Genomic DNA, 144,179 nt, shown 5'->3' on the forward strand with positions numbered 1-144,179 from the left:
TGAAGAAGCCTTGTAAAAATCCTTGGAGACATGATGATGTACTGAATTTACCATGAAGTAAACTCAGAGGACTTGATTAGGTACCATGAAGAATAGTGGCGATACCTTCTAATTGACAAGGTTGTCATTGATGATGTAGCGTGAAGACTACAGTGAAACTGAAGATTGACAGGGCTCGGTGAAGAAGACTTGGGGAGCCGTGAAGTACAACCAAACTTATATTGACAAAGCAAAGCTACAGGATTGGTGTCCTTGGAGTTGGTGCTCCTAAACTCAAGGTTGGTGCCTTGGATAAGATAGGGTCAAAGCCCTAGAGGTTGGAGCCTCACTAAATTCCAAGTAGGTGCTTGGAATATCCCAGATTGGAGCTTGGGTGTCTTCATCAAGGGTTGGATCCCTACCTATATTGTACTTGATTCATTGTAAATATTATATTAATAAAACAAGTTATTTTTATTGTTCATTTTGTGTTCTAAATATAAGTGATCTAACTAGTACAAGTAACAATTGAAAAGAAATACTGATTCACCCCCCCCTCTTAGTATTCCAACAATTGGTATCAGAGTCAGTACCTTCATTCAATGCCTAACAACTTGAAGGTTGATCATTAGAACACAAATGGTGAAGCCAAGGAAGAAAGTCTCCAATCCTCCTAAAGATGTGTCTCACTCAACCACCGAAATTGAAGTCAATCAATTTGTGAAGGCTTCATTGTTCAATGGAAATTTTGATATATGGGAGGCAAGAATGAGAAATTTCTTAAAGACTCAAGGCATTGAAGTCTGGAAATCGGTGATTACTGATAGCATGATGGATGGAGAATCCACGGAACATAATACAAGATCAATGAAAGCAATCTTGAATGGGCTACCAGATTCTATGAAGGGCAATTTTGAAAAATGTTCGTCAGCAAAAGGCATATGGGATAAACTTTATGATCTTCACTCAAAATGAGCGTTGACAATGATCTCTAGTCAAGAAAATGATGGAAAACAAGAAGGAAATCCAAAGCCCATCAAGGAAGCTGGAGATAAGAGTGATGACATCAAGGATAAAGAAGACTTAGAATATGAAGAGAACGAAAAAGATTTTGAAGAAGATCTCCTCACTAAACTTATGGTTTCCATAGAAGAGATTAACAATTTGAAAAATGAAAATGAGGAACTTAAGAAGAAAGCGCAAGTTGGTGACCAGAAAAAGACAAGGAAGGAAGTTGACCTTGTCAAGCTTCAAGTACAAGAAAGAGATGAGGAGATCACCAAGATTAAGGAAGAATTTCATCAAAACAAGAGAAAGCATCATGAAGAAGTCATATCCATGAAAAATCAATTGGATAAGGCAAAGAAACTAGAAGATACCTTGTCAAACCACCTTGAACAAAGGCACAAGAGCTTGAACAAACTTGAAGCAGATATTGGTCAATACAAGGAAGAGGTATCCTCCCTTAGATCTTAACTAGAAGAAGCAAGGAAACAAGCACAATGAGATGAGAAGGTGATGGAAGCTTTGACATTCATAGAAGGACAAGTTGATGAAGCAAACGAGGAGAGAAACACCATGATATGCCAACTAGAAGAAAAGGGTGATGACATCACCAAGTTAAAATTAGAAATCACTTCTCTTAAGGCCCAATCATGTGAAGCAACCAAGATGAAGGAAGAAATGGAGATCATTCTATGAAAGAAGGATGAAGAATGCAAGAAAATGAAGGAAGAAATTGTCTTTCTTAAAAAGGAAGTTGACTTGCTGAATAAGAACTTAAAAAGTTCTCAAACCCTAGATGACATCCTAAGTCATCAAAGGACTCCCCTTGATAAATCAGGTTTTGGCTATGTAGGTGAATCCTCAAGCAAGAATGATGCAAACCCTAATGCTTCAAACAACAAGGATGTGAGGATGCCTGGAAGAAATATTGATGTTCCTAGCAAAGGCAAGAGTCAAGTTGACATTGGAAGAAATTCTACTCCAAGAAGAAATGCAGATGGTGTCAAGGATGCAAGAAGCAATGGTTATCATCAAAGGATCCCAAGGCAAAAAGACTTCAGAAGTACATCAAGGAAACCTTCTTCTCCCAAGTACCAAAGTATATTTCTTGTTTTTTGCTATTCTTGTACAAACTTTGGGCACAAGGCAAAAGATTGTAGGGCATCACGAAGATAAATATAATGGTCCCCGTCAATCTGCGAGAAGCAATTTTGCAAGAAGAAGTTATGAATTCTTATTCATGAACAACATAGATTGCTTCAAGTGTCATAACATTTGACATATTTCACGTGATTTTAACTTGACAATGAAGAACCATGCCAGAGAAGAAAGTTATACAAGTATGGAGAAGGAAGCAAATTGAATCTGGAAGTCCCTTGAACACTCTAGCCAAGAACACATGTTGTTGAATTGATGAAGTCATCCTTGATATTCCAAGTATTTGATGGGGATACTTTGCCAAAAGGAAGACCATGCATACAATTAGGGGGAGCTTATGATGATTAAGCATTCTTGCAGAAGCTTTTTGTGAATGGGCCCTATCAAATCCTTAATGAGCCACATGGACAATCCTCCTTTGATAGACCGTCTCTTGGGAGCATTTCCATTAAAGAACGTGATCCCTTATTCATTCATGAACTACTATTGAAGATATATTCCACTAGATCACTAAGCAGGTAATCTTTCATGAGTTAGAGGAGGTCATGCAGATAGGGTGAGTTGGTTCATCACATGAAGAAATTTAAGCACATCTATCATAGACCACATTTCCAGAAAGAAGAGAACCATGATAGGGAGAGTAACATACCCTTGAATATCTACTATTTGTGACTAAAAGAAGAAAATTTATAGGGGGAGCCCTTGTGCACTCCTTTTCCATTATGTCAATGGGGGAGGAAAGAAAAATATTGCCATCCAATGACAAAGGGGGAGGAAAGAAAAATATTGCCATCCAATGACAAAGGGGGAGATTGTTAATCTAGTTGTCATTGATGTCAATATATTGAAGAAGGCAAGGACACAAAGATGGTGATGAATAAAGATAGGACATGGTAATGAAGAAGGCAAGGACATCAAGGACATGACGATGGTGACCCTATATTGAAGAAACCAAACGATGAAGGAGCCCAACACTCTGCCCTGCCTTTGTTTCTACACTAATAAATTATCAGTCAATTTAAATAATATTTTTCTCCATATTAGAATAATAATATCATCATGAGACCTAGAACATCTTAAAGAGCATACTTTTTCCTTTCCAACAAGCCATTACTCAGCCCGAAACTCCAAGCGGTTTGGGAGATATGAATTTTTTAATTTAAGGAAATTGTTTTTTCCTTGAGCCGACCAATGCAAGGCTACTTATGTCGGCCTACTCCAGAGACGTGTCCCTTTGTTCAAACAACAAAATGTGTATATATAGAAAATGCAGACCCTCATTTCAGTCAAGCAATTCGGTGAAGAAATCAGAGACAAGAAGAAGAAGAATAGAGGCCGAGGAGAAGACGAATATCAGAGAAGGAAGAAAGAGGTCGAGAAGAATTCTGGTTGGGAAATTTTAGTGATAAATTATCCTCGGACTTTAGACCTATTTGTACACCTGTTGTGAAGCTCGGATTGCAGATTACAACTCGGTGCTTGAATCCCAGTCACATTTGGAGTTCAGACAATTGCCAGACCTTACCTCATAAACTCGGATATGTGGGAATATTAAGGCTTGGACCTATAAAGCACATATGTGATTGAAGTCTCGGACTTGGTGCAAAATTCAAGACAAAGGGGTAGAGACCTTGGAGAGAGCTTGGTACAGTGACTAGTTATTTAAGAATAGACCTGTAGCTTAACCTGTGAACAGTCTAAGCCTTGGACTTAGTGACAATCTCAAGGCTCGAATTTTAATTATTAATTCAAGCTCGGACCTGTTTTATAAAGGAATCAGACCAATGAGAGACTACACCTCAGACCTATGATAGGTACAGTCACCTAATATCAGACCTGTCGCTCATTACAGAGGCTTGGAACTCAGATTACAATACCTCGACCTAAGAATATTTTATTGAACTTCAGACCTGTGACAGTCTTACTGCAACAGTTGATTTGGTGTGTGGAGTAGGGAAAAGTTTTCGTGCAACATGGTGCAAGAATATTGTTGTTGAATAGATGGTGCAAAATTGGTGAGTTGTGGTGAAGAAGTGTTGGTGAAGTACTGGTGACATGCGATACAAAAACATTGATGCAAAATTGATGAAGAAGTATGGTGCAAAATAGGTGGTGCAGAGTTGATGGTGCAGATTGGGTGATGAAGAATAGGACAATGGTGTAGTGTGGTCCAAGGATTGTCATTGCTGAAGTCTTGGTGTAGCATGGTGCATTGGGCAGTGTGGTATTTTGAACAATGGTATGATGCAGTGAAGGATTATTGCTCATAGGAAGATTGAAGTTTGGGTCTGAAGTTTATTGACCTGTGAAAAGAACACTCACATGGGACCTATGATGTGTGGATGAGTAAGACTTGAAGAAGCCTTGTAAGCATCCTTGGAGACATGATGTTGTACTAAAGTCATCATGAAGTAAACTTGGAGGATTTTATTGTGTACCATGAAGAACAATGACGATACCTTCTAATTAACAAGGTTGTCATTGATGATGTAGCGTAGAGTCTACAGTGAAGTTGAATATTGACAGGGCTCGGTGAAGAAGACTTGGGGAGCCGTGAAGTACAACCAAAAATATATTGACAAAGCAAAGTTATAGGATTGGTGTCCTTGGAGTTGTTGCTCCTAAACTCAAGGTTGGTGCCTTGGATAAGATAGGGTCGAAGCCTCACTAAAGTCCAAGTAGATGCTTGGCATATATCAGGTTGGAGCCTGGGTGTCTTCATCAAGGGTTGGAGCCCTACCTATATTATACTTGATTCATTTTAAATACTATATTAACAAAAGCAAGTATTTCTATTGTTCATTTTGTGTTCTAAATATAAGTGATCTAACTGTTAAAAGTACAATTGAAAAGAAATATTGATTCACCCCCCTCTCAGTATTTCCAACACATTTATATATTATGTAGCTCAAAGACAATCAACAATACTAATCAGTCACATGTCAAAAACCATGTGAAACAATGGAAATTTACATATTGTAGCAATTAACTGAGTACATTAAGCAACCATGCATACTCCTACAAATAACTCTACCATACAGGAACACATCAGTAAACACAAGGATTTTCTAGCCTTCAAAACCATGAGAGCATTCATTTCATCATGTCCTTATAAACAATAAGAATATCGCATTCCCTCATTAATAATGTTTAAAAGTTTAGATGAAACATAATAAACAACCATGCACATTCATGGAAACAACTCATAATCATACATATATCTCAACAACCTTTGAGGATAGAACCATTCCATATACATGACACTCAATTTGAACTACTAAAGAGATCACCCATAAACCTGGTCATAGTAGTGAGTTGCCCAAATTACAAGTTATAAAGATAATCAATGCTCAATATATTATAGTCAATCCTTAATGATTGTAGGTTAGCAATTAGGGATATACTAAACAACCTAAAATTAACTAAGAATACTTATATGGTTGTGTTGATTCATTTGGAAATTGAAGGTCGGAATTCCACACTCCAGCCAACCATAGGCTAGCTGCACTACAATCTTTCTTGTAGCTAACCATCCCCAAGCTAGATTCAAAGCTTGAGTAGTGAAGTGTTCAATGGTATTCACACCAATAACCATTCAAATTGGTTCCCAAGAGGAGGAGTCTATTGTTCAGGTGGTCCAGTAACTGCTCTCAGGTAGCAAACACCATAGTGACACACTTGCTCTCTCATAAATAAATCACATGAGCTTAACTAGAGTTCACGAAAGGTTATATCAGTCCAGGAACCAGACCTCACTCTAATGAGTGTTTTCTCATCCCCAAGGCAAACAATGAGTGAATCTGTAATTCCATGAGCTCTCTTGGTCAAATTACACCAATACACAAATAGGGGATCACCAAAATGCAAGGAATGATACCCCATTCTCACCACAAGGTTTTCTGCAGTTGTTTCCTTCTCGCACCCCCACTCATGCGCTTATACTCTACCTTGCACCACACTGCTTTCTGATGCGACGACCTAGCTTCTTCTCTGTTCACATCACGGGGACACTAAGAAAATCACGGGCACTCTTGTTGTTGAATCCTCCCTTGCCAATGATTTCATTCTCATAGACTTTTCATTATGATAACAACTCCCTTCTCCACCACTTTGCCCTATTTTTTTCCTTTTTCCCCATTTCTCGCATGTTGACTACACAACATGTCAGTATGGGTCTGTTCTGTTCTTAGGAAACCCATACACCCTTCAATGCATGCACCAATAGGGCCATCCATTCATTAGGGAGGCAGGCGATAAAATAAATGTAATGGCTTGGGTTTACACTCAACACAAAGTGACTCCTCCTCCTGAGTCTCTAAATCTATGTCCACTCCTCTATTATTACATAAATTACAATTCATAACGACGTTTGCAAGAGGGGTAGAAAAAGGGACTATCACAAGATCAAGATTATCCCATTGTGTTTTCCCCCCTAGAAACCAAATGTGAAATAAAAACAATTTCTACTCTATCTAGGAAGTGTTGGAATTATATAAAGCAACAACAATCCCAACTGATGGATTCCCTAGGGGTTTAACAATACTTTGGAACCTTGAACTCATCATGCTAACCAATTTTGTGGAATCACCCAACTTTCTCTTAGTATATTTTAAGTTTACCAACTCTAGAATTAATGGCTCCCTAACTAATGTTTCTGGCCCCTCCAATGCATCTCTTAAGCATACCTTCCTAAAGGATCTTAGAGCTCTTAGGGAATTGGAAGACAATCATTCCTAGTTAACTAGAACTAACTTCAACATGTATACCTCCATATAGGAAAATAAAGGTTGCCTAGGAAGGTGAGATGTAGATAACTCAAGATTCAATAACTTCATAGTAAATCTCATGCTAATAGACATTCAAATAGGTAATAAATGTCATACTTGGAACAAGAGGAGTCTCCATCCAAATTGTTGGCAGATTAGATTACTTTATTTTTTTCTTTTTTTTTTCAAAAATGATGTTTCAACGATTAATGTCACTTGAAGCCATAATCCTACATTATGTAGGATCAAAACATTGGCCCTTCCAACTTTCCTAGGTTTTCTCCTTATCTCCAAGCCACAACCATTTTTGTTTGAAAAATTATGGTTGGATTAACAAATTTTATTACAAACATAAAAAATTATGGTTAAAGGCAGGCCCCAATCATGGTCCTCTCATGATCTAGTTCCAAGAGAAACTAAATCAGGTTAAGTAACAAATCAAAATATGGAATAAAGAGTTATTTGGAAACATATTGTTTAAAAATAAAAACACGGGAAATATATGGAAGCTTTACAAGCCAACATGATCCTAAATGGACATAATGGAAAATAAAAAACCTAGGAGGATATCATGTGACAAGAAATAATGACTGGGGAGAAGCAAGAAGAAACAGTATGAAGATAAAAATCCAAAATATGTTAGTTAAAAGGAGACCAAAACTTGATATTTTTCATAAATCTATGCTCAATAGGAGAAATTAGACCCAAATCTCATGTTTAGAATCATCTAACATACAAAAAATTGAGAAATATAAGGATATTTCCTAGGAGCTAAAGAAACCCTTCAACCAAATCTTAATGGAAGCAAATGAGGATAAGTAGACAATAATATACATTATTCTTATAACTATTCCTATTTTAGTTTCTCCAAAACAAAATCAAAGTATCTTAATCCAATCTCCTTTTAGGAGGTCACAACTACTATCAAATCCAAGGATTTTGGTAAGTCTCTAGGGTTGAATGTTTTCAAAGTCGACTTCTTCCAAGATTATTAGTCGATCATGGGAGAGGACATCCGTGTTGGAAAATCAAAGATATTATATTAGGGTTTGATTCTTCTTTCTTGATAATTACTTGTGAGTGTATTGGCTTCTTTTATTTCTTTATTACCTTATCTTTCATCAAGCAATTATACATACATGGAGATCACAAAACAAGAGACACAAGATATAGGCACATGCCAGGGAAAAACCTTTTTACATGATCTGAAAGCCCAAGAAGGGTCTCTTTGAATGTACAATGACTCTATAAACTCAATATTAATCCTAGGAGTCCACAATGAGGACTTTGACTAATATAATGATGACCCATGCATGAAACCCATGCTTTAATAAGTCATTGTTACAATAATACAAATTCTTTTCTTTATTATTTTGACAAGTACATTATATAATGACTCAAGAACATTATTAAAGAACGAACATGGTTATGTTTTCCAACACTCCCTCTTAACTAAGGAGGTATTCATAATGTACAAATACAATGGAAGATATCAAACTATATGAAAACATGAAGAACCTTTAGGCATCATAATGTCATGGACTAGATTCTTGACCAGGGCAATCTATCCAACCAGTCACTTAACAATTTAGGCACTGCAATGCCATGGACTAGATTCCTGACCAGGGCAATCTATCCAACCAGTCACTCAACAATTTAGGCACCACAATGCCATGGACTAGATTCCTGACCAGAGCAATCTATCTAAGTGGGACTAAGGTGGACTCAAGCTTTCAGCTCGTCTAGGTACCATCAATCTTACTTGATAAACACCAACCCACACATACATGTGTGTATCCAAAACTGAGCTTAATAAATAACACCACCTTTTCAATTATGGGATTCCTGACATCAACGTGTAGTGTCGACCTAATGTCTTCCCAAGAAATGCTTCACTTGCAAAGCCTCAACAAATCTCTTACATTCCTTTATCATCAATACAATCACCAATATCTACCAAACCCAACATGTTCCTTAGATATTCGAACTTCTAATTAGGAAGAGACTTTGTCAGAATGTCTGCTACTTGTTCGTCTATTGGAACATATTCTAGCTTCAAGATCCCATCCTACACCAAGTTCCTAATAAAGTGGAACTTATTATTGATATGTTTCATCCTCAAATGAAACATGGGATCTCTAGACATATTAATACAACTTTGATTATCACAGTTAATCACAGTAGGACCCAAAGACCTTTTGAACAAGTCGGTTAAAACCTTCCTTAAAAACAACCTCTTTTCCTACTTCACATGCAGCCACATATTCTGCCTTGGTACTACTCAATGCAATGGGATCTTGCTTCCTACTCATCGATGAGATCATATCAGCTCCCAGACTAAAGCATCCTCCGATAGTGCTCCTTCCGTCAATCTCATTGCCACCCCAATCAGAGTTTGTGAAGCCAATTAGCTTGAATTCATTACTATCATACTTTAGGCAGTGATGTATAGTGCCATGAAGATACCTTAATATATGTTTGGCATCTATCCAGTGATCATGATGAGGCTCCAACTGAAACTAACTAAGAATGTTCACTACAAAACACATACCTGGCCTAGTATTTACTAGATACATTAGGGAACCCACCAGTTGATGATGTGAGGTAGGATCCATGAGACTCGAGTTGGAGCTTCTCAACCTCTTGAGGTTGGTGATCATAGGAGTAACCATTGGATTGGATTCCATCATCCCAAATTTTTGTAGTAATTTGATGATATACTTAAATATATCTCCCCAGGTCTCTGCCATACTTCTAGACCTAGGTAGTAATGCATCAGTCCTAGATCCTTCATCTCAAATTCAGCTGCCAACATTTTCTTGAATTCTTGAATCCTTCGTTCTACACCGGTGATGAATAGATCATCCACATATAGTAGAATAATGACTGGGTCATTATTCATGACCTTGATATATAGATTTAGATCAACAATACTCTTCACAAACCCAATCTTGAGAAGATATGAATCCATCTTGCATACCATGCCCTTGGTGCTTGCTTCAAGCCATATAGGTCTTCTTGAGTTTGAAAACATGAGAGTCCCTTCTATTCACTTCAAATCCTTTAGGTTGTTCAATGTACATTTCCTCATCAATGGTCCCATTTAGAAAGGCGGTCTTAACATCCATTTTATGGATATTCCACCCCATTGTAGTAGCCAGTGAAACCAACGATCTAATGGTAGTGTACCTAGCAGTAGGTGCAAATGTTTCTTCATAGTCAATGCCTTTATTTTGAGAGAAACCCCTTGCAACGAACCTTGCTTTGTACTTTTCCATACTTCGATCAACAACATGTTTGATCTTATAGATCCACTTCGATGTGACAACCGATTTGTCACTAGGTCTAGGAATGATTTCCCAAACCCCATTCTTCTTGATGGATTGATATTCTTCCTACATAGATTTCTTCCAAACCTCTTCATGCTTAGCTTCCTGGAATGTAGATGGCGCATTGTAACCATAATACCATTTTGGTTTCTTACTTTCCCTAGAGGACCCTTTCGCATCTTCGTGTCCTTCATCATCTTCTAATGTATCTCTCAACCAATATGGCATCTTCCTTGTGGTTGGGATAACCACCGATTGAATTGGATCACTTGGTCCTTATTCTTCATCATTTACAGTAGAGTTCTCATGAACTTCATCTTCTTCATCATTTGTAGTAGAGTTCTCATGAACTTCATCTTCTTCAAATATGAGAACTTCTTCATCATCAGAATCAATAGGAATATCTTTCGATTTCTTTTAAACTTGATTCTCATCAAATATGACATCCATGCTTACTTCAATGTATCTTCCCTCCTTTTATGTAGATTCTATAAACTTTTGAGGAAAGAATATAACCAACGAATATTCCCTTGATGCTTGTCGAGTCCAATTTCTTTCGCTTGTCATTCGAAGAATGGACATATGTTGGACTTCCAAATATATGGAAATGATCCACACTTGGCTTCTTTCCTGTGAATACTTCTTCGGGTGTAGTATTATCAAGACTCTTATGAGGACTTCTATTTTGAACGTGCATGATAGTCATTGCTGTTTCACCCCATAAGAACTTTGGTATATCTTGATCAAGGAACATAGTTCTAATGCCTTCTTCAATTGACTTATTCTTTCTTTCGGCCAATCCATTTTGTTGGGAATAGTAGGGAACAATGAGTCCCCTTTTAATACTTGCATCCTTACAATATGCAATTAACTCTTTAGAGGTGTATTCCCCAACATTGTTAGACCTTAAGAGTCTTTTTCTTCTTTTTAGTTAGGGTTTCCACCTCAGACTTAAACTCCTTGAACTTATCGAATACTTCATCTTTAGTTTTGAGTAGGTAGAGCCATGTCTTCCTTGAGTGGTCGTCAATGAATGTTACATAGTAGAGATGACCTCCAAGTGTCTTGTCAGACATGGACCCACATACATCAAAATTGATGAGATCTAATATTTATTTAGATCTAGATTCACTATGATGAAATGGATTTCTAGTATGCTTCCCCAAAGAACATCCCTTGCACACACCTCCATGGTCTAGCTTCATATTAGGAAATACCATTAAAAAATTGACTAAGAGTAGGGAGAAATCTATAATGAAGATGGCCATATCTTCGATGCCATGGTTCAATGGGACTTATTTCCATCTGAATAGGAGCTTGAGGAGATGGAGTGATAACCCGATAAGTATTTTCTTCACGAAATCCAATAACCCTAGCTTTTTCAATATTAGAGTTCTTTCCCCAAACCAATACTTTTCCATCAACAAAATCAATCCTTTCCCCTTTATCTTCTAAATAATAAATAGAAAGTAAATTCTTTTTCAAATCTGGAACATAGAGAATGTTGTTGAGATGCAACTTCGATCCATTGTCTAGCTTTAATGATGTAGATCCAGGCCTATAACAGCGTAGCTTTTTTGTCACCCAATTCCACTACATGATAGGATGACTCCTTTTATAGTGTGTGTAGTTGTCTACACTCACCTGTCACATGTCTTGATGCTACACTATCAATGATCCATGAATTATCATTAGTAAGAGATCCTGTAAGGGCAACCAAGAATCCATGACTCTTCACTTTGTTGAATAGGTAGAATATGATCTTCTTAATCCATATTCCAACAGAGTTGAAACCCAATCGTATGTAGTTCACCATAGAGGGATAATCCATGCCAAAAAAGTGATCTTCGACTTCTCTTGACCTTAGCTCTAATCCCATGTTGGAAAATCAAAGATATTATATTAGGGTTTGATTCTCCTTTCTTAATAATTACTTGTGAGTGTATTGGATTCTTTTACTTCTTTATTATCTTATCTTTCATCAAGAAATTATACATACATGAAGATCACAAAATAAGAGACACAAGATATAGGCACATACTAGGGCAAAACCTTTTTACATGATCTGAAAGTCCAAGAAGGGTCTCTTTGAATGTACAATGACTCTATAAACTCAATATTAGTCCTAGGATTCCAAAATGGGGACTTTGAATAATATAATGATGACCCAAGCATGAAACCCATGCTTTAATAAGTCATTGTTACAATAATAAAAATTATTTTCTTTATTCTTTTGACAAGTACATTACATAATGGCTCAAGTACATTATTGAAGACCGAACATGGTTACTTTTTCCAACAATTTAGAGGGTTGTAGAATACTAACATTTTCAATGCTTTTAACTCCTTTTGATATCTTTAATTATGAAAGAGCACAATCCTCAACCCACAAACATATTATGACCTATTACACTGTGCAATGTCATATATGAGATTATCTCCAAGATCATTGGTAACATGCTCAATTCCATTCTTCACAAAATAATCTTTTCAAAACAAGAGGGTTTTGTTGAAGATCATCAAATCCTAGATGGAATTGTTGTTATTCATGAAACCATTCATTCCTTAAAGATCAATAAAATCCTTTGCATGCTTATGAAATTAAACATGTCCAAGGTCTATGATAGGCTAAACTAGAGTTTCCATGAGCAACTTCTAAGGGCTTTTGGTTTCTTTCTAGCTTGGGTCTGATGAGTCAAGAACTTCATCCTTTTTCTTTCTTCTCTATATTAATCAATGAAAATTCCTCCAGTACATTCAATCCTTCTAGGGGAATCCAATAAGGGGGTCCTCTCTTTCCCTTCCTTTTTCATTTTACAAGTCAAAGGCTTACGAAGATCTCTCAAATTGGTGATCCACTTAGGTCCTCTGAAATGAATTCGGCTCCACTGTAGATTGGGCCCTATCTCCCACCTTTTTGGATGTCACTTTATTCTCAAGTCCCTTACCATTAAAGAATCTCATGCCCTTGAAAAGACCCTCAAGCAATTTATGCTCACCTTGGGAGCTTGTATCAAAAGAAAAAAAATTAGTGTTTTCCTCTTTAGCGCCCTCTTGACCATCCATCACAATATTGTCAAACTTCTAGGCTTCTTAAGGGGTTCCCTTAAATCTAAATATCTCAATACACCCATGTTGCACAACGTTATCTAAAAATGTAGAAATTCCTTGAAACCTTACAACTGCTAATGAGAGCAAATTGATATGTAAAAGACACAATATTTCTCTAGCAAAAAATTGCAGAAAGAAAACAATGAATATAAACAAAATCATAGATAGAACACAAAATATATTCGGGGAAACCAACTGCGAAAAACCCCCCTTGCTTATATTATCAACTGAGCAACCTGATCTATTACATAGAAACTACTTCAAGCTTGAAGCTCCCTACATTATTAATCAACTCTCTCTCAAGGCTTGCCTAACATTAAGGCAAGTAAGGCCTACTAGGAGCTCATTTTTCTTAGTGCAAATCTGACCCTAAAAAATAGGAGAATTCCCTATTTCCTAGTGCAATTCTCAAGAGAATTGCTCTTCTTGCTTCTCAAGCTCTGCACACAAAAACCTATGTGCAAATAAATAAATAAATTTGTGCCTTCATTCAATCTAAATAGGAAATTCGAATTGCATGACCTACTAGGGCTAATTTTAGCAACTACAACTAGTTAACTCAGAGTAAGTTGAGTTAACAAAAAGTCAACTACTCAACTAAAATCAATTCTATCTCTATTCTAGAACTAGAGATCAGTTAATTTACAGACACTACATTTAACTCCACTAGATAGCTAATTTTAGCCATCAATTAGTCAACTCATTGTATGCCATCTAACTCGAATTAACTGACAATAATTCAGTGATAGGCCACATCACATGTGTTAATTGAAAGCTAACTTAAAAAACTATGAGATTGAATTCGAATTGTCATCTTTGACTACGACACAAGTCAAAAGAAGTGATTCCTTGTTACATTTTCAACAAAAAACGCCTCTTGAGAAGATCTTTTATCTAAACTAAAGGATAAACTCTCAATTTGGATCTTCCAATCTGTCACCCTCCCTTGGGAAATGACTCTTGTTAAATCCATTATCCAATCGATGTCCATTTACCTCTTCTCCGTTCTTGCAATTCCTCCAATATTTTAAAATTTATTTCCTCCCTTTAATGAGCTTTTTGGGTGGGGGGGCCTAGTAAAGAGTGTAAACAAATGCTAGTGGTTCATGAATCTCTTTGTAGGCCCAAAGGAGTGAGTGAATTGGGAATTAAATACCCCTTGATCATGAGTAAAGCCTTGGTAGCTACAACTTGGTGGTAATGAAATGAAAATTGGGATGAGCTATGGAGAAATATTTGTAGATTCAAATGTGTCTATCACACCCCAAGAGAGGAATTAAACAAAACTAAATGATGTCACAACAAGGTCATTAATATGGATCAATGCTTGGGAAAATACGATGTTGGTTTAAAAGTAATTATTATGGGAAATAAAGCCAGGGAACAACATCTATTTGGGAAAATTCCTAGCAAAAGAAGAATATACTTGACAATAATCCCCTCCTATATCAATCCAAACATAATTTTCTTAAGTTGTTATTACACAAGGTCAACCATTATAGGATTGAAACACAAGAAGACAATATTGGAGCCTGTAAAGCATGGATTGAAGGTTCTATCTAGCTGCTACAACTCTCTACTGAGAAATCGCTCTTGAACTTTGTGTCAAAGGACATGAAAATTCATAAACAAGAAGGAGAGGATATCCTTGATGGGGCTCTCACAGTCATGTTAAATTCAATGTCAAAAGGGCTTATGAGTTGGAAGTTAAGCACGACATTCCAGAATCGTAAATAATATGGAAACAAGTTTGGAACATTGAATTGTGGCAAAAATATTCTCTTTCTTTTAGATCATAGTCAGGGGGAAAACACTTACATGGGATTGTATTACAATTCAAGGGTTTGAAGGCCCTTCCGTTTGTTACATGTGTGGCTCCCCAGGACCAAGTAATAGAAATCAAATGTGGGATTGAGGAGCTCGTTTATTTAGACAACTGGATTGCGAAAAAAGTAGCATTAGACACACTCTGAAGTAAAGGAGACCATATCCCCATAACAACTCCATTGTTAATTGAGCATCTTCACAAGTCAACTTCTACATATTATCTAGAAATTCCATAAACATAGAATCTTCAAGCAGCTCTACCAAACTATGGAAGACTTTTGGATCACCCTTCAGATTATTGTTAAAGAAACCACTATAGTTAGTACATGGCTAGCTAATGCTTCCACCCTTCAAGGGCGAGCCATTCCCATTTTCCATCAATGAAATCGCAAACCCAACTTTCAATTCCTATGGTGGAAGCAAAGGCCATCTCCAACCTCACAAATTCATTGGACTAGACCACTAATTAGATATGTGAAATTGAACTTTGATGGGACTGCTAGATGTAATCATGGACCCAGGGGGCGAGCAATATTTTCTAATATTTTAATGGTACAATCCTCTATGTGTTTTCTATAAATGTGGTGTGGAACAATAACAATGCTATTGAGTTGTATGATCTAATTATGGGCCTTTTATTGGCCATTAATTTAGACTTTTAGAGTTTAGTGGTGAAAGGATATTCCACCACCATCATTTAGCCCATCTCTCACTTGATATGTGGATCAAACCCGAATATGATTTCTATGAACTAGAAGTTTCCTTATATGTTTTCTTAGGTGGATTCTCTTCTTCACTTTCTCAAGAGAATTATCCACTCTCTTTTTCACTAGAAGGCCAACACTCTTGTAAGTCAATTGACAAAGAGTGGAATAGACTCTACAAACCAAGATCTTGTTGTATGTTTGAATTCCCTAATCCATGACCAACTTATGGATTCTTGCATAAGTCTCATTTGGGTGGACACAATGCCTTGGATCAAGTGTCATCAAATGTTTTAATATTTTGTCCAACCACATAGTGGCTGGAGGTAGTGGTTTGATACATGGTGGTTTTGATTTTCTTATGAGTACTCAATGAAAGGATGACTATTTCCATCAATTCACATGGGATAAGGGATGATGAAAAGTTGAATTGAGCAAGGGTTATCAAATATTTTGGTACTAGAGGACCAAGACCTCTCCACAATGATGAAATTGGTACATGTTGGTTAAAAACCATAACTTTTAATGCTTTGTTATGTCCTACTGTGACTATGGAGGTGAATGTTAGGTTGGTTTTATATAGGACCACTAAAGGCAGTCGTAGTCGCAGAGTATTTCCTTTAGCATTAGTCCCCTTGTCTACTATTGTTGGCTACTATCTATAGTCCTTTGGGCATTTTGGCACTTCCTCTGTTAATTGGTCGATAACTCGAGTCTATGTTTGCTTGATATTATTTGGAATTGTTGGATACAAATTTTGTTGGGTCCACGTTGCTCAACATTTTTTCTAGTTGTTTTTTTGGTTATGGTTTCCATTCCATCGAGTTACCTACACTAAGTTCTTAGGTTTGAGTGATCAGAGATTATTTGGCCCAAGTTATGTTCCACAAGGGATTTTATTAGAAATTTGTGTTGTTATACTTGGTCTTAGTAGGATGGAAATGGTGATAAAGTCCAAAGTGCCTAAATATGAGGACCCAACCCGGGTCTTAGTAACAAATCTAGATTTAACCATTGATTTGTAAAGAATTTGATTTGTTGCAATTTACATAAATAAAACAACAAATAGAAGAATACTTCATTCAGTGGTTCGGTTCGGGTGCTCCTGTTGGGGATGCCTGACTGAATTTTCCATCTTGCCAACAAGGAATGTTTATCCAACTTCCTAGCCCATGAAACCTCCATAATTCTGAAATAACTTTGAGGAGACAACTTGCCAAACATTAAGAAATGAAGTAATGATAAAATTATAAATAATAATAAAATATTAATATTAAGTCATATCAATAAAATTGCATATTGACAAAAATCTAATAATTTGATATTATTAAGTGTAGCTAATTTAACTTAATAATTATAAGTCAATATTTTAAGGTTAATTGAACACTAATCAATATTATCCATTAATTAAGCTTAACCATTTATTTAATAATCTACATTTCACGTTTTAGAATACTAGTGTATTCGTGTGAGGTTTGGGTATGTATCTAGCAAATGCATACCTTGTATGTATACTAATAATACTTATTGGAATCAAGCACAAAAAGTCAATCACTCAGTAGATAGACTAATAAGATTGTAAGATAATAGGTTTAGGGAGGACATTACATACACCCCTCCTTCAAAAAACTTCGTCCCGAAGTTAGAATCAAAATGATATAAGCAGTCTAGAAGTACTATGACACTAAGGCATAACAAAACAAAGAGAGAGATATAGTAATCAAATTAAGTCAAGTAAGGATGACACTTCCCATATAGAGTCTCCAACTAACCTATAGCTTCCTATCCTCCCTAACCTACTTCTGCCCCCATCCTATCCATCCTATGCTGCAATATACTATGGCATCAACTATACTGATTAACCATTGATAGATTGAAGATGGTGGAAGCATTGACTATATCGACAGTTATGTATCCAAATCAAAGTAACATACAAACATAAGAAAATATATATTAATGACTTGAAAATAAGCCACTTCGAGGGGAAACCTCCTTTTACATCACATAAATGAACAATTCTTGGACGATTCAGATGAAAATACCCCCTTGTTATATATAGGATTCTAAAGGGTCAAAATATAATTAGGGCCTACATAAAAAAATAATATAAGGGAACAACAATAATAATAGTGGGCTTCCACGGGCACAACAATAACAATATAAGGGCTACACTAGTATTATAGGGACCTAACATGCCCCTGTCCTTCAAAAAAGTGTTGTCCTCAATACTTGAGTAGCTCTAGATTATTCTATATAAAATAATGATCCTCCGTGGAATCTTTAGCAGGTAAGTTTTTCCACTTAATGACATACTCTAAAATTGATCGATTCCGTAGCTGCCAGATTCTTGTTTCCATGATTTCTTCAAGCTCTAATATGATTTTTCCTTCCTCGTCAAGTTCTAGCAATATAGTTTGAACTTGGATCTTGTCACCTATAACCTTCTTTAGGCATGAAACATGGAAAAATGGTGTACTCGTGAAGATGTAGGCAACACCAATTTGTATTCCATAGTACCAAACTTTTTCAACACCTTGTAAGAGTCATAGTACTTGGGTGATAATTTATTATCCTTCTTAGATTGTTTGAGGGATATTTTTTGTAGGGTTGTAGCTGTAAAAATACCCAATCACCCACGTTAAACTTCTTTCACTGCGATGTTGATCTGCATGTTGTTTCATTCAATTTTCTGCCACAATTAGGTTATCCTTTAAGAGTTGGAGAACTTGTTGTTGATGCTCAATGTGATCTTCCACTGCTTGAACCTTAGAATTGTCTCTTAGATACAATGTCATGGATGGTGGATGATATCCATAAAGCGCCATAAATGGGGTCATCTTTGTTGCGTTATGAAAGGAAGTGTTGTACCACCTTTTTGCTAGAGGTATCCACTTGACCAATTGTGTTTGTTTATCATATACAAAGTGATGAAGATATCCTTCCAAGAATTTGTTGAATATATCAGTTTTCCCATCACATTGAGGGTGATAAGAAGAGATATGTGCTATTTGAGTACAAAGACAAGAAAATAATTTTATCCAAAAGTCTCCAGTGAAAATGCTATCTTTGTCACTTACAATAATCTTTGGGTTTCCATGTAGCATTTGAATTGTTTCCACAAATGCAGTAGCAATTGTACTGGCTTTGAAAGGATGAGATAGTGCACAAAAGTGTGCATACTTGGTAAGCCTATTAACTACCACCATGATGACACTCTTTCCTTCAGACTTGGATAGATTTGTGATAAAATCTATTGATACCTCATCCAAAAGCTGACTTGGAATGACTAATGGTTGTCAAAGAAATGGGGTCTTAATTGTCTCAACTTTATTTTGTTGGAAAAACAAACATTCTACCACAAACTTTTGAATATTAGATTTAAGGTCATCCCAATAAAATTCCTTCTTGACCCTATGGTAAGTTTTTAAAAATCTTGAGTGCCCTCCTATAGGAGAGGCGTGTAATTCAAAAATAACCTTTTGTTTGAGTTGGGAGTTCTTACATAGATATAAGCGCTCTTTGTACAACAATGAATCATTTTTCTAGATAAATGTACCAAATGTACGGGGATCTTGCTGCAACGTTTGAATGAGTGTCCACATTTCTTCATCATTTTTCCATTCATCCCTTGCTTCAGTTATCCAATAAGGTTGCATAATAGAAATGACATAGAGCAATGCCTCCACATCCTCATTCTTTCTTGAGAGTGCATCTACAACAACATTTTGTTCCCTTTTTCGTAGATGATTTCAAAGTCATAACCCAACATCTTTGTGACCCATTTTTGCTACTCTTTTAAAGATAATATTTGTTCCAAGAAGTATTTAACGCTATCATGATATGTTTATAGCTTGAAGTTTCTTCCCATTATGTAAGGGCGTCATTTCTTCAGGGCATGTAGTATTGCTAACATTTCCTTCTCATAAATAGGTTTGTGTAAATTATTTCCCTTGATTGGATGAATTTAAAAAGAAATGGTTCTTTCTTCTTGCATTAAAACAACACCAATTCCATTCACTAAGGCATCACATTCTACAATAAAAGTTTTTGTGAAGTTTGGTGTAGCTATTACCAGAGCTCGACACATTGCCTCTTTAAGATGTTCAAAGGCCTTAGTTCCTTCCAGAGTCCAAAAAAAGCATATTTCTTTAGTAATGTTGTTATAGGTGCTACTATTTTCCCATAATTCTTAATGAAGTTGTGATAATACCCTGTCAACTCGAGAAATCTTCGAAGATGCCTTAAGGTTGTGGCAATTCTTCATTCATTTATGGCTTGAATTTTGTTAGGGTCTACCTTAACACCTTCATGAGATACAATATGACCCAAATATTCCACCTCTTTTACCCCAAAGAAACATTTGGAGGGATTCACATACAATTGTTTCTCCTCCAACAGTTTGAACACTCTATCAACATGTTGAACACGATCTTTCCAGGGCTTGTTAGATTAGCATAACATCAAAAATTACCAACACAAATTTTCTAAGGAAGGATTTGAAAGTGGAATTTATCAAACCTTGAAATGTGGAAGGTGCATTAGTAAGGCCAAAAGGCATGACAAAGAATTCATAATGACCTTCATGAGTTCTAAATGTTGGTTTTGGAATGTCTTGTCTTCATTCTAATTTGATGATATCTTGAACTAAAATTTAGCATGGTGAAGCAAATTGTTCCATGCAATTCATCCAACAATTCATCAATGATAGAAATGGGAAATTTATCTTTAATAGTGAGCTTGTTGTGTCCTCTATAATCCATACACATATGCTGTGATCCATCCTTCTTGTGCACCAATACTAATGGAGAAGAGAAAGAACTTTGGATAGGTTGAATTATACTTGCCCCTAGCATTTCTACAGCCATGCGTTCAATTTCAGTATTTTGGGCATAGGGATATTTGTAAGGTTTGATGTTTGGAGAAACATTTCCTAGGAATGATTGTCAAAGAATCTTTCGAGATATGGAGAAATGGATGACTTAAACGTTTGAACATATAGTGAGCATAAATGTGAAATTACCCCTCATTGTTCCTTCTTCAAAATATTTGTCATGTCGTTAGAGATGATTATCTTCCCAGGTTTCCTTGCGATATCCCTTAATTCAATTTCATTTCCTCTGCAGAAAAAATCCAGGAAAAGTTATAAAAAATTAAACGATATCACCCTCAAAGATTGTAACCATTGGGCTCCTAATACAACATCATCACCACCCATTGGAATGGAAAGCATTGGACTATTCAGTACATATTCCCCCATGGTTAAATTGATATTATGACATTTCCCTATGCAATTTTAATTTCCTCCGTCTGCAACCATCACTTGACAATTTGGTACTAGATAGAGAAAGCATTTCAAATCCTTGGCTATCTTACAATGAATAAAATTATGGGTATTTCCCGAATCAATTAGCACTATTACAATTTTTCTTCTTAATATATCATTGTATCTTGAGAGTTTAAGGAATGGTAATACCCACCAATGCATTACAAGATATGGTTAGATTTGTTTATTCTTTTCCAACCCTTGGGATTGGTTCCTGGTGTATATATTGTTATTTTAATGTTTATTGTTCCTTTGTTTCCTTATCTTCACAATCTATGTAAAATAATTTCTTCTCATCACACTTATGACCTTTAATGCATTTGTTATCACAACTGTAGCAAAGCACTTTTTTCTCTTTTTTCCTCCAATTGTTGTGGCGTCAACCTTGTAGGTTATGGGAGGCTAGGAGCGACAACACTTCCATCTTTATAGTTTTAAGTGGTAGACCTCCTTGTTGCCATAATTTTTCTTTCAACATTTCTTGCCACCTTGAATGCATTATCTAATGACTTAGGTGTTAAAAAATGCAAAGTGGAAACTATTTAAAATCTTATTTTCCTTAATCTTAATATTTCATTGTGAACTTTATTAATTTTATTTATGTTCTTTAGTTAGATCTTTTTATCAAAAAAATATCAAGAATGAAACAACAACAACAGAGGACACAAAAAATAGGCGCTCAACTAGGGAAAAACCCCTCCAAGGGGAAAACTTGGTAAACTCTTATCCTCTCTTAGAATCTGCATCAAAATGAGACACAAAGATCCAAACCCTAGACTAAGTCCTTCTCCAAGTACCAAGTCAACCCTCCAACAAGTCTTTCCCTGATTATGCACTAACCAACTTCAACTTGCAACTTCAACCTACCAGCTTCAATATTGCAACTTCGACCTTGAAATTTCAGCCTTGCATCTTCTATGGAAACCCTAATTCTGCCTCCTCCTGATACCTTCCTAGAGCAAGACATCTCTGCCCAAGGTCAACAAGGTCAAGGTAGGGTATCCTTCCTTCCAGCTGCAAGTTACTGCAATTTGTCCTCCTGCGATTTAGATCTGTAACTCTGGCCTCCTTCTATAGCACAAGAAACCATAGAACTTGCATGTGTGAGAGATATAGAGCCCAAAAACAAGATATTTTGTCCTTCTTTTTTCTCTTAGACCTTCACTCTTCTTTCTACTTCTCCCAATTTCAGATCGAACTCTTTCTTGATAGATCAAACTTGTGAAGTGAGTGAATACTAAATGAGGTCGAACTACTTCTTTATATAGCCTTCCCAAGGAGTCAAATTCCCTCCTTTAGGCCAACTTGTACCTTTTGAGTTTCCAAGGCTTTCTAGTCTGAAAAATAATTCTCTAAGCTGGAACTAGAGAATCTCTTCTTCATGCAAAAGCATTATGCTGGGAGGATTTGCATGTGATACCACACTACCTCTATAAGCTACATACCCCATCTAGATGTCCACAAGGTATGTCCTCTTAGGAATATTCTTATCTTGGATCTTGATACTTTAGTCCTCAAAGAATATTGGTCCTCTTTGACCACTCTTCTCTTAAATGTATGTCCCATTCTCAAAGAGTGTCAACGCCTTTCCTTTCTTGGATGTTATATCCTCAAGAAAACCAAAGATGCTTATCCAATCCTCCGCCATTCTCTCTTCATCACCTGAAGAGGAGAATGCACATGTGATGTCCAACATCACTCCCTCCCAACCAGAGAGGATATACATATTCTCTTTATAATCAGAGAATATATCCTTGCTACTATCCAAGGAGACTTCCTTACTCCCTCTTAAATCTAGAAGAGATTCATGGTTTCCTTTCTATTTGGGAAGTCAACACCACAAATTATATCGCTTGTCTTCATAAGAGCATCAACTACTTGATCTTCATAGCTACATGGCTCCCTCTTTCCTTCACATCTCTTGAATCGAATTCGAGCTTAATTCCTTTTGAGGTATCATGGAGTCATCTACACACTTCATTCTTATGAAAGGATCCAATTCATTTCTCTTGCTCATCACTTCCATCTTCGTCATCGTAGATGAAGGCATTGTATTGAGCCTTTCCAAACTTCAAGTTGATCATAAGTTCCTCTTGAAAGTGATCTTCCTTAGAAATTCAGGTTATATTCTCACACTGCTACCTTTTAATCCCAAGATGTCCACATCTTGACTTCACAATTTCCTGGTAACATATATTGAGCTTCCCTTAATATTATTCATCCATACAGTTGAACTTGCCTCAATTGCCATCACATATTCCTGCAATATTCTACGAGGTAGAAAAATAACATGTTAACCAGATAACCAAACTATAAACATATTATAATTACCCTATCACGATGACCTTCTTGTACCATCAACATCCTCATTGACCATCTCCACTTGAAACTTCCTTCATGCATTAGAGTTCTCAAGGATAAAACTTGATTACCAAGTTACAAATTTTTCTTCCAAAGATTATACTGGATGTTTATTATTTACATATTCTAGAGAAAGTCCTAATTCTATGTACATCCTAGAGTAAGTCAAATTATACTTTTTCAAGCATCATTCTATAAGCACATTTCATGACCGACTTTATTTTCACAAGATTCTATACATTTGAATCTTATCCAAAGTTTACTTTCAACATGCATTCCTATGTTTTCACCCAATCATCTAGCTATTCATCATAAAGTGAGCCTGCAACCTGACCCATTACATTCATTAGATTACATGGAATGTCTACTAACCTTTTCATGATGCTTTTCCCAAGGAATTTTCAAAATGATGGCCCTTCCTAAATCATGATGATTAAACTAAGAAATATGAAAACTTCTAACATAATGTTAGCTATCTATCCATCTATCTAGATGATCTCTACAAAGCAACTTAATCATGTAAATTTTAGACATGTTACTATCATATGCTTCTCTCTATGATGTTATGCATAATCATATTATCTAAAGGAAAGAACATTCTATATAAAGAACCTGCCAAACAAAGTGCCTTCTTTAATAGTAAATATCCTTCTCTTCTTCCTTCTTCAGATTCTTCTTAGGTTCTTCCATTGCCTCGAATATATGAGATTCTCTCCTTTCCTTTCTCTTATTGTTTTGTTTCCTTGGAAAATGCCTTTTAAAGTGTCAAAACTCATTGCAATTAAAGCATTGAACCTTGGACATGTATTTCTTCTTGGACTTTCCAAACCTTCCCTTCTTCAGCTTCTTTACTCAGGCTAAAAATACTTGAGACTGCTGATCTGATCCAATGTCATCTTTCACTTTCATACTTGATTATTCCAGAATGCATTGAGCCTACAATTCATCAGAAGTAGTTGAATCTTTCTTTGAGTAGATGCTTGTTGCAAAGCTGCTCCATTCTGGTGGCAATGCAGTTAATACAGAGATGGTCACTTTTGAATCAAATATTGTTTCCCCAAGTCCTTACAAATGGTCTCTTAGATGAGACTCTTTCACGAGAAAGGATGCCATATCCTCATCCTTTGATTTCTTCATTATATATAACTTATTCCACGAAGAAATATTTTGTTTTGATGTACTTACAAAGTACAAATTCACTGGCTTATCATAGATAACCTTGGAAGTCTTGAAATTTCCAATGAATGAAACAAGGGAATATTTAATGGATTCAATATGATTCTTTGAGCCCTTACTTCCACTTTCTTATACTTTGCTAGTTCTTGTGTCTTTTCTTTGCTAAGTTCAGTAATTTCCCCAGTAAAATAATCCATTACTTCTTGTTTTGTGAGTATTATTTCAACCCTTTTCTTTCATGCTAGATAGTTTGATGCTTCAATGAGATTATTGCTCTCCTTCTAGAAATAACCCATATGACCTGTCGATTCAGGCATGATTTAATAATATTATACTTAATTGATAACCAAGATTCTCCTTGATGATGTCTCCAACCTTCTTAATACCTCCAAAATCTTTGGAGAGTCTTCCTTGAAAGATGTTCACTAGGATTCCTCCAACAACAACCTCCAAGAGTGACGAATGATAAGATCCTTTGATGCTTCCTTTAACGAGGTCTACCAATAAGTCTTTCAAATAGATCCTTCAGAGCCAATCATTTTTGAAGTCTTCTCCTTCAGGATTTCCTTGAGAGTTTCATTCCCCCCTCCTTAATAAGAAATTCCTTCTAGTGTCATTCTAATTGCCTTCCTTATTCACCTTAGCTTTGATACCATGTAGGAAAATGCAAAGTGACAACTATTTAAATCTTATTTTCCTTGACCTTAATATTTTATTGTGAAATTTATTAATCTTCTTGTTTTTCTTTAGTTAGATATTTTCATCAAACAAATATCAATAACAAAACAACAACAATAGAGGACACATAAATTAGTCTCTCAGCCAGGGCAAAACCCCTCCAAGGGGAAAACTAGGTAAACTCTTCTCTTCTTGTAGAATCTTCTTCAAAATGAGATACAAAGACCCAAACCCTAGACCAAGTCATTCTCTAAGTACCAAGTCAGACAAAGACCCAAACCCTAGACCAATTCCTTCTCCAAATACCAAGTTATCCCTCCAACAAGTCTTTCCCTAATTCTACACTGACCAGTTTGAACCTGCAACTTCAACCTGCTAACTTCAATACTGCAACTTTGACCCTACAATTTCGACCTTGCAACTTTTATGAAAACCCTTTTTTGCTTGCTCCCGAGACCTTCGTAGAGAAATACAACTCTACCCAAGGTCAACGAGGTCAAGGTAAGGTATCCTTCCTTCCAGCTTACTGCAGTTCGTCTTCTTGCAACTTAGACCTGCAACTTCAACCTCCTTCTACATCACCAGAAACCCTAGAACTTTGCACGTGTGAGAGAGATAGAGCCCAAAAACAAGATATTTCATCCTTATTTCTTCTCATAGGCGTTCGCTCTTCTTTCTGCTTCTCCTAATTTCAGATCACACTCTTTCTTGATAGATCAAACTTGTGGAGCGAATGAGCGCTAAATGAGGTTAAACTGCTTCTTTATATAGCCTTCCCAAGGGGTCGAATTCCCTCCTTTAGGCTGACTTGTATCCTAATACCTAACAAACCTTATAAGCATGAAGAACATGCTTTTACCTAGAAGATCATAAATAAATAACATGAAACCCATGCTTTGATAATAATAATAATAATAACTTTTTCTTTTATTCTCTTGTTTGTTACATAGGATACATATTGAAATGAGTACAACAACAATTATGAAGATTGAAACTAGATACATTTTCAACATTAGGTTCCTAAAAGCAAACCTCATGTTGGATGTTATCCTTTAAAGTCCCTATGAAGACATAAATCAAATGCACCTATGGAATATCAATTACCTTGATATTCAATCTTTGGAAGTCTTCAATGTGCTCCACAATTGAACCCTTTTGTTTGAGATTTATCAATTGGCTAAAGAAGGTATTTCTCTTTGTATCCTCATAGTATTCTATTGATTCCTTTGTAAAAATTGTCCAAGTGACAAGTGGTTTACAAGAATAAATCCATCAATACCACACAAATTGATTGAGTTTTAGATATAAATATGAATGCGTACCTTTTGTGTGTATTGCACATCGTGTAGATCAAAGACCTTCTCCATCTGTAGTATCCATGTTACCAGATCCTTGCCATCAAACTTCCTCATTTAATATTTGGAATATGGTTGGTATTCAACCTAAAGTTAGAGTTTCTAACATCACGATTCACATTCATTTTGTTCTCAAATATCTTGTCACTATTAGGAAGCCTTTCATGTAGCAACTTTGTCAAACCTTCCTTCCAACCTTCCATGTATGTTTTTAAACATTCCACGTCCACTTTTATGTCTAGTTTTAAGCCTCCCATGTCCCCTTTTATGTTTGTTTATAAGCCCTTCATCATCACTTCCAGTTCATATTTGGTTGCTCTTTGTGAGAGCGAAATTTGTTACACTTGGTCTTGTAATTTTAATATATCATGTTGCATTTCTTCCTCTTCTTCATGCGTCATAGTATATATTTTTAAGGGCTTAATGGGTGTAGCATTTCTTCATTTGGGAGGAATTTGGAACCAATCAATGATATCACTATGCCCTTTTAATAACTTCAAACTAATTTTTCAAACAAAATTTATGCAAATTTAAAAATACTCGACTTTTAAGAGTTTGATTTTGAGCTTGTTGATTTAGCTGACTTTGAAACTGTTGTATATATGTGATTTCGGCCTCCCAAACTAAAAAATTGTGTCCTAAGGTAGCTCTCTGTGTCTTATTTTCGACCCCACAAGTGAGACCAAGATTAGATTGTTCAAGGTAAAGTAATGCCAAATATCTCACGATGACATGATTATGGATTGGTTCAATAGAGAGAACTTGTACGGGATACCACGTGTCACTGTTTAAACCTTTGGGTCAGGAAATTGTACTCGAAAAGATACAGTCTATGAATTTTCAGTCACATCTTATAGAATTCAAATCTGATGCTCGAAGGGAGAGTTATGACGATTTTCCCTGGGACATCTGTTTGAGACTAAATTCTAGAGCATACAAAAACCCTAAATTTCTTAGACCATATCTCCAAAAATATAGCAAAACAAGGTCTCAAATTTTAAACAATTTTTTATCAAGATTTTTCCTCCACGTGGTAACAATTTCACGGTTTGAAGCTTCATAGAAAAAAGTTACAGTGAAAATTCCATGATGGCTCGTTTGAAGCAGCAAAACTATAGGATCAAGAGATTTGACACCAAATGTTATGTATCCAAATCAAAATAACACAAAAATATAAGAAAATTTAGATCAAAGACTTGATAAGAAGCCACTTCAAAGGGGAAACCTCCTTTTACATCACATAAATGAATAATTCTTGGATGATTCAAATGACAAGGCCTCCTTGGTGTATGTAGGAGTCTAAAGGCTCAAAATATAATTAGGGTCTACATAACAAAAATAATGTAAGGGTACAACAACAATAGTGGGCTTCCATTGGGCACAACAATAAAAATATAGGGGTTACAATAGTATTATAGGGACCTAACATTGACCTAACTTCCCCAGCAAGAAACTTGCAATCGTCATCACACATCTAGTGGAGTGTGTCCATCACTTCCCTCCCATGATTCCAGGCTTGGAGGTTACATGGTGAAAAATGCCTCCACCCCTCCTCAAAGACTAGGTTCAACACCCTAATATGGACCACACTATGGCATTGGTTGAATACTTGTAATTGAATAACCAAATCAGGTAGTCATGTCACCTTCCATTTGCACTTTACCCATGTCATAATATTGCATATGAAGTAGATATGAAATGTAATAGAACAATGTACATCATACCATTCCTCATTTGATGTCTCGACATCCCCCAATCACTAGCATGAATTTTGGCTATCATATAATTATTTCCAATTTGTAGGTTAGTTCTAATCCATACATATACATAACAACAATATATATATATATATATATATATATATATATATATATATATATATATATATATATATATACTATATCTATATATATATATCTATATCTATATATATATATATATATATATATATATATATATATATATATATATATATATATATATATATATATATATATATATATATATATATATATATATATATATATATATATATATATATATATATATATATACAAGTGATCATAATCATCATGTTATTAAGTTTGGTATCCACATACCCAAAATTTCCAATTAATATCAACATGTTGGAAGTAAATTTTCCATAAGATAAATCACAAATTTGATAAGTCATTCACTAGATAAATGATATCCAAATAAGCCATACTCCAAATAAATGATAACTTTGATAAGTCATACACCGGATAAATCATAACCAAGTAAGCTATACATCAGGTAAATCATATATCAGATAAGTCACATTAAATACTTTCTTTTTCAACTGGAAAAATCGTAATCTTTCATTGATTTAGAAAAATTACATATTGTAGATGCATTTTGCATATGCTGTAAGTTCTTCCACCACACATGTGGGTAGTTGTATGTTCTATTCTGTCTATTCAAAAAGCAAAAATCATCTCGCAGGATGTTCTTTGTTGTCATATATACATATTGCCACGCAGGGCTATCAGTTATAATATTTATCATCTATGTACAAAATTGTTCAAAAAAATATCTGTTCATATCTGTTTCTCATGGGCTGGCTGCCCTATGATACTGTGCATCTATGTATGGGCGATGGTAGTACTGATATGCATTCGTTCCTCGCTGCTCCTGTATCATCCACTCTCCTCTGGGAAGTGCCGTGGCCTCCTTGGATAGTTGGTCGGCACTGTTGTTGTGTTCCCTGTAGATATGATGACAGGTGATGTCATTAAATTGTTCCTTCAGTAATTTAATATCATCCAATATGTTGCTAAGTGTGTGTGTGTGGCAAGCAGTATTATTATTGAACCAATCAATGACAATCTTTGAATCCCCATATATGTTTATGTGCGTGCAATTGTGACCCAATGCAAAATGTAGTAGATGACGGAGGGTGATAATCTCAACAAAGTTGTTAGTGCCAGCTCCCAAACCCAGTTTTTCTTTATAGAAATGCTGTTCATTTATGAAGAGAAGAAATCCCCCTCCACATCCTTGCTGTTGGGCTGCGCCATCGAAAAAAGCCCATGGGCTGTTATGATCGATTTGTGGAGGGTCGCGAGGTCTTCGAACCTTTGGCTGTGGTGGCTCAGGAGTTTCATTAAAGGCTGAAATGATTTTGGCAATTAGATGCGGCTAGTGCACCGATTTATCCTCGAAAATCAATCGGTTCCGGGCAAGCCAGAGGTACCAACAGGTAATGATGGGCAAGCTTTGCAGCTTGGAGTTTTTGTGTTGATAGAACCAAGACTCCCAGGTTAGATTAATGTCTTCACCCTCCCATTTTCCGGTATGATGTACAGAAGAGGATATTGAGTGCCATATATGCGCCATAGCAGAGCATTGAAGGAATAAATGTGTGCTCGATTCGGATGACTGTTTGCACAGGATGCACCAAGTCGGTCCATAGACCGCTCGTCGCATGAGATATTCCCCAGTGGGAACAACACCCTTTAAGATACACCAAAAGAATAGCTTCTGCCTGGGGGGGGGGCGGTGAGTTTCCAAATGGAGTTCCACCAAAATGATATTGAATCCGGAACCTTGTGTGATATCAGAGATAGATAGCTGGATTTTGGGGTGTATATACCGTGCTCCGAATGATGCCATATAAGTTTGTCATGTCCCTGCTTGATCCTAATGTGCAATTCAGATAAAGCACTGATATATGTCAGCCATTCTTGATGCCAGAGTGGTGGAATATTGATCTGAGATACAGTTTTCCAGCGCTGTTCGAAAATGGTGGTGTGTTGTGGATCAACAATATCCGCTATAAACTTGATCCCTTGTGAATGTAGGTGCCGGATGAGAGCTTCAGGCAGTATATGCCTTCCTCCGCTTCCATTCCAAGGATCCAGTCCGATCCTGGCCTGTGTGCCATCATTGATTTTCCATACCAAGTTATCTCTGATAAGTGGCATAGAATGAAGAAGCGCTTTCCATACTGATGATATGCCAGCTTTAGGCCAGGTCGGAAGGCGAATCCAATCCATTATTTGGAGGGGCCATAAATATTTGTGATATGCAATGTGGGTCCATAGGTTGTCTCCAGTGAGTAAAGTCCATCCCATCTTTGCTGCCAGGGCTTGTGCGAAAGAAGGGAGATCTTTGAGCCCCCATCCACCCCATTTCTTTGGGATGGCAATCTTCTTCCATCCAACCCATGCAAATATGCGATTCTCCTTATTCCCATTCCATAAGTACCTATTGCAAGTTTGCTGTAGTCTGGCAAGGATGCTGCGCGGGATCCAGGCTAATGCCATCCAAAAGACCGGGGTAGCCTCCAGGACAACTTTTATCAGAACAAGTCTACCAGCTCTTGAGAGGTATCGGTGGCTCTAGATATTGAGCCTCTTCTCCAGTTTAGCGACTAGCCAGATCCAGTCCGCTATTTTTGGGTTGATAGGCTTGATCCAGTACCCCAAATATTTAAGGCCCTGATCCAGGGGGTGGATGTTGTAAGGAAATAGCTGAAGGGCCAGATGAGATTCATGGATAGTGGTTCTGGATAGGATAATGGATGATTTCGAATGGTTGGCCAGCATCCCAGTGGCGGCTGAGAAGAGAGTGATGATATTCGAGAAAGAATGGGAGTCTCGGGTGCTACCATCAAGGAAGATCATAACGTCATCCACAAAAAGAAGGTGGGTGAGGAAACAGTCCTCCGATATCTTGAGGCCACATATATCTCCATTTCTCTTGGCTGAGGCATTAAGGCGACTAAGGCCATCCATGAAAATGAGGAAAAGTAGGGGAGACAGAGGACACCCCTGTCTAAGACCACGTTCAGAGTGAAAAAACTGGGATGCAGATCCATTAATCAGAACACTGAAGGTGGGAGTGGTAATGCAAGCCATAATCCAAGTGATAAATCCATGAGAGAACCCCAGGTGAATAAGGAGCATTTTAAGATAGAGCCAACTGACCCGGTCAAAAGCTTTAGCTAAGTCAATTTTTAAGGTGATGGCTTTGTGATGTTTGGTCCAGATAGTGTGAAAAGCCTCTTGAGCAGCCCCAATGGCTTCATGAATCTGACGATGTTCCAGGAAGGCAAATTGTTGGGGGGCGATATGACGAGACAGAATAGGACGAATACGGTTTGCAATGATTTTAGAGATGATCTTGTAGAGTACATTGCAGAGGGAGATGGGGCGATATTCATCAAAGGAGGAAGGAGAATCGGATTTAGGGATCAGAGCTATGAAAGTGGAGTTGATAGCATTATACAGGGATCCAGTCATTCTACATTCCTCTACTACCCGAAGTAGATCATGGCTGATTGTCTCATAAAATGCAATGTAAAATTCGATGGTCCATCCATCCGGCCCCGGGCTGCGCTCCTTCTTAAACCATTTAATGGTGGATTCTAGTTCCTCAGGAGTCACAGGATCAAATAGGTTCTCCGCTTCTTCTTCATTTACAAACTTGGGAAAATGGCCAGCTATGTTGATGATATCTGCAATGGTGGAGCCCGGGGGTTGCTTGTAGAGATTCCGGAAATGGGATGATCCCAACTGTGAGAGCTTGTTGAAAGTATCTGCCACTCCACCATCTGGCATAGGGAGATTCCATATAGTATTACTGACCTTCCTGCCTTTGGCATAATTGTGAAAGAAACGAGTATTGTCATCTCCAGCCTTTAGCCAGATTGCTCTACTGCGTAATCGAATTGATTCTTCCCTCTCCCTAAGGATTTTTTGCTTCTGATTTTCCAGATCCACTAAGTGTGCTTTATCTTCCGCCGTTGTATAGCCCAAACCTCTTTCATCTGTGAGAGAGGTTAGCTCAGCTTCTATGAGCATAAGAGCTGAGTTCTCCTTCCGGTATTTTTCTCTGGCCCATTCGATAGAGAGATGCTTGAGCTGCGATGGATTCATGCAGAAGCCTTTAGCCAGAGAGTCAGCTCTATCAATCGGATTGAGGGGCCAGAAGTCCTTAACGAGTTTGATGTAGGAGGGATCTTGTAGCCAGCCATGATTGAACTTGAAAGGTGCTTTTGGTTTTTTATTAGGGCCATTGATTTCCAGATAGATAGGATGGTGGTCTGATATGCCTCCAGATCCTACCCATTTCTTGTAGTGATGAAGTTGTTGAAGCAGAGTTCCTTTCATCATAAATCTATCAAGTCTGCGAGCCAGAGTAGCTTCACCAATTCTTCTGTTCCGCCAGGTTGGGAGAGGTTTATTCATGGGTACATCACTCAGGTCATGACGATCCAAAAGGTCAGTCATGAAAGCAGAGATAGGGTCAATTTGGGCCGAGGCTCCCCATGATTCACCATAACCCAATGAAAAATTTAGATCCCCCCCTATGATTGAATTCTCTGCTGAGAGAATGGATAGGCCCAGAAGGTGATTCCAAAATGATTCACGCTGGTGGAAAGGTCCGTAAATGTTGATAACCCTGAGATTGATGCCCAGATCCACAGAGAAGAGGTCAAGCCCCAAAAAGCCAGGTCCCCCCCAAGTACCTTGGGCCCTAATAGATGCAGGATTATATCCGATCGCTAAGCCTCTCGATCTACCCAAGGAGTCCATAGCCGAGAATTGCCAACCAGGGATGATGGATGATAGAGAGGCCGATATGGAGTCCGTTGGGCCTAGGGTTTCCTGGAGAAGTATAATGTCGACAGGAGATGATTCAATCAATCTTTTGAGGGCTAGTTTCTTGGAGGCACTAGCCAAGCCTCTGCAATTGAAGGAGAGGCATTTCATGGAGGAAGATGGCCAGGGGTGTTCTTTGCTCTAAGTACCCCAACAATAGTAGATTGTCGCCCAGTGGCCACCTCTGCCCTCGCTCTCCTGATGGCCTTTGTGAGATCTGATTTTCTCCCTCGAGCAGGCAGAGGGGTCAACCCAGGTGATGAGATGCCCAGGCCAGCGATTTTAAGATGAGATCCCTGAGAGTGAGTACGAGGGCGCAGATAATATGAGTGTTTAGAGCCCCGGGATGATGAGGGAGAAGATGCTGGCGACTGGAGCATTTGAGGGGATGGAACGGAAGGGGCAATAACCGGGGAGGAGGGCATCGTGCATAATGCAGCAGACAATGAGGGAGTGAAAGATGAGGAGGTCGAAGAGAAAATAGACAAAGGAGGGTAGAGAGATGTACCCGGGTGGGCTGTAGATGCAGAGGCTGCCCGAGATCTGGTGACCGGAGCTGATGCACGGCATTGAGAAGCACCCGGAGCCTGTATAGGAGAGCATGTGGGAATGCTCGTGACCGGAGTGTGTTGAGCAGCCGGAGAAATGGACCTTGGAGTAATGGTGGTGGTCTCAGGTGCATCAACAGTTCTCTTGTTGAGAGGACAATCCTTGAAAATATGCCCTACCCTATGGCAGCGGCGGCATCTGAACGGTACACCTTCATAATCAAGAATCTGAACTCGAGTGAATCTGCCCCATTGTAGAGTGATCTTTTCCTCCAGACCGTCACGAGTGTCTAGGTGTACCAGGATCTGAGCAAGCGTTCTATTCCTTGATTCCACGAAAGTGCGGTCGTGGTCGAGATATGTTCCCAGGGCATTTCCGATGCGGATGAAAACTTCTTCGTTCCAGTATTGGAGGGGGAGCCCAGGTAGACGAACCCACAATGGCCCTGCCCCAATCTGTTCTCGCTCGGGGTCGAATAGAGGGCTCCACCGCTTGAGCAGCACCGACGTCATCTCTATGTGCCAGTATCTGGCCAAGACAAGATCCGTGTAGTTTTCCTTGGCAAAATGAAGAGAAACCAGCCACGGGGGAGTACTTGAACTTCAGGGAGTTCTTTCAGAACCCCACCCCAGATCTCTTTCACCCACAGAGTGAGCCGGGTCGCAGAGTATGCTCGCCCTCGGACATGTCCCACAAGGATAATATTCGCCATATTAGCTGCCTCTCCTATGGCTGTGGTCTCTCCGAACCAAATAGTGATGTCCTTGGATGTGGCTTTGACACACTTTGTTCTTTTCTTACCCGAACGCAGCGCAGAAGGATGATTTACCAAGGGGTCCGGGGAGCAGTCTAAAGGATTTGACCTGGTAGTGCTGACTCTGACAGCGGGGGTTTCAAAGCAACCTGAGGGGGAATGGAGCGCAGAGGGTCCGGCCGCCAACGATAGAGGTAGTCCCGTAGAGGAAGGAGCCGGGAGAGAGGTGGACAGGGGACGCGAATCAAAGGGAGGCGACGGGGGGATAACAGATGATAGGAAGCGGAGGGTCCCCGGTGATAGAGGGGGTAGATCCAGACCAGTGGGCTCAAGGGGAGCGGCTCCTTCAGGTAAACAAGAGGGGGGAGGGGACCGGGATAGTAACCACCGGGGATGGATGTGGCTCAGATTGCAGAGAGAGGCCAGGGCCAGCAGACGACGAAGCGAAAGAAGGGCGATCGAATATTACCTGTGAGGAAAGCGGGTCTTCGGTAAAGCCAATCTCCTCCTCCGTTTCCATTACATCACCGACAGTAACCGGATCCATGTTGATAACGACAGATGGAGCCTGAAAAGTCGGGCCAGGTAAACAGGTCGAAACAGTTGCTCGATGCGGTCTTCAGGCGATAGAGATAGGGTTCAGAGAGCCCTAACCGAAACCCTCGCGGTTAGCTGCAGTGCGCGCCGATTCCATCGCTCCGTCACATTAAATACTTTCATCAACAAAACCTAATCCATCAAGTGTTTTGCATAGTAAGTTCATATGTCGAACTAAATGCATCAATATTACATAGTGTTCATAAATAAAACAACATGAAAATACAAATAGATCCTCAACATAAGTAGCTATCTAGGTCAAAATGGGCATCACAGTCAAAAAGTGAGGGGTAGTAGCAGCATATAGTCTTAGCATCCTCCCACGTAGAAAATCTTGGGATATACTTGTCCTAATGGATCTTAACCTGGTCCACTAAACTATGCCTGATGTTATGTAAAAATTAGTTAGTTATATAATATTAGGCAAAAGGGCATGATCAAAGATCATGCCCATTCACCAAGAGGCACCTAAGGTGGTATATATCCAGGGCCTCTCACAAAATGTAATCATCATATATTCAATTATTAATAAAATATTTTATCATGGTTGTCAATAGCTAATTTTTGTGCTTCATCTGGTATCAGAGCGAGATTGGTCTACGGAGTGCGTCCTTGTTGCACAACCCTGTTACGCTGTTCCCTTGCATCGTTCCGTTGTTTCTTCTCCTCATCCACCCATTCACCATGCCTTCTGCCCATCGACCCGTCTGTTTATTCCGCCCTTCGTCAGCTACCCCTATCACCATTTCGTTGTTGCGTCATTCTGCTATTCCTACAGTTGTTTCATTCCTCTGCTGTCCATTGTTCCTGGCCGACAATTGTGCAATCCTCTGCGTGGTGACACCTCTTGCTCGCTACTCTTTTTCTGACGCATCCAATCTGCTGCTTTGTCTGATGTCCATACACCGCTGCGTTGTCTCACTGCCTGCCGCAATCCCCAACGCATTTGTCTTTTACTTAGTCAAAACAGAGTCAACCACAATCGGTTCATTGGTTTGTAATTAGTCGTAATTATCCACAGAGATTAAAGCTATATATATATCTATATATATATATATATATATATATATATATATATATATATATATATATATATATATATATATATATATATATATATATATATATAGATATATCATAACATATAGTATATACAATATAATTTATTTATATATAAATATTAAAAAAAAACTATACGTTATATAATTAAATTAAATTAATTAATTTATTTAAAAAAAGCTTATTTAAGTTGGCGGACAAATATACACCCCCACAAACTCGTTCAATGTCGTCAATGTCAATGGCCGATTTAGTAAAAAATTGATTGACTTGGAGAATAGGATTACTAGCCACTCTGATGATTTCAACAAAAAATTAGTTGATCTCGAAAGTAAATTTATCGGGCATTCCGACGATATCAAGAAGCTTCAGGATACGACAAATTAGATAGAATTACAGCTTGGGCAGAACCTGATCCAATCTGAAATGAATCATAATCAGACATTATAATTGCTAAAGACCTTGTGTAGAAAGATGAAGGTTACACTTGAACAACTATTCCAAGATGATGGAGGTAATCAAGAGCACAATTCATCAGATTCAACAAAGTCAACAGATTCTCACGAAAAAGCAGAATCTCCAAAAAAATCAGCCACGCCCCATCAAGGAAATAGTAACACAGCTTTTTCAAATAAGCAACTTTGGGATGCATTCAACAATCAACACCCTCTTTTCGTTCCACCATTAGCAACATATCAGCGAAAGGAAAAAGTCGAGATGCCTAAATTTGATGGGAACGAAAAATGCAATGTTGCGTGGTTGAATAAAGTAGAAGAATACTTCGAGATTTACGACATCAACAATGATAACGAAAAAATTAGGCACGCTTCCATGAAAATGGAAGGAGAAGCATATAATTGGTATATGTGGTGGAAGAAGATGACAATTGCCATCAATTGGAGAAAATTTAAAGATGCATTCTTTAAAAGATCCCAAGGTGTAAGGGAAGAAGAGTTCGTTTCAACACTCATCAAATTACGACAAGAAGGAAGTGTGGATGAGTATACTCGAGAATGGGAGACCTTAGTAACAAGAGTACATGGGTTATCAGAATCTCATCTAATTCAATCATACATATCCAGACTTAAAACTCATCTACGAGTAGAACTTGACCTTCATAACATTACGTCAATAGAAGTAGCAAGACGAAAAGAAAAAACTGCTGAAAAGAAATTTGAACAAATAATGTGGTCAAAACTGGTAAAAGTATATTCGAGACGAAGCATGCCCCACTCTATGGATTCAAATAAATATGTTCCACCACATCGTTGTGAAGGTGAAAAATATATTGTGGAAATACAAAGGATAAAAGAAGGCAAATGCAAACGTTGTAGCGAGAAGTGGGACCCTAAACATAGTGCTAAAAGAAAAGAATCAAAGAACCTATATAATTGTGAAGCAAATAACGACTCAAACAGTGAGGATTCTGACATAGAAGAAACAGAAGATGCCCCAAAATTCTCTCCAGAATTAGATGACGAAAGTATTCCGCAAGTGTCATTATCAGATATGACAGGTATATCACAACCTCAGACTCTAAAATTGAAAGGAAATATAAAGAAGAACAACATGGTGGTTCTCATCGACTCTGGTAGCACCCACAATTTTTTAGATGCAACTGTGGCAAAGAGACTCAACATTTTCTCATTTCCCTTATCAATCAGGAAGGTAATGGTAGCTGACGGTAAGAAGATTGAAAAGGTAGGGAAATGCCATAAGGTAAAATTTTAGATTCAAGACTTTAATTTAGAATCTCCGTTCTTCACTGTACCATTAGGTGGAGTATATGTGGTCTTAGGGATCCAATGGCTACGAACTCTAGGCACTTACACTGCCAACCATCAAGTACAGTTCATAAGATTTAACTGGGGAGGCCAGAGGTATAATTACATGGATTCCAAGCACCAAAGAATCAAATTGTATCATCATCTCAGATGATGAAGATGATTCAAAGAGGAGCACCCGCTTACATAGTATAATGTCACCAATTAGAAATGTTATATGCAAATATAATTAGTGAAGAGTCACCAGAGGTACAAGATCTAATTCAGAAGCATGAAAAGGTATTTCAAGACCTACCTGTGAAAATGCCTCCTAACATAGAAATTGAGCTTACAATAGAAGTCAAAGCAGGGTCAGACCCCGTCAACATCAAGCTGTATCAATATCCACATCACCAAAAGATGGAAATTGAGAGATTAATCCAAGACCTTTTAAAGTGTGGGATCATTTCGAAAAGTAAAAGTCCATATGCTGCTCCAGTGGTATTGGCAAGGAAGAAAGATGGTTCATTCAGGCTATGCATGACTATAGAGGATTAAACAAAATAACGATTAAAAACAAATTCCCGATCCCCTTTATCGACGAAATTTTGGATGAGCTACATGGCGCAAAATACTTTTCAAAATTGGACTTAAGGTCAGGGTATTACCAAATCTGAATCAGGTTGGAAGACATACCAAAAACCACATTCTGAACACCCGAAGGTAACTATGAATTTAAAGTGATGCCGTTTGGGTTAACTAATTCACCAACAACTTTTCAAGCCACTATGAACGAATTATTTTGTCCATATCTTAGGAAGTTTGTAATAGTATTCTTTGACGATATTTTAATTTACAGTAAAACTTGGAAGGAGAACTCACAACATCTGGATAAAGTTCTTACACTACTAAAAGAGCATCAGTTCTACGCAAAAAAATCCAAATGCACCTTTGGAAAGAAAGAAGTAGAATACCTAGGACACATTATATCCCAGGAAGGTGTAAAAGTGGACCCTAATAAAATCAAAGCTATAAGGGAATGGACCAAACCGGTTAATGTATCCAAGCTAAGAGGGTTCTTAGGATTGACTGGATATTACCGAAGATTTATTAAAAACTATGCACATATAACGGCACCTCTGACAAACCTTTTAAAGAAGAATTCATTTCAATGGGATGGGGAAGCAGGAAGGTGTTTTGAAGAATTAAAGGAAGTTATGTCTAGTGCCCTAGTATTGGCAACTCCAGATTTCTCTAAACCATTTATCATCGAGTGTGATGCTTTCAGATTCGGTATAGGTGTAGTGTTAATGCAAGAAGGGCATCCAATAGATTTTGAAAGCAGGAAGCTCAATAAAAGAGAACGTCTCAAGTCCACATACAATAAGGAAATGCTTGCTATTATGCACGCACCGACTAAGTGGAGACAATATCTTTTGGGAAGTAAGTTCTCCATCCGAATAGACCATAACAATTTCCAACACCTCCTTCAACAAAAAACACTTTCCGAAGAACACCAAAAATGGATTGAAAAAATTGTCGCCTTTGACATGGAAATACTACATAAAAGGGGAAAAGACAATGTAGTAGTAGATGCCCTGTCTAGGAAAGATGAAGAACCAACACTACTTACAGTCTCGGTTGTTGTGCCTGAATGGCTTAATGAGATTCGAAGTGAGTATGCCAAGGATCCAGAAATAACTGCGATAATCACTAACCTTCCAAACAACTCAAAATTTGAATGGAAGAATGATATTTTATGGTATAAATGAAGACTCTATCTAAATGCAAATTCCAAGTTTAAATCCAAGATACTCAAAGATTCACATGATTCATCGTTCGCCGGACATGTAGGATTCTTTAAGACTTACTGCAATGCACGTAAATCATTCTTGTCGAAAGGGATGAGTCACGATATTCAGAAGTATGTAGCAAAGTGTGACACATGTCAAAGAAATAAAAGTGAAAATATTATGACACCTGGATTACTTACCCCTTAAACATTCTGAATTAGAAATGGGAAGAAATATCGATGGAAGTTATTGAGGGATTACCCGTATCTGAAGGCAAGGACAAGATTTTCATAGTGGTCGATAGACTCACCAAATATGCTCACTTTATGGCAATAAAGAAATTAGACTCAGCTAAGCAAATCGCTGAAATATTTTGCAAATATATATATAAATTACACGGTTTTCCGAAAGTCATTGTGAGTGATAGAGATGCCAAATTCAAGGGTAATTTCTGGAAGGAATTGTTCAACCACATAGGAACCTACCTAAATATGAGTTCCGCTTATCACCCTCAAACAAATGGACAAACAAAGGTTGTCAATAAATGTTTGGAGGCCTACCTACGTTGCTACGCTACAGAAAAAACAAAATAAGTGGGCTCAATTGTTGCATCTCGCTGAGTGGTGGTATAATTCTACTTATCACACGTAAGCAAAAATGACGCCATTCCAAGCTTTGTATGGATATGAACCCCAAAATGGAAGGATCTAGCTACCATCCAGACAAATCTACCTTCTGTTAAAAACCAACTAGAAGAGACCCAAAAAATCATCCAAACCGTAAAAGAAAACTTAAATAATGCAAGGAACTGTATGAAGAAACAAGCAGACCGAAATAGAACCGAAAGAGAATTTGAAATCGGAGAATGGGTATTTTTCAAGCTCCAACCATACAAACAATTGTCCTTGAAACAAAAAGGAAAAAATAAATTGGCACCGAAGTTCTATGGACCAAATCAGATCAATAAAAAGATCAGCCAAGTTGCATATAGTTTAAGCCTTCCAGTGAAAAGTCGTATTCACAACATCTTCCATATCTCTTGCCTTAAAAGGGCACTGGGCAACCACCAATCAGTGCAAACAACGCTTCCATCTCTAGATGATGAGGGAAGGGTCATTCTAGAACTAGAAGGTATCTTATCTACTAGAGAAAGGAAGCTTCAATCTTGTACAATCAAGGAATACTTGATCAAGTGGAAAGACTTACCAGAAGAAGAAGCTTCATGGGAGACTGAAGCCTTTCTTCAGCAACATTCGTCGTTATGTATGCTTTGAGGACAAAGAATTATTTTGAGATGAAGGCAATGTTATGTAAAAATTAGTTAGTTATAGATAATTAGGCAATACTGGGGGGGGGTGAATCAATATTCCTTTTCAATTGTTATTTTTACCAGTTAAATAATTTATATTTAGAACACAAAATGAACAATATTGATAAATGATTTTATTAATATAATCTTTACAATAAATCAAATACAATATATATAAGGCTCCAACATGTTGCCAAGCACCAACTTGGACTTTTTGTGAGGCTCCAACCTCCAGGGCACCAACCTTGTCTTGTCAAGGGACCAACCTTGGATTTAGGAGCACCAACTCCAAGGACACCAATCCTTCCAATTCTGAGGCACCAACCCCAAGGGCTCCAACCCTTTGCTATATATTGTCTCGATATGTTTGGTAGTAATTCTCTGCTCCCAAAATCTTTTTCATTGAATTCTGTCAATCTACAGCTTCACTGTAGTCTCCATGCTACATCATCAATGAAAACTTGTCTTCATATTTAGGAGTCTTCACAACTCTTCATATTTCCCACACAGTGTCTACAAAGTTACCTCATGATGATTTCAAATAGCCATCATGATCTCTAATAATGTCTCAAAGATCTGTTGATACTTATTAACAAGATATCTGCGCTAGGCCTCAATGTCTTTTCAAAACAACTCTGTTTCAACCCTTTGTTCTTATTGTCACAGTAACTGCTTCGGGAGTGAGGCTTCAGGAGTAATTTCTTCAAGAATGACTTCTTCAGAGGAGTGACTGTTGCAGTTTCATATTGTGCATTCAATTAAAGAAAACAACCCTGCCCTGTTCATACTCATATAATCTTCTTAGATCCGCAGAGTGTCCTTTTGAACTGTTATTTGAAATCACTATTCCACACAGGTCCAAGCATTTCAATAAATAACCCAGTCAACCGACTGTTTGACCTTTGGCTTCCTTCTTCTTCCACTGGACCTTTCGGCTTCCTCCTTTGCTCGCTGGACCTTCAGCTTCCACTTTTTTCGCTCGACCTTTGGCTTCCTTTTTCTTTCACTGGACCTTTCAGCTTCCTTCTTCACTCACTCGACCTTTGGCTTCCTGATCTTCGGCTTCCTCTGTCTCTTCAAGTTCACCAATACTCAAAAGACACGTTCATTTGGAAGAGAGGCCGAATTACAATAGATGTTGCATATTAAAACTATATCAGAGAGGCCCTTTTTTTAATATTCATACTATAGAATCATTATTTATAGAGGATTTCATAGGAGAGACTGTACCTAATGAGGACCCACATCCACGTCATCAATCGCAATCATAACTTTCAGAGGTCCCACAATCGCAACTCTTAACATCACCGATGTAACATGGCTGATATTCATACTGCCGATGAAATGGACGCGATATAATATTAAACAGTCATCAATAGATTCGTCGGGTCCATAGCTCCATCGTAATCGGTGGTATGTCGGGTCCACAAGTCTTATCGCAATCACAATTTACCATCTTTACATTTCTTTAAGACTTGCGATATGCGATGGATGCGATATTTCTTTAGGACATATTATAATGGTGCAGCAGGTCTGCATACATATCACAATCGGCAGATTTCAATGTGGAAAGGCTTTAAAGAGGCTTGTGATGTGGTGGATGCGATATTACCTTAGGGCTATTACCATACACTGATCGAGTCCGCAAATTATTTTGCAATCGGGGATTTTAGTGTAACAAGGCTTCAATACTTGCGACGCAATGAATGCGATATTGTATAGGACTATTACCATAACATGTTTCGGGTCCGTAGTACATATCGCATCGGGGGTTTTGGGTAGTGGCACATAATAGATCCATCAATGAATATTGCCGATATTGATTTCTTCGATGCGTTGTGAACTTTTAAAGGGTTTACATGGTTTGTTCCTTCCTTCGATATTTCTCCTTAATTCCTTCGATATGGCTCTTACTCTTGGGTTCTCGCTCCTGTGACTTCTCTTCACTCTTCTGCTCTTCCGATAGCTCTTCTTTCGATGATGTGTTCCTCTTTTTGGCTCTTTCCTCGCTGCGTGTTCCCCTTTTCTCCTTCCGATGAATTCTTCCTATCGGTTCTTCTTGGGCACATATTACATGCGATACTCCAATATGGCTCCTCCAATGTTTTCTTCTTTACTCCTCTGATATAGCTGTTGCTCTTTGTTCTTTCGATAACACTTTCACTTGGGCATATGCGATAACCTGCTTCTATTTCTCTGCAACCTACTTCTTTGATGGCTTCCGATGAACTCTTCCTCTCAATTTTTGGCTTCACGATGGCTTCTCCTCTTTACTATTTCTCTTTCTCTTCTGATGGCTTCTGATATCTTTTCTCCTCGGTTCCACTGTTTCTATTATGTCTGTATTCAATCCTTGGATCCTCCATGAGCAGTATCATGATCAATGAGCATCAATGGGAAACCTCACATGTCACAAGAATTTTCCATCACAAACGCTGCTATATTGACATCAATGACAACCTAGATGAACAGAGGCACCTAAGGTGGTATATAGCCAGGGCCTCTCACAAAATGTAATCATCATATATTCAATTATTAATAAAATATTTTATCATGGCTGTTAATAGCTAATTTTTGTGCTTCACCTGAGTTTTCGAACCCTACGGTCCAATGTGCTTAACGGTTCGACCATTATGGTTCCCACGTCGAGGACCTGTAATTCCCTCCAATCAAGTTTGTGATATTCATAAAGAACATAATGTCATAGAATAGATACATGAAAAACATCATGAATTTTATGCAAATGGAGTGGCAGTACAATACCATAGGCATCTGGTCCATTTTTGTCTTTGATTCTAAAAGGTCCTATAAATCGAGGTGGAAACTTCCTTTCCCAAACCAAATAGTTCTTTTTTTGGGTCAGACACAAATAAAAAATTGGCCACTTCGATCAATCCTATGTGCATCAACATAACTCTTCTGCTTATCTTGTGGTTCTTTTAACCTTTGTTGAATCTATCTTACCTATTCCTCCATTTCTTGACCCAATTATGGCCCAACTATTACTCTATCCTCCAACCTTTCCCAAATTAATAGTGTCTTGCATGGCCTCCCATATAGAGCTTGATAAGGAGGCATCATGATTGAACCGTGATGACTATTATTACAGGAAAACTCTACTAGTGGTAAGTACCCTTCCCACTGAGTTTGATTATCCATGACGAACATTCTATGCATGTCTTAGGTTCAAATGAGTCCCTAACATTGACTACAAACTTGTCCAAAATCTATATATAGCGTGAGAGTCCCTATCATAAATGATGTTTGTGGGTAACCCATGTAGCCAAATTACTTTGCCTATAAATACTCATGCCACATTGGTAACGTTGCGTTTCTCACTGGGATGAAATGTGCATTTTTTGTCAATTTATCAACTACAACCAATATGGAATTGTGCCTCTATGAAGGGAGTGGAAAACCCTTAATGAAATCCATATACATAACATCCCATTTAGACATAGGGATGCCATGCAGTTGTAGGAGTCCTACTGAGTGGCGATGATCAACCTTCATTCATTGACATTTAAGACACTTTGCAACAAACTGGACTATGTCGTACTTAATGCCTATCCAAAAAGAAAAGTTTCTTCATGTCTGCATACATATTTTTTCATGCTAGGATGTGCACAATACAATTCTCTATGTGACACTTTGAGGATGGTTCTTCATATACCCCCTTCCTTAGGGATGTACATTCTCCCTTGAAATCTCAATAGTTCATCTGGTTCAAGGTCATAGCCCTCAAATTTTGGTTCTACTTGCTTCCCACTCTCGAGTGCGAATGTAACTTTTAGATACCAACTATCTTCAAAAAGTTTCTCGAACACACGATCCCTCAAATTAACCCTTAAGGGTACTAGGGAGAAGGTTCCTCACCTCCTGCTTAGTGCATTAGCCACCACATTCTCCTTTCCCTTAATGTATGAAATCCCAAAATCATACTCTAATCTGAATTTAAACAAGAATACAACAAATTACAGATATAACCATAAATACAAAGATGCATCAGAAATAACACTTCATTTCATAATATCAAATACTAAAATATGCTTACAAACAGAATGGAAATAAGATTAGCTTGGGTGATGATAGCTTATCTCTGAGAAGAGATGTGGCGGCTACATGCCTCTGAACTGTGTTATAATGAGGCTCAAGGGCCTATTTATTATTGAAAACATGAGAAAACCCTAAACAACCAAAACCTTAACCCCATGAGATGTAATACCAAGAAATGCTAAATATAGAAGTGCTAAATTTAGTATTGCTATAGAAGTGAGATTCTTAGAAATTTTTCTATAGATCAGCTAGCTTTGATACCATGTACAAATTTCACCTTAGATTAAACTGATTATGCAATGTACTAAAGAAAAATACTTAATCTACTTCTACTATCAAACTTGCAGAAGCTTAAACGATTTGATCAAGATCAATTAGAACACATATAACAGAGAAGAAGATTCAATCACACATGAAACACAGAAGAATACTCTGGGGAAAGCCTTAGCTAAAAACCCCGCTATCTGTATTATCATACATGTGGAAATATCTCAGGATTACACAAAGCTTTAGCTCTCAAGCTATCCAGCTCTTAGTACAATCCCTCATTGCTGCTCATAGATAGAATAGACAACACATGTGCCTTCCTTTAGTCCTCCAAGCCTCCTATTTCCTTGTGCAGTTTCTCCTAGGTCCTCAAGCTACCACCTGTGTGTAATAATCCCTCACACACTGCTCTGACCTCTTAAATAACTGCACAATCCTGAAGGAGTTAATTCCTTCTGCATGGATGAGTTTCCTTTATAGGAAAATTCCTCCAACTTATAGTACACTGTCCCTTCCTTTAATCTCAATTGGGTCTTTCTCTGAACTGACATGCATGAGTTATTTATGAGAGAATATTCAGTTATTTGGAGAACACTAGTTGCATGCATGCATGCATTAACTGACTGAACTCACAATTAGTTCCTCCAACTGTTTGGAACTAATTTAACTGGACTTAACTCAGTTAACTAAGCTAACTAATTACAACTCAAATACAACTCATCCTTATCTCCTTAATTAAGGGATAAATTCCTCAATCAAAGGGATAGCTGTTGCATGTCTTCACAAAGACTTCATGTTTGAATCTCTCCAACTAATTAACTCAAGATGAATTAATTAATTATTTTTCAAACAGCTGGTGAGACTAAATTCGAATTTTAATTCTCAATTTTAATTCAGGGACTAATTAAAATTGGAATCTATCCCGAAATGATATTTATAGCAATGCTATTTTTATCATTTCTATTTTTTTAATTTCCAACAGAGTTGGAGTATATCCTGAAATAATATTTATAGCAATGCTATTTTTAGCATTTATTTTTGCCATTTTCAACACTCCCTCTCAACAAGAAAGGCATTCAACTCGAACCTGATCCTGAAGCTTTGGAATGTTCTGCATGCAACACTTATCTCAAGTGTTGTTTCTCTAGAAACTATAGAAACACAAAAAATATCCAACCTGAATCAGAATGATGCCTCTGTCATCAAAGTCTCTGACTGCTATTGCCTCTATCGATTGAAAACTCTGCACCTCTGTGCTCTTCAGTATCTAAATACTCTAGCCTCTGTCACTTTGATCTCTGACTGCATCAATCACACTGATTCCTCCTACTGCATCTATGCTGCTACTGATCCTGTCTCCCAACACTGCATCTACACTGCACCTCCTCTCATCATGTTGCATTGTGCTGCCCACTGCTGCACTGCAACTCAGTTACTGAGAAGTAAGTAATTGATCTCCCAACTGATCTCCCTGTTAGGCTAGAAACACCCTCTGATGCTGAAGCTCTCTCTGCCGCTGACAAGTGTTGATCCAAATGGATCCTATAAAACCCTCTAAGTCTTCTAAAGATCAAAACTATCGCAAAAGAGTAACTCTTAGAAATAGCGGATAACACTATCGGAAGGTAAAAACATAGAGAAAACCTTGAAAAACAGGCTTATCGGCGGTCAAAGCAACTTTGAATTGGAGCCATCGGATCTGGCCGATCAACGGTCTAGATCCGATCGGCGAATCGCAATCGGTGGTGGCAGAGGGAGGCTATCGGTGGAGACCACAAGGAATACATGACAACGATCAACGAGATCAACGAGGATTGTCGATCAAGCGCATGGATCGACGGCCCAAGTTGCATTGCAATATCATTTCGGCACATTACAATGGAGCGGGGCCGATATACATATGGCTTGCGACAGCCGGACTCGATAACATTATAAACGAGATTTGATATAATTTCAAGTCCGGTAAAAGGACTTTTTCAATGTAAATCTCGATTTTCGTTAAATAAATGAAATACAAATGATAAAGCATCGATGTGATGAACTGGACTCGAAAGGGTTTCTTAATGCTATTGTATGTTATTTCAAGTCCGATATGAATGAGATTTTCATATTTTAATGTATATAAAGGGAAATCACAAAACAAGCAGGATTTCGGGAGGACCAAAGGCGGTAAATGGTTTGGGCCGGGCTCCACTCGATCCCATACAATGGCTGCCACGTGTCTAGGTTGATGAGAGAGAAAACCACCCTTATCGGGCGGTTAACCTCCGTATGAAAGGGCCGCCCGAAATGAACCACAACCGTTGGAACTGGATCTCCCAGATCAATGTTGGAGATGCGATGTCGGTATACAAGCGGACCTGATAGGAGTATAAGGCAGATTTATGGATATTTGAAGTCCGATAAACAATGTTTGGCGGAATTTTCCTGTGTTTGAACATATTTCTCTGTGTAAACAGAGAATGACGATTTCGAAGGATTTCAAAGGGCCGATGACCCATTTTGTTACAAAACAGGTGGCCACCATCCCTTAAAGCATTTAGCAATGATTGCAAATGCTCAGAGGGGGATCTGAGCGAACAGAGGTCGAGAAGCCAGAGAGCTCGAGAAGGTGAAATGAACAGACAGTGCCAATTGGCTTTAAAGCCATAGACAAAGAGCAAACAGGGACAGGCAGTGCTGAGACAGAGCAAAGACAGAGACAAAGAGTGATAGAGAGAGTCTGTGTACTCAGAGAGGCTTGAGGGGTTCAAGAAAAACTCTTGCTGTTGTATCTGTTGTGTGTTGAGACTCAAATTGAGCTCACACTGTTGTAAAACTCTATTTTGAAGACATAATAGAGAGGTCACCACTGAAGGCTGGACCAGGAGACGTAGCCCAGGAGTGTTGGGTGAACTCCTTATTAAACCTGCTGTGTTGATGTGTGTTGTCTATTATGTTTCTTTTACTGCTTCATTGTCTATGTATTTCACAATCTTATTGATCCATTGCACAAAGTAACATAGGAAAATCCATGCACATGAGTCTGTAATACCTTAATAATTGTCTAAGATCTCATTAGCAGATCAAGTGGTATCAGAGCTTTAGCTTTGCTACAGTTAAACAAGCTTGTGTTGGGTTTTTGAATGCTAACTAGGTCAAATCTCAAATTAGGAGAAGGAGAACTATTTGAGACTAACCCAAAAATAGGAAGAGTTTATCCTAGGAGGAAAATGGTGGAAGAAATTCCCTTGGAATCAGACTCTCAGTTCATGGACAGTTTCATGACCATGAGAGCCATGGTAGAAGAGATGTATCGAGAATTTAAGAAATATCGAGGTGAATATACTTACCCCTCCAAACAAGACAAAGGAATAGAGTAACCTCTTATAGAGGGCCATTCAGAAGGCAAAGGGAAAGGGAAAGAGCCTCCTCTATCAACACCTCCTTTTAGCCCTTTGATTAAATTAGATGTAAAATTTGATTTGCCAATATATGACGGAGAATTAAATGTAGAAAAGCTAGATAACTAGATTAGATAGATTGATGTATATTGCAGGGTGCAGAACATTGATTCGGAAAGGAGAAAGATTCCGCTGGCGAGCCTTCGCCTTGGAGGAACTGCCTTAGTGTGGTGGGAAGGCAGGACACAAGCTAATTTGAAGAAGCATGGTAAAATTCTTTCTACCTAGGGTGAATTTGTTTTTGCCATTAAAAAAAAATTATATCCACTAGCCTATATGCAACAAGCAATGATGAGTTGGCAAACTCTTCGCCAATTAAAGGGGCAAAGTTTATAAAGCTATACCCAGGAATTTAGAAAAAGAGATTTAATTCTAGGCATTTCTCTAGACTCACTTGAAACTTTGTTGAAGTATATAGGTGGTCTACATAGCTATTTGAGGCACACCATTCTCATGTTTAACCCCACTAGCATAGATGAGGTATCCGTTTAGTCTACACACCTAGAGGCTAGAGGCAAGAATGTGAACCTAGAGATTTGGGGATCATCAAAACCCACTGCAAGAAAGAACAAGGAAAAGAGGAAGCAAAAATGGAAGGAGAGGAAGGCAAACGCTGTATAGAAAGACAAACCTTCATGCCCTCACTGCAAGAAGGATGGACATGATGATGAACATTGTTGGTCTTTGCATCCGGAGCTAAAACCCAAGAAGTTCGATGGCAAGAAGAAGAAGACTGCTGCTACTATTTAGAAAGATTTGGGGTCAGACTCAGGTGATGAAATAACAGTCACAGCCACAGGTATAAAAGGTAAAAATTCTGAAGCATCTACTAGTAATTTTGCACAATTTTTTGATAATGAAGAAAATGAGAGGAAAAGACATGGGCTTTTTCATATTAGAGTTATTTCCAAGCATCAAAAGATTGATACTTTATTTGATAGTGGTTCACAAGTAAACTTGATTTCTGAAGCAATTGTAAAGAAGTTGGGACTACTAACCACACTTCACAAGAAGCCATACCCATTAGGTTGGGTATGTGATAAAGCAAAGCTACAAGTGACTAGACAATGTAAACTTAGGTTTTCTTTTGGGTCAGCTTTTGTAGATGAGGTTGAGTTAGATATAGTTCCCCTGGATATATGTGGTATTGTTTTAGGAAGTCCTTACTTGTATGATAGAAAATCCATTTTCTATAGAACTGAAAATAAGTATCAACTCACAAAAGATGGAATAGAATATATTGTAAGAGCTCATCACCTCAAAAATAACTGGTGGGTTCACTTATGTATCTGGTGAACACACGACCCACTTATGCTTTGCGGTGAACTAGCTGAGTCAAGCTATGGTTCAGCCTACCAAGCTGTTTTGGAAGGCAGCGAAGCATGTGTTAAGATACCTTAGAGGCACATCTCAGTTGGGATTGTGGTACAGACAGACAAAGGGAGTGAAGCTTCAGGGCTTCACAGATGTGGATTGGGCAGGGAGTCCATCAGACCGGAAGAGAACTTCTAGAGGAATCTTCAACCTTGGTTCTGCTGCAGTTTCCTGGTACAGTAGGAAACAGAGGTCAATTGCACTTAGCTCAGCAGAGGATGAATACATGGCTACTAGTTAGGTTGCATGTGAGGCCATTTGGATGCAGAAGGTTCTAGTGGGATTGTTTGGTCAGAGGATGGATCCAACTGTGATTTACTGCAATAATCAGAGTTGTATCAAACTCTTTGAGAATCCAATTTTTCATGACAAGTCCAAGCACATTGATATCCGGTATCACCATCTTCGAGACTGTGTGGTCAAGAGGATCATGCTGTTGTTGCATGTTTCGACCGAGGAACATGATGTAGATACTTTGACTAAGGCATTGTCAAAATGTGAGTTCGAGTTCCACAGAGACAGGATTGGGGTTATTGATAATCCCTTTCTTGTTGAGAGGGAGTGTTGAAAATAGCAACAAGAAATGCTAAATATAGAAGTGCTAAATTTCGTATTGCTATAATTAGCATTTCGGGATACCTTCCTATTTTAGTTAGTCCCTGAACTAAAATAGAGAATTAAAAATTCGAATTTGATCTTAGCAGTTGTTTGTAAAATAATTAATTAATTCACCATGAGTTAATTAATTGTAGAAAATCAAACATGAAGTCTATGTGGGGACATGCAATAGTTTCTCCATTAATTGAGGAATTTATCCCTCAGTTAAAGAGATAAGGATGAGTTGTAATTAGTTGGCTCAGTTAACTGAGTAAATTCCAGTTAGATTAATTCAAACAATTTTTTGAATTAATTGTGAGTTTAGTTAGTTAATGCATGCATGCATGTAACTGCTGCACTTCAGATAACTGAATATTCTCTCATAAATAACTCATGCATGTCAGTTCAGACAGAGACCCAATTGAGATTAGATGGAGGGATAGTGTACTATCAGTTGCTAGAATATTCCATTGTGAATATCTCTTGCATGTAGAAGGAATTCTTTCCTTGAGGATTGCGCAGTTACTTCTTCAAGTTTTGTGAGTGTGATGAGGTCAATTCACACATGTGGCATCACTAGACCCCAAGAAAATCTGCGCAAGGAAATAGGAGGCTTGGAGGGCTTGAGGAGGACATATATAATGTCTATTCAGTATGTGAGATGTATTGTTTGATTGCAGAGAGAGCAGGATAGCTTGTGAGCTGATTCTTTTTGTAACTCGAACATATTTCCACTTGTATGATAATACAAAGATTTGGTTTTAGGCTGAGGCTTTCCCCGGGTTATTTCTTCTGTGTTATGTGTGATTGATTTCTCATTCTCAATTATATGTGTTCTCATTGATCTTGCTCAATTCGATTAAGCTTCCGCAAAGTGTGTTGTGGAAGTAGATCTTGTATTTTGTTTTAGTCTATTGCATAATCTGTTGATCTACAGTGAGAATTTCTACAAGTTTGTGGGCCTCGTTGGGGTTAGTTGGGAAACCAATTTCCCGGGGTCATAACTTGGTCATATTATCTCTATTTGGCACGTGTGATACCTTGTTGGAAAGGTCTCTCTGAGTACTACAGGTTTTGCCATAGGCCCTTGCCTATGAGTATGGGCTTGCAATGGACCAAAAAAATGCCATTTAGGGGGTCAAAACTGCTTCAGAAGTTCGTGACCCGAAAAATTCTAAAAATAGTAAATTTTGAAATAAACAAGGAAACAAATGAAATCGACTAGAGGTCTAGGTGGAATAGGTTGGTGGTCACCAATACACACCTAGATCATTCCTCCCCGCTTAGGAAGCAATGGTCCCCATTGGGTGCAGAGCCTCCATGAGGTGAGGAAATTTCTGCTGAAGTTGGTCCCTGGTGAGCCATTTGCCTTGGTGCAGGAGTTGGCCAGCTTTGACAACTCGATATAGTTGGATCTTCTATTGGCGAGTGTTCTTGACCTGTGTGTCCATAATCCGATAAGTTGTGTCCTGTTCCATGCAGTCTGTGTTTAACTCTGTTGGTGTGAGTTGTGCTACAATGTCTGATGTGTCCAGTAATGGTGGGAAGTGTGGTTGAAGGCGGTCCACATTGAACACTGGGTGCAGGCCAAGGAATGGAGGAATGTTGAGCTCAAAAGCATTATCTCCCACAACCTTGGTAATGGTGTACAGACCATATCAGAGTGGCCCGAGCTTCTGATGGGCTCTGTTTAGGCTTTCTTTCTGCAAATGCAACCAAACTTTGTCGCCCACCTGAAACTTGTGTGGCACCCGATGTTGATCATGTCGTTGCTTGTAATTTTCATTTGACTTCTCCAGGATGTCGTGAACCTACTGGCGGATGTGTTGGATGCGTTTAATAAATCAGGCTGCCTTATCAACCTCAGATAATACATGTGTGGATTATGTATGTGTAGTCATGTGAGGCATGGCAACATCAATCAGACACAATGGTTGAAATCCTAGACCCACTTGAAAGGGACTGCGACCAATCGAGCTATGGAGAGCTCTATTATAATTGTTTTGCACATATGGAAGACTCTCATCCCAGGTTTGAGGATGCTTGGAGTTGTACATGCGGAGTATGTGCACTATCATCGTATTGATAACCTCTATCTAGTCATCAGTCTGGGGATGGAAGGCAGTCGACTTGGTGAGTTTGGTGTCCAATAGTGTCCAGAGTCTTGACAAAAATGTGTGCAGGAACTTACTATCCCAATATGATATAATGGTATGCGGGATCCAAAAATGTACCCATACGTGTTCAAAGAAGAGTTTAACAGTGTACTCTGTTGTGATACTCTTCTTGCAGGCTGCCAATATAACCATCTTAGAAAATTTGTCCACGACCACAAATACACAGTCATTACCATGTTTTGTAGAAAGGAGGCAAAACATATAGTCCATGGAGATGGATTTCCACGACTGGCTGGGAGTAGGCAGAGGAGTGTACATGCCTTTCTTCTTGATGGATGGCTTGGCGATGGCACAAGCAGTGCATGATCTGATATATTTCCCAACATCCAGTTGGAGTTTGGGCCAATAGAAGTACTTTTGTAGTATAGCCACAATTTTCTCCACCCCAAAAGTGTCATGCTATTTGACTGTAGTTGTTATGAAACCAGCTCAAGAAAAGATAGATCAACGCCTTAGAATTCAGCCTCTTCGAGGGGGAAACCTCCTTTACATTACATAAATGAACAATTCTTGGATTATACAAATGAAAAGACCTCCTTTCTATATATAGGAGTCTAAGGTGTCATAACATAATCAGAGCCGACATAACAATAATAATGTAAGGGCACAATAATAACAATAGTGGGCTTCTATGGGGCACAATAGTAACAATATGGGCACTACATGGGTACATCAATATAATAAGTGGGTTATACTAATAACAATAAGGGGTTACACTAGTATTATAGGGGCCTAACATGCCCCTCTCCTTCAAAAAGCGTTGTCCTCAACGCTTGAGTAGTTCTTGATGTTTCTGTATAAAATTCTTGTCCTCCCATGTGGAATATTCAGCGGGTAAGTTCTTCCACTTGATGAGATACTCTGAAATTGATCTATTTCCTAGCTGTCGGGTTCTTGTTTCTGTGACTGCTCCACATTCCAATATGATTTTTCCTTCCTCTTTAATTTCTGGCAATATTGTTTGAATTGGGATCTTTTGCAACTTTTGAATAAGTGGCCATACTTCTTCGTCCTTCTTCCATTCATCCCTTGCTTCGTTTATCCAATTTGGTTGGATAATATAAATATCACAAAACAATTCTTCCACATCCTCATCTTTGAAGAGTCTTCCCATTCGGTAAGGTCACCATTTTTTAAGTGCCTGTTGTTTCGTTTGATTTTGCACCAAAGTGGCGTTATCCTTTAGAAGTTGGAGAACTTGTTGTTGATGCTCGATGTGATCTTTCACTGCTTGAACCTTTTTCTTCTTGATATGTCCTTCTATCTCTAGAGTTTTAGGAGTGGTAATTTCTTCCAATCCTTTACAAGATATGGTCGGATTTATTTCTTGATGCTCGATGTGATCTTTCACTTCTTGAACATTTTTCTTCTTTATATGTCCTTCTATCTTGATAGTTTGAGGAGTGGTAATTTCGAACAATGAATTACAAGATATGGTTGGATTCATTTCTTCTTTCTCGATGTGATCTTTCACTTCTTGCACCTTTTTCTTCTTGATATGTCCTTCTATCTTGAGAGTTTCAGGAGTGGTAATTCTTGCCAATGCTTTACAAGATATGGGGTGGGGTCCTGGCGTATATCTTCTTCTTTCGTTTTTTCTTGATCCTTTTCTTCCTCCTCTTCATATTCTATGTAAAATAATTTCTTCTTAGCACACTTATGACCTTTAGTGCATTTGCTATCACAATTGTAACAAAGCCCTTTTTCTCTTTTTTCTTCCAATTGTTGTGGTGTAACCCTTGTAGGTTGTGGAAGGCTAGGAGAAACAAAACTTCCATCTTTATAGTTGTGAGGGGTACACTTCCTGGTTTCCATAATTTTGCTTTCCACTATGTCAAAAAGCCCTTTTACTCTTTCCAATTGTTGTGGTGTTGCTCTAAAGAAGGTGTTGCTCTTTGTATCCTCATAATGTGCTATCATTTCCTCCGTGAAAATTGACCACGTAACAAGTTGTTTACGAGAACAAAGCCCTTTGTACCATAAAAATTGACCTGGTTCTAAATATGAAGATGCAATACATACCTTTTGTAACAGTTGTACACCATGTATATCAAAATATTGCTCCATCTGAAGTATCCAATTTACCGGATCCTTGCCATCAAACTTCCTCATCTTGCTTTTTCTTGATTTTAGGAGCTCTACCTTGAAACGACTGTAACTATGTACTTTCGGATCTTTAAGTTCTAAAATTGTGACCTGTAGTAGCCCTATGTTCCCTCTTTCCAATGCCACCAGTCTTATCCAAATTGGATTCTCCAAGAAAGAGTTATGCACAATCTCCCAAGATGACCTGATTATAGACTAGTTCAGTAGAGTGAACTTGTACGACGTGCCACGAGTCACTGTTTCAACTTTTGGATCTGAAAAATGCATACAAGAAACTACAGTCCGTCCTCTTTCTATACCTTCTTACGAAATTTCAATCCGATCCCCAGAGAGAAAGTTATGACGATTTTCCCCAGGTCACCTGTTTTGAATGTAATTCAGGAGTCTAGAAAAAGACCAACTTCCTCAGATCATATCTCCGCAAATATAGCGCAAAAATCTCTGAAATTCGGACCCAAGGTTCAGCGCGATTTCTTCTCAAATGGATTTTTTTTTGACTTCTGAAACGTCACAGAAAAAAAGTTATAGCGAAAATGCCACGATGACCTGTTTGGAGCAGCGAAACCCTAGAATCCAAAACTTTGATACCAAATGTTATGAAACCAGCTCAAGAAAAGATATAAAAGATAGATCAACACCTTAGAATTCAGCTTCTTCGAGGGGGCAACCTCCTTTACATTACATAAATGAACAATTCTTAGATGATATAAATGAAAAGACCTCCTTTCTATATATAGGAGTCTAAGGGGTCATAACATAATTAGAGCCGACATAACAATAATAATGTAAGGGCACAATAATAACAATAGTGGGCTTCTATGGGGCACAATAGTAACAATATGGGCACTACATGGGTACATCAATATAATAAGTGGGTTATACTAATAACAATAAGGAGTTACACTAGTAGTATAGGGGCCTAACATGCCCCTCTCCTTCAAAAAGCGTTGTCCTCAACGCTTGAGTAGTTCTGGATATTTCTGCATAAAATTCTCATCCTCCCATGTGGAATCTTCAGCGGATAAGTTCTTCCATTTGATAAGATACTCTGAAATTGAATGATTTCGTAGTTGTCGAGTTCTTGTTTCTGTGATTGCTTCTGGTTCCAATATAATTTTTCCTTCCTCGTCAAGTTCTGGCAATATTGTTTGAACTGGGAGCTTGTTGCCTATAACCTTCTTTAAACATGAAACATGGAAAACTGGGTGCAATCGAGAAGCTGCAGGGAGCTCCAATTTGTATGCCATAGTACCAATCTTTTGCAACACCTTGTACGGACCATAATACTTTGGTGATAATTTATTATCCTTCTTAGCTTGCTTGAGGGACATTTGCTTATATGGTTGTAGCCGTAGGAATACCCAATCACCTACATCAAAAATTCTTTCAGTGCGATGTTGATCTACCTGTTGTTTCATTCTATTCTGTGCCAACACGAGGTTATCCTTTAAGAGGGGCATGTTAGGCCCCTATACTACTAGTGTAACCCCTTATTGTTATTAGTATAACCCACTTATTATATTGATGTACCCATGTAGTGCCCATATTGTTATTATTGTGCCCCATAGAAGCCCACTATTGTTATTATTGTGCCATTACATTATTATTGTTATGTCAGCTCTGATACCAAATGTTATGAAACCAGCTCAAGAAAAGATAGAAAAAATAGATCAACGTCTTAGAATTCAACCTCTTCGAGGGGGCAACCTCCTTTACATTACACAAATGAACAATTCTTGGATGATACAAATGAAAATACCTCCTTTCTATATATAGGAGTCTAAGGGGTCATAACATAATCAGAGCCGACATAACAATAATAATGTAAGGGCACAATAATAACAATAGTGGGCTTCTAGGGGCACAATAGTAACAATATGGGCACTACATGGGTACATCAATATAATAAGTGGGTTATACTAATAACAATAAGGGGTTACACTAGTAGTATAGGGACCTAACAGTAGTGTACCTCCCAAATTAGTTTCGCCTGCTCGCTTGAAGGAACACAAATGTGGCCCAGGTAGCATAATAATGTGTCTTGGAGGTGGAAATCAGGAACTTGCTTCCCATATACTAGCATCTAGTATATGGAGGTGAACTCTAGATCATTTTTATATAGTTGTGACCATCCAAAGGTCTCGTGACCACAAGAGTTGAGAACAGTAGTCAGTGTTGCAATTGGGGGTCGGCTGAGGCAATCTGCAACATGATTGGTGCTGCCCTTTTTGTATATATTTTTCAAGTGGAATTGTTGCATATATGTAGACCAATTCTAATGGCGATCATTTTGCAACTTCCCATGTGTCTGTATAAACTGAAGAGGTCAGTGATCGATGTGGCTGACCATCTCCTTCCCCAGAATGTAATGCTTCCATTGTCGGCATGCCTGCACGATAGAATACATTTCTTTATGATAGGTGGGGTACTTCCGAATTGTATCGGAAAGTTTCTCGCTATGATAGGCCATTGGATGCCCATGCTGGGTGAGGACTGCATCAATAACATAGTTTGAGGCATCTGTCTCGGTTTCAAATGGCTACTGCAGGTCTGGCAGTGTGAGTATCGGTGCAGAGAAGAGGCGACACTTAACCTCAACAAACGCCTTCTGTTGGGACTTAGACTAGGAAAACTTTGCTTTCTCCCTGCCCTTAGTAATCTAACTCAAAGGCCAAGTGATATGGGAGAATCCCAACATGAACCTTTGATAAAAATTTGCAAGGCCCAAAAAGTTGTGAAGCTCCGTTAGAGTGGTCGGGGCTGGCCAATCCCGAATGACTTGGATCTTGGTTGGGTCCACATGCACGCCACGCTCATCTATGACATACCCCAAGTATTGGACTTGACTCATGCCAAAGGTGCATTTCTCCAAGTTGGCACACAGTTTGTGCTGCCGAAGGGTTTGAAGGACCTGCCGAATGTGTTGTAAGTGTTCTTCCCAACTCTTGCTGAAGATGAGGATGTTGTCCAGATAAACCACCATGAATGAGTTGGTGAAGGGCCACAAGATGTCATCCATTAGCCTCATAAAAGTAGTGGGGGCATTTGTCAACCCGAAGGGCATAACCAACCATTCAAAAAGGCATTCCTTAGATTTAAAGGTAGTCTTCCATACATCTGTGGGCTCTATTGGAACCTGGTGATAGCCAGACTTCAGATCGATCTTGCTGAAATAATTGGCCCCCTTGAGTTGGTCCAACAGGTCATCAATCTGTGGGATTGGATACCTGTTCCTAACAGTGATTTTTTTTAATGCCTGATAATCAATGTAGAGCCTCCACATTTTGTCCTTCTTATGTACCGGTACAATCGGGCTCCCACAAGGCGAGGAACTTAGTCGGATGTGCCCTTTTTGCAGCAACTCCTGGATTTGCGACTTAATCTCTTCATTTTCCAGAATGGAGCGGTGATATATTGCCCTGTTGGGCAGAGGTGCTCTAGGAGTCAAATTGATTGAATGCTTGACCTGAAAATGTAAGGGTACCCCTATGGGCGAGGAGAAAATGTCCCTATATTCTTCGACAACTGCATCCACCTGCTTCTCCTGCTTGGAGGAACCCTTCCCGGGGGCCGTGGATGCGGCTATGACCTTCCCCTTACTTTGAGAGCGAATAAAAAAGAAAATAAATTTCCCAGTCTGGTAGATGAGCTTACTGCATCGCTCAACAGAGATCAAGGAGATGGCGGTAGGTGGGGCTACCTCTAGTATCCTGTATAACTTAGTACCCAAATAAATAATAACAGAGTGAGGTCTAGACTCATATACAATATGCCATTTCCATAAGTATGGTTGTCCTAATAATACCTCACAAAATTCAAGAGGATCAACATCACACAGTACCTCATTTGTGAAGGGCTTGATGCTGTAGGGAAGGTGACACTGCTGGCTGACGCAGAGATCTCATCCTTGGTGAAGCCATTAGATGGTGTACGACTGTGGATGTGTTGTAGTCGGTAGGCCCAATCGCTTTACAACCTCTGCTGAAATGAGGTTCTTTTGGCTCCTGATTTCGATAATAAACTACAACAAAGAAATCTTCACCCATATTTGTTAGTGGAATAGGTGGTCCCCCTCTTCTGGATCTTTAGGTTCAATCTTCTGGATCTTGGTGGTGGCCACAGTGGCACTGGGCTCTGCGTCAATTATTTGGTTCCCTTTATCATTCCCCTTATCGGGTTTTGACTCAGAGTTGGAACATGCGTCAAACTCAGAAGCCTTCAGCTTGGCCACTAGTGACTGATTGGCCCAACACTCACTTGTCTTGTGAATGGAACTCTTATGGAACTCACACCACTTTCCCGTGTCCTTCTTTGTCTTCATGGTGTTGTTCTTTTCTTGTGGCTTCGGTGTGTTATCCTAGGTCACTCCACCTTGGATTTTCCCTTTGCTCTGCGGTTTGGGGGTGCCTTTCCTTTGCTTCAGATTCGTAGATCCAAAGTCTCACTTTTTCTATTTAAGCTTTTGCTTAATATTGACAGCATATCAGTATATTATGTCGAGTGAGATGTCTAGGAACTCCATCTCATCCTAGATGTACCTATGTAGGAAGTCGCGATACTAGCATACCAAATGTTTCTTAGAATCCTTGATACCCACCTTCATGTGAAGTGTATGAAAAACATTGGTAAACTCCAACACGTCTTGGTCCCTTCGTTGTTGTAGTGTGGTCCACTTTATGTATTTATCCTCATAGCTCCCGATAGGGTAGTACTGCTCCTTGGTGGCATCCCTAAACGAATCCAAGTGGGTGCGACAAAAAATTGTGAGGATGTACTTTCATCCTTCTGCTTGCAGTAGGTTTCCCACCAGTCCTTGACGTGGGGGGCGAATTTGAGAAGAGCAAAAGTAATATTTTTTTTCGGTTGGAAAAATCTTGAACAAAAAAATATCCTTCTAATAGATTTAACCATTTGTCTACGACGTCCGCATCTATCTGACCCTCAAATATGGGAATGTCAAAGTTACCTTGTACCTTAAAGGGTGTGGCGCTTCCAGAGTAGCTATTGGAAGTAGATGCATCGCCCTGGGTAGCTGCTAAAGGATCTGGGAAAAGTTTTCCATCATCACGTTCCTTTGTCACTCAAGGGCTTCTTTGAGCAAGATTTTAATAGGATCTCTTGCTCCCTTGCCTTTCTTTTCTTCTGCCATGGGAGGCTGTTGGGATTTGCGAGGCTGGTCTTGCAAAGGTTCGACCAGTTCAAGCCCTAACTCCTTATATCCCAAACTCGTTTGGGACATGCAAAGAAACATAGAGAAAGAGCAGACCGCTCTGATACCACTGATCCGAATTTAAACAGGAACGCAAAAAATTACAGAGATAACCATAAATACAAAGATGCAGTATAAATAACACTTCATTTCATTAATATCAAATGCTAAAATATGCTTACAAACATAATGGAAATAAGACTAGCTCGGGCAATGGTAGCTTATCTTTGAGAAGAGATGTGGTGTCTACATGCCTCTGAATTGTGTTACAATGAGGTTCAAGGGCCTATTTATTATTGAAAAACATGAAAAAACCCTAAACAACCAAAACCCTAACCCTAGGAGATGTAACACCAAGAGTTTGTGGGCCCCGTTGGGGTTAGTGGGCAGCCAACTTCCCAGGGTCATAACATGGTCATATTATCTCTGTTTGGCGTGTGTGATACCTTGTTGGAAAGGTCTCTCCAAGTATTACAAGTTTTGATGTAGGCCCTTTCCTATGACTATGGGCTTGCAACGAACCTCAGAAAAACTTCATTTAGGGGTCAAAACTGCTTCGGAAGTTCGGGACCTGAAAAACTGCTAAAAATAGTTAATGTTGAAATAAACAAGGAAACAAATGAAACCGACTGGAGGTCTAGGTGGAATAGGTGGGCGGCCACCAATATCCACTTGGATCATACTCACTCATGAATCAATGTAAACTTTGAAACGAGAACTGTAACTAAAAACGAGAACTTTGGCCAAAAAACCCCTCAAAAACATCAAAAACAGTTCTAAAAACGAAAAGTGTTGATGTTGGAATAACACCCTTTTTTTTGGCTAGGGTAAATTTTGAACATGTTTTAAAAATGGCGGTGAAAACCAATTTGTTTGTGCAAAAATTGTCTCAAAAACACCCTCAAAACAAAAAGTGTTGACGTTGGGATAACATCTTTTTTTTTTTTTTTTTTTTTTCAACGGTAATATTTCAACATTTCGAAATAATAGCGTAAAATATTTTGTCATAACCCTGAAACAAATTAAAATTTCAAACAAATAATGAAAACATAAAATAAAATAAAAAAATTAAAACAATGAAAAAACACAAAACAAAAAAAGTTTAAAAATTAACAAACATAAATTAAAGTATATACTTAAAAAAATAAATTAAAAGACTTAAAAAAAACTTAAAAATTATAAACAAATAAATAGTAAAAAAACACATATTTAAAAAAAAATGGAAAATAATAATAATAATAATATTAAAATTTGTAAACCATAAAAAAATTGGCAAAATAAAAGAAAAATATATATATATGGAAAAGAAAAGAAAAAAAAAATTAAACAAACTATAAAATTAAGTAGGTAAAAATAGAAAAATTTAAAAAACAATATAAAAAAAAATGAAAATTAATAACAAACTAAATTTAATAAAAAAAATAGAAAATTAACCAAAAAAATAAAAATAAAAACTACCAATATTAAGATTAAAATGTTAATTACTTTAAAAAAAAATGTTTTTTTTTTTTTTTTTTTCAATCTCATAAACCATACAAGAATTAGGGAAAAAAAAAAAATGAAAAAATTTATATATAAAATTAAGTAAAAAAAAAAAAAAAAAAACATTAACAAAAACTAGGAAAAAAAAATAAAATTAAAAACAAATTAGATTAACAAAAAAAAGGGTAGAAAATTAACAAAAATAAAAATAAAAACTAGTAAAATTAACTTTAAAAACATTTAAAAAAAACTGAAATTAAAACCATATATATATATATATATATATATATATATATATAAAAAAATAAAAATAAAAAAATAAATAAAATAAAATTTAAAAACATTTAAATTTTTTAAAGAAACATGTATTTTTCTATTTAAAAAATAAAAAACAAAATCTATTAAACTTTCATTTTTAATTTAAAACACACAAAAGAAATTATATATATATATATATATATATATATATATATATATATATATACAAATTGTTTGTTTGTTTTTGTTTTTTTATTTAAAAAAAATAAAAATAAATAATAATTAAAAAAAAATTCCCCCTCCAGGCCGTCCGTGGTAGCGCGGCCCCGGGCGGCCGGGAGGGCATAATTATTTATTTTTATAATTAAATTAAAAAAACTTTAAATAAATGTTTTAAATAAAAAAACCCTTGTCAAAAAAATAAAATAATTTTTTTTAATAATTATTTAAGAAGAAGAAGTAGTTTAAAATTTGTTTTAAATTTTTAAATATATATTTTTAAATTAAAAAAAAAACAATTTGTTTAAAAAAAATAATTAAATTATTATATATCTATATATATATATATTTTAATGTAAGTTTAATAGTTTTTATTTTTATTTATTATTATTATTATTATTTTTTTTTTAATTTGAAAAGAAATATTTTTAATATATATATATATATATATATTTTAATTTCAGTTTATTTTTGTTTTTAATGTTAATTTTACTAGTTTTTTTTTTTGTTTTTTTTTTGTTGTTTTTTGTTTTTTTTAATCTAGTTTGTTATATATATATATATATATATATATATATATCTAGTTTTTATTAATGTGTGTGTTTTTTTTTTAATTTTTTCTATTTTATTTACTTAATTATATATATTTTAATTTTGTTTGTTTGTTTGTTTGTTTTGTTTTTTTTCCCTTTTTATAATTTTTTTTTGTCTTTTATATATATATTTTTAAAAGTAGTTAACATTTTAATCTTAATTTTAGTAGTTTTTAATTTTTTTTTGGTTAATTTTCTATTTTTTTTTTTAATTAAATTAATTTGTTTTTAATTCTATTTTTTTTTTTAATAATTTTTTTTAAATTTTTCTATTTTTACCCACTTAATTTTATAGTTTGTTTTATTTATTTATTTTCTTTTCCATATTTTATTTTCTTTTCTTTTGCCAATTTTTTGTTTATGGTTTACAATTTATTTTATTTTATTTTATTTTATTTTTTTTCACTATTTATTTGTTTATAATTTTTTAGTTTTTTTTAGTTTTTTAATTAGTGTTTTTTTGACATTTTTATGATTGATTTTTTTAGTATATACTTTAATTTATGTTTTGTTAATTTTTAAACTTTTTTTGATTTTTGTTTTTTATTTTTTTTATTATTATTATTTTATTTTATGTTTTCATTATTTGTTTGAAATTTTAATTTTTTTCACGGTCATGATAAAATATTTTATGTTATTATTTCGAAATGTTGAAATATTACCCTTGAAAAAAAAGGGACAAAAAAAAGTGTTATCCCAACGTCAACACTTTTTGTTTTGAGCGTGTTTTTTGGACAATTTTTGCACCAAAAATTGGTTTCTACCGCCATTTTTAAAACATGTTCAAAAATATGCTCCAAAAAATAAGTATTGTATTCTGCGTCACCACTTTTCAAAATCGGGTCACGTTTTTACTACTTCTACGAAACAGGTAATCATATCGATTATTTAAAGTGCCAAAAACTATGTTCTAAAAAAAATATGTGTTTTGCATCGCCCCTTTTCAAAATCGGGTCAATTTTTTGCTATCTCTACGAAATGGGTAACAGTATCAGTTCCCGTTTCAAAGTTTACATTGATATGAATTCATTCCACTACCTCTACCTAACATTTGGATCCCTTTAATTGAAGAGGTGCTTTAGGCTCTCATGATTTGTTCTTAATTTAAAGCTTCTCTCGACAAAGTAGAATCTCTTTAGTTTCAAATATAGCATCACTACTGCTAATTCTAAGTCATGGGAAACATACAACTCTTCATGTTTCTTCAAATTTCTATATGCATAAGATATTACTCCAACTTATTGCATCAACATTGCTCCCAATCCTTGCTTCAAAGCATTTGTACAAATAGTGAAGTCCTTCTCCATGTCAAGCACTTGAAAGATTGGTGCACTGGTTAGTAATCTCTTTAGTTCGGTGAATGCAGTGTCACATATATGTCCATTCATACCTAACCCCTTTCGCTGTAGTGAGGTGATGGGTTTCACAATCTTGAAAAACCCTTCCATGAATCTTCGATAATAACCTGGTAGCTCCATGAAGCTAGTGTTTTTCGTTATTGGCCAATCCATTATGGCCTTTTCATATTTTGGGTCAACTAAAATAACTTTTCTTGAAATGATGTGCTAGAGATAATGATTTTTCTTCTGAAAGAAAGAACATTTAGACAATTTTCCATACAACTGATTTTCCCTTAAGCATGTCAACACAACCCTTAGGTGCCCTTAATGGATCTTTGAGCTCTTATACTAAAAGGGCCAATTCCCCATTCTTAGTTTTCCCTTTTATCAAGTGTTATATGTATTAGGCCAAAATCTTTTACATCGACAATTCCCACATTGTGTTTTGTTGAAAAGCCACCTTCTTAGGTGATAAACTTATTTTTCTATTTCATATAAATTATCATATCTAACTTATCATTCCAGTCACTAGTAAAGTGCAAAAGATTGAGCTTTATTGAACTTGACTTTGTCATTTGCTTGATTATTAGGGGCGATCTCAAGTAAACCTAAGCCCTTGACTTATCCAATGAACTTATCTCACAAATAATGCCACATTAACATAGACATGAGGTAAGGCATACAATTTATGGACATCATCACTGACAACACAATTGGTCATGGTTCAATTGTCATATATCTACACTTCTCAATGATAAATTCTTGCATTTAGCCCTTTGCCATAAGACAAATAAATCACCACAAAATGTCACCTAAGAATTTAATCCACATAATAATGGGTTCTCAAAATATCAAATGGGGAACTTATTACTAACATGGTGCTCAAGGGAGCAAAGCCATTTTTATGCTTGTTAATCCATTACTTTTTAAAAATTTGCAAGGTAAAAATTTGACCTCCATGTTAGCTCGCTCTTATTGGAACTTATGATTATTAAGTATTAGTGTTAGTTATTAAGTACTCACATCAATTTTCTTGTTCCCACTAAATTTTGATATAAACATGCACTTAGAGTCTCTACACCAATCCAATTTGGTCAATCAAGAACTCCTCTTAGGCTACCATTTGAAAGACAATTCTATTGACCAACAATTTCAAAATACAATGTTGTGCATTATTAAATCAATCAATCCCTTCTCAAAAGTTTTGATTGTATTACCATCTTCTAACGTCATCTAGCACCTGAAAGGCATCGCCATAGAGTGTGTCAATGGTTCACTTCCAAGTAAACGTAACAAGATTGCATTCTTATGGTGGTTTGTGAAATGTTTTAAATTGTCAATCTTTAATCTCTTTTTTTTTAAGGCTATTGGTACACCTAAAATAATAAATTTGTTTTTCAACATTTTTTTTTGTATTTTGAGTTGCTTCCTCAACTATAATTTAATTATTATTCTTGCTCTTGCACTTTTTGTAAACCTTGTGAAAATATTGAATTTGCTTTAAAAAAATAAACTTTTTTATGTGTAAACAAATTTTCACATAAAAGTTGTCAATAATACTCATCTTACATTTTATTCATCATGAATCCAAAAACTTATGGGACACATATCTTCATCCAGTCCAACAAAGTCATAGGGCACCATATGCATCTAGTAGTCACATACTCTTTGAAGTTTGTTACCATTTGTAATTGAATGCACCTTATGAGTACCCAATGGCTCATTTGTTAGTCATTTGACGCTGTTACTCTGTGTTTGTTGACATTTGACCATAACATTTCAAAATCAAAGACATTATTTTGCAACCAAAATCTCAACACAACAATTCTGGATTAGCATAAGATTTCAAATCTTTTTGGGTTAGTGATGAAGTTAATGGATTTCTCAAGGTAGGAGAAAATTAACTTGGAATAAAATCTCATCATAGAAAATGCCATTATATTAAAGAAAAAATATAATTATAGATATCTCATAGATAATAACCACAAGTTTGATAGAGCTTCTTGGCAAAATTATATGTATTATAATTCCAAAATTTAATTATCAATCCAGGGTCATAAGACTTAGAGATGCAAGCATAGGAAATGCGGGATTAGAGCATAAGTTAATCTAGTTGAGAATACAAAACAAACTTTAAGAGATTGAAAGGGAATTGTATTCTAAGTCTATTAAATAATAAATTAACCAAGAAATAGTCACATTCTTAGATCTAAAATTAGTGTAAAATAGGTTCAAAGGTAAATTCTTCAATCTCAATAGAAACTAAAATCTCTTTGTTCTATTCTTCACACACCCTTCAAAACTAAATAACACTACTCAAGGAAAGAAATCCAATGAATAACATGCAATCTAGAAACTACTATGTTTATGCAAATTAACTAAATCATTTCAAGAATTTCCATTTACTAATTCATGAAATACAAAAGATGGAACCTTGAATTGTTATTGTAGCAACACACTTGAAACATAAATTTCAAAGCAATTTTGCAAGGGATTGGAAAGGAAACAATTCTAGAAATTCAATAAACAAATCTTAATAAATCTATAAAACTACCCTAAAGCAAGCTACTTGTAATGGCCTAAGAAAGCTGGTGCACCACACACCTATTAAATTCACACAAGATCAATCATATAAGAGAACCACTTCATCACATATATACAAATATAATTAACCATAAGCATTCGACACTCTGCTTTCACTGTATGAACTTGACTGTAACATAAGTACCAAATCAAAAAACTATATTAGCATACATAATAGAACAAGTACAAAAACAAGAAATCTAAACTAATCATGTACAATAACTTACCAAGATGGATCAATGGACCCTTTATGACACCAACAATGTAGTTAAGAAATCATAGGCTTAAATTCTTCAGAAACTCAGTGAATCATCAACTGTGACTTTTATTAACCTTCAACAAAAATACAATTTACAAAGAATTCCAAATGATGATTTCTCTCCCTCACAAAATATTCAATTACAAACTCATGATCCCCTTCCTTAGACATGTGAGGTATTATTTATACATTAAAACTAGTGGGTAAGGATAATATCCAATCCCCTAAACTCAGAAAACAAATTTACAACTTTAGAGGAAAATCTCAGAAATCTGTTTTTTTTGTAATTTTATACAAATTGGTGTTAAAGAACCAACCATATCTTCTCGACCATGATGTATTTTTGAAACATGTTTCTATGGAATCTAATTTTCCATATTATAAACAAAAACCTCTCTTGGAATTTCCTGATTTGATTCCATGGCCTCAGAAATCATGCATGAAGTTGATTGTTTGAATACTTTTGCCAATTTGGGTTTTGCAGAAATTTTGTACAAAATTGCTTCGAAGAACTAGAGGTAACTTTGAAACAATATTGGATTTTGGGAAACGGTTTAAGATACTAGTAAATTGCTATGTTTGAAAAAAAAACCATTTCTCGGATTCTTGAGATTCGCTACCATATGCACGTAAATCAAGGTAAAATATGGTAGTTTCAAAATTGTTACCTTTTTTTGTAGCTTAAATCATGTGCTAGGATCCCACACGTGTGAGATGGGTATATTCCAATGCATGTACCAACATATTAAGCCCATGTGGCACCTAATATGTCATGCTTTGAGGAACAAAAACATATTTTATAATTTTGACTTTTTTCTCCATTCGTGCAGGTGTAGAATTAAGTACTGAATCGCTGAACTTGTACCGAACCAAGTACTAAACTGCCAAATTGTTACTGAGATGGTAGGGAAATAGAAATTTTCATATTTGAGCATGTCCCTTGGACACATAACCACATTAGTAAACCACCATTGATAAAACCATGTTAAAAGCACATTTAACCATTAAAAATATAAGAAATCCATAATAATTAACCACAAGGTGAAAGAGGTACATTTAGTGGAAGTTGGTGGTATAATTGTTATGGAAAGTGTCATAAATGCAAGAATAGGACTTATGAATGGATATTTTATACACTGAATGATATGACATATTCAGATCCCAATAGAGCCCACAAGGCAAAACATCAAAACTATTGACCATGTTAGTTCCAAACTAAACGAGGATGTTATTAGATCACCCTAAGATTTGCACCCCAAATACAACGTCCAAATGGCCAAGATATTTTGATGCAGAACATGTCTCGTAATGCTCTAAATATTTTGGAAACATATTTTTTTAAACAAAAAATGAACAAGGATTTTTCCTCAAGAATGAAGGAGAATATATACAACACCATATCCCAAATGTTATCTTAAACAGTTGAACCCTCCATCCAAGTCATGTTACCAACAACATAGATCACAGATCAAAAGTTCAGATCTACTCATATCCCTCCATATTACCAGTGGTTATTGTGGTTAGTGGTTGAGATTCCCTCCATCTAGATATTCCAAGAAAGAGAGGAGCAACCCACAAGATTTTCCTTGCAAAGGGACAGTTGTACAAATACATAGAGATTTAACCCATTAAAAAAACCTTGTTTATAAACCCTCAAAGAAAAAATCATGTTGTTGCTTGAATCATCTCATTTTTGCTAACGAGCTCTTAGGGTGTATGAACTATGGGTTCTTAGGGTTTATGAACTCTAAGGGAATCAATTTGTAAGACCCATAATAAAAAACCCTAAAAACCGGGTCTAGTGTGTATCATGTTAAATTCCATATAAAATTTGAAGCTATCATTTATCTTGATGTTGTGTTCCATTTATTGATCTTTGTCTTTTACTTTTTGTGTGTTGCAATCCCTGTGCAATCTAAGATACACAAATCTATCCTTCACTTTGTTTTAGATCACATGTTATAGGCAATTGCAACATGACAAAACCAAACCCATTTGACCTTGAACGTTTTCTATTATTATAAAAATAGACCAAAAAAATCCCTTGTAAGGATGCAACCAATCCATTAAAGAGTGTTATTTTAATCATTGTTATTTGGAAACTTTATAAATCTGTAAAAATAAAATTGGGTGATAGTAAATAGAGATGATAACATCACCTTCAGGATAGGTTTTGGATCTGAAAACACTTCTCATACATGGTAAACATCACTGGTCAAAGAGAGTTAGAAAGGGCTTCCCAACAATTGTAGGCATGAGGCAAACTACCACTATGTAGCCCAAATAATAAACAAGGGAAGTTGCATGACAACAAGTCACTGCCTTGAGCCGGGGTTAGCAAGACCAGAGAAGATTTAGATTTAGGAAAGATTGCATTCTTCTAGTTAATTCCAATTGTTTTCTTAGCTCATCCTAAGGCTTGCCACTTTCCCAATTAGCAGTGAATGAGTTCAACCTAGAACCAAACTACTAACAAAACAAAGAAACATTAATTCCCTAATATCAAGGGTGAAAAACCCATGACCTAACAAACTCAAACATAATAGAGTGAAAAATGAATTTCTTATCCATGAATGGCACCACAATAATGACATAAGTAAATCTTGGTGGTATAACTCTTTGGACTATTACACAAATATTGCCCAAATAAGTTTTGATCGGTATATTTATAAAAACAAATTAAAAACAAATTGAAATATGAAATTGGAATCAAGACAAAGACAAATTGCTATAGTACATGGCCCTCAACATAACAGGAAAAAAAACTCTTGCTAAGGGCGAAGCATAATGAAAGGCTCCAGTTTCAATTTCAATTTCAGTGTAAGCCTATGTGAAATCCTACCTATTCTGATAAAGTTTGAAAACAATAGTAAATCTATTTTAAATGGTAAGTAATCCACGTACATTCATAGAAAATGGTGTTAAAGGGTTGTTTCATGACATAATCATAATCTTTTATATCATTTATATATAACCTTTTATATGATTTATATATAATCCTTTTTATGATATATATATATATATATATATATATATATATATATATATATATATATATGTATCCATTTATTGTCGTAGTGATGGTGTTCCTTCCCGCAACTTGAACTTTCCCTACTCTTAAGATAAGACACGTTGGTTTTCAGCCAAAAATTCTGAAACAACTTAAAAACCTGCTTCTAATTTAATAGTTTCCTCTACCTCAACAATACCTGATCCTTTAAAGAGATGCAAGGGGAGTTTTACAGTACAATTCATTAAAGTAATTCTTTCACGAGTCTCTAGTTCTATGATGGATATTTAATGGCATGTAGAATGTCCTGAACAAAGGGAACAACCACTTTTGTGAAAACAAAAGCTGGTGGCTTCAAAAGGTTTTTGACATTATTGATTAAAGCAAATACATTTGACAATATATTTGCTAAGTGAGTCCTACCAAAACTATGATAGAAGCCACAGCGAAGTTAAAGCACGATGTACCTTTTGGTATAAAAAGCCAAAACAATAAAAAATACTATTCTCTCTCCCTTTCCCTATGGGAGCCACCTAACCTTATAATATAACTGAACCCCAATAAACCCTCTTTATAAGAATAATAGAGTTTTTCATTGTTTGGGGTATTTAGTGCTAGGAAGTATTGTTTGGGAGCTGTTTCACAATGGATTTGAGTTGGAGAGACATTTTTCAAATATTTCTAATAACAATAATTTTACTATATTTTGTCATAAGGACAATTCTTTAAATTTGTTGTTGATTTGGGACATTAAGAGTAGAGACATGATTTGGCACACTTGGGAGTTGAGTTCATGTAAAAAATTGTATTTTAATTTTTTCATAGTTTTTTTTTCTTTTTATGTTTTGTTCTTTAATTTCAATTTCTAAAGCAACAAACCTAAATTTTCCAAGATATTTATTTCTAGGGCAACAAAACCCAATAACGAGGATAATAAATAATATAAACAAAATTTAAATGACTTTTTTCACAAAAAAAATGGGGAAAATATAATTTGGTAGCATTTATGATTCTTTTTTTCCCGCGAAAAGAAACCCATAATTTCATTCATATGAGAGAAAAATACATTTTGTATATACATACAAGATGTGTGTCTTTTCAATGATTTACCCTGATCCATGTGGGGAAAAAGTAAAACTAACAAAAAAGGAAATTTCCACGTGTTTGCTTACAGTTTTAACATAAAAAAAAAAAAAAAAAAAAAAAAAAAATAGTATGGGGAAGATTAAGTAATATAGTAATCACATATCTTCCCATTGTTTCCCTTCTTTTTCTAGACTTATTTCCATTCCCCAGTTATGGGTCCCAATGGAACCAGAGCCAAAAATCCCTCATATGTCTCTAGAGAGAGTTATTTTTTGAATATGATCTTTTTGATACATGGGCACGCTTTGTACCCCTTAATTCTTCCTCCATCCGAGGCAATGTTGTCTGAATTTCTAGTACCTGAATCTCTTTTGTACCAAACCCACCTTGTTTGGGGGTAATAGTGGCATTATTCCCCTTTGTACCCCCTTCTTCTTTGGCTGAATTCTCCATAGTATCTTCTTCTTCATCTTTGGATAGATGTGGATCTCTAAGCTTGTAGAATTTTCTCTACAAATCAGCTAGCTAATTGATATCATGTAGAAATTTCACCTGCAGATCCAACTGATATATGCAATGTACTAAAGCATAATACTAGATCTACATCTACCATAAACTTTGCGGAAGCTAATCAACCATGAGCAACATCAAGCATGAACACATATAACTGATAAGAAGGAATCAATCACATAACACAGAATATATCACTAGGGAAAGCACCAACATAAAACCCCAACATTGTATTATCAATCAAGTGGAAATCCTCAACAACATACAAAAAGAATCAACTCAATAGCTATCCTGCTTTCTCTGTACTCTGATGATATATCTCATGAACCAATCTAGCCCTGTATATAAAGGCTGGTCCTCTGGTCCAATCCCCTATTTCCTTGCGCAGTTTTGATTGGAATTCAATTACAAAACACATATATATTGATCTAATCGCACCTGCTGTCAACCTCAGGTCCAACTACGCAATCCTTGAGGACACTATTTCCACTTGCATGTAAGGAATATTCACTAGGAAGATCCAAGCATTTGATAGTACACTGTCCCACATCTGATCTCAACTAGGTCTCTGACAGAACTGGCATGCATCAATTATCCATGAGTGAATATGCAGTTATCTGAAATAATAGTTGTCACATGCATGCAAGCACCAACAAACTATATCTCATTAATTTAACAACCTGTTAAATTAATCTAATTGAACTTGACTAGTTTAAACTAAGTCAACTGATCCTCTCAATATTTAACTCATCCTTAATTCCTCAATCAGTGGAGAAATTATTGCATGTTCACACAAAGACTTCAGTTTGCTTTTCCTTAACTAATTAACTCATGGAGAATTAATTAATTAATATTCCCAACTGCTGGTGAGACCAAAATCGAATTTACTTCCTATAGATAGACCAGGGACTGCTATAAATAGGAAGGGACACAGAAATGTTATTTTTAGAACTTTCTATTTTTAGCAGTTTCACCTCTCACCCAAGGTGGCCAATGACCTCACTGGCCAAATTGCTATTTTTAGACATGCTATTTTTAGGAGTCCTATTTTTAGCACATTATAAATTTAACATTTCTTGTTGCACATTTTTCAACACTCCCTCTCAACAAGAAAGGTTTCCTCTCGAACCTAATCCTGTAACTTTGGAATGTTCTGCATGCAACACATCTACCCGATCCACTTGCTCCAACAACACTTGGAACAAAAACACTCCCAACTGACCACTCTGTTGGGCTAGGAACATACTCTGATGCTAAAGCTCTACCTGCTGCTGACAAGTGACCCTCTCTGACATCTGCGCTACTGCAACATCTCCATGCATCTCGCACCATTGCACACCTCTCTGTGCTACCTAGCACTGTGCAAAACACTTGTGCCTCTTGCATTGCTGCAACCTGCTAGCTATGCACTGTCCTAGGATTCTTTGCACTGTCGCTCTCTCTGCCGCTCCATCCACATCTGTCTCTACCCAATCAGTCAATTCCTGCTACTCCACATCAGGGCCCCTGTAGCAATGTCTCATTCAAGAGGTTGGGTACCTCAAAGATCCTGCCCCTCCTCCTTGGGACGATCACTCCACATTGCCCCACCTCCTACCTGGAGGTATGGCTGCATGTGATCCCTCAGCCCACCTGGCTCGAAGTTTCCCTCTACTAGAGGTCTCTGCATGAGTAGATGTCTCTACTCGATCTCCTCTCAACTTCCCCTGTTGTGGCTGCTCCACAACCTCCTGAAGCTGCTGCACCAATCGTGGCTCCTCCACAATCATCTGAGACTTCTTCTAGCACTGCATGTTGAGAGGTAACATACCCTCCCTCTCAACTACCAAGTCTCCATCAGTTGCCTTGCTGCTCAAGGCTTTGTATGCATCTTGAACCTCAAGAGCATACAGGTTCTTGACCCGTGAACCGATCTGCTTCACCTGTCTAGTGATGATGTGTCTAAGGAAGACCTTTCCCTTAGTGAAGACTACATCATAGCCTTTGTCTTCCAGCGTCGCGATCGACACCAAGTTTCTCTTCAGTCCTGGTACATACTTGACATCGGTCAAGGTAATTCGAGCTCCATGCTCCCTCTGAAAAATAATTGTGCCTACACCTGAGACACTATACTTCTCATCATTACCCATTGCTATGAGTATCTGGAGATCTTTCTCCTCCAAAGTACTGAACAAACTCTTGTCATCGGTCATGTGGAAAGAAGCTCCACTGTCAAGAAACCAACCACTTCCCACCATGGATGAAACCATGCATGTGAAGAGTGTGAAATCCAACTCAAACTGTGAAGCAAGTGCCTCACCTTCAAATCCTTCCCCGGATCCCTTCTTGGATTTCCTTCGTGGACAATTTGCAGCATAATGGCCCACCTCATGACAACGAAAGCATCGCACTTTCGATTTGTCAACCTTCTTCCCATCATTAGAAGAACTGGGTTCAGATAGAGAAACCTTCTCCTTCCCCTTCTTTGCCTTACTTGCTAAGACACAATTCTCCTCATCCTCCATGGATGAAGAACCATCTTTGGTGCTCCGTCTGATCTCGTCTTGCATCAAATCCGACCATAGTCGTTCCCAATCTGGCAGTTTCTCCCTTCCATTAACCGAGTCCTGGTAGCTATGCCAGCTCTTAGGAAGGCCAAGGAGTGCTAGACTCACCATATCATCATCTGAGGTCACAATCCCTACACTTCCAAGCTCATCCCTGCATGAGGTGAGCTTGTTCAGATACATAGAGATTGTCTCATCCTTTTCACACTTGATCCTTCAAAGTTTGTCCTTTAGTGTCAGCTTCCTCTGATCACTGCTATTCTGATATAAATCTTTCAATGTCTTCCACATTGCATGCGGAGTCTCCCTCCCATGGAGACTCGAAACAATGTGATCTCGAACTCCCTCCAAGAGAATTATCCTAGCTCTAGCCACACACTTCTTCCAGTCTACAAATTGAGTAACATCAGTAGGCTTAGGGACATCTTGATCAATGAAGTCCTTAAGGCCATTATCTTCCAATACTGCCTCCATGTGATCCTTCCAAGCTATATAGTTTTAGCTGCCATCAAGGGCATACTCAAACCTCAAACCATAGAAAACCATCAATGAACTGGATTGTTACAGGGAAAAGTGTCTATTTAGAACTGCTCTATCCCACTAAGGTGTGACAGCTACCTTAGAAACAAACAGAGAAAAGCTACTTTTGTATTTCCTTTATGAATTATAGATAGAGAGGAATAGAAAGAACCAACCTGTGTCTTGCGCTAATCCTTTGATCTGATCCCTCTCTTCTTTGATAGTCTCCAGCTACCTGCTCCCTAGCACGCCCAGCTTCACAAAGTACCTGCAAGATCGCAGAAGCATAGCACTATACAAAGACATGGATCTATATTCATAAACAACTTAGGATCAGATTTAAATTGACCATACAAATGTAACAAGCCTCAATGATACAAAAGCATGGAGGAAAACTCAAATAGCTTTTATTGATAAACAAGAAAAGATCCAGGAGGAGTTACAACCAGTGGTTCCAACCCAGCATCAACCTCCCAGCAAAGAAGCCCCTCTTCACCTCAAACAAAGCATAGATCACCCAACAATCTGATGTTTGTCTCTAGAAACCAACAACAATTCCTTACAATATGCAAAATTCCAGCCTCTGGATCTCTGGGATGAGGGATCCATATATAGATATCTGTAAGGAGGATGAGTGAGCTTGTGATTTGATTAGTGTCTTCTCTCTGTCAGTTCTTGCTTCCACTTGGAGACTGAGGGCCTCTTACTCATCCTTGGTCGAATTCAGTGAGGCAAGTGTCACAGGAGAAGATTATGGAAGCTTCCATTGCCTCTCCACCTCGCAGAATGACACTGCCATTTGTCATTTCTCGCCCATCGCACCCCATAGAAGGGAGTTTTGAAATGCAACGCACCCTCACAGTGCATTTGGGTGAGATGCAACGCACCTAGCCAGTGGAGCAGCTGCAATGATCCTATTTTGACCAATTTTGAGTAGTTTTTCATGGAGAACTTCTGGGAGAAGCTGTAATCTGTTGACCTTGTTCCTTTAGGGGTTAGAACAACACTTTTAGGGACTTAGGAGCCCTTGGTTTATGGACATTTCATGCTTGGAGTTGTAGGGCACAAAAATGTCTATAACAGTTGCCCGCTAAAGTATGAGGCCGTTAACCTTTTGGTGTTGGGTGAAATGCTTTATTATGAGGATCCGAAGTTCTTTCAATGATGGGAGGAGACCTGTAATAAGATACAATACAATACATTATCTTCATAATATTTTCATGATCTAGCTGAGGCGGGCATTCCCATGCTCAGCTTTATAAATTCATTTTCATGTACATAGGACAAACAATCGTCTGAGTGTAGACTGATGATTCTGATAGAGCCATCATCCTTTTGGTAGGATGATTATCTGTGCTGCAATGCTGTACATTTAATTTCTTTATTTCCCTGAATATATATCGCAGCCCGGATGGATGAAACTAGATCCGGGGTCTTCAATCTCGTCCGGTCTTCACTCGAAGTACAAGTCGATCCATGTGAGAAATGTTCTGAATTCGAACATGGAAAGACATCGCTTGATTACCAGTCAATGATGTAAACTGTTAACAAGCGCGAGAGGAATCACCGATAATGATAATGACCCTCAAGGTACTGTAGTACAATTCACGTGGTGTGAATAAAGGACTTGGCGTTGAACACCACGCAAAATCTTTCGGTCGAAGGCCATTGATGTAAACCTGTCGCCGGAAGTGAGAAACTTGCCATTGAGGCATGCAAGCTTCAAAGTACTGAATGGGGTGTTCCTAGATCAACTTCTTGGATAATGAGCTGATGTCGACAAGAAATGATCCGTCATAGGAGGGCCTTAATGAATCCCACATCAATGACATGGAACGGAGCAAATGATTTTGATGGAGGTGAAAACGATCTGGTGATATAAGGTTCAGGGTGGCGGTCATGAAAGAATGGAGTATAATGTATGGTAGTGGGTGAGACACAGGTGACTTCTCTGGATGACCTCTCTTGAACATATCGGCGACACTGATGTGATGGATTGGTAGCATTAACCCCAAGTGTGGATGGTATGGCGTGACCATGGTGATGTGACCGGTGAATGAAACAACCCAACCCGACTCGGACACGGAGTGGAAGTGTCATGTTCAAGAGCGACTTGCTACCAACAAAGTTTCTTTGAGTTTTCTTCCCAATTTTTCCCCAGTCATTGCTGACCAGTACCTCTTTATTTTTGTCAAGCTTGAGGAGGATAACATATGCTTGTTCTATAATTTTCCCTTCGGGCAAACCCATCGCTATGTTTTAACGAGCCTAGCGATAGTGAAACTCGTTCTCGTCTAAAGACAAGTTTGTCGCTATTAATTTTTTTAACGAGTTTAACGACAAAGATAACTCAGTCCTTTTCAATTTTAAAGAGTCTGAAAAGGAACGTAAAGGTAACTCCAAAATTCCTTTTTCGTCATCTAATCCCTTAAGTCCGAAAAAGTATAAAACAATACAGAAGGGATGAATTTTCGATAGTTTTAACGAGCCGAACAAAACAAGCGCTCGATCTTTTTGTGTAATAATCCCTCAGGTCCAAAAAGATTAAAATCTAGAGGAGGGATAGCACTTCCTGTCCCTTTAACGAGCTGGAGAGGCTAATGGCTCGGCAATCTTTTCATATTTTACGAGTCAGTTGAAAAGAGCTTAAAGGAGACTCTTCTTTTGAGGAACGAGTGATAAAATGGGTAGCAGCTGATTCCAGGTAAGGTTTGGAATTTTCCAATCACGGCAGTGTCACAAGGATGGCTAGTGAAATCACTCTTCGCAGCTGTTCCTCAAAATGGGTAAACAATCAGATGGAGGTGAATGATCGGCCAATGAAAAAGTGGAGGTGACGGTGCAAACACGACCAAGGCTTTAATGGCTGAAGTACTACATTCACGATGGTTATTTACCGGGGAATAGTTCATTTTTTAACGAGCTTAAACGCGGGTGGAAACATTTGCTCATGTCTTATGTTTATTTTTTAACGAGCTTGAACTATGTGCTAAAACTGCTCGATGCGGGTTTATTTTTTAACGAGCTTGAACCTTGCGGTAACACTGCTCGATTAATCCAGTCGTGTGATAAGAATGTCTCATATAAAACGGCAACTTTTAGAGTTTTGCCCCACATCCTTTCTTTATGCAAGTTAGGAAACGACCAATCCAAAAAACAGATAAATGATCGCTCTTTGCTTGCACTCCAAAAGGTTTGCATGCCCCCAGGTATAAAACAGAGTTTCAAGGTTACCCCTTCTTTAGTCCGTTAAAACATTTGTTTTACCGAGAGAGGCCTACCTCTTACAGGTTACCCAAAGATTGCTCTATTCACAGCGCAAACAAAACACTTCTTCGGCGATGTCTATCGAAACAAACAAAGGTGAGCGGCGATGCCCGCCAACTCACATAACTTTGACAAGAGAATCTTGTTCCAGAATAACCCCCTCTTCCAATCACGGATGGGGGTACAGACTAGTCATATTCTCTCGCGGAAACCTACCTTATACCCGAAGTTTTCCTGCCGAAGCAGACCAGGGTGCATGCCCCCTGGGTTTCAGTCATATCCCTCCGAATCACTCGCGCTCATCGGGAGGATGGACTGGAGATTGAGACATTTCTTGCGTGAAAAGACCATTCAGGGATGGTATATGACTATTTGCTATGCGTGATCCGGGAAATGAAAGCTGGTCTATGAGCTTGACCACTCTTCCTTCGTGCGGAAAACACATCACTCTAAAGAGTGATGAGACAATGGCTCTCATGCAATAAATATAGTCTCGTCCAAGGAGTAGATTGTAATCCATGGGTCCTTGAACTACCATTACGTTCATGTGAACTGTTTTCCCTCTCAATGTTATGGGCACATCGGGAAGGATCCCTAACGGTCGACTGGTTCCTTTATCAAAGCCTGTCAGATTTCTCATCTCAGGCAAAAGCGATGGCGAACCAAGCGCTTTCCAAGCAGTTGAGGAAAGGATACTCACAGAAGCCCCCTCATCTATGATGGTACCAGCCATAACCATTCTATATATTTGAACAATAATTCGGAATGGTATACTAGCTGGTAAACGGGGTCTGCCTAGTTGATTCCAGTCGAAGGAGACAACTAGGTTGCTTGGAGGTGGGACCGAATAGACGGCCGGGTATGACTCTGACGAACTTCCTTCCTGCAGTAAAGGAACGGGTAAATTGCCCCCATGTTCGTTGGAGTCTGTGCTTATGAAAAGAATTTGGATGGTGTCATCCTTATTCTCTTCAGTGATTGTATCATCTGAAGATGGAACCTCTGAAGGCAAGACCGGGTCAACTGCTGCCTCGACCTTTTGACTTTCATCTGGTATGGATTCAGATGGTTCATCTTCAATGACAGATGCTTCGGCCGACCACCTGAGCGGGTCAGCCGGATTTTCAACTAGTGACGGACTCGGCAAGAGTTTTTTATATCCAGGAGGAAGTCGTAACAATGAAACCGGACGATCATCCAAAACTCTTTTAGCTTCGTCTAAGAAGGGACAATGGTGGACGGCATGATTGCCTTCGCACAGTTTACAAGGAAATCTGTATTTTCCTTTTTGTCCTGGGGCTTCACTTTCACTAGTTGACGGTGTGTTTTCAACATGATCATCAGAGGTTGACGACACCAGGTTGTGCAAACGAGGAGACCAGTCCCTTAAGATCCGAGGGATGCAAGGACAATCTCTGTGAAAGTGGTCTCCTTTGCAAATGACACATGGCGATTTAGGCCTGGTTGGTGCAGTGTGTGGATTTTCGTTAGACGACACTCGTATGCCCCCATTCGCTTTCGGCTCTTTCTTCTTCTTTTCCTTCTTCTCCTTAGGAACTTGACTTTTGGCTTTACCAGCCCCATCAAGCAAAGAGGAAGGAGGAGAGGAAGAATTAGAGGAAGTAGAAGGTTGGTGGGTAACTCTGCACTCGTCTATTTGCTGATTCGATTGTTCAGGAATTGTGGTGTTCTGAACGACAGAGGTTGGGAAGAGCCATACAGGCAAACCAATTGTCAGTCCTGGAAGCGACAATGTGGCCATATGGGGTGCACCAACATCTCCCCAAGAGGAGAAGGGACTAGGATTTCCTCCAAGGGGAATTCCTTGGGTGGTGGACTCCATTTTCTCAACCCAAGATCAACGTAGGAAAGGGGTAATGAATATTCCGTTTAAAATAAATTTTTAGACGCTTTGACACAACTTGTTTTTTCAGTTTTTAAGAGTCGAGAAAAAACAAAAGATGACTCTAGTCGCCTTCGATTTTTAATGAGCCTGAAGTGACAAGTGCTCAGATGGACCTTTTCCGTTAAGGAGTCTGAAAAGGAACGAAAGGGACTGCTCTGGAGGTCTAGGTAGAGGGAGTACCAAACCAATCGCAAAACTACAGAATACTTTTTACAGTACGACAGTCAATCTTCTTAATGTTGTGTTCAGTGCATTGCGATCGATAGGGCGGCAGACACGACTTCCTATGGATAAAGGATTTAAGCCTATAGGGGTCTCCCAAAATATACTCGACGGTACGTGGGAGCACAAGTCCGTACTGGAACTTATCATCTCAAAGTGGAGGAATCACCCAACCATCAGTGAGGACAACACAGGCTTTACGACGCCGAAATACGTCTCTAGCCTAGACCTCTAAATGTTGTGTGTTAAGTTCCAAAGCGTTGTTAGATTCATTGAATTTATTTTAAGTTGATCTTGCTTATGAAGTTTTCCTTTTGGGTTCACCACGAGATGTAGATGTAATTCCTAAAATGCAATCTGAAGATGATAAACAAAATTTTTATCTCTTTTGTGCAATGAAAATCCTAGCTACTAGGGAAAAGAAAGACAGAATCTTTTCACAAAGAGCAAAGGGCACACTGTAAATGCACTTTCCTAAATCAAGCCAAACAGACTGTCTATATGCAAATGCACATGCATGTATTTGTTTTCGACTTCCTTAGTATTGATGCTAAAAAGAAAGTTGATGTACAAATCTGAATTTCTTTTCAAGCGACAAATATAAACAAGCTCTTTTTCGAAATAAAAAATAGAGATGATTACGACACCTTACGATTTTGAAATGAACACTCGTTCTTGACACTAGAAAATTACAAATTCAGACCAAAGGCAATAGTAACAGGATAATCGACCATCAACAGCAATCAAACTTTTCCCTATGATCGAAATCGACACTTGCGACAGATTCAAATCAAAGGACGACAGTACGACTATGCTACTTTTGCAAAGGAAAACTGTAAACGACTCAACAAACACACAAAAACATCTACAGTTCTTTTGTACAAAGGAGGTGGAATAACAGCAAGGAAAAGGGGTTTCAAACAAACATATACTGATCACAGGCAGCAAAATTCAGGGATAGAACTGGAAAGAATGAAGCACAGGAACCACAACTGCACAGAGCTAGTCTGATCAGCGCACCTGTAACACAGAGAATCTGAAATGCAGCACAGGTTGTCCCTTCGGGAAGTGCGCTGAAATTCAGAATCTCTAAACAGTACCTGCGCTGGGCCAAAAACGAGACTCTGTCCGGGTTCCGGGTCACAGTTTGCAGTTCAGTCCTTGGTTTTTGGCCGAGTAAAAAGCAATCAGTAATGCAACAATCAGGGGTAGATCTAAGGAGGATCTAAGAGCTATCACAAGGGCAATCAGATAGTTTGTGAATCAGCTGTTTAAATCATAAACAAATCCAGTGAATGGATTGAAGCAGCAGTTACCTACTTTGCATTTGTTATGGCAAATGCAGTTCGAATGCTACTTATAAGTTTATGAAACAAACAACAAAGAATGATAAACAAACAAACTAATTATCTCCCCAACAGAGTCGCCATTTTGTTACAGGGAAAAGTGTCTATTTAGAACTGCTCTATCCCACTAAGGTGTGACAGCTACCTTAGAAACAAACAGAGAAAAGCTACTTTTGTATTTCCTTTATGAATTATAGATAGAGAGGAATAGAAAGAACCAACATGTGTCTTGCGCTAATCCTTTGATCCGATTCCTCTCTTCTTTGATAGTCTCCAGCTATCTGCTCCCTAGCATGCCCAGCTTCACAAAGTACCTGCAAGATCACAGATCATAGCACTATACAAAGACATGGATCTATATTCATAAACAACTTAGGATCAGATTTAAATTGACCATACAAATGTAACAAGCATCAATGATACAAAAGCATGGAGGAAAACTCAAATAGCTTTTATTGATAAACAAGAAAAGATCCAGGAGGAGTTACAACCAGTGGTTCCGACCCAGCATCAACCTCCCAGCAAAGAAGCCCCTCTTCACCTCAAACAAAGCATAGATCACCCAACAATCTGATGTTTGTCTCTAGAAATCAACAGCAATTCCTTACAATATGCAAAATTCTAGCCTCTGGATCTCTGGGATGAGGGATCCATATATAGATATCTGTAAGGAGGATGAGTGAGCTTGTGATTTGATTAATGTCTTCTCTCTATCAGTTCTTGCTGCCACTTGGAGACTGAGGGCCTCTTACTCATCCTTGGTCGAATTCAGTGAGGCAAGTGTCACATGAGAAGATTCTGGAAGCTTCCATTGCCTCTCCACCTCGCGGAATGACACTGCCATTTGTCATTTCTCGCCCATCGCACCCCACAGAAGGGAGTTTTGAAATGCAACGCACCCCATAGAAGGGAGTTTTGAAATGCAACGCACCCTCACAGTGCATTTGGGTGAGATGCAACGCACCTAGCCAGTGGAGCAGCTGCAATGATCCTGTTTTGACCAATTTTGAGTAGTTTTTCATGGAGAACTTCTGGGAGAAGCTGTAATCTGTTGACCTTGTTCCTTTAGGGGTTAGAACAACACTTTTAGGGACTTAGGAGCCCTTGGCTTATGGACATTTCATGCTTGGAGTTGTAGGGAACAAAAATGTCTATAACATGGATGTGATAAAAACTGAGATCTATATTCTGAATAATAAATTTTGAATTCCTTCTTCTATATTGTTCTTCCTTGATCACCTGTGCTCTGATACCATGTAGAATTTTCTCTACAAATCAGCTAGCTCACTGATATCATGTAGAAATTTCACATGCAGATCCAACTGATATATGCAATGTACTAAAGCATAATACTATATCTACATCTACAATAAACTTTGTGGAAGCTAATCAACCATGAACAACAACAAGCATGAACACACATAACTGATAAGAAGGAATCAATCACATAACACAGAATATATCACTAGGGAAAGCACCAGCATAAAACCCCGACACTGTATTATCAATCAAGTGGAAATCCTCAACAACATACAAAAAGAATCAACTCAATAGCTATCCTGCTCTCTATGTACTCTGATGATATATCTCATGAACCAATCTAGCCTTGTATATAAAGGTTGCTCCTCTGGTCCAATCCCCTATTTCCTTGCGCAGTTTTGATTGGAATTCAATTACAAAACACATGTATATTGATCTAATCACACCTGCTGTCAACCTCAAGTCCAATTACACAATCCTTGAGGACACTAGTTCCACCTGCATGCAAGGAATATTCACTAGGAAGATCCAAGCATCTGATAGTACACTGTCCCACATCTGATCTCAACTGGGTCTTTGACAGAACTGACATGCATCAGTTATCCATGAGTGAATACACAGTTATCTGAAATAATATTTGTCACATGCATGCAAGCATCAATAAACTATATCTCATTAATTTAACAACCTGTTAAATTAATCCAACTGAACTTTACTAGTTTAAACTAAGTCAACTGGTCCTCTCAATATATAACTCATCCTTAATTCCTCAATTAGTGGAGAAATTACTGCATGTTCACACAAAGACTTGAGTTTGTTTTTCCTTAACTAATTAACTCATGGAGAATTAATTAATTAATATTCCCAACTGCTGGTGAGACCAAAATCGAATTTACTTCCTCTAGATAGACTAGGGACTGCTATAAATAGGAAGGGACCCAAAAATGCTATTTTTAGAACGTTCTATTTTTAGCAGTTTCACCTCTCACCCAAGGTGGCCAATGACCTCACTAGCCAAACTGCTATTTTTAGACATGCTATTTTTAGGAGTCCTATTTTTAGCACATTCTAAATTTAACATTTCTTGTTGCACATATTTCAACACTCCCTCTCAACAAGAAAGGCTTTCTCTCGAACCTGATCCTGTAACTCTGGAATGTTCTACATGCAACACATCTACCCGGTCCACTTGCTCCAACAACACTTGGAACAAAAACACTCCCAACTGACCACTTTGTTGGGCTAGGAACATACTCTGAACATACTCCATGCATCTCGCACCATTGCACACCTCTTTATGCCACCTAGCACTGTGCAAAACACTTGTGCCTCTCGCATTGCTGCAGCCTGCTAGCTATGCGCTATCCTGGGATTCCCTGCACTATCACTCTCTCTGCCACTCCATCCGTATCTGTCTCTACCCAATCAGTCAATTCCTGCTACTCCACATCGGGGCTCTTGTAGCAAGGTCTCATCCAAGAGGTTGGGTACCTCAAGGATCCTACCTCTCTTCCTTGGGACGATCACTCCACATTGCCCCACCTCCTACCTGGAGGTATGGCTGCATGTGATCCCTCAGCCCACCTGGCTCGAAGTTTCCCCCTACTGGAGGTCTCTGCATGAGTAGATGTCTCAATTCGATCTCCTCTTAGCTTCCCCTGTTGTGGCTGCTCCACAATGTCCTGAAGCTGCTGCACCAATCGTGGCTACTCCACAATCATTTGAGACTTCTTCTGGCGCGGCATGTTGAGAGGTAACATACCCTCCCTCTCAACTATCAAGTCTCCATCAGTTGCCTTGCTACTCAAGGCTTTGCATGCATCTTGAATCTCAAGAGCATACAGGTTCTTGACCTGTGAACCAATCTGCTTCACATGTCTAGTGATGATGTGTTTAAGGAAAACCTTTCCCTTACTGAAGACTACATCATAGCCTCTCTCTTCTAGCATCACGATCGACACCAGGTTTCTCTTCAATCCTGGTACATACTTGACATCGGTCAAGGTAATTCGAGATCCATGCTCCCTCTGAAAAATAACTGTGCCTACACCCGAGACACTATACTTCTCATCATTACCTATCGCTATGAGTATCTAGAGATCTTTCTCCTCCAAAGTACTGAACTAACTCTTGTCGCTAGTCATGTGGAAAGAAGCTCCACTGTCAAGAAACCAACCACTTCCCACCATGGATGAAACCATGCATGCGAAGGGTGTGAAATCCAACTCAAACTGTGAAGCAAGTGCCTCACCTTCAGATCCTTCCCCGGATCCCTTTTTGGATTTCCTTCGTGGACAATTTACAGCATGTTAGGATATTCCGACACATAGGAAATAGTTAATTACAACTTGGTCTAGTATAGAGTTAGGTATAGAGTTAGATAAAGTGTGTTTCTTTACTATGTACATTTTGTAACTTACAATCCGACGATCACGATATGTAGTGATCCAACGGTTCATTCTCTCCTCGGTATTACTGACACTTGATCCGTGGCTTAACACCTGATTGGTCCATGATCTCTATTTAAAGAGCATGGAGGGTCATTTGTAGGGTAATCCGTCTATGAGAGAAGCTTATGTAAATTTTCATTCTTTTATTAATAAATTGCCTGAAGTGGCCGCGTTGGCTCAGGCCATGGACTGTTTCCCTCTTTGAGGGTTTTAACCACGTCAAAAGTACTGGTGTATTGATCTGCGATCTGTTTGTGAGCGGTGTCCTTTGGTGTTCTGTCTGAGGAACTTACCCTGTAAATTCCTACATGGTATCAGAGCTATTTGAGGGCCGCGTCCGTTGGTGATCCAAATCTGAAGCCGGTAGAACTGCATCCGACTACCGTTTCCTAGATCTACTATTTTTGACTGCTTTCGGGCCGAGAGGACTGCTCTGATGTGTTGGGAGCATCTGTTCCAGTTAGGAACCCTTTTCGTTTCATGCGAAAAGGTTTCCGGTAGCCCTAGCTGCGTCATTTTTAAGATCTTGAGGTATACAGTGTTTATTTGCAGTTTACAGTTATTTTCTCTCTGTTTATTTCGGTTTTCGGTTGATTTACCTTTTTTTATTACCGGATCTATACCTTTCATTTCTGCGTATGCTCTTTGCCCTGCGACTCTGTGCGATCTGGGCAAATCAGAAACAGAAAGGAAGGATTTTTCTCATGCGTATGCTCTTTTCCGCTGCGCCTTAGTGTGATCTTGGAAAATCAAAAACATTGAGGAAAATATTTAGTTTCCAGCTAAAGCTAACTTCGAGCCGCAAGGTTCATTTTTTTGTATGTCCGTGTTGGGTTTTGTGTTTTTTGTTTTGTAGGGAAAAAGATCTTTCTCAAAGCAAGCATGCAACCCAAAGCATTTCATTTCCACACATTCCCGCACTTTGTCGGCGACTTCATCAAATTTTCTTCAAAAAGCCATAACTTCTTCATCCGGAAGCCGTTTTCAGAACCGTTTTTTTGAAACAGCCTAATTTTTCGAGGTCTTTCCATTGAAACACTTAGTTTCAACATCTATAGCTTCAGTTTTTTTTTTAAATGGAAAGTCCATGCCACATTATTCTTGACAGCACCAACTACTTCCAATGGTGGTCCTACATTGTGGATTTACTTAGAAGTAAATGTCTTTACAGAATAGCCATAGGCCAAGAGACCAAACCGAAAGATGAAGACAAGGTAGCTAAATGGGAAAATAGGCAAGACCAATCACGTGGGTTGATAGGGATGTCTATTTCTCCAGATCTTAGATTCCATATTGCAGAACTTGATACTCCTGATGAAGCAATGAAACAGATTACTAAAGTCTTTGGAATTAAAAATGAACTTAAATCCCATCAACTTGAAAATGAATTGCTTACATTGGACCCCAATAATTTTTCTTGCATTGAAGATTTTTTGTCCAAGTTCAAGACCCTTAGACTTCTCTTGGAAGGTGTTAAGGTTAAGAAAGAAGATAGTAGCCTTATCTACTCCATTCTTACTAAGTTGGGACCAGCCTATTCTGTGTTTGTTTCCACATTCCATTCTACAAGAGAAGCCTTCATTTCTCAAGGACAAACCTACAAGTCCCCTTCCTTTGATTCCTTTTGTGATTCTTTAATAAGATAACAAGAAAAACTCTTACACCTTGGTCTTCTTCATCTTGGAAACTCTTCTAAGAAAGCGTTAGCCGCCCAGCAGCAACCAAATTCAAAGAATCCTAAGAAGTCGTATCCTAAAAGGAATGGTCCTAAACCAAACAAGGGTCCTAAGCAATTTCTGCCTCAAAATGAAAAATCATTTCAACAAAATGATAAGACAAATAAAAACAAAGGGAAGAAGACTGATAGACATTGCAACTTTTGTAATTGAGATGGCCACTTAGAATCCAAATGCTTTAAGAAGATGGAAGCCTTGGAAGCAGCAATGAAGAAGCATAACATCCATTTGGAGCAATCTTCAACTTCAACTTCATCTTCAGGAATGGCACTTTCTGCATGTGGTTGTCAAGCATCTCGATCTGGCTATGCACTAAATGTATCTTCTTCTTCTCATTCTCATGAGTGGCTCATTGATTCTGGAGCTTCTTATCACATGGCCAAAAACAAAGCCATGTTTTCTTCTTTAAATGATTGTAACACCAAAAATATATATATTGGTGATGATAGATCTCTTAGTGTTGTAGGGACTGGAACTGTTCATCTAGACAATGGTCAGTTTAATGATGTATTATGTGTTCCAACCTTATCTTGCAACCTTCTATCTGTATATCAAATAACCCATTCAGGTGAAGGTAAAATCGTTGAATTTTCACCTCACGATGTTGTAATTAGGGACCTAAGAGATCCTAGACAGATTTTAGCTACTGGCATTGTTGATGATTCTACAAGGTTGTATAAGTTTCACAACTTTGGGTCATCAAATCTTCCCTCAGTATTTTTTTCTCATAATGATGAAGTGAGCAAACTTTGGCATGAGCTATTTGGTCACTTAAACTATCGCTCTCTTCAGAATCTATGTAAAGAAAATATGGTGACAGGTCTTCCAATGGTATCTTGCAGAGATGGTGTTTGTTCCAGATGTGTACTCGGAAAACATCATCGGGACAGTTTTGAAAAACGTGCCTCTTGGCACGCCTCAGCCCCTTTACAGCTCGTGCATAGTGATTTATGTGGTCCACTTCCAGTTGCTTCATTCTCTAGCTACAAGTATTTCTTAACTTTCATTGATTATTTCTCTAGACGCACTTGGGTATACTTCTTAAAACTCAAGAGTGAAGTATTTAACATGTTCTTGGCCTTCAAGGCCTTTATTGAAAACCAATCTGGACATTAAATTCTTAAGCTAAGATCTGATAATGGCGGAGAATATGTTAAAAACATATTCATCAACTTTTGCACTGAGAATGGAATTCAAATGCAACATACTGTTCCATATACTCCACAACAAAATGGTGTAGCTCAAAGGAAGAATCGAACCTTAAAGGAAATGGCTAATTGTATGCTTCAATCTAAAGGACTTAGTATTAATTATTGGGCAGAAGCAATTAACTGTGCAAATTACATAATAAATCGCACTCCTACTAAGGTTTTAAAGAATATCACTCTAGAAGAAGCATGGAGCTCAATCAAACCAGATGTAAGTCACTTTCATGTTTTTGGAAGTGAAGCATGGGCCCATATTCCAGATGAGAAACATAAAGCTTTAGAACCTGAGAGTGAAAAATGTATTTTTGTTGGATATTCTGAAGATGTCAAAGGATATAGACTTATTCCACTTAAGTCCAAAAATGTTATCATTAGAAGAGATGTAAAGTTTGCTGAAAATATATCGACCTGCGAGCCTAGTTCGACGGATGTGCCACCTCTCCCTATCTCTTCTACTTTTGAAAATATTTCTTCTTCAGATGATGAAAGCGAGGATGAAAATCCTCCCCCACCTTCTCAAGATCCTCCTTCAGCTCCTTAGCTTCCAAAATGGGTCTGTGCTACTCGGGATGCAGCAGGTGATCTTGCTGGTGATCCTACAAATCAGCGACGTACACGTTCTCAGTTCGAGAGAGCCTCTTCTTTACTGGCTCAAGCTTCAATGAATTATGATCCTGACACCTTTGCAGAAGCTTCAGGCCATGCAGATTGGGAAGAAGCTATGAATGAAGAATATCATTCATTATTGGCAAATGATACATGGGATCTTGTTCCTCTACCAAAGGGACGAAAACTTGTTAGATGCAAATGGGTTTACAGAACCAAGTATGGACCAGATGGGAAAGTTGATAAACATAAAGCTCGTCTTGTTGCTAAGGGTTTTTCACAAGTTGAAGGCATTGACTACACTGAAACCTTCTCCCCTGTTGCCAAAATGAACTTTATCCGCCTTGTTCTTTCCCTTGCTGCTTCTTTCAAATGGGAAGTCCATCAGATGGATGTTAAATCCGCCTTCTTGCATGGGGACTTGCATGAAGAAATCTATATGGAACAACCTATTGGCTTTATACAAACAGACTCCAGCCTTGTATGTCGGCTTAAGAAATCCCTTTATGGTCTCAAGCAAGCTCCTCGAGCTTGGTATGCCAAAATGGATAACTTTCTTTTAGAATCTGGCTTCTCTAGGTGTCATTCTGACAATACTATCTACACCAAGAAAGTGGGCAAGTCTCTTATCATTCTTGTTCTTTATGTTGATGATCTTATCCTAACTGGTAGTGATCCCAACCTTATAAACCATGTGAAGTCTAGCCTTAAAAGGAAGTTTGAAATGACATACTTAGGACACTTACATTATTTTCTCGGTCTTCAAGTCTTGCAATCCAAGGAAGGTATTTCCCTTTCTCAGTCCAAGTATGCCTATGATATTCTACGCCATTTTCACATGGAAGACTGTAAGCCAGCCCCTTCTCCCTTTCAGTCTGGAGTCAAACTTTCAATCACTTGTACTTCTCCTGAAGTTGATGCTACCTTATACCGTCAACTTGTAGGAAAACTTTTGTATCTAACCCATACTCGTCCTGACCTTTCCTTTGCTGCTGGCCTTGTTGCTCGGTTTATGCAAAACCCACGTGAAAGTCATTGGAAAGCAGCTAAAAGAATACTTTGTTATGTTCGAGGTACAGTTCAGTTTGGGATTCATTACAGTGCCGAAGCATCTCCTCTATTGGTTGGTTTCACTGATTCCGATTGGGCTGGTGACCCTGATGATCGGAAGTCTACTGCAGGTTATGTGTTCACTCTTGGTTCAGGACCTATTACATGGGCTTACAAGAAACAAGGTGCCATTTCTCTTTCTTCAGCAGAAGCAGAGTATCGTGGTGCCGTAGAAGCTAGTAAGGAAGCCTTGTGGATTCGTCAGATCCTGTCAGAGTTTGGCTTTCAACAGCAGCATCCGACTACACTTTGGTGTGATAATCAAAGTGCCATTCAACTATGCAAAGATCCAGTCCAACATCAGCGCAACAAACACATTGAACTGGACATGCACTTCATCAGAAAGCTCATTAATGACCATGTTCTTGAAGTGCAATATTGTTCAACAGATGATCAAGTTGCAGATATCTTTACAAAGGCTCTCACAAAGGCGAAGTTCACTAAACTTCAATTTATGGTTGGAGTTCAGGAAGTTGTCACTGGGGGGGTAGGCTCTAGTGCCTCCTTCCTTCTCCTATTGTGTCATATTTGTAAATCCTTCAATCCTATCCCAAGTTGTTCTTAAGGGGGGATGTTAGGATATTCTGACACATAGGAAATAATTAAGTACAACTTGGTCTAGTATAGAGTAAGGTATAGAGTTAGGTAAAGTGTGTTTCTTTACTATGTACATTTTGTAACTTACAATCCGACGGTCACGATATGTAGTGATCCAACGGTTCATTCTCTCCTCGGTATTACCGACACTTGATCCGTGGCTTAACACCTGATTGGTCCATGATCTCTATTTAAAGAGCATGGAGGGTCATTTGTAGGGTAATCTGTCTATGAGAGAAGCTTATGTAAATTTTCACTCTTTTATTAATAAATTGCCTGAAGTGGCCGCATTGGCTCAGGCCGTGGACTGTTTCCCTCTTTGAGGGTTTTAACCACGTCAAAAGTACTGGTGTATTGATCTGCGATCTGTTTGTGAGCAGTGTCCTTTGGTGTTCTGTCTGAGGAACTTACCCTGTAAATTCCTACACAGCATAATGGCCCACCTCATGACAATGAAAGCATCACACTTTCGATTTGTAAACCTTCTTCCCATCATTGGAAGAACTGGGTTCAGAAAGAGAAACCTTCTCCTTCCCCTTCCTTTCCTTACTCGCTAAGTCACAGTTCTCCTCATCCTCCATGGATGAAGAACCGTCTCTGGTGCTCCGTCTGATCTCCTCCTACATCAAATCCGACCATAGTCATTCCCAATCTGGCAGTTTCTCCCTTCCATTAACCGAGTCTTAGTAGCTATGCCAACTCTTAGGAAGGCCAAGGAGTGCTAGACTCACCATATCATCATCTGAGGTGACAATCCCTACACTTCCAAGCTCATCCCTGCATGAGGTGAGCTTGCTCAGATACATAGAGATTGTCTCATCCTTTTCACACTTGATCCTTCGAAGTTTGTCCTTCAGTGCCAACTTCCTTTGATCACTGCTATTCTGATATAAATCTTTCAATGTCTTCCACATTGCATGTGGAGTCTCCTGCCCATGGAGACTCGAAATAATGTGATCTCGAACTCCCTCCAAGAGAATTCTCCTAGCTCTAGCCACACAGTTATTCCATTCTGCAACATGAGTAGAATCAGTAGGCTTAGGGACATCTTAATTAATGAAGTCCTTAAGGCCATTATCTTCCAATACTGCCTCCATGTGATCCTTCCAAGCTATATAGTTTGAGCTGCCATTAAGGGCATACTCAAGCCTCAAACCATAGAAAGCCATCAATGAACTGGATGTGATAAGAACTAAGATCTATATCCAAAATAATAAACTTCGAATTCCTTCTCCTATATTGTTCTTCCTTGACCACCTGTGCTCTGATACCATGTAGATTTTTCTCTATAAATCAGCTAGCTCACTGATATCATGTAGAAATTTCACCTGCAAATCCAACTGATATATGCAATGTACTAAAGCATAATACTAGATCTACATCTACCATAAACTTTGTGGAAGCTAATCAACCATGAGCAACATCAAGCATGAACACACATAACTGATAAGAAGGAATCAATCACATAACACAGAATAAATCACTAGGGAAAGCACCAACATAAAACCTCGACACTGTATTATCAATCAAGTGGAAATCCTCAACAACATACAAAAAGAATCAGCGCAATAGCTATCCTGCTTTCTCTATACTCTGATGATATATCTCGTGAACCAATCTAGCCCTGTATATAAAGGTTGCTCCTCTAGTCCAATCCCCTATTTCCTTGCGTAGTTTTGATTGGAATTCAATTACAAAACACATGTATATTGATCTAATCACACCTGCTGTCAACCTCAGGTCCAACTACGCAATCCTTGAGGACACTAGTTCCACCTGCATGCAAGGAATATTCACTAGGAAGATCCAAGCATCTGATAGTACATTGTCCCACATCTGATCTCAACTGGGTCTCTGACAGAACTGACATGCATCAGTTATCCATGAGTGAATACACAGTTATCTGAAATAATAGTTGTCACATGCATGCAAGCATCAACAAACTATATCTCATTAATTTAACAACCTGTTAAATTAATCTAACTGAACTTGACTAGTTTAAACTAAGTCAACTGATCCTCTCAATATATAACTCATCCTTAATTCCTCAATCAGTGGAGAAATTACTGCATGTTCACACAAAGACTTCAGTTTGCTTTTCCTTAACTAATTAACTCATGGAGAATTAATTAATTAATATTCCAAACTGCTGGTGAGACCAAAATCAAATTTACTTCCTATAAATAGACCAGGGACTTCTATAAATAGGAAGGGACCCAGAAATGCTATTTTTAGAACTTTCTATTTTTAGCAGTTTCACCTCTCACCCAAGGTGGCCAATGACCTCACTAGCCAAACTGATATTTTTAGACATGCTCTTTTTAGGAGTCCTATTTTTAGCACATTCTAAATTTAACATTTCTTGTTGCACATTTTTCAACAAAGCTGCCATCCCCTTGGCTTAATATGCGACTTTTTCTTTTTTGTGTTCTTTTTTTTATGGATAGGTGTTCAACAAATGATCAGTTTTGAAACACTTCCTGCATCTAAAAGTTGTGTTCGCATAGTCAAGGACTTGGGACCACTTAAGGAATTTGTGTTTTAAAATTATATTGTCTGGCAATCATTTGATAAGGTCGATTTAGCGTTTATGATTCTTAAAAACTATAACATAAAATTTGGTTGTCCAATTCTAGGGCTCTGCATAAAGATCTATGTTAGGGTTATGTTGATTACCTCATCCTCAACATGCCAAGGTTCAATATTATTGACAATGAATAGACATTTGAGAGAGCTAGCAACTTTATAAAGCAATAATCGGTTGAAACAATTACCGCTATGATATTTTAGAAAAATCACATAATGTATTAAACAAATAGTGTAATCACTAACCCTATTATGCATTCTGCATCGTTGTATGCAAATTTCCCAAACAAGATATCTATATGTTCCAATTCTTTTTCTACTGCTCTATTGGTTGTTGTTCAATATACATACATAATAAACAAAAGACCAAATAACCAAAATCTAAACAAACTGAATTGCACAATGTAACATCTAAAAAGATACAACTCACCAAATACACTTCAAATATCAAAATGTATGATGCATGTAATAACTAGAAAACATGGCATTAAAAAATAATTTGTAAGGCTTAAGCTAAACGACCAAGTAAGGATCCTTTGAATGTGTTGTGAAAATGGATTTGAATCCAAAAATGGCTTTTGACCCATTGTTTAAATTTATTTTTCTAGAAAAAAAAGTTATGGAGGGGTGGCAAATGTCAGGCCATCCCCAATTTTTGGCATGTTAATTGGGAGTAGCCTCCTATATCACATGAAATACAAAATCAAATAGGAAAAGACATCTTAAAAGTCTTTTCCTCGTTAGGAGGATTGCATATATGTTATACGTGGGTGGCTATTAATATTTAACATCTTTATTCAGAGGGATAAACATACTAGTGAAAAATGTGATGGTTGAGAGTTGAGACTCACCTCACTTGTGCCACCATCACCAAAAAAATGGTTACTACACAAGCTTGTTTCTTGTCCATTTTTAGGGAATATACTACACCTACTAAATGAGGAAGGCATTTTTTATTTCACGTTTTTCGAAATAGTGCCTACCCTAGTACATGTGAAAGGATCACTCTTGAATTCCAACTCAAGGGAGGGGTTATGGGAACTTGAGACTTGTCGTAAATATTACTCAATTTCTGGCTACTTCAAAGTGGAAAGAGATTTAAAAATAATTTTGGTTAGGCCAATAATGGATCTTCTTGTTTTTTGATGCATATGATCTTCTACTCGCCAGAGATCAATGAGTTAGAATTTCATTGAACTTGCACAAACTTGTCCAAAATTCACACCAACAGATATGTATACTTTATGACATTTCCATTGACCAACATTTTGATTTCATGCAACGATGATTTATTACAAAAACAATAGAAATAGCTAAAACAGATGGGATATCTAATCCAAGTAATTATCAAATACTTTCTCCACAACCTCAATTTGGGTGAAAAAAATGAATAAATTCAAACCCTGCATTACATGACAACTAGGTTACTGCATAATTTGCCCCTTTCTTTTCATCTGTCTCTTTATACACCTAGCCACAAATACTTCCCCAAATTTTCTATACTTTGCATAAAATCCTGAATATATTGATCACATAGGTATATGCATGATTATATACTCTATAAATACTCCTAGTTTTTCAGTACTAAAACATATAAGGAACAAAGACATACCAGTGAAATGCTTGTTCACAAATGGAGGGAAAAACTTCATTCACAACAACAATTTGCATAGAAATTAAGCATACAATATTGTATTATATAATAACATCAAAGTATTGTATTATACTTAATATATATTATTAAGTATTAATGTATAATTTAATATTTGTTTATGTGTTTATTTGTGATAAATGGCCTCAACAAATGTTATATGTCTTTATATGGGATACACGTCATCAACATGCGCTACATGACATCAACATGCATTCAAATGCTTATGTAGAAGGCCCTATAAACACCCCACTTGCCTCTATGAAATGTCCACTTACTAATCCAATTTCTCTTGTCTATTAGAAAAATGGGATAATTTTTTTTGTCTCTTATGTCTGTATTTCCTTATCAATTCTCCTTTCAAGCATTTGGATTGTTTAATTAAGTTTACCACTCTTCTTCTACACCATAGTATTATAACTAGAATATATATAACCAAAGTATTCATAATCTTGATATATATATATATATATATATATATATATATATATATATATATTATACAAAGTTGATCCTTCCAATATATACATATATTTATTTATTTACCTATGCCAACACTGCACATTATCGTCAGATATAATGATAATACATTGACATAATGTATGACCAATCGCCCACGCACGACGGGCCCCACACCATAGATCCGACGATCCATAATACGCATGTCCCAGATTAACAAATTGTGATGGGTCAACATGCCTAGATGTTAAAAAGGGGTAGGGATGGTGCAAAATGGTTTATCAAAACCGCCCATCACCAAATCTACGACAAGGATCAATTGCGACACCCGTCAATCACATTTTTTGAAACCATTATAGGGGGCATCGAAAGGCAGTATTTGGTTTCCAAAACAACTTACGGGTTTGTTAACATGCACATTACAAAAATTTAAGACCCACGCCATACATATATCCCTATAACCTATAGTATTTTACCACGTCGCATCAAACCCACGTCATAATTATCTACACGTCACCAGGTCCTCCATGCTATCTTGGTCCTATCACCTCGATGTTCCCTTCACATAACCCTCCTTTGAATTTTCGGGGTTGAGACCTCCAGGACACATCATCCTAGTCCTTGCCATCCCGACTATTCTCCTCCTCTGCTCCCCACTAAACCTCCGGGACACGTCATCTAGATCCTTACCACCCCGGCAATTCTCCTCAACATGCTTCTTTATCAATCATCGATGCATTATTACTAGGCTTGCATCTATTTGGAGCCGCCCAACCCATTTTTCCATTAGTCCTCAACCCTGCCTTAAGAGCCACCGCATCCTATTGCATTTCACCCTTCTTCCTTTCTCGTGCACTCTTGTAAATGTTCCAGGGTTAATTCGTCGGTTTGAATTGTCAGGTGGGTCCAGTTTACACCAATGCGATTACAATCAGGATCACGTGGAGGTCACCATGTCCCAAACCCATGTCATCCTGCTCCTCCAAAGAAATCTCCCACTTGAAGTTACGAGAATATAGCCTCTGGGATGAGTTGTCGTATGGGCTCTAGTACGTCTAATGAGAATGCTCTTCGCCTCTACGTTGTAAGCCTAGTTGACCTAGTGCCCAGTTAGCCCAACCATTCCCTTGCATTGCTAATTAAATTTTTTTGGGATATGGCCTCTGGGCCACGTCACCCCTCCCTTCACCCAATGGTGATAAGGCATAATCTAGGCAACCAATCCATGACATCCACAGTGAGGTTTTTCATTAGATATTTAGATAAGGTTGATCTAATTACAACTATAAGTTTGAGTCTCAACTTGACTTCGTTGCAATGTTGTTCACAACAGAACTTCACCCTTGCCCGATTAGAGAGGTCTTTCCAGATCATGAGCAATATGTTTGATCTTGAACCCGATGGTTTTCAGAAGGGTTTGCTCCCTTTCTACGCACAATTCCATTCATGAGTAGCGTCAATTATGGCTTGGCTGCAATGGTCCCACACACATCTGGATCTACACCAATGTTCAGTTATGGACCTTACCGTTTACTAAAAACTCATTGGTGTTATCCTTCCCGAGCTTACACTAGATTTAATCTTCTCGTGTCCACGAGGTTCACAAGATGTCGAGAAGGCCACAAGGAGATTGATGCTCCTCAAATAAACATATAATTCCTCTTTTGGGTCTGAATACAGGCATGACCCTTATGGATCGAAGCATAATGGATATGTTCTTTGCCTTCAAGTGTTCCCCTTTTAGGGATAGGGATTTCTAGGCATTGCACAAGTGGCCTTTCAGCTACCCCCTGCTGAGGACTTGATGACTACCAAAGGGCCTCTGACTCTCCCACCACACACCAAGGTGATCCCTACAATTTAAAGCAACCATTCAAGTAACACTGTAACACTATTTAGGGGTTTCAGGGGGCATTTGGATATTAGAGGGAAGTGCAACTCACCCCTCCTAGACGAGATAGTATAACCTCGAAACGCCATGGCTACTATCAAACGTTCAGGCCATAAGAAGCCACATCCTCTCAATATCAATATGTTACTCAGGATATGACTCCCATTTTAGAAAGGTTCGATAACTATGCAATTAGAGTAGAAATACATTTATAGGATATACAAGGATATAATATCAAGTCAATCCCTCTTATGAGGTCATACCCTACTAGAGAGAGCACATAGATCTTTGGGACCAAATCCTGGTTAAAGTGAATATATATAGTCCCTATACTAGGGCACATATCACAACGGACTAAAGAAGCCTCCCATGTAAAATCACAAGTTATTAAAGTTAATATAGAGGATATCATTGGCATTAGCACAATGCGACGTAAACAATACAAGGATTTGTATCCAACACCTTCATTCTTTTACACACAAAACTTGTTGACACATATTGTGTTCAATGTAGTTTCATGCATTAATAACAACAATCCCTTATATTTACCATTAGTGTGAGTTATTTCAGGTTTATCTACCACCTATTCTAAAGTATTCAACATTGCATGATGTGTTATTCGTTGATATCCTAATTGAAAAGACATTTATATTTATATCAAAAACACATTCTTGTATCTTGCTTAGCAATGCCATTTCTTTCCAGAAATGCAGTCATGTGTTTATTCTTAACAATACTAGTTCATACCAGAATGCACATACATTCTTGTCAGATAGGGAACAAAATCATATTTATCTCAAAAGCAAATTCATGTATTATGCTCATTAATACCATTTCATTTCATAAATACAAGATACAATTACAAACATGCAAGCAAGTATACAATTTCACTTATCTTGAGATCTCAGGGCCACTGAGTCAGGGACTATGACTCTCCACCCAACTATAGATAACTGCAACCAATTTTCACTTGCAGCTATCACCCCTATGCCAGATTTCAGGGACTGAGGGGCTTTGCTCAAAGTATTTGAACATCGACTTCCAGTTGGAACAAGAACTCCATAGGTTCACCCACCTCCATCCACCAACTATCATAGTAGTCAATGAAAACTCAAGGAATTCAGAGGCCTGCTACCTCAACTCTTTAGTTTCTCAACAAACAATAGTCTTACAGAATCTAGAGACTTCCGCTTCACCCAATAATGTCAAAGGAGTATAGAGAAACAAATCTCCTTCAAACAACAACAAAGTGGTTCCACCCACCTTGGGGATTCTAGAGCACACCATAAAACCACACATCAAGAAAGGCTTCAAAGATCTTCCTTTCAGGGATCAAAGGAACAACCTTCCAACCCAACCATCAAGGGGCTGTAGAGAAAGACTATATCCATCCTCTAGATAAACAGGGAGTCGAGAAGCCATTATTCCTCACCTAGGAGCGATCTTCTTCCCTCCGACCTTGCCAACCGAAACTGATATCACTATTATTACACCCTTTTTTTTTGCAAGACTCCCTCACTATCACTCCTCTTGGGATTATTTTCTCTTAAATCCCCTTTCTCCCCTACTCAGTTATTGAATGAGCATTCTATTTCACAATCATTGAATTCCACTGCTTTTCCCCAACTATTAGCGCAACCCTTTCCCCTCTTAATTTTTTTGTCCTTCTTCCCTTGTAATGTTTTTCCAGAACAACATGGGCCTGTGTACTTCTATTGCAGCCTCATTAATCCTAAAAATATTAGGGCAACAAATTTGCACCAACCAACCTTTAATGGATCTCATAACCAGTTTATATTTTCTTGCAGTAAGGAACTTAAACATCCCAAGCAAGTACCTCCCTAGTCTTTGGAATATGTGTCCATTTACTTCGCCCATTTTTGTAAAAATATTTACATTTCATTTTATGAGATAAAACATGGTTGGGGTTGTCTCAAACCCACATTGTCATCCTCTACACATCACCAGGTCCTCCACGTTGTCCCGGTCCTGTCACCCCAGAGCTCCCTTCACATAACCCTCCTTTGAATTTCTAGAGTTGAGACCTCCAGGACATGTCATCCCTGTCCTTGTCATATCGATGATTCTCCTCGTATGCTCCCCATGAAACCTCTAGGAAGAAACCTCTGGGACATGTCATCCCAGACCTTACCACCCCGACAATTCTCATTTATTTTCTTCTTTATCAATCGTCAAGGCCTTATTGCTGGGTTTTCATGTATGGTGGGACCTCCAGTCCCATTTTTTCATTGGTCCTCATCCCTACCTCAAGCTCCACCACTGTAGAAATTCTCACTGTAGATTAACCTGATTATGCAATATAACTAAAGCAAAATACTTATTCTACTTCTACAATTAAACTTGTGGAAACTTAATTTATTTGAGCAAGATCAAATAGAACACATATAATAGAGAAGAAGAATCAATACACATGAAACACAGAAGAATACTCTGGGGAAAGCCTCAGCTAAAAACCCCACTATCTTTATTATCATACAAGTGGAAATATCTCAGGATTACACACAGCTTTAGCTCTCACATCTATCCAGCTCTCAGTACAATCCCTCAATGTTGCTCATAGACAAAAAAGACAACTCATATGCCTCCTCCTTTGTCCTCCAAGCCTCCTATTTCCTTGCGCAGTTTTCCCTGGGTGCTTCAGCTGTAACCTTGTGTGACACTGATCTCACACACTGCTCCAACACACTGTAAAACTGCGCAAATCTCAAGGAATGAATTCCTTCTGCATGCAACAAATTTTCTTATAGGAAAATTCTTGCAACTGATAGTACATTATCCCTGCCTCTAATCTCAACAGGGTCTTTGTCTGAACTGACATGCATGAGTTATTTATGAGAGAATATTCAGTTATATGGAGTACACTAGTTTCATGCATGCATGCATTAACTAACTGAACTCACAATTAGTTCCTCAAACTGTTTGGAACTAATTTAACTAGACTTAACTCAGTTAACTGAGCTAACTAATTTCAACTTAAATACAACTCATCCTTATCTCCTTAATTAAGGGATAACTTCCTTAATTTAAGGGATAATTGTTGCATGACTTCACAAAGACTTCTAGCTTGAATTTCTCCAACTAATTAACTCAAGATGAATTAATTAATTATTTTTCAAGCAGATGGTGAGACTAACTTCGAATTTATTTCTCAATTTTAATTTGATGACAAATTAAAATTGGAATATTCTTGTTGCCATATTTCAACACTCCTTCTCAACAAGAAAGGGATTATCTGCCACCCCAATCCTGTCTCTATGGAATTCGAATTTACACTTTGACAATGCCTTAGTCAAAATGTCAGCATCTTTCTCTTTGGTTGAAATATACTGCAACAACATGATCCTTCTCGCCACACAGTCTCTGAGATGATGATACCGAATGTCAATGTGCTTGGACCTATCATGAAATACTGGATTCTCAGAGAGTTTGATACAACTCTGATTATCACAATAGATCACAATTGGATCCATCCTCTGATCAAACAAACCAACTAGAATTTTCCGCATCCAAATGGCCTCACATGCTACCTGACTTGCAACCATGTATTCAGCATCTACTGAGCTGAGTGCAACCGACCTCTATTTCCTGTTGTACCAAGAAACTGCAGCTGACCTAAGGTTGAAAATTCCTCTTAATGTGCTCTTCCAATCTGATGGACTCCTTGCCCAATCTGCATCTGTGAAACCCTATAGCTTCACTCCCTCTATCCGTCTGTACCATAATCCATACTGAGATGTGCCTCTGAGGTATCTCAAAACATGCTTAGCTGCCTTCCAAAACATCTTGGTAGGTTGAACCATGGCTTGACTCAGCTGGTTCACCGCATAGCACAAATCTGGTCGTGTGTTCACTAAGTACATCAGTGAATCCACAAGTTTCCGCTACACACTAGCTTCTACTACTTCTCCTGAAGTAGCATCCTCCTTCCTCCAGATACCTGCTAGAGGAGTCTGCATGGGCTTGCACTTCTCCATGTGTAATCTCCTAAGTATCTCATTGGCATTCTTGCCTTGAGACACAAACAACTCCCCATCCTTCTGCCACACTTCCATGCCAAGGAAGTAGTGCATGAGATCCATGTCTTTCATCTCGAATTCTCTTGCAAGGTCCTCCTTACAAGACATGATCAACTGATCACCACCTGTCAATATGAGATCATCAACATAAAGAACAATGATCAAATGCTTACCTTCTACCATGATGTGGTACAGGTTTGCATCTACTTCACTCTTTGTGAAGCCAAACCCGGTGAAATAGTTGTCGATCCTGGTGTACCAAGCACGAGGTGCTTGCTTCAGCCCGTACAAAGTTCTCTTGAGTCGGCACACATGTGACTCACGATCGAAGGTATTAAAGCCTTTCGGCTGCTCTATGTACACCTCTTCCTCAGTCTTGCCATTGAGGAATGCAATCTTCACATCCATCTGATGGATCTTCCAACCCATCTGTGCTGATAGTGCCAACATCAATTTGATAGATGAGTACCTTGTTATAGGAGCACAAGTCTCATCATAGTTGATCCCCTCGACCTGTGAGAAACCACGGGCAACAAATCTTGCCTTATGTTTCTCCACACTACCATCAACAGCTTGCTTTACCTTGTAAAGTCAACGGGAACTCAGAAGATGACTCGGTCTCAACACATTCCCCAATAAGGGCCATGTATCCAGTGTACCTATCAGGTGACCTCCTCTATTTGCACTAAGAAGATGGTTCTCCCACATTTTCTCTCGCATCCGAAAACAATTTGTCAGCTTCTCTGTGTGCTTCCATCCCTCTCTGGAAGACTCTACTTGAGTGGATGTCTCCACTCATGGAACCTCTGCATGTGGCTGCTCCGCATCAGTATGAGGCTCCTCCTCCTTAGGAACCAAAAGTTCCTCCATAGCCTGTAGTTGGAGCTCCATCTCAAGGGAAACTTGCATGGCCTTCTACTCATCAAACTTGAGATCTCTGCGAACCACTGTCCTCCGACTGGTAGGCAAGTACACCTGATAGTTGTGAGGTGTATTAGTGTACCCCACAAGTATTCCAAACTCAGCTGTCGGCTCAAGTTTCTTCTGGGCATCCTTGGTCACATGGCAATATACCGATGAGCCAAAGATCCTGAAGTGACCCACATATGGTCTCCTCGCGGAGAAAGCTTCCTTTGGTGTCTTCATCCCAAGTATGCTATGCGGGCTTCTATTCTGAAAACAGACTGTTTTATTTCATGCCTCAGCCCACAAATGAAGTGGTAAGCCTTGGTCATGCAACATCGCCCGAGCTGCCCCCACAATCGTTTTGTTCTTCCTCTCACCCACCCCATTCTGTTGTGGGTTATGAGGTGCCGTCAACTCCCGTTTAATTCCTTCCACTGGACAAAAGTTCTTAAACTATTGAGAGACATACTCTCCACCATTGTCACTTCTCAAGGCCTTGATCTTCTTCCCGGACTCTTTCTCAACCAAAGCTTTGAACCCACAAAACTTTGAAAATGTTTGGTCCTTATTCTGCATGAAATAATCCAGCATTTACGAGAAAAATCATCAATGAAAATCACATAATATATTTGTTTCGCGGTGGATGTTGCCGATAATGGTCCACACACATCAATATGAACTCGCTCTAAGATTGCCTTAGCTCGACTGTCTCGATCATGAAAGGAAGACTTGGTGTACCTTCCCAAGGTACAACCTTTGCATGTGTCCACTTGCTCAAGTTTACCTTTGGAAAGTCCGGTAGAGATCTGTTGCATTATATTCAAGGCCCCATGATGCAAGTGGCCCAACCGCCTATGCCATAACTCGCCAATGTCTTGGCTTTGCACCAATTACGCTTTTGAACTCAATGCAACACAGTCATCTACCTCTAGCTTATAGAGATTCTTCACTCGAATCCCAATCCTCTTGGTCTGACCCATGGCTATGTGTCTCAGGAACGCCTTTCCTTTATTGAAGACAACATTGTAGCCTTTGTCCTCCAACATCACAACCGATACCATGTTCTTCTTCAGTCTAGGAATATACTTTACATCAGTCGGGGTGAGAGGAGCTCCATGCTCCCTTTGAAAAGCAACCGTGCCTTCTCCTGAAACACAGTACTTTCCATCATCACCTATCTCTATGTGCATCTTGAGGTCTTTCTCTTCCAAGGTACTAAATAAACTTTTATCGTCGGTCATGTGGAATGAGGCTCCACTATCAAGATACCAAACACAACCCACCATTGATGAAACCATGCATGCGATGGGGGTAAAATCCAATTCGAACTGAGAGGCTAATGCCTCACCTTCTGATACTTTCAAGGATCCCTTCTTGGATTTCTTCAATGGGCAATTAGTTTCATAATGGCCCACCTCATGATAATTAAAGCATCTCACTTTAGATTTGTCAATCTTCTTCCCTCCATGAGAAGAATTCGATTTGGAATGGGAAGCGTTCCCTTTCCCTTTCCTTGTCTTACTTGCTAAGGCCAAATTTTCTTCTTCATCATGCTTAGATGAAGAACCATCTCGAGTGCTCCTCCTGATCTCCTCCTGCATGAGATCCGACCATAGTCGTTCCTAATTCGGCAGTTTCTCTCTTCCATCCACAGAGTCCTAATAGCTATTCCAACTCTTTGGAAGACCAAGGAGATCAAGGCTCACCATATCATCATTAGCTGTCGTTATTCCCACACTACCAAGCTCATCTCTACAGGTGGTGAGCTTGTTCAAGTATGTAGAAATAGTGTCACCCTTCTCCATCTCGATTTTCCAAAGCTTATCCTTGAGCGCCAGTTTCCTCTGGTCACTATTGTTCTGATATAGGTCCTTCAATGTCTTCCACATTGAAAATGGAGACTCCTTCCCATGGAGACTCGAGACAATATGGTCTCGAACTCCCTCCAGAAGAATCCTTCTCGCCTTCGCCACATGCTTCTTCCATTAAGCCAATTCTTGTGCATTAGCTGCAGCTATCTTGGGGATTTCTTGATCAATGAAATCCTTCAAACTATTGTCTTTTAATACCGCTTCCATGTGATCCTTCCATGCTATGTAATTCGAGTTGCCATCCAGTGCATACTCGAGTCTCAAGCCATTGAATGCCATTGGTGAACTTTGAGGTGTGATAAGAATTCAATTTTGTACCTACAACCAAAAACTTCAAACTTCGAATTTCCCTTCTCAGTATACTGTTCACAGCTCTAATACCATGTAGAAATTCTCACTATAGATTAACTTGATTATGCAATATAACTAAAGCAAAATACTTAATCTACTTCTACAATCAAACTTGCGGAAGCTTAATCGATTTGAGCAAGATCAAACAGAACACATATAACAGAGAAGAAGAATCAATACACATGAAACACAGAATAATACTCTAGGGAAAGCCTTAGCTAAAAACCCCACTATTTGTATTATCATACAAGTGGAAATATCTTAGGATTACACACAGCTTTAGCTCTCACAGCTATCCAGCTCTCAGTACAATCCCTCATTGTTGCTCATAGACAGAATAAACAACTCATATGCCTCCTCCTCTGTCCTCCAAGCCTCCTATTTCATTGCCTAGTTTTCCCTGGGTGCTCCAGCTGTAACCTTGTGTGACACTGATCTCACACACTGCTCCAACACACTGTAAAATTGTGCAAATCTCAAGGAATGAATTCCTTCTCCATGCAAGAGATTTTCTATAGGAAAATTCTTTCCACTGATAGTACATTATCCCTGCCTTTAATCTCAACTAGATCTTTGTTTGAACTGACATGCATGAGTTATTTATGAGAGAATATTCAGTTATCTGGAGTACACTAGTTTCATGCATGCATGCATTAACTGATTGAACTCACAATTAGTTCCTCAAACTGTTTGGAACTAATTTAACTGGACTTAACTTAGTTAACTAATCTAACTAATTACAACTCATCCTTATCTCCTTAATTAAGGGATAACTTCCTTAATTTAACGGATAATTGTTGCATGACTTCACAAAGACTTCTAGCTTGAATTTCCCCAACTATTAACTCAAGATGAATTAATTAATTATTTTAATTCTCAATTTTAATTCAAGGACAAATTAAAATTGGAATATTCTTGTTGCCATATTTCAACAACCACATCCCGCTGCTTGTCATCTCGCTTCCCTTCTCATGTGATCTCGTAAATGTTCCAGGGTTAATTCATCAAGTTGACTTGTTAGGTGGAGGCCACCATGTCTCGGCCCCGCGTGATCCTTATCCTCCAAAGCAAGCTCCCACTTGAAGTTACAAGAATATAACTTTCAAGATGAGGGTTCGTATGGGCTGCAATCCAGTTAATGAGAATGTTCTCCACCTCTGTGCTGTAATCCTAGCTAACCTGGTGCCTAGTCAACCCGACCATTCCTCGCGCTCTAATTAAAAGTTTTCGGGAGGGGTGGCAAATTTCAGGCCATCCCCAACTTTTGGCATGCTAATTGGAAGTAGCCTCCTATATTACATGAAATACAAAATCAAACAAGAAAAGGCAAGTTAATAGTTTTATCTTGGTTAGAAAGATTGCATATATGTTACACATGGGTGACTATTTATATTTAACATCTTTCTTTGGAGGGATCACCATGCTAGTGAAAAATGTGATGGTTGAGAGATGATAATCACCTCACTTGTGCCATCATCACCAAAAAAGGGTTACTACACAAGCTTGTTTCTTGTCCATTTTTAGGGAATATGCTGCACCTACTGAATGAGGAAGGTATTTTCATTTCAGGCTTTTCGAAATAGTGCTTACCCTAGTACATGTGAAAGGATCACTCTTGAATTCCAACTCAGGGAAGGGGTTGTGGGAACTTGAGACTTGTCATAAATATTACTCAATTTCTAGCTAATTCCAAGTGGAAAGATATTTACAAAGAATTTTGGTTAGGCCAATAATGGGTATTCTTGTTTTTGGATGCATATGATCTGCTACTTTCCAGAGATCAATGAATTAGAATTTCATTGAACTAGCACAAACTTGTCCAAAATTCACAACAACAGATATGGATACTTTTTGGCATTTCCATTGACCAACATATTGATTTCATGCAACCAGAATTTATTACAAAAACAATAGCAATAGATAAAAATGATGGGATATCTAATCCAATTAACCATCAAATATTTTCTCCACAACCTCTTTTTGGGTGAAAATTTTGAAAAAATTCAAAACTTGCATTACATGATAACTAGGTGAATACATGCTTTGGCCCTTTCTTTTCATTTGTCTCTTTATACACCTAGCCACAAATACTTCCCTTTTCTATCCTTTGCATAAACTACTGAAGATATTGATCACATAGGTATATGCATGATTATAACTATGTAAATACTCCTAGTTTTTCAATACTAGAAGATATAAGGAACAATGATATACTAGTAAAATGCTTGTTCACAAATGGACAGAAAAACTTTATTCATAGCAGAAATTTGTAGAGCAATTAAGCATACAATATTTTATTATATAATAACATCAAATTACACGTATCCCATTTAGTTAAGTTAAATGTGTTGACAAGTATAATATGAAATACCACATATTTAATATATATTATTAAATATTAATGTATAATGTAATCTTTTGTAGAAATGTCTTTCAGATTAATCACATTATTAGGATTTGGTCGACATTTCGAACCAACTGTGGTTCATCCTCAAGACAACGTGAAAAAATCATACAATATTCATTTATAAATAGCAAGGATGCATCATTGCCCCAGGGTTAGCTCATGAAACTAGCCGTTGGAGATTAGTTAAATACGTAAATAGGAATCATAAAAAGTTAGAAAGGAATTATTTAATATTCTAATTTTTATTTAATTATAAGTTGGTTGACATGAGCACGAATAATAGTAATTAGTAGGGGGATATGAATAAGCTCTTAATAAAATAGTTTTTAGGAGATTATATATAATATTAGATCAAAATACAGTTTTAAGGGGTTAAGTATTAATAAAAATAGTTGTTATATAATTAATAGTCCAATTTTAGGGTTAAAAAAAAACATGTTATAAATTAACATTTAGGAGAGGATTAATATAATGTAGAGAATAATCCAAAAATTAATCAGAGGGTTAAGAATGAGATAGGAGTTTATAATTAATATTAAAACTAAAAGGTTTAGATCCAAAATCTTATATAAGAAGTAAAGAGAGGTTAAGAGAAATTAAGAGAAAGATTCAAAATATTATATGTTAAAGAAATAATTAGGAGCTTAGTAATTTATTTTAAAATGGTCAAAGAATGAATCAAAGTGAAGATAAAAATATAAGTTATAAATATATAAAGAAAATGAGAAGAGGGAATTTACTATAATATAAAGTACGAAGTAGCTTGAGAAATTATTATACATGAATTAACAAATGATAATGTTTGTTTATGTGTTTATTTGTGATAAATGGCCTCAACAAATGTCATATGTCTTTATATGGGATACATGTCATCAACGTGCGCTACACGTCATCAACATGCATTCAAATGCTCATGCAGAAGGACCTATAAACACCCCACTTATCTTTGTGGAATGTCCATTTATAAATCTAATTTCTCTTGTCTATTAGAAAAATGGGATAATTGTTTTTGTCTCTTATGTCCATTTTTCCTTATCAATTCTCCTTTCAAGCATTTGGATTGTTTAATTAGGTTTACCACTCTTCTTCTACACCATAGTATTATAACTCAAATATATATATATATATATATATATACAGAGCCAAGCCTTCCAATATATACATATATTTATTTACCTATTCCAACACTGCACAATATCTTCAGATATAATAACAATACATTGGCATAATGTATGACTGCCTGCCCATGCACGACGGACCCCATGCCATCGATCCGACGATCCACAATACTTGTGCCCCATATTAACAAATTGCGACTGTTCAACATGCCTAGAGGTTCAAAAGGGGTAGGGGTGGCACAAAATGGTTTATCAAAACTGCCCATCACCAAATCTATGACAGGGATCAATTGCGATAGCCCTCAATCAAATTTTCCGAAACCACTGTAGTGGGCATCGCAAGGTAGTATTGGGTTTCCAAAACCACTTATGGTTTTGCTGACATGTGCATTACGACAAGTTCCTTCGATCTGGTATGCAAAGTGGTTCTGGTTGGAACCTCTAGTTCCACCTATAGCAAAGACCAATAAATCACATGATTGGAATCCTTCACATATATTTTAGGCAAAGAAACATGAAAAATGTTATGGACTTTAACCGATGTAGGTAAATCTAACCTATAGGCCACTGGTCCAATCCTTCCAAGGATCTCAAAAGGCCCACAATACCATGGTGCCAACTTGACACATAACCCAATCTTCAAGGAACTCTTCTTTGGTTTGATTACCAGGTACACATGTTCCCCAACTTGGAACTCTTTATGCATCCTATGTTGATGTGCATAGCTCTTCTGACTATCCCGTGCCACCTTCAAATTTTGCTTGATGATATGAATTTGTTGCTCCATTTCCTGGAGCATGTAAGGCCTAATAAGGATTTTTTTTCACTGGATCACTCAAGATGATATAAGTATTGCAACTTCTCCCATACAGTGCCTCAAATGGACTCATCTTTATGGATTCATGGTACCCATTATTGCATGGGAAATTTACAAGTGGAAGATACTCCTCCCACTTCTTGGGCTGATGCATCACATACATCCTCAACATGTCTTCGAGGATCCTATTTGTCCTATTTTTTTCCCATCCGTCTGTGGATGACATGCTATAAAAAATGCCAACTCTATCCCCAAACCTGCAAACAGTTCCTTCCAAAATCTTGAAGTGAACTTAGCATCTCTATTTGAGATTATTTTCTTTGGAATTCCATGCAACCTCACGATCTCTTTTATGAAAATTTGGGCCACCTCACTAGTGGAATTGGTGGATTTGACCGCCAAAAAATGAGCCACCTTGCTCAACCTGTCAATCACCACCATAATTGCATCATGATGCTTAGAGGTTCTCAGTAAACCTGTGATGAAATCCATGGATATCACCTCCCATTTCCATTCCAAAATGGGAATGGGATGCAATAAACCTGCTAGATGTTTGCATTTTGTTTTCACTTTCTGACATTCTATGCATTTAGCCACAAAATCAACCATTTCTTTCTTCAAATTTGGCCAATAGTACAACTTTTTAATGGCTGTGAGAGTCTTTTGGTAACCTGGATGGCCTAAAAATGGCTTGAAGTGGAACTCTCTCATTATGAGCCTCTTTAATTCATCATTATTTGGAACATAGATTTTTTTCTTGAACCTAATTAGGTTGTCACCAGTGAGATGACGTTCCTCATCCACACCATCTTGTTGCAACATTTCTTTCACTTGTTGATATTTTTCATCATGTCGTCTTGCATTCTTGACCCTCTCTACCAGGTCCATTTCATAAGAGCTTATGGCTGCCAAGTGATTCACTTGAATCCTCCTACTAAGTGCATCAACGACCATGTTCTCTTTTCCTTTGACGTACTTGATCTCAAATTCAAATTTGCTACATATGAACAACCATCTAGCTTGCCTTGCATTCAACTTGGGTTGCTTAAACAAATAATTGAGCACACTATGGTCTATCATAAGTGTAAAGTTCCTACCAAGCAGATAGTTCCTCCACAACTTCAATGCATGAATGATGACGACCAACTCTAGATCATGAGTCACATAACTTACCTCATACTCATTTGATTTCCTTAACTCATAACAAACTACTTGTCCTTCTTGCATCAAGACTCCACCAAGCCCTTCCTTGCAAGCATCTATGCGCACCACATAATCCTTGTCTGGATTTGCAATACTCAATATTGGTGCATTCATGAGAAATTGTTTCTGTTGCTCGAAGCTTGTTGCACAATAAGTTGTCCACTCAAATTTATTTACTTTTCTTTGCAAAATTGTGATAGGATGGCCTATCTTGGAGAAGTTCTTGATGAACCTCCTATAATAACCTGCCAATCCCATGAATGGTCAGATCTCACTCACATTCTTCGGTGTTGGCCACTCCATTATGGCCTTGATCTTCTCTGGCTCAACTGATATCCCCTCATTGGAGACAATATGCCCCAAATAGTGTATCTGTTATTGGAAGAAGTCACACTTGCTAATCTTTGCATAGAGCTTGTGCTCCCTCAACAACTGCAATAACAACCAGATGCCTTTTATGCTCTTCTTTAGTCTTCGATTACACCAATATGTCATCAATGAAGATGATCTCAAACTTGTCCAAGTAAGGATGAAACACATTGTTCATTAAACACATGAATGTGACAGGGCATTAATGAGCCAGAAGGGTACCACTACAAACTCATAGTGCTTGTATCTTGTCCTGAAATCAATTTTGTGAATATCTTCCTCTTTGATGCACACCTGATGGTACCTATACCTTAAGTTAATCTTGGAGAACATTGTTTCTCCCCTCAACTGGTCAAATAAGTCATGTATTCCTGGCAATGGGTATTAGTTCTTGATGGTCACTTTATTTAATTGATTGTAATCAATGCAAATTCTAAGTGTCCCACCCTTTTTCTTCGCAAAGAGTATTGGAGCTCCCCTCAGTGATACACTTGGCTAAATGTAACCTTGGTCAAGCATTTCCTTTAACTGTAGCTTTAACTCAACCAATTTAGGTGTGCTCATCTGATTTGGAAGCTTGGATTCTGGTGCTGCTCCAAGCACCAATTCAATAGAAAAATTGATTTCCCTATGGGGAGATAAACTTGAAATATAAGTCGAAAACATGTCCTCAAAATGTTGCAACACGAGATACTTATTCAACATATCAATTTCCTTTTTCCCCATGCTATCACTAGTTTTTTCACTGCTGAAAAATTGCATGACATACAATTTGCAGCCTTTTCGACAATTGCGTTTGGCCTACATTGTTCTACAGACTCACTGAAATTGGCTTTTGCTTACATTGTAAGACTTTTGTTTATCAAGCATCATCCAGACATTCAATTCATTTTTCATAGAAATCCACTTTGGTCTTGTGCAAGTACAACCAATCCATGCCTAATAATATGTTGTACACACCCAACGACAATAAATTCAAATGTGTCATTGTGGGCATGCCGCTGAGCTCAAACGCATATGATCTCACCCAGTGATTAATTTTTATTTTTTTTCTAGTTTCCAATTGAACCAACCATGGATCTTCATGCAATTCCTTAGACAAATTAGATTTTTCAACAAGCTTTGGGTTGACATAGTTGTGGTTAGAACCATGATCAATTAAAATGGAAACATATTGATTACACAACTTACCTTCCATCTCAATGATGGATTCCTGGTGGTTTCCCTGGCGATTATCTACAACTGCGTAAATTATTGGTAAACTCTAAGCTACATCACCCACTATGTGAGCCACCTAGGCATTGTAAATCTTTAGCCCTGCATTTTTCTGGTTCGGACAGTCTCTTTACCTATGATTTTCACCACACATCTAGCACTTTAATTTCTCTCTACCTTCAAGCTTATGCTACTCTGAGGCTGGCTACGACATATTCCCTTAACAACAATATTATCTTTATGCTGAAATTGATTTGCATGGGTTGGATGCTTACCTTCCATCTTTGCTAAATTTTTCTTGAGCCAATTCTTTTTATGTCCAATATTGTCCTTTACCTTCCAGTTGATTTTAGTTTTTGGTCTGCACTTTTCTTTCTCATTGTAGTGTTTCAACTTCTTAATGGCATCCTTAAGTGTCTGGGGTTCTAACGATTCAATTTTGTCTCTGAATGTCATAGACAACCCACTAAAAAATCTTTGAACTCTGGCTTTCTCCTCTTTGAGATACGACACATATATCAATAGTTCAAGGAACTTAGTGACATACTCATCATCCGTCATTTGTCCCATATTGAGTTCATAGAACTCTTTTGCCTTGCCATCATAATAGTGCTCAGACAAATATTGGTCTCTGAAGAGCTTTTCAAATTCATCCCAAGTCAATTCCTTCTCAATAATGCCTCTAACATTTTTCAAATCTTCCCACCACATGCCTTATTTTCCCTTCAAGCTATAGTTGGAAATCCTAGCTTTCATATTTAGAATGATCATGAATTCTGAAAATTTTGTTCATGCTAAGCAACTAAGCTTCAACGTCTTCTGATTTCTTCATATCCCCATCAAATGTGGGTGGATTGGATTTCTTGAATTCCTTGGGCATGTAATCCCTTTCCTTTTCACCCCGATGATGATGAGAGTGATGGTGGTGTGTCCTGGTAGTAGAACTAGATGGTCTACTAGAGTCATGCACATAAGTGTTGGTTCTTCCTCTTGGGGTGCTCAATGGTGCATTTTCCCACACAATATCCTCACTTTCCTGCCTATGCATATTTGTGGATCTCCTATTGTTTGACCCATTTGTTTTCTCTTATGACTCCTAAGGGCTTCTCTTACCTCTATGACTAGTTCCCAGCTCATGTTGCTTTTGTCTCTGTAAATTTGAGAGACTTTACTAGATGATTGCATTTATCTCAACTTGTTTCTCTTTACCTTTCACCAGCCTCTCATTATCTGCCTTCAAGCTTCTAGCTTCAGCCCTTAGGCTCCTCAAAGTATCTATCCACTCTGGAGAGTCATCCCATCCCCCTTAGCCAACTGACCTTTCTTCTTCATTTGTCTTGACCTCTTCATTTCCATGTTGTAACTGATCAGAAATATGTTGCACCATTATGATCCTCATTTATGTGGTTGTCTCTATCTTCTGCTGCTTGTGATGTGTTGCTAATCACACACAATTATTAGTGCATGATAAATACATAATAACAAAATTATGCCCATGGTTATGCTCTTACTGAATCACTGACTATAATATGCAGGGCTGCATAATTCACATAGGTTTTAACTTTTAATCACAACTGTTTACTTCTCTGCTACTTAGATAAATTAAAAATTCAATATATTAATTAGGCATGCAATTAAGTAGTTTATACCAGCTTTTAACACCTAAAATTTATGTTACTAGAATTATGGAAATCATCTTGAATTACTGCAAAGATTTGCTATTACTTTCCATGAACAGGGCCCATCCTATCCAAGTGCCAAACCTAGATTCTCTGATACCACTTGTAAACACCCAACTTACCTCAATGGAATGTCCACTTACTGATCCAATTTCTCTTGTAAGGTTAGAAAATTGGGATAATTTTTTTTGTCTCTTATGTGGATAATTAAGTTTACCACTCTTCTCTACACTAGAGTATATATATATATATATATATATATATATATATATATATATATATATATATAAACGTTATACAAAGTCGAGCCTTCTAATAGATAAATATATTTATTTATTCACTTATGCCATCATTGCACATTATCATCGGATATAACAAAAATACATTGGAATAATGTATGCCCACCCACACATGCATGACGGGTCCCACAACATAGATATGACGATCTACGATACCCATGCCCCAGATTAACAAATTGTGACAGGTCAACATGTCTGGATGTTAAAAATGGGCAGGCGAGGCACAAAACGACTTAGCAACGATGCCCATCACCAAATCTATGGCAAGGATTAATTGCGACACCCTCCATCACACTTTTTGAAACCACTGTAGGGGGCAACACAAGGGAGTATCGGGTTTCCAAAACCACTTACGTGTTTGCTGACATGTGCATTATGAAAAGTTGGGGCCTGCACCATATGTATATCCCTAGAACCTATAATATTTTATCATGTCACACCAAACCCATGTCGTCATCCTCTACATGTCACCGAGTCCTCCACGTTGTCCCAATAGATACAATGGTCCACGATACTCATGCTCCAGATTAAAAAATTGTGACGGGTCAACATGAATGGATGTTAAAAGGCGCAGGTGTGGCACAAAATGACTTATCAATGCCGCCCATCACCAAATATATGGCAAGGATCAATTATGACACCCTCCATCACATTTTCTGAAACCACTGCAAGGGGCATCACAAGGCAATATCAGGTTTCCAAAACCACATATGGGTTTGTTGACATGTGCATTACTAAAAATTGGGGCCTGCACCATATGTATATCCCTAGAACCTATAATATTTTACCATGTCACACCAAACCCACGTCGTCATCCTCTACATGTCACCGGCTCCTCCATGTTGTCCTGGTCATGTCACCCTGGAGCTCCCTTCACATAACCCTCCTTTGAATTTTCAGGGTTGAGACCTCCAGGAAATGTCATCCCAACCCTTGTCATCTCGATGAGTCTCCCCATATGCTCCTCATTAAACCCCTAAGAAGAAACCTCTGGGACACGTCCGGACCTTACCACCCCAATGATTCTCCTTGACTTGCTTCTTTATCAATCATCGAGGCCTTATTGCTAGGCTTGCATGTATGGTGGGACCTCCCATCCCCTTTTTCCATTGGTCCTCATCCTTGCCTCAAGTGCCACCATATCCCACTGCTTGTCACCTCACTTCACTTCTCGTGTGCTCTCCTAAATGTTTCAGGGTTAATTCACTAGGTTGACTTGTCAGGTGGGTCCCCCTTGCACCAATTCGATTATAACTGGGATCAAGTGGAGGCAAAAATGTCTCAACCCCACGTCATTCTCCTCCTCTGAAGCAAGCTCCCACTTGAAGTTACATGAATATAGCTTCTGGGATGAGGGTTCGTATGGGCTCCAATCTGATTAATAACAACCTGTGTGTCTATGTTGTAAGCCTAGTTGACCCGGTGCCTATTCAACCCGACCATTCCCTTGTAATACTAATTAAAAGTTTCTGAGATGTGGCCTTTGGGCCACGTGACCCTTCCCTTGGCCCAATGATGATAAGGTGTAATCTAGGCAACCAATCCATGACTTCCACGATGAGGTTTTTCATCAGACCATTGGATAAGGTTTATCTGATTAAAGCTATAAGTTTGAGTCCTAGCTTGACTTTTCCACAACGCTGTTCACAACATAACTTTGCCATGGCCTGGTTAGGGTGGTCTTTCTAGAAAATGAGCCATGTGCTTGATCTTGAACCTAGTGGTTTTCACAAGGGTTTTCTCCCTTTCTATGCACAACACCATTAAGGAGCCACTACAAATATGGTTTGGATACAATGATCCCGTACACATCTAGATCTGTACCAGCATTTAGTTATGGGCCTTATGGTTTACTAAAGAACTCATTGGTGCTATTCCTCTCTAGCTTACAATAGGGTTAATCTTCCTAATTCCACAGGGTTCATAAGAACCTGGTGGGATCTTGAACCTAGGTTCAGGAGGATTGGATAAGTATTCACCCATGAGAGTGTCTCGATAGTCATTATGAATACCTCCCTAGCTAAGAGGGAGTGTTGAATTTTGTAGCTATGATCATTTTTCATAATTAATATTTTAACTCTTGATGTATTTGAAATAATAAATAAAGGCATGTTCTTCATTACCTTGTCAAAAGAAGAAATGTATGACCTATTCTTCATGATAGTTTAAAAAAAAAAAATTGAATTTTTTATATTTGAATTTTTGTCTCTAAAGAATCCAAGTCGAACATCCTCCTAGTTAAGTTGGCCCAGTCATAAAGGCACCCATTCGACTACTTAGTCTACTATATATATGAGGAATTCAACCTCCTTCAAAAGCAAGAATTCAAATCTGTTTTGTTCAAATATACTTTGAATCATATGATGTATGAGGATGAGGAAAATTTGAGGCACATATCTGATAAAGAAAGACGAATTGATTCTGAGGCAAGACTAAGCTTAGGTAGATTGAGTTCATTATCTTTGTGACAGACCAAACTTTATGAGACATACCTGTTGGAAAATGCAATATGGCAGCTATTAATTATGTTTTTCCTTAACCTTAATAATTGCTTATTAACTTTACTTATCTTCCTGTGTTTTTCTTTATTATATCTTCTTCAAACAATTATCATAGAATGAAACAGTAAAAAAATAGACATGGAAATTATGATCCAAGCCAGGGAAAAAACCCTCCAAGGGGAAACCAAAAAAATATACTCTTTTTATAGAACTTGATTTAAATGAGAAAACCAAGACCCAAAATCCCTATACCAAGTCCTCCTCTAGTACCAATTCATCCCTCCAAAGATACCTTCCAATTAGGTCAAATTCAAACCAATTCAACCAAATAAAATCCCTTCCAGAACTACCCCAAACTTAGAATTTCGCTCGCCCCCCCTTGTAATAGAATTTCAAACCTACAATTACTTCTGAAATTTCTACCCCTGCAACTACTCTAGAAACTCACGTGTGAGCAAAATTCAAAAAACTTGTCTTCTTTACTTTTCTAGGGTTTACTCCTTGATTTCTTGTCCTTTTCTCTTCTTTTTCATCATTCTTATAGTAGATCAAGCTTGAGATGATGTTCCATATGAGTTTGAAGATGTCTCTATATATAGCCTTTCCAAGATGTTGAATAACCCCTCTCTAGGCTGACTTGTCTCTATCAAGGCCGACTTGTCTCTGTCAAGGCCGACTTGTCTCTGTCAAGGCCAACTTGTGCTTTGGAGGCTTCTATGACCTTACAGACTCAAAATAAATTATTTTATAAGTTACATCCGGTCGGGATGGGTCTTATAATCATGATGTTGATTGTCTTGACTCATGATAATAAATCATATGACCTAACAAACACTAGAAGCGCAAAGAACATGCTTTTACCTAGAAGACCATCAATAATGAGCATGAAACCCATGCTTTAAAATAATAATTTCTTCTTCTTCTTCTTTTATTTGTTACATAAGATACATATTGAAATGAGCACAACAAAAATTATGAAGATCGAAACTAGTTACATTTCCAACACTCCCTCTTAACCAGGGAGGTATTCATAATTGTACCACTAGTACACCATCATTCTCAAACTAAAGAGTTCTCATAAGAATATTAATAATGATAAGCCAACTATAAGCATCATCATTATGACCATCATTGTCTTTGAGGCCTAACTAGACAAGCTCATATTCATTCAAGAGCATTATGTTGGGAGGCTTTATGTGTGATATCGCACTACCTCTACAAGGAATATACCCCATTTGAATGTTCACTAGGTATTTCCTTTGAGGACTATTCATATCTTGGATTCACAGTCCTCAAACAATATCACTCCTCTTCGACAAATCTTATCTTGGACACCTATCCTATCCTCAAAGAGTGTCAGTCCCTTTCCTTTCTTGGATCCTCTATCCTCAAGGAAACCAAAGATGCTTGTCCAATCCTCCACCATTCTCTCTTCAAAGCCTTCACTTAGACTTATGGTTTTTAGTCATGGTCAAGTGCATGATACATGAATAAGATAATGTACATGTGATGTCCAACATCACTCCCTCTCAACTAGAGAGGATATTCCTATTCCCCTTTTTTAACATAGAATAGATCCTTGCTCCTATTCAAGGAGACTCTTTTACTCCTCAAATATAGAGAAGATTATTGACTTCTTTTCAATTTGGGAAATCATAGCCACAAAATCTATAGCTTGTTTCCATAAGAGTTCATCCATTTGTTCTTTATGAAGATATCTACATGGCTCCATATTTCCTTCTCAACTCATATATCGAGATTTCTTCCTTCCTATGTATCATGTATCCACCTTCTTCCTTCATTCTTGTGATAGGGTCTAGGTTATCACTTTCATTTCATCATTAACAATGAAGGCATTATATTGAGCCTTACCAATTTTCAAGCTAATAATAGATTCCTCATGAAAGTGATCTATTGTTATTATATGAACTTGACCTTCAGGTTATCTTCTCACACTATTATCTTTCAATCCTAAGATTAAAACATCTTAAATTCATACTTGCCAGGTATCATATGATGATCTTGCCTCAACATTCTCCGTATATTCCTACAATATCTTTCCGGGTAGCAAAACAACCAGTTAACCATATAACCAACAAAAATTATTAATATTAGACTTACATCATCATGATGGCCTTCTCATTAAAGCATCAACATCTTCATGGTCATCTCCACACAAATATTCCTTCATGCATGAGAGTGCCCAAGAATCGAACTTGATTACCAAGTCAAAATTTTCTTCTGGAGACTAAACTGGATGTTGATCATTATTCTATACAATCTAGTGAGAAATTATTAATTTTTTATTCATTCTAAAGTAAGTAAAATTCTTCTTTCGAGCATCATATAACCATACTAAGCATATATTATGACCAACTTATTTTACAATACTCTTATACATATGAATCCTATCCAGAAGAAGAGTTACTTCAAATATGCATTATGATTTCATTCAATCATCTAGCTATATGCCCTACAATGAGCTTTAAATTTTACCAATTACATTCCTTCATCCTTCAAGAGTATTGTTTCCATACTATATGGAATATATATTAAATTTGTTATAATGCTTTTGTCAAGAACCTTCCAAAATGATGGTTCTAAAAGGATCTTGATGATCCACCTTAGCATAATGACTACCTCTAACATAATGTTAGATAATGTTGGGATAAACAATAATATGCAAAATCATCCAATCTTCTTAATTTTGAAAGAATAGATGATTCCTACAAAGCAACTCAGTTAAGTAGACTCTAAATATGCTACTATCACATGCTTCTATTTATGATGCCATAAAAAGTAAACAGCAATGCATGATATTCTAAATGAAATACCAACTTCATAAAGAACATGATAGAGAGGATGTCTTCTTCAATATTAAATATCTTTGATGTCTTATTTGTTCGGCTTATTTTAAAGTTATCCCATTTCTTCAACTGTGTGAGCTTCACTTTTTTTCCTTTCTTTTCTTTTTTCCCGGAAAGAAAAATCGCAATTTTCATTATCGAGAAAATTACATGTTGTAAATGCCCTTGGCATATGCAGTAAGTTGACCATGGTCAGCAAATTTTTTTTGCAGAAACCATATCAAAATTTACAAAAATCCCCTACTCGGGTGTGCTGATAGAAGTTCAATTACATAAATATTTACATATCCATATATTTGTGCAAAAATATTTAACAAAAGAGTGTTGTAACTAGGGCTCATCTTCCCTTTGCAAAACTTGGTCTATATACGGTTTGTGGTAGTATTGATAAGCCTATGCCTGATTGTGCTCTCTGATCAGCCATTCTCCTCGAGGGTGATTCGTTGCCTCTTTCGATAACCTTTCCACGACTGCATTGTGTTCCTTGTATATATGAGTGCAAGGAACAAAATCAAATTGTGCTTTTATAAATAAAACATCATCCAATATTGTTCTGAGTGAGAAAGCATGGCATGTAGTTGTGCAATTGAACCAATTTATGACCATCTTAGAGTCCCAAAATATTTGTAAGTGTCTGCGTTTTTTGGACGTAGCAAAGTGTAACAGATGGCGAAGGGTCATGAGTTCCGCATAATTGTTGGTGCCATTTCCCAGCCCCAGACTGATATGGAAATAATGTGATTTGGATTTGTGTAAGATGATGCCTCCACCACACCCCAGATCTTGGGCAGCGCCATCGAAGTATGCCCAAGGAATCCTTCTATCAATGACTTCAGGGGTGATGTGCCTTGTCCGGGTATGTTGTGTCTCCTCCGAGATCTCAAGGAAGCTCATACATATCTTTAGGATGATCAGAGCCCAAATAATTTGTTTTCCTTGAAAAATATTGTTGTTCATGCATATCCAGATATGCCAGGAGACGATCAGTGGCAAGTTCCTCGATTTCAGGTTCGAAGCATTGTTCCACCAGTTATTCCAGGCCATATTCACATCCTCCTCGGACCAAGTATGTGCTATCTTAAGGATCTGTAGGACTTGTGCCCAGACATTCTGAGTTGTCGGACAAGTGAGGAAGAGATGGTTGGTGGATTCCTCCTCATTTTTGCAGAGGACACACCAAGTAGGTCCAGGGAAAGCTTGTTTCCTAAGATTGGTTCCAGTCGGTACTTTGTCCTCAATAATGTTCCACATAAGTAATCGGGAACAAGGAGGACCTTGTAACTTCCAGATGTTCCGCCACCAGTTCTCTAAAGCTTCAGGTTTGTGTCTTGCATGAATTATTATGTACCCCTCCTTAGGTGAGTATTTCCCATTCTGTGCTAGTCCCCATAGCAGCTCATCCAGCTCATCCCTTAATCTAACATGTGATTAGTTAAGGCTCTCAAATAAGTCTCCCACTACAAGTGCCATCTATCAGGGATGTCTAGATTTGTCCCTGATAACCAGGCTTGCTGATACACTATTGTGTTTTTGGGGTCTCCTATATGTGCTATAGAGTAGATATCTTTTTGATTCAGATTTTCTATCAGGGCCTGTGGTAGTAGATGTGAGTTCCCACATCCTATCCAAGGATCTATTCCAATACAGGCTTCCTCTCCATTTCCAATCCTCCAAGCGAGTCCCTTTCTAATAGTGTGGAGAGTATTCAAAACTTCCCCCCAGATGACCGAGATGCTCTTTCTATTCTAGGTTGGTAGTCTTAACCAATCCAACAGTGGTGTCGGCCAGATGTATTTGTAAGTGATCACTTCAGTCCAATGGCTTCTTTGTTTCGGGAATAACTAGCCCAATTTCACTGCAAGTGCTTGTGCGAAGGCAGATACAAATTTTAGCCCCCACCATCCCCATTTTTTGGGGATAGCTATGCTACTCCATTTGACCCAAGCATATAGCTTCCCCTCTTTATTTCCTTTCCATAAGAAGTTGCAGCATATTCTCTGAATCCTTTGTATAATTCCTTGTGGGATCCAAGCCAGGGACATCCAATAAACCAATCTGGCTTCGAGCACAGATTTGATAAGCACCAATCTTCCTGCCCTGGATAGCAACATGTGGCTCCATAGATTTAGTCTTCTTTCAATCGTTGTGATCAACCAAGTCCAGTCAACTATTTTGTATCCATCAGGTTTTATCTTAAATCCCGGGTACTTCAATCCATCCTTGAGGGCCTGAATTTGAAAGGGGAAGTTTTGGAGAGCAAGATTGGTTTCCTGTTGGGTACATCTTGATAGGGTTATGGTGGATTTAGCCTGGTTAAACTCCATCCCAGAGGCCGAGCTAAAAAGCCTCAAGGACCCTGTGAAGGTAATTATGTCCTAAATGCCTCCATCCAAGAAAATGAGGATGTCATCAACAAAAAGGAGATGAGACAGAGAGCATTGATTTGTTATCTTTAGTCCCTTGAGGTTCCCTATCCTTCTCTGCTGCAATCCTTCTGCTAAGGCCTTCCATAACCAAGAGGAATAGTAGGGGGGAAGGGGGCATCCTTTTTTGAGTCCCATCTCGGCCCGGAAGGTGTGGAAGGTCGATCTGTTGATTAATATAGCAAAGGAGACCGATGTAATACAACAAATGATCCATCTGATGAAAGCGGGAGGGAAACCCAGGTGGGTGAGTAACATCTGGAGATATAGCCAGTTGACCCTATCAAAAGCAAATTTTGAGAGTTCAATTTTCAGCATCATTCCTTTAAGGTTATTCAGCTTGATGGAGTGAAGGGCCTCTTGTGCCGTGCCTATGGCCTCATGAATTTGCCAATTTTGTAAAAAGGCAAACTATTCCGGGGAGATGTGCTCCGATAGAATAGGATTGATACGATTATCTATGATCTCGGAAATGATTTTATAAAGGCAATTGCATAGGGATATAGGACGGAAGTCATTAAAGGATAGAGGAGAGTCCAATTTGGGAATAAGGACAATGAAAGTGGAGTTGATGGGTTCATGTAATCTACCACGGTTACGGAATTCTTCTAGAACTGATAGAAGATCAAGTCCAAGGATGTCAAAGAAGGTAAGGTAGAACTCCACAGGCCAACCATCCAAACCCGGGCTTCTATCTCTTTTGAACCATTTCAGGGTGCTCTCCAATTCCCCCAGGGAGACAGGTTTAATGAGGTCCTCCAGTCTTTCAGGATCCACGAATCTGGGGAAGTGCCCAACAATCCAAATAATATCAGGCAATGTAGCACCTAGAGGGGCTTTGAACAGCTGTTTGAAGTGAGAAATGCCTAGCTGTGAAAGTAGAGCATGAGTGTTTGTCGGCATTCCTTGGTCTGAGGGAAGCTGCCATATCATGTTGCTAGCTTTCCTTCCATTTGTAAATTTGTGGAAGAATTTAGTGTTGCCATCCCCCGCTTGTAACTAGATGGCCGTACTTCTAAGTCACCAAGTTTCTTCCCGGCCAATAAGATCTTAGATCTCTGGGCTTCCATCTCAACTAGTTGTACTTTTGGCTCAATAGAGTTGTAGCCTTTGCCATGTTCATCCGTTAGATTGGCTATCTGGAATTCTAATTTAGATATGGCTAGGTCCTCCTTGGCTTTCTTTTGTTTGGCCCAATCGATCGAGAGTCACTTGAGGTGGTGCAAGTTATTGCAAAAACCAACAGCCTTCCACATCTTAGTTGAAAGGGGGTGAGATTTCCAGTAATCCGTGACCATCTTGAGGTAGTTAGGGTCCATGAGCCAGGACAAGTTGAACTTGTGTGGGGCTCGATGTTTGACAATGGAGCCAGCGAATTCCAAATATATTGGTGACTGATCAAATATGCCTCCTGAGCCCACCCATTGTCTGAAGATGGCGAGAGTCGTCAACAGGTCTTCATGTATAAGGAACCGGTCCAGTCTTCTCCCTAAGGTTGCCTCACCAATTCTTCTGTTATGCCAAGTAGGCATCTTCTCATTCATAGGTACGCCACTGAGGCCATGTTGATCTAGCAGAGAGCTCAGTTGATGGATCAAGTTGTGAGTGATGGCCCCAGGATTCTTCATGACTAATGGAGAAGTTAAGGTCACCCCCCAGAATAGTTGAGGAGTTGATCATCGGATTGTACATGAATAGTTTCTAGAAGTCCATCCTATTTTGATAGGGGCGTATATATTTATTATACGGATTTGTTTACCCAAAACAGCTGAGAAGAGATCCATACCAAGGAAATCGAGACCACCCCAAGAGGCTATCACCTTAATGGTACGAGGATTTATCCCAAGGGCGAGTCCCCCAGATCGGCCAACTGCATCCATGGCTTGAAAGTGCCATCCAGGCATGATGCCCAGGAGGAATTTTACAATCTGATCTGAAGGCCCCAAAGTTTCCTGAAGGAATATTATATCACAAGGTTCATAGCTCAAGAGTCTCTTGAGGGCCAAATTTTTTTGGGGTTGGCCAGGCCCCTGCAATTAAAGGAGAGCCATTTCATCAGGAAACCTTGGCTGGGGTGTCTGCCACTCTAAGCACCCAATCAATGGTGTTTTGACGGCCTTGGGCAACATCATCCCCTACAATTTTAATTGCTTTGGCTAATTTGGATGGTCTCCCTCTTGTGGGCTTATGGTCAACTAAAGCGAGGGAGATACCCAAACCCAGAGTATCGGGGGTGGCTTGCCTACATGGTCGAAGATTATAGGCATGAAGGCCCAAGGGGGTGTGTTCAGATGGCAATGGGCTTTTGTCCAGACCTGTAATAAACGGTGGGGTAGTGGAGAATATAGGGTGCAATGGAACAATTGAGCAAGTAGTGGGAGCAGTATTTAAACAAGAGGTGGGAGCAGACGAAACCATAGAGACTGAGAAATGATTAAAATGCAAGACAGAGGAGTAGGGAGCAGAGACAGTACCCGAAGAAGGAGCGACTTCCACCACAGATCTGGATTTGGTCTTAGGAGGTGATGGAGGCGGCATTTAGGAGGCACTAGAGGTTTGAACAGTGTTCCCAGCTTCTTCCTTTATACGATCCGGATCTAGGGGTAGCACGTCCACCATTGGCTCTTCTGATAGCCTATGCATTGAACCCTTAGCTGTTGTAGTCGAATTCATGAGCAGGGGACAATCTTTGTAGAGGTGTCCGACCTTGTGGCAGTGTCTGCACCGGAAAGGCACACCCTCATAGTCTAGGTTTTGTCTGCGAGCGAAATGTCACCAGAGTAGGGTGATCTTCTCCTCCAGCCCGGCCCTAGTATCCAAGTGCACCAATATTCGGGCCATGGTCATGATCCCGGTCAATTCAAAGGATTGATCATGATCCAGGTAGGTACCCAAGGCATCCCCAATTTGCTTGAAGATAGTGGGTGTCCAGTATTGCAGAGGAAGACCCAACAGCGGGACCCAGATAGGACCCGCCCCGTCTGTTCTCTCTCGAGATCGAACAAAGGATCCCATCGCTTCAGCAATACTAACACCATTTCTATGTGCCAACCTGGAGAGGATCCAGTCCATGTATTCCTCCCGATGGAATCGAAGGGCAAACCATCCCCTTGCCAGAACATGGATAATGGGCAGATCTTTAAGGAGGGAGCCCCATATTTCCTCAGTCTAGAGTCGCAGCCATTCTACAATGTAATTCCTCCCACGAACCCGCCCAACTAGAACCTTCTTGGCAGTATTGTCCACCTCTCCCATCGTGAGGTCCTCTCCCAGGGCAAGCTTGATGTCTCTGTCTCCAGCCCTAAGACACCTGCCCTATTTTTGTTTGTCTGAGTGCTTGGCCGTCAGGTAGTCCTTTAGCAATCTCGGAATTCCTTGATTCACTGTATGCAGGGTGGAAGGGGTAGATTTGGGGGTAGGGATAGGGGAGCTAAAAAAACTAGAGCAGATGGGAGTGCTAGGGTTAGGGTTAGGAACTGTAGGGTTTGATGGACCGCTAGGGGGATGAGGGTTTGCAGGAAGGGTTTCAGGTAAAAAACCAGAGATGGGCGCAAAACCAGGCGGAGCGAAGACGTGAGGTAACTGTGGGAGTGGCGCATCAAAAGATGGCGATGCTTGCAAGCAGGATCCTAACAAGTTCAGGGTCTCTAGGGAGAGTGGGGGGCAGTCCAGCCCAGGAACGTCTTCGAGGTGAACAGTGGAGGGATGGGGCACAGATGAAGATGGTCAACCTTGAGCAGAGAAGGAGGATGACAGCGGTCACCGAGGAGCAGCGGAATGACCCAGGATTGACATGGCGCGGTGTGAAGTCCTATTGAACTTGTGGAAATGAGGGTTCGTTGGTTTGTCCGCCCCCTCCATGTTCTTGGAACCACCAATGAATGGAGTAAACATTTTCGGGAGAAACAGGTAGTCCACCGTAACTGTGAGCCCGCATTAACTGCAAGGGGTGGAGGTTCGACAGTGTCGTTCTGGTGCCTTAAGGACAGAAGAACCAGACCATCAGCTGTTAGGCGGTAGGGTCAGGACCGCCATGGCAGAAGCATCGCCCTCGGTTCAACTAGGGTTCACCATCGCCCTTTCCTTTCTTTTCTTGTTCTGTGTGAGCTTCACTCTTTTTCCTTTCTTTTCTCGTTCTGTGTGAGCTTCACTTTTTTTGCTTTCTTTTCTTGTTCTACTTGATTGGACAATCCCTCTTAAAGTGTCCATATTCATTACATCCAAAGCATTGAACCTTGGAATTGCCAAACTTTCCCTTCTTTAGCCTCTTGGTACTTTCAATAAAGTCTTGGGATTGTTCATTTGATTCGATGTCATCCTTTTCCTTGATTCTAGTTTCTTCCAGGATGCATTAAGCCCACAACTCATCAAAAGGAGTTGATTATTTCTTAGAGTAGATGCTCGTTGTTAAACTGATCCAATCTAGTGGCAAACCATTCATCATTTCAAAATAAGAAATTGTCTCCCCAAGCCCCTGCAACTGTTCTCTTATTTGAGAGATCTTCATTAGAAAAGAGGCCATATCCTCATCCTTTGATTTCTTCATTTTATATATTTTATTTCTCAAAGACATATTTTGACTTCATGTACTTATATAGTACAAATTTACTTTCTTGTCATACATATCCTTATAATTCTTCAAATTAGCAACAGATAGAACTAGATTATCCTTAATGGATTCAATAATGAACCTTTATGCCCTTACTTCCCCTTTCTTGTATTTTTCTAGCTCTTCAATCTTGTCTTTGCTAGGTTCAGTGACTTCACCAAGGAAATATTCCATTACTTCATGTTTTATAAGTGCGAGGTCAATCCTTTTCTTCCATGCTAAGAAATTTGTTGAACCAACGAGCTTATTTATTTCCTTGCAGAAATAACCCATATGACCTTTAGATTCATACATAGAATAATATGATACTTACTTGTCCACCAAGGGTATTTTCTTCTTTGATGATATCTCCAACTATCAAGGTCTTCAAAGACACATAAATTAGGCTCCAAACCAGGGCAAAACCCCTCCAAGGGAAATACCCAGAAAATCTCTTATCTTTTTATAGAATTTTCTTCAAATGAGAAAACCAAGACCCAAAAACCATAGACCAACTCTTCCTCCAGCACCAAGTCAACCCTCCAAGGATACCTCCCAATTAGTTCAAATTCAAACTGAGTCAACAAGAGACAATCCCTTCTAGAACTGAGGCAAACTCGGAATTTCGCCCCCCCTACAACATGATTTCGAACCTATTGTTACTTCAAAAATTTTGGCCCCTACAAATACTCTAGAAAATCACACGTGTGAGAGAAAATTCCCAAAATCTCGTCTTCTTTCTTTTGCTATGGTTTAATCTTTGATTTCTTATCCTTCGCTCTTCTTTTTCGTCATTCTTATAACAAATCAAAATTGAGATGATGAGGTGCCAAATGAGGTTGAAGCTGTCTCTATATATAGCCTTTCAAAGAGGTCGAATAGTCCCTCTCTAGGTCAACTTGTGCTTCAGAGGTTTCTAGGACCTTCTCGATTCAAAATAAATTCTTTTACAAGTTACATATTTCCTGGATGGGTCTTATAATCATGATGTGTATGCTCTTGACCATGACAATAAATCCTATGACCTAACAAACCCTAGAAGCATGAAGAACATGCTTTTACTTAGAATACCATCAATAATGAGCATGAAGCCCATGCTTTAAAATAATAACTTCTTATTTTTCTTATTTTGTTTGTTACATAACATACATATTGAAATGAGTACAACAATAATTATGAAGATCGAAACTAGTTACGTTTCCAACAATACCAAGGCAAAAACAAACCTAACCAGACTAAGATCGGTGAGCAAATGACTTGACTAGGAAGGATTTGGTCCATGTTTGACCAAGTCTCTTTAATGGTCAGTTTGACCTTATGAATGACTAGAAGATCTAGGTGTATCTCTTGTTAAATTGAAGAATTTCTCTAAGAAAAAGGTTGTTGGGTTTTTTCCCCATGTGGGTTTTCCCAAGGTAAATGCGTGTGTTCTTGATTTGGTTGTCTCTTTATGATCTTAATGTCTCTTGTTGAATATCTTCTATGTAATTTCTTAATTATTAATGTGAATATGAAAGAATATACAATGAATATCATTAGAAGTAATTACCAGTAGAAGACCTACGAAGAATCAACACAATGAAGATCGTTAGAATTGGTATTGATTTTAGTAATACCCATTTGTTGTTTAAGTTCATAATGTTGAAAAAGGTATTTTCATCAACCAAATCAAAATTGATAAGAAGTTATAATGTTTCAATAACATATTTTTAATGTTACATTATCAATGTAGGGCTTAACTCTAAACTCTATTGGTATATAAAATTTAGTATTATTGACATAATTAATTTGGTTGTTTTTGCTTATGTTTCAATAGTTAAGTCTTGTCTCAGAGTCTCTAGCCCACCCTTTTTGAGCCTATGGTGGCTATTGCTCATGCTACAAGCACTAACCAGGATTATGGTTGATCAACTTTAGCAATTTATGTTTATATTTAGGTGAGAATCACATTAATTTTTAAAGTTATAGGTTATAAATAATTTTGGATTTGTTAAATTTTGTTCAAGTGTCAAAAGAGACATCACAAGTCCAAACCTCAATGTTATACAAAATAATCAAAATAATTTACTTTGTAAAATGATTATTTTTTACTGGTTCCAAAGTTATTGCTTTAACATATACGTTCATAACCACAATAAGCTTTCAAACTATTGATGGTTCTCTTATCATCACCATGATTTCAATTCAAATGACAATTGAAATATACACCCTAGTATTTATATGATTGGAACAATCAATTTGATATACCTCAAGTCTTTTGGGATTAGAAATTATCCTTCCCACTTGAATTCAAATCTCACTTGTGAAATGTTCTGCTCTTCATGAGCCAAATATTGTTGACTGTGTGAGACTAAATATCATAATCTCCCTTAGCAAGAGGATGGGGTCATTAGTTACATACAAAAAATCATACAATTTGGAACTCAAAGGAGTTAACCCCATATAAAATTAGAAGATGGACTCTTTTCTTAGATCTAACTATTGAAGCCAAGTTGTCGTTTAGCCCTATTATCGTTCTCAATTCTTAGACTAATTTATCTCTTGAAAATCAAGCATGTAACTTTGTTAAATAGGAGCTAATCATGAGCATTCAATAATTGGTCCATTCATTTTGCGGGTTTTTTAATTTGAAAAGGACAATTGAATTTTTAATGCATTTTCAGGGAAGCATACCACCTTGGTAGATAAAATGTTTGATATAAAGCACAAGGATAAAAATCCCAATTTGTTTGATCTCAACTTGATTTCCTTTAATGGTTTTATCTTTTCCATTTACTAGATGCTTAATGTCAAAGTTTATATCTTTTGAAGCAGAAAAAACCTTAATGTAAAGATGATTGCCATGGATGTTTTTTGAAACTTAAGGGAAAGCATATAATATTTAATGTAAATATTTTCAATAATTTATGTTTATTTTACTTATGCTAACGTTGGATTTGTCTAGCATCAATATGGATCAAATCTAAGTGAGGTGGCAACCTCTTTTAGAATCCAAAAAGGGTGAGAAATAGGCACCCTTTGCATAACATAAATATTAAAAATAATGTTCATACAGCCTAATAATAATATAATAGAGCCTATTTAAATATAATCCATAAGTTGGCGCTAATCACAGTGCTAAATTTTCTAAAATCAACAAAACAAGACATCTTTTTTTTCGTGTTCATGGTTTTCAATTACTCTAGGGGTTGTAATATGACCAATTGTAGCTTTTGTGATTCTTGACGCCAAGTTATCTATCCATTAACTAATTTCTCTTTCTAGAATCAAGCACATAGGAAAAACATTGAATTGTTAAGGTAATGCTTTCAATAACTTATGTTCATTTCACTTGGCACTTGATCTATCAAGTGTCAATTGAGAAAATCTCTTGAGGTGAAAACCTCTTTTAAATGCCAAAAAGGATGAGAGAAAATGAGCACCATTGCATAACATCAATATTACAAGTAATGTTCATAAAGTGTAAGAAAAATATTATAGTCTTAGGAATATCATTAGAAGATTTTCTAAAATCAACAAAAGAACAAATCCCTCTTTTGTCTTCACGGTTTTTAATAATTCCAAGGGTTGTAAGTTGAAGCTTATGTGATTCTTGAAACCAAGTTTTTATTTAGTCCTTTATTATTCTTCTCTATCCATTGACTAATTTCTCTTTCGAGAATCAAACTCATAACTTTTTAAAAGGGGGGTTAATCATGAGCATCCAATAATTGGTCAATTCATTTTGCAAGTTCTTGAATTTTAAAAGGACAGTTGAATTTTTAATGCATGTTTAGGGAAGCTTGACTTGACAACTTCATTGAAAACAAGTTTAATATGAAGCATAAGGATCAAAATCCAAATTTTGTTGATCTCAACCTAGTTTCCTTTAATGGTTATAACTTTGCCATTTGCTAGATGCTTAACCTAGTTTCCTTTAATGGTTTTAGATTTTTCATTTGCTAGATGCTTAATCCAATAATTGGTCAATTCATTTTGTAGGTTTTTGAATTTGGAAAGGATGATTGAATTTTTAATGTATTTTTAGGAAAGCGTTGTTGGAAAATGTAACTAGTTTCGGTCTTCATAATTGTCGTCGTACTCATGTCATTCTGCATATCTCATTAGAGAAATTTTGGGGTGTAAAATGGGCCTCCTAAGGAATATTATATAATAATAGTGGAAATAATAAAATAAGAGTAGATTACATCATCAAAATTTAGAGGGGAAAAAAATTCAACTCGTATTTTCAAATTATCTCGCTATGGTTTTACTCAAATTTCAAGCAGGAGCACTCGTTGGATGCATAATTTAATTCATCATCCAAGGAGTACCCATGTTGCATACTTTCGATGGACCCTGCTACACGAAAAATGAGAAATACATGAAAAACAGGATTGCAATCACATTTTTCATGTATTTCTCATTCTTCGTGTAGCAGGGTCCATCGACAGTATGCAACATGAGTTCTCCTTGGATGAGAAATTAAATTCTACATTCAACGAGTGCTCTCACTCGAAATTGGAGTAAAACCATAGGGACATAATTGAAAATACGAGTTGAAAAGGTAGTTTTCTTTTTTATATATTTTAATATTTTTACTTGCTTACTCCAAAAAAGGTGAATCATCCCCCATGGTTGACATCATCATCTTGAATCCTATTGTTTCTTATAAATTTGATTTTGGTTGTACATTTTTGTTTTGAGGCCCATTTTTTACATCAAAAATTCTCTAATGCATGTTATAATAAAAATAAATAAATATATATATATATATATATATATATATATGTTAAGCATGGGTTTCATGCTTCATTTTATTGGTCTACTAGGTCAAGCATGCATTTCATTCTCCTAGGGTTTGTCAAGTCAAAGGAATATTTTTCTTGATTCAAGAAAGTTTTTATCATTTATATAAGACCCTATTGGGTAAGTTGTAACATGTATTAGACATTATTTGAGTCTAGAAAGTCAAATTAGACCTCCAAGACCAAGTCGACCCTATTTCTTCAGGTCGGCCCTATTTGGAGTAATTTGACCCTCACAGATAGGTATATGTAAGATCAATTCGACGTGATTTTTCACACACAACTTCTGTAGTTCGATCATAAGCAAGAAACAAGAAGAAGAGGAAGAAACGGTCTAAGAGAAGGAAGCATCTCAAGAAGAAACCAAAAATCTAATTTTTAGTGACCATCTTTCTCTCACACATGTGAAGGATCTAGGGTTTTTGTTGTTGCTACAGGGCCAAGATTGCATACCTAGTTGCAAGTCTAAAACTTTATTGCAAGAAGGTCAAGACTTGCCAAAAATTCTAGAATAAAAGGAGTAAGCTAAAATGAAGGAAGGAGACCCAAGTTTTGTTCTCTTCTACCCACACGTGTGGTGTTAGGGTTTTACAACTATTGTAGGGATGAGAGTTGTAGGTCGAGATTGCAGATCCTTGGAGGGTTGACTTGGTGCTTGGAGGAGGCCCTGGTCTAGGGTTTTAGGTCTTGGTTTTCTCATTTGATCAAATTCTATAAGAGAAGAATTTCTTTTTGGTTTTCCCCTTGGAGGGGTTTTTCCCTAGCTTGGAGCCTATATTTGTGTTCATTGTTTTTTTATTGTTTATGATTAAAGCTATTTTGATGAAGATAACTTAACTAAAATAAAAAGAAGTTAATACAAGAACACAAAATTTTATCAAGGATAAGGAGAATTGGTTTAAATAGTTTCCCTAGTAGATTCTCCAACATGTTATCGAAGATAAGGTGAAGAAGAGAAGCCAACTTAAAGATCATCTTAATAAGGGATTATTGAAGTATGTAACTAGTGTCGATATTTATAATTGAATTTGAGACATGGTGTAATGTATTTGTCAAAAGAAAGAAAAACAAATTTTATTGTAAAAGAAAATTATTTTTGAAGCATGGGTTTCATGCTCTTTGTCAGACCAGGAGGTAACTCCTCAAATGTAATCGTATTATTCATTCAGGTTGTTTATTATTATATACAAGAGGGATTGATTGTTCAATGCATCTCCCGATGACTCTCCATTTCCTCTATTATTTATTTACACTAATTACAGTTGTTCACGCAATTCCTATGATTAGGTGTCAACATTCCCCCCTCTTAATCTGAAGGGATGTTGGTGAGTCCAAGGATCATTATGAACCTTTCAAGCTTTTCTCTTCCAAACGCTTTGGTGAAGATGTCTGTAAGCTGCTCATTAGTGGAACAATGGCGAAGATGGATTGTTTTGGCCTCAACATGATGTCGAATCAGATGATATTTTGTATTGATGTGCTTCGTTTGATCATGGAACTTTGGGTTCTTGGCCAACTTTATTGCCAAGGTATTGTCAATCATGAGTGGAGTCAATTGTACTTGTTTTACCTGCAAATCTTCAAGAATTTTCCTGAGCCACACAATTTCTTTTGTTGCCTCAGTTGTTGCCACATATTCTGCCTCTGTTGTGGAATCCGTTGGAACTAATTGTTTGCGTGATCTCCAGGAGACAGCTCCTGATCCAAGACTCATAGCATAACTCGAAGTAGATACCCCATTTTCTTTGTCTCCATCAAAGTCTAAATCAAAGTATCCAATCAAGCTGAAGTCGCCCACCTGTGCATACTTGATTCCAAAGTCTTGAGTTCCCTTCAAGTACTTTAGAACTCTTTTTGCAACAGACCAATGTCCCTCACAAGGCTTTTGCATAAACCTAGAGAGGATTCCAACAACAAACGAAATGTCTGGTCTAGTAGTAGTTATGTAGTTGAGACTTCCTGCAAGCTATCTATACTTTGTTGCATCCCCAAATTCTTTTCCTTCAATGGATGTGAGCTTTAAGTTTTGTTCCATTGGAGTAGTCAGAGGATTGCATTGAGTCATGCCAAATCTATTCAACATATCTCCAATGTACTTCTTTTGAGAAAGAAATATGGACTTCGGATGTTGAGTTACTTCAATACCAAGATTGTAATGAACATAGCCCAAATCAGTGATTTCAAAACCTTTCCTCAATTCCTTCTTTATGGATGCAATGTAGCTCTCATTGTTCCCTGTCATCAAAAGATCATCTACATATACCACAAGATATACAATTGTTTTGCCAACCTTTTTGACAAACAAAGTTGCATCATCAAGATCATAATGTTTGAAATTGAGTTTCAAAAGATGCTCAATTAGTTTTTCATACCAGGCTCGCGGTATTTGTTTGAGGCCATACAAGGATTTCACAAGTTTGCATACTTTATGTTCATGTCCTTTTATAGCAAATCCTTTAGGCTGGGACATTAAAACATTCTCTTTTAGATCTCCATTCAAGAAAGTAGTTTTTACATCCATTTGATATACTTTCCAACCATTCTGAGCTGCTAGGGCAAAGAGTGTCTGGATGGTAGCCTATTTTGCTGTGGGGGCAAAAGTCTCCTCATAATCGATCCCTTCCTTATGTGAAAATCTTTTTGCCACAAGCCTGGCTCTATGCTTGTCAAGTGAGCCATCAGCGTTATACTTGTTCTTGTAGACCCACTTGTAGCCAATTGGTTTGGTTCCCAATGAAGGATCAACTAGCTTCCAAATGTCATTCTTTATCAAGGCATCATACTCCTTTTGCATTGCTTCTTCCAATTCATCATGAGAAGCAACTTCTTTGAAGGAAATTGGTTCAAAATTTGTAGACAAATTCAATTCACAATCATAAGAAACATCCATATCAACAGGTGAATCAGAGTCATCTACATCACCTCCATTTTGTCGGGTTGAATTTCTAGTTCTTGTATTTCCAACCTCATCAAGATGAACACTTTCAAGTGTCTTTGTCAGCCACTTTGGTGGACCTTTCTGAGATGGTCCAGGCTACTCCGTTGATTGAGTTGGGACTGAATCAAGATTGCGTCTCCCAATTCTTTCAATCACATCACTCAAAGTATCATCCGTTGTTGGAGTTTCATGCGGGGGAGAGAGTACTTCAGAAAAAGATTCCAGAAGTTGTAATAGTATAGGAATCCCCCCTTCAAGATGTGGAATCTAATTATCAAATTCTTGAAATAATTTTTCATTTGCGAATCTATCCAAGCAATCAAGTTGCCGCTCAACAACATTGTCAGTTTTGGATGATTCAAGAAAGATTACATCTCTAGATACAGCAAACTTTTTATTGACTTCATCATAGAGACGGTATGCTTTGAAGGTGTTTAAATACCCCAGGAAGATAGACTTATGACTTCTTGCACCAAGTTTGTTCCTATGTACCTTTAGTATCAAGGCATAACATGTGGAACCAAAGACCCTGAGATGCTTTACGGAAGGAATGTGCCCATACCACATTTTATAAGGAGTCTTGTTTCTAATAGCATTAGATGGACATATATTCTTTACATAAAAAGCACATAGAATTGCATCAGCGCAAAACATCAGTTTTACATTTTTGAAAAACATCATGGAGCGCACCATATTTAAGATTGTCCTATTCATTCTTTCAGCGACTCCGTTCTATTGGGGATTATAAGGCACAGTTGTTTGATGTTTGATCCCATGTTGGCGAAGATAGTTTTCAAATTCATTTGAAGTGTATTCTTTTTCATTATCGGTGCGAATAGAACCAATATGAGATTGTGCATAATTTCAATCCATGTATGAAATTTCTTGAATGTTTGAAAAGCATCAGATTTGTTCTTCAATAAATAAACCCAACACATTCTAGTGAAGTCATCAATAAATGTCATCATATATTTATTTCCATTTGCGGAAGGAACAAGCATTGGACCACATAAATCTGAATGAATGAGTTCAAGTTTTCTAAGTGCTCTGAAATGTGAATCATGAAAATATTATTTGCTATGCTTTCCTAGAATGCAAGTATCACATTGCTTAAGTTTCCTAGGAATTGTAGGCAAACCAGTAACACCATTTTTCTTCAACAAGCAGAGGTTGTCATAGTTCAAGTGTCCAAATCTAGCATGCCAATAAACTTGATGGAAATGTACCTTCTTCATAAAGAGAATTGTATGAGAAATTTTTTACACGAGCAGAGGTACCCTGCAGCTTGAGAAGCCTTTCTTCTTCTATCCCCGTCATGACAAGTGAGTGGTCTGATGCTTTTCTCACCTCAAGCTTGCCATCAAACATATGAATGGAGTGTTCTTGCTGGCGGATGTGGACCAAGGACAACAAGTTTCTCCTCAACTGTGGGAGATATAAAACATGATGCAGAAGAAAGTCTGGAAGACCAGGCAATTTAAGCCTGCTTGTACCAAGCCCTAGTGGCTTGAGTTTTGATTTGTCTGCAAAGTATACTACTCCATCAACATTGTTAGCAAATTCTTCAAAAAAATATATTCTAAAAGTCATGTGGCAAGTTGCTCCCGAATAAGAAGTTTGAATACTTAAAAGCATGCTTGGAAATTGTTTATAGGGAGAGATGAAGCATCTTGGGCTACGAGCCTGTGTTATGCTTGGGAGGACATTGGTCGTCATATGATGATGTCCATATCCTGAAGAGGGAGGGTATCGTTGGTCTTATGGAGCTCCCACCTTGGGTACAATACCCAAATCCCTGTGGGTTGGTATTAGAGCATAATTCTAATGGTACCTATAGTTGCAGAAGCTTGGAATACATGTTAGTCCCAACTGGACAAATACCTTGGTCAAATATCTAGTCCATAGCACTATGTATGTTGTGCCTCTTCGTAAAACTTATCATTATTAGTACATCCTTGTACCTATGTATGTATTTTTATGAATACCTCCCTAGTTAAGAGGAAGTGTCAAATAAATGTAACTAGTGTCGGTATTCATAATTGACTTTGATTCATAATGTAATGTATTTGTTAACAGAAAGAAAAATTATTTTTATTATAAAGGAAAATTATTTTTTAAGCATGGGTTTCCTACTTTTTTATTTATTTTATAAGTCGTAGCCTCCATTGAAGGCTTCTATGTTTTGTCTTAAATCATAAGAGATCTCGCTATAGTTTCAGAGATAATATCTGAGGAAGTTAGGGTTGTTGCAGGCTCCAGAATTCCATCTTAAACAGGTGACCTAAGGAAAATCGTCATAACTTTCTCTTTGAGAATTGAATTTAAATTTCCTAAAAAGTAACGTAAAGAGAACGGACTATAGTTTTTTGGATATCATTTTGAGGTCCGAAGGTCAAAACAATGACATGTGGCACTCCATAAAAGTACACTCTACTGAAAAATCTATAATCAGATCATCGTGGCAGATTTGGCATAACTCTTTCTTGAAGAATCGAATCTTGATCTGACTTGTTGGGTTGGAAAGAAAACTCAGAGGTCTACTACAAGACGGAATTTCAAAGCTTGGAGATTCACAATTACATAGATACAACAAATGCAATATCTAGCTCCTAAAAGGAAAGAAAAATGTGTGTATTTTTTAAATTTTGCATAACTTTTATTTGAAAAATCAGTTTGAAGTGATTCAAAGGGCATAGTGAATGGACACACCTAGTAAGCAACTAGAATGCTCTTCTATGACACATGAAGAAGAGGAAGAAATGCAACATGATATATCAAAATTACGAGACCAAGTACAAAAAATTTCACTCTCGCAAAGAGTAACAAAAAATGAAATGGAATCTAAGATTGATGGTTTGAAGAATGGTATGGAAACTAAAATGGTTATTATAGAAGCAAAAATGAAAAGCAGCATGAAAGATTTGAATAATGTTTTAAAATCAGACATGGAAGATTTGAATGAAGGTTTGACAAAGATGCTACAAGAAATGTTCCAAATGGCGAAAATGTATTAGATGAAACTCATGATGAGAATAAAAGGAATGTTAATCATGATTCGATATACTTTAACTTTGGATGGAAGGCCCACCATATTCCAAAGATCAATATAAGGAAGTTTGATGGCGAGGATCCAATAAGATGGATGGAGCAATATTTCAATCTCCATAATGTGCAACACACACAAAAGGTACGCATTGCAACTTTATATTTAGAACTCAATGAGTTTGTATGGTATTGATGGCTTTGTTTTCGTAAACCACTTATTACTTGGTCAATTTTTACGGAGGAAATGATAGAAAATTATGATGATACAAATAACAGTGCCTTCTTTAGCCAATTGATAAATCTCAAATAAAATGGTTCAATGGCAGAGCACATTGAGGACTTCCAAAAATTGAATATCAAGGTAAATGATATTCCAGAGGAGCATAGGATTGATATCTTCATAGGCACTTTAAAGGATAACATCCAACATGAGGTTCACCTTTGGGAACCTGATTCATTGTAGAAGGCATTTAGGGTGGCAAGAAAATTTGAAAGAAAAATTATGGCAACAAGGAAGTCTGCCATTCACAACTATAAAGATGGGAGTGTTGTTACTCCTAGCCTTCCACAACCTACAAGGTTAACACCACAAAAATTGAAGGAAAAAAGAGCAAAAGGTCTTTGTTACAGTTGTAATAGCAAATACACTAAAGGTCATAAGTGTGCTGAGAAGAAATTATTCTACATAGATTTCGAAGAGGAGGAATAAAAGGAATAAAAAACATCAAAAGAGGATGATATACACTAGAAACCAGCCCTAGACAAAGAAGAAATGAATCTAACCATATCTTGTAATGCATTTGCAAGAATTACCACTCCTCAAACTCTCAAGATAGAAAGATATATCAAGAAGAAAAAGGTAATAATGTTGATTGAATCAGATAAGACCTATAATTTTATTCATTATAAGAGAGAGAAAAGGAATTGAATTGTTTCCTAAATCTAGCACCAGAGTGTAAAGTGATCGTTGCAAATGGAGGAACTATAAATTACTCTAAAACTGCCATAATATCAAGCTAACCATGGGGGTATATGTATTGAATAATACAATGCTTTCCATTCCAATGGGTATTGTTGATGTTGTACTAGGAGTCCAATGGTTACAATCTTTGAGGATGATAGCTTTCAATTTAAGAACTTTTTTTGAAACTATTTTGGGAAGGAAAGGAAGTTGAAGTAAGGGGTATCGCGGGGAAATAGGATAGGTAATCAACTCTAATGGCATGACAAAGATTCTAAAGAAAGAAAAATGGGGCACAATTGCACAATTATGCTCACTAGGGGTTCAAACATCGAAATCATATATTTATCTAGATCTCCAAAAAGTCTTGGACAATCATTCCAAGGTGTTTGAGAATCCCAAAGGTCTCCCACTTATTCGTGATCATAATTGTGCGATTCACTTGATTATAGGGAGTGTTCCTCCAAACATCATACCTTACAAATATCCTTATGCCTTACTAATGCACCTTCCACATTTCAAGGTTTGATGAATTCCATTTTCAAACCTTTCCTTAGAAAATATACAACAAGTCTTGGAAGGATCACGTTCAACACGTTGATAGGGTGCTCAAACTATTGGTGGAGAAACAATTATATGCAAAAACCTCCAAATGTTTATTTGGAGTAAAATAGGTGGAATATTTGGGTCATATTGTATCTCATAAGAGTGTTAAGGTAGACTCTAACAAAATTAAAGCCTTTAAGGAATGAAAATCCCCATAACCATAAAACATCTTTAAGGATTTCTCGGGTTGACAGAGTATTATCACAAGTTTGTTGAGAATTATGAGAGAATCGCAACACCGATAACATCATTACTAAAAAAAAATGCATTTTCTTGGACTCCGGAAGCAACAAAGACCTTTGAACATATTAAAGAGGCAATGTGCCAAGCACCGGTCTTAGCTACGCTAGACTTCACAAAAACTTTTATTGTGGAATGTGATGCTTCAGGAAATGGAATTGGTGTTCTTTTAATGCAAGAAGGAATACCCATTGCTTTTGAAAGTCGTCCAATCAAAGGAAAGTATTTACACAAACCTATTTATGAGAAGGAAATGTTGGCAATACTACATGCATTAAAACAATGGTGACCTCACATGATGGGAAGACACTTCAAGGTAAAAACATATCATGATAGTCTTAAATACTTTTTGGAACAAATATTATCTTCAAAATAACAACAAAAATAGGAGGCAAAGATGTTGGGTTATGAATTTAAAATCATCTACAAAAAAAAGGGAAGCAAAATGTTGTTGCAGATGCACTCTCAAGAAATGATGAGGATGTGGAAGCATTGCTTTGTACCATTTCTATTATCCAACTTGAGTGGATAACCGAAACAAGAGATGAATGGAAGAATGATGAAGAGGCTTGGTCACCGATTCAAAAGTTGCAGCAAGATCCCAGTACATCTGATACATTTAGTTGGAAAAATGATTCATTATGGTACAATGATCACTTATATATTTGTAAGAATTCCCAATTCAAACAAAACATTCTTTTGGAATTGCACACCTCTCCTTTAGGAGGGCACTCGGGATTTTAAGAAACTTACTATAGATTCACGAAGGAAATTTTTGGGATGACCTTAAATCTAATATTCAAAAGTTTGTGGTAGAATGTTTGGTTTGCCAACAAAATAAAGTTGAAACAATTAAGACCCCGGGTTTGTTACAACCTTTAGCCATTCCAAGTCAGCGTTGGAAGGAAGTCTCAATGGATTTTATCACAAGTTTACCCAACTCTAAAGGAAAGAGTGTCATCATAGTGATAGTTGATAGACTTATCAAGTATGCACACTTTTGTGGATTATCCCATCCTTTTAAAGTCAGTACAGTTGCTTCATGGAAAGCTTCACTCGAAATTTTTGAATGGAATTATTTTCTTATCTTATTACTCAATTAGCGCATATCTCGTCTTATCATCCTCAATCTGATGGGAAAACTGAGATAGTGAAAATGTTTGGAAGGATATTTTCATTGTTTTGGGTCTGATAAACAAACAAAAAGAGTCAAGTGGCTACCTCTAGCTGAATGGTGGTCTAACACTTTCTTTCATACTGCAGCAAAAATGACCCCATTTATGGCACTTTATGGATATCATCCACCATCCATCACATCATCTTTAAGAGAAAATTCTGAAGTTCAAGCAGTGGAAGATCACATCGAGCATCAACGAGTTCTCCAACTCTTAAAGGATAATCTCACTTTAGCGCAAAATCAAATGAAACAACAGGCATATCAACATCACAATGAAAGATGTTTCGATGTAGTGACTAGGTATTTTTACGGCTGTTACATCGAAACTTCTATGGTCCTTATAAGGTGTTGCAAAAGATTGGTACTATGACATATAAATTGGAGTTGCCTGCATCTTCTTGAGTACACCCAATTTTCCATGTTTCATGTTAAAGAAGGTTATCAGTGACAAGCTTCCAATTCAAACAATGTTGCCAAAACTTGATGAAAAAAGAAAAATCATATTTGAGCCGAAAGCAGTCATGGAAACAAGAACCCGACAACTACAAAATTGACCAATTTCAGATTATCTCATTAGGTGGAAGAACTTACCCATTGAAGATTCCACATGGGAGGATGAGAATTTTATACAGAAGCATTTAGAACTACTCAAGCGTTAAGGACAACACTTTTTTGAAGGAGAGGGGCATGTTAAGTCCCTATAATATTAGTGTATCCCCCTTATTATTATTGTTGTGCCAAAGTAGTCCCCATATTGTTATTGTTGTGCACTTACATTATTATTATTATGTAGGCTCTGATTATATTGTGATCCCTTAGACTCCTATATATACAAAAGAGGTTTTGTCATTTGTATCCTCAAATAATTGTTCATTTATGTAATGTAAAAAAAGTTTCCTCATCGAAGAGGATAATTTTTAGTCATTGATCCATCTATTTGTGTGTTGGTTGCATAACACTTTGTGAAGTTATTGTATTAAACAAAGGGAAGACTCAAGAGTTAGCAAAATACAAGAAGGAAGAGGTGAGAGCACAAAGTATCATTATTGAATCCATAAAGGATCATATTGTTCCCTTTGTTGCTAATTTGAAGACATCCAAAGCTATGTATGATAAGTTGGTGAAACTGTACTCTACAAGTACATCAAGCTAGAAGATTTCCTTGAGGAATCAACTATATAGAATAAGGAAGTCAAAGGATGAAGACATAGCCACTTGTCTTATGAAGATCTCACATATAAGAGACCAGTTGCAAGGGCTTCAGGAATTTGTTTCTAATTCATAAATGACTACTTGTGTATTGAATGCTTTGCCACCTTATTAGGGTAGTTTTACAACTAATGTTTGGATATTACTGTTTTTGAGTAACTATGGGCTCAATGTATCTTGGAAGAAGTTTCAAGCTTTTATTCTAAAATCCAAGAAGAAGAAGAAACGGAAGTTTGGAAAGTCCAAATGAAAACAAGATATGTCCAAGATTCGATGCTTTGGATGCAATGAGTATGGACATTTTAAGAGGGATTGTCCAAACAAGAAAAAGAACAGAAGGAAGGAAAGGAGTGAAGCTCTCATAGCTGAAGAAAAGGGAGAACCTAAGAAGAAGCCAAAAGGAGAAGATCCCAAGGATTTTTACTATTGAAAGAAGCTCCATCCCTATCAAGTTCATTTGCAATTTGTCTTTGTTTTTACTAGAAAGTAGAAAGTAAAATAGCATACATCATTGCATTTTCTAAAAAAGTCTTGATTCCTGTAAAGCATGGCATCATAGAAAGAAGCATAGAATAGTAGTGGAATTAGAGTCTACGTGATCAGGTTGCTTTGATAAGAATTATCTAGCTTACAAGACTAAAAGGATTTGGATCATGTTATAAAGTATAGTTCATCCAAGCATTTTCTAACATATTGTTAGAGGTAGTCATTATGCAAGAAGGATCATTAAAGATTCTCCTATAGGAACCATCATCTCAAAGGTTCTTGGAAGAAGCATTATGACTAGTATGTATTCCATCTAGCATGGAAACAATAGTCTTGAAGGATGAAGGCATGCAAATGGTAGAATTACCATTTGAAAGGCAAAATTGAAGCCTTTCTACTCTTAAGAAAGGAAAGCTTATCTTCAATAAGGTTGGAGGCAAGCTCAAAGGATGGCTACATGATGGTATGGAAGCAAAGGCATGAACGTATTTAAGTAACTCTTCTCTAGAAGTTAGAATTCATGTCTACAAGAATATTGCAGAAAGAGTTGCTTATAAGAATGTGTACGGTAAGTCTTCCATGTGATTACTCGATGTTTGTAAGAAGTTTGGTATGCTTTGGAATGGCTAAATATCAAGACTCTTCCACAAGATAACATGGCATAAACACAATGATATTGATCAACATCAAGTATGGTCTTCGAAAGAATGAAAGATAACTAATAATGACAACTTCAAGGAAGATACTATAGCTTGCCAATCAATTCGATCCATGGGTACCTTGATTAAAAGTGAATGCATGGAAAAGGATTCTTGTACAATATGGAGATGGATCATGCATAAGAATGTTGATCTCAAAGGATACAAGTAAAAAAATACTTTGATGAAAGAGCCATCATGATAAGGTAAGTTTGATATGATATTTTGGTATTGGTTATCTAGTTGACATATAGTTCTGCTACTTGGAAGGATATTGCAGATGACAATTGAGGTAAGTACATCTACCACTGATAGTTTTGAACTCAATTCAATAAATACATGGATTGAGAGGATGATATTAGTAATTCTTGAATAATTGTATGATCAAGATGTTTATATCATCTTCGAATTATGGGTAGTAGGACAAAGAGATAACATAATGTTCATATGACGATGAAAATCACTTTCATATCTAATGGGAATTATGACTAACCTCTACTTTGATCGGCTAAATATAATGTCTTTATTGATGATGACTAGAGGAAAGTGATATGAAAGGTTGGTGGCCTAAATCTTGTCTCAAGATTAAAGGAAAAGGATGGCTCCATAACATCCAAGAAGGTAAAAACTCAATATGATGAGATACAAAAGTAAGGAGGAGCCATGCAACTATTACTTGAAAATCTCCATGAAGAACTAGTAGATGACATATTTATGGAAACAAGCTAACGAGTTTGTGATTATGACTTCCCAATTGAAAGGAAGTAAGGAATCTCTCCTATGCTTGGGAGGGAGTAAGGAGTCTCCTTAAATGTTTATGGAAGAGCAAGAATCTATTCCCTGATTAAGGGGGAATGAGGATATCCTCCATTAGTTGAGAGTGAGTGATTATGGACATTGTATTCTCTTTTATCGCGTGTCATGCACTAGGCTAGGATTAACAGTTGTATGTCTAGTGAAGGCCATGGTAGGGAGAATGGAGGATTGGATAAGCATCTAAGATTGATACTTCTTGAGGATAAAAGATCCAAGATAGGAAGTAGACTGACACTCTTTGAGGATTGTACAAGTATCCAAGATAAGACTAGTCGAAGAGGACCAATATTCTTTGAAGATTGGAAATCCAAGATAAGAATAGTTCTAAAGGACATACCTAGTGAACATTTGGATGGGGTATGTACCTTGAGAGGTAGTGAGTGTCTCACGTAAAGCCTCCCAGCATTATGCTCTAATATAGAGCTTGTCAAGTTAACGTCTTACTATGTTGACAATGTTGGTCATGATGTTGATGCTTAAAAATAGCTTACTAATTTGACTCCTTTTATGAGAACTCTTTAGTTTGAGAAAATCCTTGTATCGGTTGTACAATTATGAATACCTTCCTAATTAAAAGGGAGTATTAGAAAATGTAACTAGTTTTGGTCTTCATAATTGTCATTGTACTCATGTCATTATGTATACCTTCTGTTACAAAAAAATGAAGAAAGAAAAATATTAAGCATGGGTTTCATGCTTCATTTTATTGGTCTACTAGGTCAAGTCAAAAGAATATTTTTCTTGAGTCAAGAAAACCTTTATCATTTGTATAAGACCCTATTGGGAAAGTTGTAACATGTATCAAATATTATTTACGAGTCTAAAAAGTCAAATTTGACCTCCAAGACTAAGTCAGCCCTATTTGAAGTAATTCAACCCTCACAAATTGCTATATATAAGATCAATTCGACTTCATTTAGCACATACAACTTCTGCAATTCGATCATAAGCAAGAAAGAAGAAGAGGAATCAAAAGTCTAGGAGATGGAAGCATCTCAAAGAAGAAACCAAAAATTTGATTTTTTGTGACCATATTTCTCTCACACATGCGAAGGATCTAAGGTAGGGCTAAGATTGCAGACCTAGTTGCAGCTCCGAAACTTTGTTGCAAGAAGGTCAAGACTTGAAGCCAAAAAGTCTAGAAGAAAAGGAGAAAGCTAAAATGAAGGAAGGAGACCTAAATTTGATCTCTTCTACCCACACATGTGGTGTTAGGGTTTATATAGCTATTGCAGCGCCGAGAGTTGCAAGTCGAGATTATAGATTTGAACTAAAGGCCATAGTTGAGATTTGAAGCAGGTTCAAAGAGGTTTGACCCTTATTGACTTGATTGATCTTTGACCTAGTTGGAAGAGATTCTTGGAGGTCTAACTTGGTGGCCTTAGTCTAAGGTTTTGGGTCTTGGTGTTCTCAT

The sequence above is a fragment of the Pinus tabuliformis genome, chromosome 2_1, assembly GCF_031772625.1.
Source record: "Pinus tabuliformis cultivar Carrire ecotype Pingquan chromosome 2_1, CPIR1, whole genome shotgun sequence".
Lineage (NCBI taxonomy): Eukaryota > Viridiplantae > Streptophyta > Pinopsida > Pinales > Pinaceae > Pinus > Pinus tabuliformis.